Source organism: Rhineura floridana, chromosome 1 (assembly GCF_030035675.1).
Source record: "Rhineura floridana isolate rRhiFlo1 chromosome 1, rRhiFlo1.hap2, whole genome shotgun sequence".
NCBI classification, from domain to species: domain Eukaryota; kingdom Metazoa; phylum Chordata; class Lepidosauria; order Squamata; family Rhineuridae; genus Rhineura; species Rhineura floridana.
This window is the reverse complement of record NC_084480.1, coordinates 79,758,078-79,902,256: the sequence shown is the minus strand read 5'-3', so window position 1 is coordinate 79,902,256 and position 144,179 is coordinate 79,758,078. Positions and strand designations below refer to the sequence as shown.

At 41.4% G+C, this 144,179-nt stretch overlaps 1 long non-coding RNA gene across 1 annotated transcript; it reads left to right on the top strand.

The window, feature by feature from the left end:
- Positions 1–104,718: 104,718 nt before the first annotated feature.
- LOC133383662 (uncharacterized) lies at positions 104,719–143,510 on the top strand. Its single transcript, XR_009762367.1, has 3 exons — positions 104,719–104,865; positions 142,149–142,287; positions 143,363–143,510. It is a non-coding gene; the product is annotated as an uncharacterized LOC133383662 (long non-coding RNA).
- Positions 143,511–144,179: the final 669 nt, after the last annotated feature.

Genomic DNA, 144,179 nt, shown 5'->3' with positions numbered 1-144,179 from the left:
ACACTGTTGGTGAATGCCTTCCCTGCCCAGATGGTGGATGCTTACCCTGTTCTAGATGGGGTTACACTCCCCTTGAAGGAACAGGTTCGTAGTCTTGGGGTTCTTTTCGATCCTTCCTTGTCTCTGGAGGCGCAAGTGGCCACGGTGGCAAGGAATGCATTCTACCACCTTCAGTTGGTAGCCCAGCTACGCTCCAATCTGGACAGGGATGACCTCGCCTCAGTTGTTCATGCTCTGGTAACTTCTAGGTTGGATTACTGTAATGCGCTCTACGTAGGGCTGCCCTTGAAGACAGTTCGGAAGCTTCAGCTAGTGCAAAACGCAGCAGCCAGACTGCTGACGAGGACCAGCCGGTCAGCACATATAACACCTGTTCTGGCCCGTTTGCACTGGCTACCTATTTGTTTCCGAGCCAGATTCAAGGTGCTGGTTTTGACCTATAAAGCCTTACACGGCGTGGGACCGCAATATCTTGTGGAACGCCTCTCCCGCTATGAACCTACCCGGTCACTTCGCTCAGCATCTAAGGCCCTCCTCCGGGTACCAACCCATTGAGAAGCCCGGAGGACAGTTACTTGATCTAGGGCCTTTTCTGTAGTGGCCCCCGAACTGTGGAACAGCCTCCCCAAAGAAGCACGCCTGGCGCCTACGCTCCTATCTTTTCGGCGCCAGGTTAAGACCTGGCTATGCTCCCAGGCATTTTAATGCGTTTAATGTTACAATTTTAAATCTCTTTGTTTCAATTTATTTATTGTGATATTTTGTATTTCTGTACTTTTAATCTTTTGTACACCACCCAGAGAGCTATTCGCTATGGGCAGTTTAAAAATGAAATAAAATAAAAATTAATAAAATAAAAATATTTTTATTGACTTTTCAAAAGCAAACACACAACAATCAAAAGAACATTATCTTAACCAAGAGAGATAGGCATATAAAGTCATGGATGATGAATTTAATTTTGAAAAACTTAAAACAGATACAAAAGCAAGCTGATTATTTCTTGTTTCTTCCCCTTCCCCCCATTAACCAAGTACTGTTCTCCATAAGTCACCATGTAATATCCGTGGAAGATACAAATTCAATGAACTTATACCACACATTATGAAAAGTGTCAGCCTCTGTTCCCTTTATCAAATAGAGTTGGGGAGGAATTTTGGCATTTTTGGATTTATTACCAAATTCTGTCAGAATCTGTAAATCCAGTATGTCTTTAGATCAGGTTTGATTAATACTTGCAACTGTCAGTGACACCAGCTTTAAAAAAATAAATAAATCTGTGGCTACTTTGACATTGTGATTAACATAAACACCTTTGCTCTGAAGTGCTGCAATGTATATTCCTTTGAAGTTCTGTCTCAATGAGGTGTTAACAATTGCCATTAACATCTTTGGTCAGAACCAGTAACCTGAGGCAAGAGGCAGAATTGACAGATGATCTGCCTAATTTAAATTTAAATGGAAAACCCAAGAGACTAGAAAGATTGCCAACAGCATTAGCAATTTTGTTTACTATTAGAAGCAGATCAGAAATAGCAAAAAAAGAAAAAATCGGAGGTGGGGGGAAATGTTGCAGATCGGCACCACAAGCCAGTTGTAAAAACCAAAACATGGACCGGAACCAAAGAGTGAACCCCATATCTGTTCTCAAAGCTTTAATTCTGCAAGCGAGTAGCTCCATTAAGGTTGTTTACCAAACTTCTTGGTACCAGTTTTCTAAAAGATTGTGATGAGATTTCCCCCCCCAAGGTTTACCAAATGAGCTGCTGTGATTAGCATAATAGTCAAATCTTTAAAAGGAACATTCACTGTATCATCAAAAATCAATAACAATGCTAGTTGTGGAGTAGGTTGCAGTGACTGACCAGTAATCTTGTTTATTTTGTTTTCTCTCCCTTTTGAAAATTTTCCAATGTGTCTTTTTTCCCCATTAATTACTGGAGAATGGTCCAGGGGGAAAAACCCACAGGAGTCATTTTTTGGCACAGCACTACACTAAACCTTGCTCCTGGTTTCAACCTTGCTCCTGGTTCCCACACCCACTCTATCCTTAATAAATTGTTCTAGTTTCTTGAAGATGTCATAATGTGACAATACTGATTAGCTAAAATATGCTACCTTCATTGTGCTGAGCAATATATGTTTGGTGTCTTATCTCAGCCTCTCCCCAACCTTCTGTTGCCTAGGAATTAATTTCAATTTTCTACTGTAAATCTCATTTGTAAATAATTTATCCTTGTAGTTTCTTGGAGGCCCTACCAATTCACTGACCTCTTGTGCCTTGTAGTTCTAGATGTACAAACTGTCAGACTAGAGATTAAATAGAGCATGTATCTTAGGTAACTGTGTAATAGCATTTCTTAGGCAATAGCTCCAGACTTAAGATCTCAATTTCAATTATTGACTGTGTTAAATTTCTCTCTTTCTCTATCTCCTAAAAAGGCATAGTTCAGTCACATTTATGGCACACACAGAGCATGAATATGGACACATTGTAGAAGTGGTTTAGCTGCTGCAGTTAGAGCAAAATGATCAGTTAAATCAAGAATATTTCAATAGCAAGCTGATTTAGTCCCATTGAAATAAATGAAACTGCACCAGCTTCTTAAATACTAGCACAGTGCTTCAACTGATTTGAAGACTGGGCTCTTGTGATCAAAGCAGTGACTCTTTGGTGATATACAGAGAGTTGGGATGTAAATACATTGTTGTTTCTCCATCATATTGGCTGGAATGTGGACATCACATGTGTATTCATTTGCTTTTCTGTCATGTCGTTCCTAGGTGCTAATACACCGCTGTAGTTTCTATGCTCTCATTATTTTCTGCACTTTTTCATTTTCCACTCCTCCTAGGGGCATATCTACACAGTTATCTTGTGATGCTTCATAAGAAGTATACTTAATGGATTACCAAGCCCTTCAGTATGCATGCACAGAAATGCTGACATTGTGCTGAAGCCTGGCATATTCCTATATAAGGAAATAAGCTACACATATACAGTTATAATGTACACTTTAAGAGTGTATGATGAAAGGCAAAAAAAGAAAAAAAGAGGGAGGTTTGACAGATAATCCAGAGGGGATTGGGAGAAGATAAGAGAAGTGATGGAGGTCAAAGGAAAGGACATTTTGGTTCTTTGGGAGAAAGGGCATTTTGATTCAATATTATTTATTTAGATTTATTTGTAAGAATATTTATAAACTGCCAATTCGTAAAAAAATCAAGGTGGTATAAAATAAAATAATTAAAACATCATAAAACTATAAAATCATAAAATACAGAACAAATGACTAACACTGAATCAGATTAATTCTTCATAAAATACTTGGCAAAACAAACACTTTTTCAGCAGGTGATGAACTTTCAGGTTTGTAGGTGCCTGTCTGATTTCCATAGGAACAGTATTCCAAGTTATTGGTGCCACTATGTTGAAAGCTTTGGTTCACATAGAAACTAAATGAATGTAAGAAAATTGAGGGACAGTCCCAAGGGCTTCTCCAGATGATTACAGTAATCTGGCTGGTGTATAAATTCAGTGTGCATTTTCTACTGTGGGTCCTTTCCTTATAATCAGAAAATGTCATCCATATACAGTGGATGCAATGTCCCTTTAGGTGAGCACATAACTCATACCTGTCATCCACATGATTGGGTAGAATCACGTCACCAGTCCATGAAGCATTTTTCTCACTCTAAATCAGCTCTCTTTTTTTTTACCTTCAGTGACATTGCTGTACATACTGTGATATAATTTCTTAATTATGACTTTTTTCTTCTGTATAAAGGGATCCAAGCCATTCAGGGATTCCTCTATGAAGGAGCAGATAGAAGAAACAATGGCAGTGGCAGCTTTAAAAAAGATGAACATTCACACATTTAAGATTTTGTGTGTCAATACATATCTTTCAAAACTCAAAAGAGTTGATATGTGGAGCAATGTTGATTCTGTTGTGCCTCTCTGTAGCTTTTCATATAACACCACAGATTTCAAATGTTTAACCGGGTGTGTAGTCATCCAGAGCCTCAGGGGGTCTTAGACCCCTTGTTTCTTTGGGAGCAGAGTCCCAGCAGGATTCCTATGTCTCCAGTATCCTACAAGCCAATCAGCCAATTAGCTACTAAGAAGAGCTTTCCAACATGCTTCCTTGTCCTTTCCTGCTGATTGGAGCCAATCAGAGTCAAAAGAGATGAGTCAACCACTGAGAAGACTCTTTTCAGTAGCTAAAACTCTCCCCTTTCATGCAGATTGGCTCTTAGGGATGTCTTGTTGTGGGAGAAGGCATCAACAATTTCATTCTCAACCCAGCAGTAAAAAGGGGGGAGGACTCAGAGCTTGGAAAAGTTACTTTTTTGAACTACAACTCCCATCAGCCCAATCCAATGGCCATGCTGGCTGGGGCTGATGGGAGTTGTAGTTCAAAAAAGTAACTTTTCTAAGCTCTGGGGAGGAGCCATGGCTGTGACTATTATGGAGGGACCCTGCACTTCTGAATTTGCCACTACACTACTGTGTTTAACAAATCAGGAACAGAGCTAAATGAAAGAGTCTTTTTTGATGGAGAGATTAAAGAGACACTGTAATTCATTTTACAAAATAGTGAATAACATCAAGAAGTCTTCACAACAACTGCCAGTGCCTCCTGGGATCAAATAATTTAGACGCATAAAATGCCCAAAGAACAAGTAAGTTGTAAGCAAGAGTTTGCTACTTTGCCAGAAATTTATTAGAATACTAATGTTCAAGTGAGAAAGATTCCTAAGAATGCAGGGCAATTAGACTGTGTCTGCAAAAAACATTTTGGACATGGAATATAATGAAATAATCCAGCATTCGTCACTCATCACACAGTCAGTGCAAGCTTTTAGTAAAGTTATTATAACTGTAAAATATTCATGAAAGAAGGGTGGTCATCAACATGAGTTTAATATTCCCATTCTGATTTGTGTAATTAGCATAGTCTAATCCTGATTTTGCAGCACTGAAATTGCCATTTTGCAGCAGTGAAATTGCCAAAATCTATTTTGTTAGGGGCTGCTGCTGCCAGGCTGGGAAGGCCATGAAAAGGTGAATCAAAGGAATAAGAACAGGCAGATTGAGGTACCAACCAAGGAACCACCCATAGCTATTAGTAGCAGAAGACCTTCCACTAAAACTACTCAACCTGTTTCTTCCTTCCCTGGACAGAAGCCACTGGGACAAATAAAACCCATGGCAGATAAATTAGTCCCAGCTCTGGCTTAAGGAAACTGGCCAGCCAGGCACATCGGGAATTAGAAGATTAGATGTAAAGGAAGATATGGCTGCTATTCCTATAATAACTGTCTCTGGAAGAAGGCACTTTAACAAGGTGCAGCTAAAAAAGAATGAATGAGGAATGAGGACAGCTAAAAGCACGGGAAGTCTTTCCCTACTTTGCATCTGAAAATATAAAAAATATTTCTGACCTGTAGTTCTGTAGCAAAAAGCAAAAGAAAAGCTCTCTTCAGTTCCCACATGACTCACATTCTTTCTACTGAAAGCATGTATAGTCTAAACCCAGATTTTCCTGCAGTTTCCCTACATAGGGTGTCCAGGGATGGTCTCATCTAACATAAGACAAAGACACTGCAAAGCAGAAAAGGTCATTGCCAGTTATGTTTCCTGTCAAATTTGAGCTACTGTTGATTACCAAAAAAAAAAAAAAAAAGGCACGGAGCATTGTGGCGAGTGGCTGATGAGAAAGAAATCAGCCTACTGCCATTCTGATTTTATTATGTTCATGTAAGAATGCTGCTGGTTATGACTCTTTCTTCCTATGTATTAAAAAAACCACATAGTCATTCAGGAAGGGGTTGAGAAAATAGCAGGGGCACACTTAGGTAGAGATTTCAGGTGCCACTAAGGGAGGGTCTACAGTCTTTTCTCTTAAGAACCCTTCTTGTGTTATTCTGGTGGGTGCAGAAGCCCCAGCAATGTTGACTCCTTCCTACGCTATGTGAAAAGTCCACAGTCTCAGTATTGCTCCACTTTGTGAAATAGCTGATGCTGGTAAGCACAAGGACCCTCTGTTTGGGCCCCTACCAAGTCTTCATAATGTGGCTTCTCCCATTATACCACCAACGGAGAAAGGAGCTGCACTGCAATCGTTTCTCAAACCTGGCCCTACTATTAGAGTGAGGCAGCCACCTCAGACACCTGATTTGGGGTGTCATGAAAGGGCAACAAATTGTTCATGGTTTAATTTATTATTATTGTATTTTTATTGCCAGAGAAAAACCATTGTGGGATGTTCTTCTTCAGATCAATGACCTTTGTGTGCTATGCACCTTAACTTGGTGGAGGTGGGAGGGAGTGGATCATAGAAAGAAGAACATAAACATGTAAGAAGAGCCCTGCTGGAGCAGACCAATGACCCATCTAGTCCAGCATCCTCTTCTCACAGTGGCCAGCCAGATGCCTATGGGAAGCCCACAAGCAGCAGCACTCTCCCCACTCATGATTCCCAGCAACTGGCATTCAGAAGCATACTGCCTCTCACCATGGAGGTGGAACCCAGAAAGGCTTCTGCCACCTACGTCTGGCTTTGGCCCTGTGCATTCACCACCAGAATGTAGCCCTTGACAGGTTACCTCCAATGGAATGTCTTCAACAGGGGAACAAAGAATTTTCCACCTCTCCATGTGCAAGGCATCTGTGGCTCCTCCCACCAGTTCTTGCTGTCAGGACCTGCTATAGTGAGGAGTCATCCAGGCCTGCTGCACATCAAGTGATGGAGCAGGCAGAAGCCATGAATACCTTACCTTCTGTTTTAGGAGATTTACGGACAAGGCATTCAACACTTGGGAGAAGCCAGTACATTGTAGCTAGCAGGGATATAGAAGCTGGAGCGGGTGAGATTTATATGAGGGAATGCACATGGGCAAAAGGGCTAACCTCTGTTCCAATCAAAATGGGACCTGTCTCTGTCTGATTTTAACTAAAAATTGATCATGGATGTCCCAGTTCTTTCATAATATGGCCCTTAAAGGTCAATATCAGATGTCTGATTTGCGACTAGAAATGTGATGGGTTCCTATCCCCAAACTATCTTGTTTCCTTTCCCACATATGTATGTACTAGGGGATATGCCCTGCTCAGTCAGCTCACCAACCCCCCTGCCACTCACCCCAGAGCAGTGGTTCTTCTTTTGGGTCATGGACTCCTTTGAGAATTTGATGAAAGTTATGAATCCCTTTTCCCCAAAAAATGCACATAAACACATATTATACATACAACATTTTTATATACTTTATTTTATTGCATTGGAAATGGATTTTTTTGTGCCAGTTCATGGACCTCCTGAAGCCCATCCATGGACCCTCTACGTGTCCATGGACCACAGGTTAAGGACTCCTGTCAAAGAGCTTCCCCTTCCCACTCCATGCAACTCCTAAGCTACCTTTTCACCTCCCCAACCCCATTTATAAAGCCATTTCTCTCTTCTATTCTGCAGCCCTGCTTTGCACTCCTTTGCACTTTTTCACCTTCACAACCATGGCCATGCATCTTCCTCTCCTTCCTTTTATGCAACTCCGCTTTGCACAGAGACTGCATCTTCCTCCTCCCACACATTGCAACTTCTATGCACCTTTTTCTCCTCCTGCCCAATTATGAAGCCACAATTTCTCCTATTCTGCAGCCCCTTTCTTACCTCTGCTTTCCTCTTCACCCCAATTTCCATGCTTTCTTCTCCCTCCTCTTAAAACCCCCTTTGCACCACCATTTTCACCTTCACCCCATTTTCCTACCTCCTCCTTCCTCCTTTTTTCAACTTTCCCTTGCACACAGACCATCCCCATTTCCATACCTCCTCCTGTCTTCTATTCTGCATCTCACTTTGCAGAAACACCCTGCGATGATATACATTACCGTGTTTTTACGATGGATAGAATCTTAAGAGAAAGCCTGTCACCTTTTCAGTCAGAGAAAGTTACATTCAGCCGATGGGTATTTGCTTCTGAATAAAACTCATCTACTAAATTATTACATTGATTCTGGTACCAGGATTGAAATACATGGTACAGAGGTACTATGGAATATTTGAGGACTCTGCATCCTTTATCTCTCTCACATGAGTCAGCTAAGGAATGGAAAAGGGAAAGATTTGATTACAGCGAGGAAGGAGGGACACCAAAAGGATAAAAGTGGCTGCTTTAAACAATGGCAGACATTTGAGTAGAGCAGGGATGAAGGGACACTGAAAGGGGAAAAGTGGTTTTAAACAATGGCAGAGGTTTGAGTAAAGCAGTGACTGAGGGACACAGAGAGGAATATGGTGGTTTTAAACAATGGCAGAGGTTTGAGTAAAGCATAATTGAGGGACACAAAGAGGGAAATGACAGTTTTAAACAATGGCAGAGGTTTGAGTAGAGCGAGCAGGGGTTTGAGTACAGTGAGAGGGGAGTTGGGAAAGGCTCTGTTGTGTTAGCTTCTGTGTTACACCCATCTCTGTTATTTACCCTTGTTAAAACTTTTTTAGAAAACCCTCAATATTCCTTCCTACTCAATTTATTTAGACCTTTTAAACTACCACTTTTCCCAGCAGTGTCCCTCCCTTCTTGTTCCCATGCCTTGGCAACTGCTGTTGTGCAACCTGCCTTCTATTTTGCTCCCCTACCCCATTCTGACTTCATGCAAATCCAGGACTGTGATGCAGCAACACAAATCTTCCCATGAGGGCTGTGAGATGACACTCTTACATTTTTATTGTATGTAAGAAAACATCCTTCCCGTATAGCTTTTCAGTACTCCTTTAGGAGATGACAGGGGACAGAAGATTTCAAACTTTGTTGTAACATTTAGTAATTACAGGCTTAAGAAACCTGAGCTGAGGTGACAGTTTGTTCTCGTTATCATTTGAACACTGATGCTAGCATGGAAAAAAAGAGACAGGGAGGATGCAAATGTTTTGCACTGAATGGAAAAGGCACTGTACTTTAAATTTAGCTCCTCTTCTAAACAAGAAGAAACTGCATTATTAACTGAGCTTGAGATGGTTAACCGCTTTTCTGCTACAGAAACAAATATCTTTTTAATGCACACCTCTCACACAGAAAAGCAAGTAATTAGAACCTATTATTGTGCAAAGCATGAAAATGTCTAGTGAATCGAAGTGTCAAAACAAACATTATACTGGAGGTAATGAGGATGCTTGTATAATGAGCAACTTTCTACTGCACTACTCTTATTTCCTGCCATTTTTAAGTTAGAATGAGGGCTTAATTTGAGCCCGGACTGGATTGACCAGGTTATGCAAAAAAAACCTAAACAAACCCCAAAACCTAGGGGTGGTGCAAATATTCATCCAAGTCTGGCTTGGAACTGAACCCAGTCCAAACCAGATAAAAGCCTTCCAACTACTAAACTGTCTCTCCTGCATGCTCAGTATCTGACTACTTGGGAAAGGAAGCTGTATGTATTCCCACTGCTCCGCCCCCAAGACATCCCTGCCACACCTGAGTGCCAACACACATTGCAACTTTCATTAGCCAGGCAACCTGGCTAAAAGCCTGAGGAAGGGTGATGGATTTTGGGAGCTGTAGTTCATTTAAGGGCTTTACCATCTAGGAACTATTTCCCTGACAAACGACCCTCTCTGAATGTACTGCATCCATCACTTCTGACACTGGGTGATTTGGCAGGGAAGAGAAAGAGACCTCTTACTGCCACTGCTGCTGGTCCTGCTTTGAGAAGGAGGTATGAGAGGAAGGGAAGGACGAATGTGTGTCAGTACTTGGGGAAATGAAAATGACTTGGGAGTGGAAGGAGGGCACTGAAAGCAGGCTGTTAGCACCCAAGTAGACCTAAACACACAGTCTGGCTCACAGCTCCTAGCCTTCACCTTGGTAGCAAGTCAACCATTCACCATGTCCCGTGTGTTCATTCCAGGAGCAGCAATCTCTCACTAGCTTGTACAAAGAACTAGGACTTCCATTTCACATAGTCTTAACCTTAGTACTTTTATTATTTAGAAAGGAAGCAACAGCATCCTGAGCATGCTTGAATCTGAAATAACTAAAGCCCCATTGCAGAGTGTCCACCTTAATGCAGGTCTACAATCCTACTGTTTTCTGACCTAATTCCTAATTTGCAAAAGCAAACCTGAATAACATACTTATCTCTGTTATAATTCACCTCCATGGTATTTTCTCTTTCTTCTCTTATTCAGATTTTTTAAAAAATCCAAACAGCCCCCTATTTTGTTTAAATGTGGTTGAGTTGAGTATGTCCCCCCCCCATTACTGGTGCTGTCTGATTGTTTTATATTTGCCTAAAAATGGCAATAGAAAACTATAGGGCATATATTAATGGAGCCAATAATTGGATGTTAGAACAAATTAAACCAGAACTGTCACTAGAGGCTAAAATGATGAAACTTAGGTTATCATACTTTGGACACATCATGAGAAGACATGATTCACTAGAAAAGACAATAATGCTGGGAAAAACAGAAGGGAGTAGAAAAAGTGGAAGGCCAAACAAGAGATGGATTGACTCCACAGGGGATGCCACAGACCTGAACTTACAAGATCTGAACAGGGTGGTTCACTACAGATGCTCTTGGAGGTCACTGATTCATGGGGTCGTCATAAGTCGTAATCGACTTGAAGGCACATAACAACAACAACATGCATAAGCTAATTAATTAAAATATTAAAAATATGAACAGAATAAATCATATATTTTCCTCTGAACTCCCTCCAGCCCACTATTGTATGTAATTTCTCTAAGTTTCCTACAATATTAGAAAAAAGAAAGGCATACTTACCTACAAGTGGGCAGGCCTGAAGCCTTCAGCTTGCAAAGTGTGTGAAAGGAGAGCAGAGCAGATAGCAGCAAGAAAAGAAGAAAGGGTAATCCAAAGGCAATCCTCCTGCCAAGAAAAAGCTTTTTCTAAAACATAAATGCATCTCTTTATATCACCCAGCAAATTTGGATCAGGAGGCTGGAATTATCCAATAACTGAATATGAATTTCAATAATTGTGGGTGGAATCTCACAATACGTAGACCATGAATTACCATAATCTATCTGGGAGGACGATAAAATGAGTACCTGAGACCTTTGTGATTTTCCAAACCGTGTCCTTTTGCGTAGTGTCAGCTTCATGCACATATGTTATTCTTTCTCTTAGATATTGTTTCAGCTATCCAGCAACTTTATATCAACTTCTTATGAGAAGCTCTCTCTGGCAGCAGAAAGTACAATGGTGATAAGATTGCAAGCAGCCTTCAGTCAAAAATGACACCCACAGCATGAAATTGTCCTCCATCTTAATTCATCATGGCTTCACTCTGGCTGCTCTATTCTATGCATCCACTTCTAATCAGCAGTGACCTGATTAACAACAAGGGGCTGCTCAGTCAGCACTCAGCAACCATGTGACTGCTGATAGGCTAGCAGTGGTGAAAGCCACTCATGTCAACAGGCTACTGCCTCCAGTAGTGTCCTTCTGCAAACCTCTGCCTCCAGTGGTGTCCAGTAAGGGCAAGCTTTCTCATTGATTACTTTTCAGTCGTATCTCATCAGCCATCCCTGTCCTATATGTGCACAAGTATAAATCCTAACAACTGTGTGAACTGAAAAGAGATCCCGCAGGAATGACAAACTACTAAGGAATGCTAATTTTATTTTGCAGGATATTTTTAAGGTCATCTTCAGAAAACCAGCTTTACTCATCAATCCTCAGTGGTCCGTAATGCAACAAAAGAGAAAATACCAAAAAGCTTTGCAAGCCAAAAATGTATAATTCGACTTGTGTGAGAGATTTTTTTTTTAGTTGTCACATCCAATCAATATTTTAATATGTATTTCCTTGAAGTATGTAAGCATCCCCATAATTCTCTCAGCAAACAAATTCCTTGGATTTCTTTGTACTTTTTTTTTATCCACATGAAAGAGTCATCCAAAAGATGGAAAAAGAAAATCCTACACTTCACATTCATTGTATTTATTCCCCACTGTATCTCAGGCTCAACCTACATGAATTACTAAAACTAAAATTTGTTACATAGAATAATGTCTTTTCTTTGTAAGTGTTGTTCTTGGTTCTAACTATCTGTCAAAATAAAATAAAACTATCTTCAAATTTGGGTGAGCTTTCTTTAAAGAAATAATCTGAATTTTCATAAAGGTGCTAGCTTTCATCAGTGTCCTAATGCTGGAATATGGGAGGGACTGATAGATGGCTGATATGAGCAGAGTCGAGCCAACTTGTGGTCCCTGGCTGACCACTCGAAGGGTTTAACTGCCATTTTAAAGAAGGTAGGAGCAGGCTTACAAGATCAGATCAAAGGATTATCTAGCCCAGCACCCTGTTTTCACAGTGCCCATCAGAAGCCCAGAAGCAGGACATGAGAGCAATAGCATTCTCCCCCAGCAATTATATTTAGAGGCATACTGCCTCCAACAGTGGAGACAGAACATAGTCATTGTGACTAGTAGCTTTTTAAGAACATAAGAACATAAGAAGAGCCTGCTGGATCAGGCCAGTGGCCCATCTAGTCCAGCATCCTGTTCTCACAGTGGCCAACCAGGTGCCTGGGGGAAGCCCGCAAGCAGGACCCGAGTGCAAGAACACTCTCCCCTCCTGAGGCTTCCGGCAACTGGTTTTCAGAAGCATGCTGCCTGACTAGGGTGGCAGAGCACAGCCATCATGGCTAGTAGCCATTGATAGCCCTGTCCTCCATGAATTTGTCTAATCTTCTTTTAAAGCCATCCAAGCTGGTGGCCATTACTGCATCTTGTGGGAGCAAATTCCATAGTTTAACTATGCGCTGAGTAAAGAAGTACTTCCTTTTGTCTGTCCTGAATCTTCCAACATTCAGCTTCTTTGAATGTCCACGAGTTCTAGTATTATGAGAGAGGGAGAAGAACCTTTCTCTATCCACCCTCTCAATGCCATGCATAATTTTATACACTTCTGTCATATCTCCTCTGACCCGCCTTTTCTCTAAACTAAAAAGACCCAAATGCTGCAACCTTTCCTCGTAAGGAAGTCGCTCCATCCCCTTGATCATTCTGGTTGCCCTCTTCTGAACCTTTTCCAACTCTATAATATCCTTTTTGAGATGAGGCGACCAGAACTGCACACAGTATTCCAAATGCGGCCGCACCATAGATTTATACAACGGCATTATGATATCGGCTGTTTTATTTTCAATACCTTTCCTAATTATTGCTAGCATGGAATTTGCCTTTTTCACAGCTGCCGCACACTGGGTCGACATTTTCATCGTGCTGTCCACTACAACCCCGAGGTCTCTCTCCTGGTCGGTCACCGCCAGTTCAGACCCCATGAGCGTATATGTGAAATGAAGATTTTTTGCTCCAATATGCATAATTTTACACTTGTTTATATTGAATTGCATTTGCCATTTTTCCGCCCATTCACTCAGTTTGGAGAGGTCTTTTTGGAGCTCTTCGCAATCCCTTTTTGTTTTAACAACCCTGAACAATTTAGTGTTGTCAGCAAACTTGGCCACTTCACTGCTCACTACTAATTCTAGGTCATTAATGAACAAGTTGAAAAGTACAGGTCCCAATACCGATCCCTGAGGGACTCCACTTTCTACAGCCCTCCATTGGGAGAACTGTCCGTTTATTCCTACTCTCTGCTTTCTGCTTCTTAACCAATTCCTTATCCACAAGAGGACCTCTCCTCTTATTCCATGACTGCTAAGCTTCCTCAGAAGCCTTTGGTGAGGTACCTTGTCAAACGCTTTTTGAAAGTCTAAGTACACTATGTCCACTGGATCACCTCTATCTATATGCTTGTTGAGACTCTCAAAGAATTCTAATAGGTTACTGAGACAGGACTTTCCCTTGCAGAAGCCATGCTGGCTCTGCTTCAGCAAGGCTTGTTCTTCTATGTGCTTAGTTAATCTAGCTTTAATAATACTTTCTACCAGTTTTCCAGGGACAGAAGTTAAGCTAACTGGCCTGTAATTTCCGGGATCCCCTCTGGATCCCTTTTTGAAGATTGGCGTTACATTTGCCACTTTCCAGTCCTCAGGCACGGAGGAGGACCCGAGGGACAAGTTACATATTTTAGTTAGCAGATCAGCAATTTCACCTTTGAGTTCTTTGAGAACTCTCGGGTGGATGCCATCCGGGCCCGGTGATTTGTCAGTTTTTATATTCTCCATTAAGCTTAGAACTTCCTCTCTCGTTACCACTATTTGTCTTAGTTCCTCAGAATCCCTTCCTGCAAATGTTAGTTCAGGTTCAGGGATCTGCCCTATATCTTCCACTGTGAAGACAGATGCAAAGAATTCATTTAGCTTCTCTGCAATCTCCTTATCGTTCTTTAGTACACCTTTGACTCCCTTATCATCCAAGGGTCCAATTGTCTCCCTAGATGGTCTCCTGCTTTGAATGTATTTATAGAATTTTTTGTGGTTGGTTTTTATGTTCTTAGCAATGTGCTCCTCAAATTCTTTTTTAGCATCCCTTATTGTCTTCTTGCATTTCTTTTGCCAGAGTTTATGTTCTTTTTTATTTTCTTCATTCGGACAAGACTTCCATTTTCTGAAGGAAGACTTTTTGCCTCTAAGAGCTTCCTTGACTTTGCTCATTAACCATGCTGGCATCTTCTTGGCCCTGGCGGTACCTTTTCTGATCTGTGGTATGCACTCCAGTTGAGCTTCTAATATAGTGTTTTTAAACAACTTCCAAGCATTTTCGAGTGATGTGACCCTCTGGACTTTGTTTTTCAGCTTTCTTTTTACCAATCCCCTCATTTTTGTGAAGTTTCCTCTTTTGAAGTCAAATGTGACCGTGTTGGATTTTCTTGGCAATTGGCCAGTTACATGTATGTTTAATTTAATAGCACTGTGGTCACTGCTCCCAATCGGTTCAACAACACTTACATCTCGCACCAGGTCCCGGTCCCCACTGAGGATTAAGTCCAGGGTTGCCGTCCCTCTGGTCGGTTCCATGACCAACTGATCTAGGGAATAGTCATTTAGAATATCTAGAAACTTTGCTTCTTTGTCATGACTGGAACACATATGCAGCCAGTCTATGTCTGGGTAGTTGAAGTCACCCATTACTACCACATTTCCTAGTTTGGATGCTTCCTCAATTTCATATCTCATCTCAAGGTCTCCCTGAGCATTTTGATCAGGGGGACGACAGATCGTTCCCAGTATTAAGTCCCTCCTGGGGCACGGTATCACCACCCACAACGATTCTGTGGAGGAGTCTGCCTCTTTTGGGGTTTCGAGCTTGCTGGATTCAATGCCTTCTTTCACGTATAGAGCGACTCCGCCACCAATACGTCCTTCCCTGTCCTTCCGATATAGTTTATATCCAGGGATAACCGTATCCCACTGGTTTTCTCCATTCCACCAGGTCTCCGTTATGCTCACTATATCAATGCTCTCCTCTAAGACCAAGCACTCCAGTTCTCCCATCTTGGTTCGGAGGCTCCTAGCATTAGCGTACAGGCACTTGTAAGCAGTGTTTCTCTTCAAGTGTCTTTGGCACTTGTGGTTTGGCCTGTGGTAATTTTGCCCTTCTGAATTGATATCCTGTGCCCCTGCTCTCACAATGCCTACTTCTAGGCCTACCCCTTTTAAAATTTCATCATTTCTTTGGTTTTTATCCCAGGGGGGAGGTTTATTCCGAACCGGACCTTTCTCAGCTCCTGTCGGGTTTCCCCCCTCAGTCAGTTTAAAAGCTGCTCTGCTACCTTTTTAATTTTAAGTGCCAGCAGTCTGGTTCCATTCTGGTTCAAGTGGAGCCCATCCCTTTTGTACAGGCCCGGCTTGTCCCAAAATGTTCCCCAGTGCCTAACAAATCCGAACCCTTCCACCCGACACCATCGTCTCATCCACGCATTGAGACTGCGAAGCTGGACCTGTCTGGCTGGTCCTGCGCGTGGAACCGGTAGCATTTCAGAGAAAGCCACCTTGGAGGTTCTGGCTTTCAGCATCCTACCTAGCAACCTAAATTTTGCTTCCAGGACCTCACGGCTGCATTTCCCCATGTCGTTGGTGCCAACGTGCACCATGACCACTGACTCCTTCCCAGCACTGTCTACCAAACTATCTAAACGACGGGCGATATCCGCAACCTTCGCACCAGGCAGGCAAAACACCTTGCGGTCTACACGCCCATCACACACCCCACTGTCTATGTTCCTAATGATCGAATCACCCACTACAAGGATCCCTCCACCCCCTGGAGATATATCCTCGGCACGAGAGGATAGCTGCTCATCCGCCAAGGAATGGGTCCCTTCTAAGGGATCGTTTCCCTCTTCCTCAGCTGGATGCTCTCCTTCCCCAAGACCATTGTTCTCCATGATAGCAGAAGAGCTATCATTGTTGGAGTGGGACACAGCTATAACGTCCCTGAAGGCCTTCTCCACACACCTCTCTGCCTCTCTCAGCTTTTCCAGGTCTGCCACCTTGGCCTCAAGGAAATGAAGTCGTTCCCGGAGAGCCAGGAGCTCATTGCACCGAGAGCACACCCACGACTTCTGTCCAACAGGCAGATAGTCGTACATGCTGCAGGCAGCGCAAAACACTGGAAAGCCCCCACACCCCTGCTGGCTTCTTACCTGCATACTTTTGTTTAAGGTTTATTACGTCAATGGGTTGGAGACTGCGGTTTAGTTGAGGTCAGGGAACAGATGGGCAGAGTGGGGGGCGCTCTGCTGCTTAACTCGCCTTGACGCTTCGTCAGCTGGGGCTCCCTCTAGCTCGTGGAGCAGGCTCCCTCGCTAGGGTGCTCTGACTTTATATGTGTGGCTGGTTCCTCCCAGCTACTGCTGCCAGCCAATGATGTGTTACTTGAGGCTGATGGCTATCAGCTGGGGCTTAACACTTTAGTATTCTCTCAGGCTTCCTTCCTTCCTGAGCAAGGGGCGGGGCTGTTTAAGCTTTTGGCTGCTTTTAATCTAATCAAGGGGCTGGGCCTTCCAGGCAAGTCTTTTGTGTTTGTTGTTTTCCCACCTAGAACAGCCTGACCTTTCTTTAACCTAGGGAAACAGAGCTTGTGGTTGTGTTTCAGGAAGGCTGAAGCTGCCCTTTTTAGCAAGGACTGAGCTGACTCTCTCCCTGTATGTGTCGGTGGAGTTTCCTTTTCCCCCTTCTCTCCGACTGGAATTTAGCCTTGTTTACAGTGTCCCCTGAAGCTTTCCTGCTAGGGTGGTGTTGAAAACTAGCTTTCTATGGGCTTCCTTCTCCTAGGATCTGTCTCCTAAGATATAGGTTCTTTCAGGATTTGGCTCCTAGCTCAGGGTGACCTTGGGCTGCCCTTATTACTTATTGCTCTGAGCTGTTTTACTTCAATTAAATAATGGAATAAATGGGAGCTACTTACCCTCTTTTCGCTCTGCTGCTTAACTCGCCTTGACGCTTCGTCAGCTGGGGCCTTGACGCTTCGTCAGCTGGGGCCTTGACGCTTCGTCAGCTGGGGCCTTGACGCTTCGTCAGCTGGGGCTCCCTCTAGCTCGTGGAGCAGGCTCCCTCGCTAGGGTGCTCTGACTTTATATGTGTGGCTGGTTCCTCCCAGCTACTGCTGCCAGCCAATGATGTGTTACTTGAGGCTGATGGCTATCAGCTGGGGCTTAACACTTTAGCATTCTCTCAGGCTTCCTTCCTTCCTTCCTGAGCGAGGGGCGGGGCTGTTTAAGCTTTTGGCTGCTTTTAATCTAATCAAGGGGCTGCGCCTTCCAGGCAAGTCTTTTGTGTTTGTTGTTTTCCCACCTAGAACAGCCTGACCTTTCTGTAACCTAGGGAAACAGAGCTTGTGGTTGTGTTTCAGGAAGGCTTATCGTCCCTGAATCTGTTTAACCCTCTTTTAAAACCACATATGTTGGTGGACATCACTACATCTTGTGAAAGAGCATTCCATAGTTTAACTATGTGCTGTGTGGAGAGGTACCTCCTTAGGAAAAGTAATGGTGTATCTTTTCAGCTTCATGACTACAGGATGGAGGAAATGATGGCATGGGAAGGGAAGTGCATATACACCTGGATGGAAAGTTTTGCTACTACCTGTGGCACTTTAAATGAAGGGATGGGGACAGTGGTCTTAATTTCCAGCTGAACTAAAGAGATTTTAACTGTGGATGTGAAATAGAAGAAATTGCTGCCATCCAAAGTTCTTCTACCACCCCTTCATTAAAGTATTGGTAAAGGCACCTGCAGAAGCAGAAAATCCTTCCACACATACCCTTGCCTTGATTAAGTGATTATTATTGTTGTTATTATCATCATCATCATCATCAGCCTGTGTATGACTCCATGTATCAAGGTAATCACTTTAATTACTTCATCAGCCACAGCCAGCACAATACTGACAGCACTACAACAGTGCTAGAATTCAGCCCCCACTATCAATTGTGCTGTGCCAGTTCCTTCTTCAGGTTGCAGACAGCTACAGTGTGCAAGCACAGGATTCTAGCCAGGGGATTCTCTCTGCCACCACCACCCATCCCATGTGGCATTTTTTTTAAAAAAAAAAGTTGCATTAAGGCCTTGCTCTAGTCGTGACCAACCTCATAGACAAAGGTGGGCAGCTGCCTAAGAAAGAAAAATCCATCTAGGCTGACCCAGTTGTTGCCATGGAACAATTTAATGTTATCCCCTGCAGCTAAAGTCAGTCTATAGGTTCTTCTTATCTGATTTTTTTTTTACTGCACTGTATTCTAATACAAAATGGTTAAAAGAACAAAACAGAATACAAAATACGCTTTCTGGCTATGCCCACTGGCAAGGGCAATCATTTAAAATTAGTAATTACGACTACCTCAATCTCCACTGCAGGAAATATATCAGTCTGAGCTGATAATAGATTAGAAGGTCATATTGAATCAGCCTGCTGTAATATTTGTAGTGAGTTACAGGCCATGTAAGAGGAGTGAATTATTGTAACTCTACAAATGCATGATACACTTGCCAGAGGTTTTTTTTAATGAGACTTACAGTGTCTAAGACTTCCATCCATCTTTTTCTTTTATGTAAGTTGCTATTTCTAAATATAATTTCAAGTCTGATTGAAATTAAGAGTAGTATTTTTGAACTGGAAAAATGCTTATCATTATGATGGGGGTGCATGTGGATGTAGACTTATATACTGCAAGAACCTAAGGATGGTAGTGAGAGAGATACTGTTGTAGGAACTGTGACAATTAGGGATGAACTGCTAACAGCAAATGCAGGGCTGATGTATACCTTTTATCCTATTGTATGGCCTTGTCTGCAAGAAATACTGAACCATAGTATCTGTTTGCTGCCGACAAGCTACTCTCTGAAACCATGGTCTGTTTTTGGCTTATGAACTTTGGTTTGTTTTAACTATGGCTTGGTTTTTTCACCATTCCACAAAGGCAAGCAAGAGCAGCTATAAGAGCAGCTGCAAAACAAATAAAGTCTGGAGAAACAAGCCATGACTTGAAAAAAATTCAATTATGTGTGAAAACAATTATGTGTGAATCAAGCCTATGTGTGAAGAATTTTTGCTTAGTATATTTGGATCTTACTTACCTTTCTGCATGGTAAGTTTATAAGACAATTCCACTTGTGATCCCTCCTCCCCAGAGAAGTTTTCCTGTGAGTGCATAATAGCATGTAGTTTTGATATAATTAATCACAGACTGAAGAAACTTAGTTTTTGATCATTCTTTAGGAATATAAATATGGACATATGGAACAAATCTACATGAAAGCTTCTCCACTGAAGAAGAATGAAAGTGGGGAAATTTCCCTGTCATAAAGGCCTGTGTACACTAAACTCAGTTTCAAATGTGTTAACAATGATACCATAGAGCCCTTGGCTGTTGTAATACTGTTGTGATACTAATTTAAATGATTGTAATTTCAAAAAGATTTAATAATAATACTAATTTAAATTATTGTAAAGTCAAAAAGAAAGACCATTTTAAAGTATAATGATCAAACACATTTGGGTAATCAAATTAAGTAAAAACAAATGCCCAGTAAAATGCTATTCTTCAAAGGCCAGATAAAACAAAGGGCAAATAGTGTTTTCAGTAACATTTGTGAGAAAAGACAAGAAGGAACATATCTATTAGCTTTATTTAACATGAATGTATATCCAGTATCTTATTCCAGGATCCAAGCTAAATAATATTATACATATATTTATTTGTTTATTTTGATATATATATATCCCACTTTTCACCATTTAGGTGTCAAAGCAGCTTGCAGCAATAAAAATATGCAATATACAAAATCTAAAACATAAATCTATAAAAATCAGATGTATTGACTTTCTAACCACCTTATCAATTTGGGTCATATTCAGACCATACATTTAAAGCACTTTTATGCCACTTTAACAGTGATGGTTTTCCCCAATAAATCCTGGGAACTGTAGTTTTTTAAGGACACTGAGAATTATTAGGAGATGCCTCACAGAGCTACAATTCCCAGCATCCTTAACAATCTACAGTTCCCAGGATTTTGGGGGGGAGTCCATGACTATTTAAGTGTTATAAGAGTGCTTTAAATATATGGTGTTGAAGTCACTTTGGTGGTCAGAGCATTTTACAAATAAAATGTTCCAGTTCAAAATAATGCAACAAACATAAAATATGAAATAATTATATATTGACGTTGCTAGAAATTGGTATGAACAGAACACATCTTCTTAAATACCATCAGTACTGAGCTAGATAGTACCAAATGGCCTAACTCGATATAAGGCAGATTCCTTTGTTCCTAAAAGAAGAGAGAGACCCAAGAGCCACAGAGACTCCAAAATGTATTTGATGTGGATCTGCCCTAGGTATGCTGTGCATTCATTAGTGAATTGAAAAGAACAATTTAAAAAGATACTTTTTTAAACAGGGCTGCAGCTCAGTGGTAGGGCACATGCTTTGCATGCAAAAGTCCAAGATCCAATCTCTGGAAAAGACTATTGCCTGGAATCCTGGAGAGCCAATGCTAGTTCATGTCACCAGTACTGAGCTAGATGGGACCAAATGGCCTGAGTCTGTATAAAGCAGATTCCTTTGTTCCTAAAAGAAGAAAGAGACCCAAGGGCCACAGTGACTCCAAAATTTATTTATGTAGTTTATTTACAACATTTATATACCACTTTATTGTAAAAAAAAACTCAGAGCGGTTTATAGAATGTATTAAAACAATGGAATTATTGGCAGAAACAGTTAAAGACAGGTATTTAAAACATTAAAAATAATAAAACCAACAATGAGTTAAAAACAGATAAAAAGCATAATAGCTTATTCATTCATTCAGGCTTGCCTAAACAAAACAGTTTTTAGCAGATGCCAAAAAGAGTACAATGAAGGCATCTGCCTAATGTCAGTAGGCAGGGAGTTCCAAAGTGTAGGTACCACCACACTAAAGGATCAATTTCTTACAAGAGCAGAACAAGTACTATGTGGCACCCATAGCATGAAAAGCATGCCTTGATCTTGTCCTGGTAGCAAATTGGCAACCAGTACAAATTTCAGAGCTGCGGTATTATGTGTTAATATGGTCTCACTCATGTCAGCAATCATGCCACAGCATTCTGCACTAACTGCAGCCCCTGGGTCAGGTTGTGCTGCATGGGGATTTCTGTGACCTTGGCTGACTGGCTGCCAGATTTTTTTTTAGTTTTGGTTAGGAAACCTGACCGGTTGTGGGATGCTGAGTTTTCTGCCTTACTTATAGGAATCTTATTGTGGTTGGTATGGTACTGCATTTAGGAAATCATCACTGTCTTTTCTTTTTTATTTGCATTTCATTTACCTGTGACCTCACTCCAGGGGTGTAGTTGTCCAGGGATGCGGGGGGGGGGGTCATAGACCTGTACTTTTTTGGGAGCAGGGTCCCAGCCAGGTCTCAGCCAATAAGCATGAAAAGGCAGCGTGTTAGCCACTGAAAAGAGTCCTTGTCCTTTCATGCTAATTGGAGCAAATCAGAATGAAAGCAGGTAAGCCAGCCACTCAGAAGACTCTTCTCAGTAGCTAACACATAGTTTCCTTTCATGCTGATTGGCTTGCAAGATGACAGGGAGAGCAAGGGAGACAAGGGAAACTAAAAGGGGGTGTGGCTCTGAGAGGTGTGTGGTATGATTATGAAAGCAGGGTCATGAGAGGACCCAGTACTTCTGAATTCACCACTACACTACTGTGTCACTCCCCTGCATCCATAGAAGCAACAACAGTGGTTTTATGCATTCAACTCAACCCCCTTAAACCCACTGATGATGCACCTTGATGGTTGTATGACGGTTTGTTTCTTGCCCAATAGTGGTAAAAGAGTATTCACATACTGGGAAGTGTGGCTTCAATTGCTGTTGTTCCCAAGCTACTGCCTGTGAAGGCAGACCAAACCATGTATGCTTTCTCTCTGTCAATTATTACTCACTGGAATCGGGTTGGCTGTCAAAGTGAGTTTATAGCAGCCCACAGGGTAGACAGAAAGGGGTAGAGAATCTTCTTAACTCTTACTCGTTTCTCAAACCTCTCTCTGCAGTGAAGGGTCAAGCCTTAAGGAAGTTTGGAGCAGCCACATTAAAAGGCAGGCAGGGCATTCCAGGCAAGGGGTTGCCAACCCTACTTTGATATCTATATATTTGCAAAGAATTCCTAGTTAAGCATTATCGACAGCACAATCCTAACCATATCTGCTCAAAAGTAAGTCCTGTTGAGTTCTATGAGGCTTAGTCCCTTAGTAAGTGTGCTTAGAATTGCAGCATTCAGAGGCATCCATCTTTACTTTTTATGCTCCCATCTAACATCTCCACAACACTAGGCTCCCTTCTTCCTACAATGGGCTTCTGGTGACTGGACTGGCCTGAAGGCACTTAAAACCTTCTTGCCAGAAGCAAGTAGGCTAGGTTAAATGTTCCCTACCCAGGCTCCCTAAGCAGGTGAGAAGGAATGATCCCGTCACTTTAGCTGGACTTGGGAACACCCTCATTTAGCTAAGATTTCTATCTTAATTTCCAGTCAGAGATAATTTTTTTTAGTGGTATGCTCCAAGCAACTGTGGTTGATGATTAATGTATCATGCTTAATGACATCACTAGGGTCCACCCACGTGACATCACTAGGGCTTGCCCCTGTAATCTTAGAGTTTGGGATGCTTCTGATCTGGCAACCCTAGGTGTGCATTTGTTTTAAAAATGGATTAAAAACAAAACAAATGAATTTCATTAATTGCATTTGGAAAAAATCAATAAAATCCCATATGATACACTCTTCTGTTTTATTGCTTCAGTTGCTTCTCATTGACCATGCTGACTGGGGCTGATGGGAGTTACAATCCAAGTCATCTGGAGTGCACTGTTTTGGCTAACCCTGCTGTAAAATATTGTATTTGTATTTATTGTACTTTTGTATCCCCCCCGTATTAATCTGTTTACTGCTGTGTGCAAAAAATGGTTTATCTTGCAATCAATTTGTCTTGTAAAGAGCCTAGAAGTGTTTTACAATCAAGAAGTATATAATTTTTTAAGGAAAATAGTGATCCACCCTGAGTGCCCTAATGTAAGCTATAGCAGGATAGAAAGATTTTAACTAAATAAAATAATAAATAAATAAACAAACAAACCAATGTCTGTGATAGGTGTGGGGAACCTTTGTCCCTTTAGCTGTTGCTGAACTACAACTCTCATCAGCCCCAGCAAGCATGGGATGCTGGGAACTGTGGTTCAGCAACATCTGAAAGGCCAAAGGTTCCCCACACATGGTTTAGAGAGATACTCCCCAGTCACAGGCCCCCTCCAAAACCTCCCCTGCACTGCAAATGCCTGAGGATTTGTTTGCTTGTCTTCACAATAAAAAAAAAACATTGCTATACCCAATGTCCCAATGGAAACTACAGCATATCATGGGAACAGCATTGCTACCATTGAGGCATACTATTCAAAATGAAGCAGCAACACTGCCAGACTAGTCAATTGCTGCTTGAAGCAACAGCAGCTATGTTTTTATTGTTAAAAAAAACCTTGGCCATTTTGTCAGAATAGTACGCTCCCAATGAAAAGAATAAATTTTGGCAAGCCCCAGGAGTTCTTCCAATCTTGTCTTTGGGCTGTTTTTGTTCCATTCCTACCCCTCAATTTCACCAAAAGCAAAACATAACTTAGGCTGAATACTTACACCCAACATCAAAGAACTTTCACAAGAAAGCCCAAGGAGACAATCTGTTCTTCTGTAACAGGGATGAGGAACCTGTGGCCCATTTTTATGTTAAGTGTTTTCTAATTTTTCTATTGTCACAATAATTTCCTGTTGTCACAGGCAGGATCATATTTATTTAAGGGGGACCCCCTTATTGGGCTCTGGGGGTGGTGAGTCAGGCTCAGCCCTAGCTTGTGGGGGGGGGAACAGGCTTTCCACCACTCAGAACAGGTTGCCAGCTAAACCCTACATGCTTGGCCTGCACCATGGTGGAGACCTTATGCAGGCAAATCCCAGAAGAGGACCTCAGCAGTCAGGCTACGGCAGAATGTCAGACAGGCATCCTCTCCAATCATTGATCCTTGTTCCATGCCTAGCCAATCCCACATAATTGTTGTAACCAATAAAGTTGTGGCCTGGTTTCATGCATAACAGTCTAGGTCTTTCCATTTGTTGAGCTCCAGGGGGCGAGGCTTAGCTATGGATGATGTAGAAAGACACTTCAGGCCTTTTCAACCCTATCCCCCTGATTTTCACTGGAAGAACCTCAAGAATAGTCCATGAACAGGAAATTTATTCATAAAAAAAATTCACCTCACCCCATCTTCAACTGAAAGCCCAAAGAAATTTACAAACCACACATAAGTAGTAAGATTTCTTTGGAAATCTGGAAATCTAAGGCAAGAAAATTGGCTGGCATACAAGGAAATGATTACATTGGAAAGACTCATAAAAAGGAGTGAACACATGCATTAACTAGCCTTACATTTCAGATTAAGAGAGATGCCCAGACAATACATCACATAGGTTATAGTAACCACAACTAGGACCTAAAAAAAGCCCATTATTACACAGAAAAAAATATTTTAACTGGGTGAAGTTAGTATTTATATATGTGTGTGTGTGTATGTATATGTATGAACAGAGTATCCAAAATGCAACATGAGATGGTGCTGCAAGATGAGACTCCCAGGTCAGAAGGCGCTCACTGAGCTACTGGGGAAGAACAAAGGACAAGTACGAGTAGCTCTGGGACTAATGATGCAGCTGGGTCAAACCCGAAAGGAAACCCAGACGCTGATCCGCACAGATGCTAAAGGAGAGTCTGGAGTTGTACGACACACACAATAGGAACATGGAATGTGAGAAGCATGAACCAAGGAAAGTTAGAAATTGTCAAGCAAGAAATGGAATGTATCAACATTACAATGCTTGGCATGAGTGAATTCAAATGGACAGGACTGGGACATTTTCAATCAGGCAACTACAAACTATTTTATGCAGGAATTGAGAAAATAAGAAGAAATAGAGTTGCTTTAATAGTGAGAAGTGATGTAGCAAAAGCAATTAGGAGCTACAATGCAAGGTCTGAGTGAGTGATATCAATGAGATTAAATGGGAAACCTATTAACATAACCATCATCCAAGTCTATGCTCCAACGGCAAATGCAAAAGAAGAGGAATTGGAGAGAATTTACGCAGAAGTACAGGAAGAAATTGATCACACACCAAAATAAGATGTGCTGATAATCATGGGGGACTGGAATGCAAAAGTAGGGAACAGAGAAGAATTAGGAATTGTGGGGAAATGGGGCTTAGGAGACAGAAATGAAGCAGGAGAAAGAATTACTGAATTCTCTGAAGCCAATAATTGCTTTCTTGCGATTTTTTGAGCAACTGAAAAGACACGTGGACATCACCAAATGGTCAATACAGGAATCAAATTGATTATATAATTGGTAGCAGAAGATGGAGAAGTTCCATATTTTCTGCGAAAACAAGACCAGGAGCAGACTGTGGTACAGATCATGTAATGGTTATATCGAAAATCAGAGAAAAGCTAAAGAAGAACAACAAAGCAATCATAATGCCAAAATACAATTTAAACATACCAGAAGAATATAAAGATCAAATAAGGAACAGATTTGAGGCTTTAAACTTAGTTGACAGAGAACCAGAAGAACTATGGAGTGAAGTCAGAGACATTATCAGGGAAGAATGAAAAAAGACAATAGTTAAAAAGAGAGAAAGACCTCAATGGATGACTGAAGAAACTCTTAAAATGGTTAAAGAGAGAAGGAAAGCAAAAGCAAAAGGAGACAGAAACATGGTCAGAACCCTAAATGCAACAATAGAAATAGAAGAGCACAACAACAAAAAGGGAAGAACAAGAGCCCTATTCCAAAAGATTAGCGAAATGAAAGGGAATTTTAAACCAAGAGAAGGGATGTTGAATAATAAACAGGGGAACACGCTGACTGACCGAGATAAAATAAAAGGAAGATGGAAGCAATACGCTGAAGAACTGTATAAAAGAGATGCTGAGGTGACAGATTCATTCATGGAGGAACCATATGATGAAGAACTAGAAATTTTAGAATGTGAGGTGAAAGCTGCTCTTAAAATACTTGGAAGAAACAAATCACCAGGAACAGATGGCATACCAATAGAGTTCTTACAAGCTACTGAGACTGAATCTGTCCAAATTTTGACAAAAATTTGTCAAGCAATATGGAATATTAAACAATGGCGTTCCATATACATCCCAATTCCAAAGAAAGGGGATCCCAGGGAATGCAGTAATTGTCAAACTACTGCCTTAATATCCCATGCAAGTAAAGTAATGCTCAAGATTCTACAACAAATATGGAGCGAGAAATGCCTGATGTCCAAGCTGGATTTAGAAAGGGAAGAGGCAGCAGAGATCATATTGCAAACATATGTTGGATAATGGAACGGACCAAGGAATTTCAGAAGAAAATCACCCTGTGCTTTATAGATGACAGGAGAGCCTTTGACTGTGCAGGTCATGAAAAACTATGGAATGCTTTAAAAGAAATGGTGGTGTCACAGCATCTGATTGTCCTGATGCGCAACCTATACTCTGGACAAGAGGCTACTGTAAGACAGAATATGGAGAAACCAATTAGTTTCCAGTTGGAAAGGGTGTGAGACAGGGGTGTATTTTATCACCCTATTTATTTAATCTGTATGCAGAACATATCATACAGAAAGCGGGATTGGACCAAGATGAAAGACGTATGAAAATTGGAGGGAGAAATATCAATAATTTAAGATATGCAGACAATACCATACTGCTAGCAGAAACCAGTAACGATTTGAAACAAATGCTGATTAAGCAGAAAAGCAGGTCTACAGCTGAACAACAAAAAGACTAAAGTAATGACAACAGAAGATTTATGTAACTTTAAAGTTGACAACATGGACATTGTATTTGTCAAGGGTTATCAATACCTCGGCACAGTCATTAACCAAAATGGAGACAATAGTCAAGAAATGAGAAGAAGGCTAGGACTGGGGAGGGCAGCTGTGAGAGAACTAGAAAATGTCCTCAAATGCAAAGATGTATCACTGAATACTAAAGTCAGGATCATTCAGACCATGGTATTCCCAATCTCTATGTATGGATGTGAAAGTTGGATAGTGAAAAAAGCGGATAGGAGAAAAATCAACTCATTTGAAATGTGGTGTTGGATAAGAGCTTTGTGGATACCATGGACTGCAAAAAAGACAAATAATTGGGAGTTAGAACAAATTAAACCAGAACTATCATTAGAAGCTAAAATGATGAAATGTAGGTTATCATACTTTGGACACATAATGAGAAGACATTATTCACTAGAAAAGACAATAATTCTGAGACAGAGTGGAGTAGAAAAAGAGGAAGGCGAAACAAGAGATGGATTGATTCCATAAAGGAAGCCACAGACCTGAACTTACAATATCTGAACAGGGTGGTTCACGACAAATGCTGCTGGAGGTTGTTGATTCATAGGACTGCTGTAAGTTGTAGTTGACTTAAAGGCACATAACAACAACAACAACATACATGTATATGTATATATGTCATTCATTCATTGGCGATCACTCGTGGCTGAATAAGATTGTCTTCCAAGATAAGGTCTTTAACAGTGGGTCTGTAAGTGACTGTGGTGGCCAATTCTGGATCCACACAGCCTCCCACAGTGAGGACATAGGTTTCCAGATGGAAGATGGTCGCAATGAGGATTTGTTTGACATGCCTTCAGCTTAGCTCGTTTGTCCATTCAGCCTGTATTTGTGCTTCTTCAAAGTCCATAGCGCCTTTGATAATAGCCAACCTCCATTTGGGACGTTCATGGGCCAAGACTTCCCAGTTCTCGATGCTCATGTTACATTTTTTAAAATTTGCTTTAAGAACATCTTTAAACCTCTTTTGCTGTCCACCAATATTCTCTTTTTCATCCTTAAGTTGGGAGTAAAGTAGCTGCTTTGGAAGACATATGATCAGGCATTCGAACAACATGGCCAGTCCAGTGAAGTTGATGTTGAAGGATAATTGTTTCAACACTGGTAGTCTTTGCTTCTTCCAAAACGCTAACATTAGTCCATCTGTCTTCTCAAGTAATTTGCAGAATTTTCCAGAGGCAGCGTTGGTGGAATCTTTCAAGAAGTTGGGAGTGGCGTTTATAAATGGTCCATGTTTCACAGGCATACAGTAAGGTCGGTAGTACAATTGCTTTGTAAATAAGCATTTTGGTTTACCTGCAAATATCCCGATCCTCAAACACTCTATGCTTCATTCGGGAGAATGCAGCACTCGCAGAGTTCAGACGATGCTGAATTTCAGCATCGATGTCAGCTTTTACAGAGAGATGGCTGCCAAGATAGGGGAAGTGATCAACGTTCTCCAGTGTCACACCATTAAACTGGATTGATGGTGCTACAAAGAGACTAGTTTGCACCTGTTGATGAAGCACTTTAGTTTTTCTAATATTGAGAGCCCAAGTTTTCCACAAGCTTCTGCAAAGACATTTAGGATAGTTTGAAGAACTTTCTCTGAATGTGCGGAGACCACATTATCATTGGCATACTGAAGTTCTACAACTGAGGTTGACATTAATTTACTTTTTGCTTTCAGCCTACTGAGATTAAAAAGCGTTCCATCTGTTCAATATATGACTTCCACACTAGTAGGAAGTTTCCCCTCAATAAGGTGTAGAATCATAGCAATGAAGATAGCAAATAAGGTCGGAGCAATTACACATCCCTGTTTTATACCTGATCCAACTCTGAAAGGATTGCTCTGAAAGCCATTGTTATCCAAAATTGTTGCTGTCATGTTGTCATGAAGGAGTCGTAAAATATTCACAAATTTATCAGGGCATCCAGTTTTCAGAAGGATGGTCCAGAGAGCAGTTCGACTCACAGTATCAAAGGCCTTAGTCAGATCAATAAATGCCATATATAAAGGTCGATTCTGCTCCCAGCATTTTTCTTGAAGCTGTCGTGCAGTGAAGATCATATCCACTGTCTCCCTGGAAGGGCGGAAACCATTTTGAGATTCAGGGAGGACATCGTCTGAGATCAGCAGGAAGTGATTTGCGAGGATCCTTGCAAGGATTTTACCTGCGGTAGCAAGAAGGAAGTTATTTCGGTAGTTCCCACAAACTGTTCTATCACCCTTCTTTAAAAGAGTGATAATTATGGCTAATTATCCCTAATTATCCCTAATCATCCCTAAAGTCTTCTGGGATCTCCTCCCTCCTCCAGATTTTTTTGATGAGCTTGTGAAGTTGTGTAAGTTCTTCAAAGACTTCAGCAGGAATCCCATCAGGTCCACTAACTTTGTTGTTCTTCATTTGATTGATGGCTTTACTGACTTCATCCAAATTAGGAGATACTGCAAGCGATTCAATTCACAGTATCAAAGGCCTCAGTATCAAATATGTATGTGTGTGTGTGTGTGTATGTTTATAGACACATATATATACACACACAAGAGATGGTGAATGTAATGCAAACCTTCCATCTTCACATATGATCAATGTTATGTGATGAAGATATTTGTTTTAGTTATGTTTTATCCTGAGAACTATTAATCTATTAAAGAATACAACTATAAACTATTATGGGCTCCTACTGGGAGGAAGGGCAGGAAATAAATAAAAGAATAATAAAGAATATACATTTATATAAATATACATATTTTTAATACTTGAGTCAATTTTGAGTCAATACTTTGCCCAGTTTTTTATGTCAATTTTTGTAAAGGTTGGGTTTGGATCCTTTGGTGGTATATCAAAGTACAGATAAAACACACAAAATATTATGAACATGTAATAATAAAACTATTACATAAGATTATATAGTGCCTTGAATATCTGACATGCTTTAAAACATAAAGACCTATGACTCTTTAGATGTTGTTGGGCTTCAACTCCCATTAGCTCCAGCCAGCATGGCCAGTACTCAGGGATGATGTGAGATGTAGTCCAACATTATCTGAGGGTCACAGATTCTTCATCCCTACTGTACAGTATGCTTGGACATAAGGCTTGCAGGAAAGGCGTGGCCTGCTAGTGCTATCAGGACTCACCCCATTCTCCACATTTAGACAGAAGCAGACAGAACTTTCAATGCTTCTATAAGACTCATGGCTGTAGAAATACTATTTGTATCACACAAAAGCACAAGGATCACTAATTTGCCATGGTACTATTATACAATCAGCAGAATCAGTTAGAAAGGCTTTTCTTGGTATTGTACCACTTCAGTCTGCAGCTGGGTAATTGAAGGCTTGATTGCTTGTCTATATTAAAAAAACTCCCTAGACATGGAAAAATGATATATGCTGGTGTGTGCGTGTGTAACAGTAGAAACATTCAAACCTGGAGCCCCCTTGGTACAACCTGAAGTGGTAATATTTATTATTTATGAAGTGCCTTAAAATGAGGTGCTCTGCAAACATAGGCTGTATCTAGTGGGTTTGCAATCTATAGTCCAAGAAAAGCTTGTTTCGCTAATCCTGAACTTCAGTCCAGAGCTTGGAAAAGTTATTTTTTTGAACTACAACTCCCACCAGCCCCAGGCAGCATGGCCACTGGATTGGGCTGATGGGAGTTGTAGTTCAAAAAAGTAACTTTTCCAAGCTCTGCTCCATAGGCTAGACCTAGCCACTGACCTGCACCTTCTGTTCTTCATCTTTTTGGGTATATCAATCATACATAAGCTATTTCAAACACACACAGGTGACCTGGTGAGAAGAAATATGGGTCCCAAAGAAAATGCTGTTCTTCAATTCTGTGATCTTTGCTGCCTCCTCAGTGCTCTCAACAACTGCCATCTATCTGATCAGCTTATGACAGAACAATGCTAAATAAATATAGCTGGGGTATGTTACTAAATAAATATAGCTGGGGTATGTTACTCCAACATAAGTTACCCCTATTCCAAACTCCGTTCAGGAGGAATTTCCTTATCCCCGCAGATCTTGTGTTTGGATTGTGCTGTCATTCTCATTCACCAGTGAGTGAGAAAGTGAAATAAAACCCTAAGCAAACTTTTATGGTGAAACCTTTAAGATGCCATCCATATTTACCATAGTTACCAGACAATGAGATGTGAAACACCTGATAATGTTGTTTAATATTTTCATTTTCAATAGCAGTTCTATCTAGGGATCGAGAAGAAATTTGTTCTGTTTACAGTTTAATGCAAATGGGCCTAACTCACCCATGTGGACTTATATACAGATTGGAACATGGTTGTCAATCTCATTATACGCTTCTTTGAATTTTGCAGTGTAGTTCAGCTTCAAAAACGTGTACAAAAATGCATATTTTTAATAAGGAAAATGTATACAAATATGCATATTTGGGGGAATGCACTGAAAAGCATGCAAATGCATATTTTAGGAGGGAAAGGTAAAAAATAGGTAGACAATGCATTCAATTTTTAATATGCAAAAAAAACCCCACAGACCAGGATAGAATGGACCTATTATGGCTGAGCACAGGCAAAACTGACATGGAAACAGGTGGATCTGTCTGTCCCTATTTATATCCAGATGTGGTCAGTGTGGTGGGGCAGAGTTGCAGAGCCACCCTCTTCTGATACTGGCATCACCGCAGCTTCCCTGGCTGGGGAAGGGGAAGGGTAGACTATGCTAGCAGAGTCAATCCATGTATGTGTCTGGGCAGTCCTGCTCCCCCATCCCAGCCCTGCCAGGGGGGGAACTCCAACTCCACCACACTGGCCACTGTTTTTTATATCCATATATGATATGTCGGATAACCATGATAAAATAACCAAAGTCCACTGTCATCAAATAAGCATAGAGAAAATGTGGTTGGAATTTCTTTTTATTAATGGTAATCTCCAATGGGAGTAAAGAAGAGTCTTGTGTCTTCTACAGTAGACTTTGTAAGACTTTAATTTTTATTTTTAACAGCTCTTTGAATCAGTGATATATGAACTCATTAGTGAGCAACATTTACTTCAGTCTTAATTATTATTTCAGTTCTTTCAGTGTTTCTTTTTCATTAGTAGCTGCTTACATCTAAGCACTGTTACAGCAGTTTAAATGTATAAAGGTCCGTTAATATAGAAAGATTAACTCAAGAAAGAGCTCCCAAGGGAGCAGTATAATCATTGCATTAACTCGAAACTGCTTTTTCATTCGTGTTATTAGAGTCGAAGATTAATACCATTTGTGGATCTCTAAGCCATTATCACAAAACATCTAACCAAAATCTTAATAGTTGCTTGATGACCCTAAAGTTAATTTGGACTAATTTTAGGGCTCCTTTCATCTCTATCAAGAGTCTTCCCTCTTTCACATAAACAGAGTAGCATTGATATTGAGCATATTGAGAAGCTCACATAATTATAAATTATTATTTAAATGCAGTAGAAGGATGATGACAACAGACGGCTTGAATAGAAGGCTGCAGTAAATTGAACACCAACTATGTTGTCCTGGTTATATTAATAAATTAAGCTGTTGACGTTAATCCCACCATCATGTTCTCCTTTCCTTGTCTGGCTGTGTCTAGTTTTAGTTTTGTCCCTGAGAACTGATAGCTGTTTGGGGCATTTGTCCCTTATATGTTACTAATATATATCTACCTTTGTTACTACTACTGTGTTACTACTATGTACCTATATTTTTGAAAGTGCATCTCAGTGATCATTACAACAATCCTACAAGGCAGTTCAATATTATATATTAGCATGGAGGTCACCAAGTCATCACCTGCGGGCACTATGGCGCCCACAAAGGCCTTCACTGTTGCCCCCTCCAAGCAGGCAGCCTAGAAATGGAGCTTTCATTTTAAAAGTAACTCTCTAGCCCCCCTAGGCAGAAAGCAAAATGTGCAGGTATTCTTCTAAGTGATTTCTGCGAAATGAGCAAGTCTGGCTGCTGCTGCCTGTCAGTGTTATTAACCAATGAGTGAAGTCAGAGCTAAAATTGATAAGTGAGTTATTTGGACAGCAGGCAATAGGAGTCCCTGAGATCCTAAAGAACTGCTGCTTTGCTCTCCCTTTTAGTGCTGTTTTCCTGCCTCTTTCTTTCTTTTTTTGGTAGTCCTTGGAATCTCCATGTGTGCCCTTCTTTTTTCTCTAGCAACCAGGATGAATCTTCCGTGTGCTGAGTTTGCCTGAGATCAGGTAGTGCCTAGGAATTATTTTCTGCAAATACTACTACACAGTAAGTGTGAATGTTAAAGAATTCCCCTCCTCACAAAAGGCAAATGTGAAAACTTTGCACAGAGGTTTAGGCATGTCTCCAGCTTTTCAGGAGCCTTAAGAATCACTGTATAGGTACAACTTATAGTACAATTGTAAACATGTCTAATCAGAAGTAAGTCTCCTTGTGTTTAAGGGGGATTATGTCCAGGTAAGTGGGTATAGGATGGCAGCCTAGGCTTTGGTTTAGGGTTGGCATTGGGGGAAAACAGTTTTGTGTGTGCCTTTAACAACTGAGCGTCAGGCAGAAATTCAACAGGTCAAGCCTTTTCTAGTATGGAAATACAATTATGGGGAAAGCTTCACCATGGCTGCTCTCTAATTTTTTGCTATGCCATGTCCCCACGGCAGCCATTTTGTGACTGATGCTCCCACAACTCTCAAAATTTGAAATGTGTTCCTGGTCCAAAAAGGTTGGCACCCCCTATATTAGCATCACCATATCACAGAGGAGAAGTAGCGGCGTGCTTAAGGCTACCAAGTGAGTTTATGACTTTAGTGAGATCTGAACCAATGACATCAACTACAACATACCACAACAATTTAAAGGAGAACATTTGTTAAAGAAGCTGCTGCAGTAAGAGAATTCTTTCACTGCAGTATTATTAAACAAATAGACAAACATTACTGAGTATAGGTGATCAAAGAAAAACATAGTGAAGTATTTAAAATGCTTGCTCCATGCTTGTCTGGAATGTGTGTGTAAATGTTCCCATGATCAAAAGAATCTCCAGACCTTCAGACAACAGTTTCTCCTGATCCTGATACAGAAATTTTCACAAGCATCTTACTATTTAATTGATAGGCACTGGGTTCATCACCCAGTTGGCAGGTGGAGAGGGAGTAGAAATCTAAACTGAGTCACACACCCTTTAAGTATTAAAGTAAAGGTAAAGGTGTCCCCGCACTTATAATGCGAGTCGTTTCCCACTCTTAGGGTAACGTCTTGCGATGTTTACTAGGCAGACCGTATATATGGGGTGGGATTGCCAGTTCCGTCCCTGGCCTTTCTTTACTCCCCAGCATATGCCGGGTACTCATTTTACCAACCATGGATGGATGGGAGGCTGAGTGCACCTCGACCCCTTTTACCGGAGATTCGACTTCCTCCTTTCATTGGAATTGAACTCCGGCCATGAGCAGAGCTTCGGCTGCGTTACCGCCGCTTACCACTCTGCGCCACAGATTAGACCCACAGAAATGGCTAACATGATTTTCAAAAGAAATATTTCATTATCTTGCACCAATTCAATCTCGACCCAGATATTGGCTCCACTCAAGAGGGAAAGAGGCTGACTCATTGCCACTTAAGGTGAATAACCTCTCAGCAGACTAGAAGAAATCAATATTCACTTAAGCACTATTCTGACATACAGGACAGTGCACACAGTAAATATATACACACAGAGACCTAAGGAGCTTTGTTGTGTAATGTCATCGCAGTTTACTTTCCAAATAAGGCGCACCCTACCTACCTACCTCTTGGGACTGGTGGGGCAGAAGGCAGGGAGGCCAACAGTAGGTGGAGTCAGAACCAATGATAGGAAGAGCCAACTAAGTCTCGTTTTGACCTCATCATCCCTCCTGCTGAGTTCCAGAAGGGCAAAGCTAAGACTAAAGAGAAACTGTCATTCCCTGGTTGCAAGTAAGGCAGATGAGGGCTGGCTGAGGGTAGGCTGAGGTTGGTGGGGCACAGACCGATTTGCCCCTAAAGCACCAGCCTCCACTGCTACTTACCTACCTATCACATGTGTGAATACGCATGTGCACACACACACACACACACACAGAAGAGAGACTCCCAAACATACACCCCCCCGTGAGTGACAACATGAAGGCTTATATATGAGAGAGAGTAGGCACATGTGTGTAAACTGCATTTTGATGGGCCACTGTGCTTCCCAATACGAACATATGAATTTGCAAAGATCAGCCTGGGAAGTTTTCCTTAATATGGAAAGTTAGTCTTGGTATACAACAAATGTACAAAAGAAGAAAAAATTACTTTGTGGTATATCCACATTCCATCGTGTGCCTTCCTTCCTTCCTTCCTTCCTTCCTTCCTTTTCCTTTTCCTTTTCCTTTTCCTGATACATGGAAAGGCAGGTCCTTCTTGTCCTTTAAGTTCCTGCTCATTGCTTGTTTGTATTCAAAACACACAGGGAACAACAAAAGGATCACGTAGGAGGAAAAGTTCTTGCTTGCCATATAGAAAAATGACACATAACAGTAAAACCAAGTCCTATATGTAAGAATAAGTTCCTCTCTCCTCAGATAAAAATGTAGGCTACAAGGTGTGGCAAACCTATAACACACAGGACGAGATTCAAGGAAACACTGAACATTTATTTTCCATTATATTTTTGGCTGTCATGAAATCCTTGAAAATGAGCTTAGCAAATAAATGTCTGGTGGACGTCCAATTATCAGTGGTGATATTAATGCACTCTAAATACCTTCCTATTTGTTTTGCATGGAACTTGGTCTCCTCCTTACCATCTCTACAGGTCTATTGCGCCTGGATCCCAAACATTTGTCCACTTATTTCCATCACGTAGTTCATTAGCATTCAACAATCCAAACTATGTAGACTTGTGGGCACAATCCAGCCAACAATAAATGCTTTAATAACTCATTGATTCCAATAAAACTTTGCTCCAATTTCAGTGGTAATGCTAGTTCAACATGTGAACTTTTCTATTTCCAATGAAACATGCACTTCTCCTGTGTCAGAGACAGCCTGTGATTGATATTCTGATGAGATTTTGTTTTGTGAAATAAGTTTGTGACCAAAAATATTCCTTACTTGTTATTTCATTTTTGAGTGCCTACTAGGGCTGTGCACCAGATCCAGCCAAATCCCAGAGCCTGAACAGACTGGACTTTGGCTAAATCAGGTTGGATCAGCCCAGATTGGGTTGTCACATCTGCAGCAATTTGGGGCTGTCAAAAGGCAGGGTTGTTGGGTGTTTGGGGGTGAACAATTCAGGACCCGGGTCAGACTGGGGCTGATCTGAAGTGCCAGATCAGGCCCCAGTTGGATTGTGGGGAAACCGTGCACAGCCTGCATTTCTACCATGTCTCTATTTTCTTCATCTTTCACTGTATTCTCTCATTTTAATTAATCTACACTTTCCAATAATAGACATGACATAATTTTCCTTGAAATAAAAGCATGCCTCCAACAGCACTGGAAGAAAAGAAAGTATCAAGAGAAACCAAAGAGGTTTGTATTCCTATCTTTGGATTTTTTCGTCTTTGGGATGCAACATGAAAATAAAATTAGACTATGAAATTATGATGTATTGATTCCTTCAAAGTTTGTCTCTAGTAGAGTGCACTTGAAAAGATCAAGGCTTCCTCTTCCACCTAATTATAAACAAAATTGTCATGAATCAGAAAACAGAACAAATACTGGAAGTTTTAACATCAGCCAAGTCTATTATGTCTATTATGTAGCTTCCAACGGAGCATTCAGTTGTCAAATGCAATTAAAAAGAGGAGGCTCTAGGGATTACAAACTGAACTATGATATAAATAAAGCTCAGCATTAGAAAAAGTTTGGCAGTAGCCCACTCGGAAAAGAAATTTAACATATTCAGACTAGCAGCACAGTTGTGTTCCTGTTTACTTGTGCAGTCCATTGTGTTAAATGGGTCTTGCTCCCAGGTAAATAGACATAGAACTGCAGACTAACAGTACAATCTTATGCTTACCTGCTCAGAACTAAGCTCCACTGGGTTCAGTGAGACTTACTCCCAGCCTTAAAAAAGTGTGTCTATAGCTGGCAATTTATCAGAATTGTTCTATTCACATAGAAATGGGGAAAATATTTGTGGAAGTCAACTAGGGCTTATTTACATCCTTATGAATATTCTCAAGCATTTTAGTGCAGATTTCTCCTAATAAACACATTTTTGTATGCATTTTTGACTAATATACACATGTTTGCAAGAAATTTCCCCAAGTGTAATGCATTTTGTATGTTATTTTCATGAATATATTCATTTTTATGCACACTTTTCTCTAATATGTGCATTTTTGTAAACATTATTTGGTCTGAGAACTGCATCACAAAATTCAGGTAAGTGCAAATTTTGAAGGATTGCTGTGTTTTGGTCCTCATGTTATTTTGGTGCAGATTTGATGGATTCAGCTTTAAATATGCACTGAATTGAATTTCTCCTACATCCCTATGCTAGGCTTAGGTTGACAGAAAGAAAGAAAATATCTGTTACAGTTAGCTGGTGATCTGTGATTTTGTTTTTTACTGTCTGTGGTTTTTATTATTTTATTTGTGTATGTGTATGATACACCGCTTTAATTTTTTAATGAAAATTTTATTAAATTAAGGTATATTTTATATAAATAAATAAAATATTCACTGCCTCATCACAAAAAGGTACCTACTTAACTCGTCTGATCTTGGTTTTTGCTTGTGTTTTACAATCATGCCACCACCACCTCTCTCTCTCTCTCTCTCTCTCTCTCTCTCTCTCTCATTTGGATCATAGATCCATGGTTGTTAAGCGCCAGATATTCAGATTTCACAACACAATCATGAGCTAATATGTAAGTATATCAGCTGACTAAATTGCGCCACACAGCACCAGGAGCAATGTGAGAGTACGCCTTTCCTCTCTTTCCAATGCTAGGAAAAAAACCTAAGCTGAATATTCTTTCTCTTCTGCCCCTCTTATCAGGCTTTGGATGTTCCTTTAGCTGTAGCAACTGAACCCATGCTTTGTGCCATCAAAACTAATGTTGACAAGTAGGTTTGGACAGTTAGCTATGAGAGAAGCAGCTGCCATACCATTTAGCTTCTTAAAATGAATGACTTGTCACAGTAATAGTGCCGTTCCATACTTTTTAGATACCTGTGAGATCTTTCTGCAGGTTCTTTGCTTTCAACATTAATTGGCAAAAGTCAGAGAGAAGAGAGTGTTTTATTTCTGCCATCATGCAGCCATTGTTTGATGGAAGTTTATTATTCATAAGAAACAATTCAGTGTTACATATTTGCATACCTACAGATTGGGAAAAATATAATGATGGGAAATGGAACAAACCTAAACATTTGGAGAGATAGGAACATCTGCTGTTTCCTTTATGTAAGCTTGAAAACACCAAACTGTGAATACTATGTTGAAATCAATTTTTCTAATTGCCCTGATGACATTCATAGTTCTTCATTAACTATTCCATACACAGATGAAAAATCACACCAAGAGACAGGATCTTTTCCCATAGGTTTTGTCTTTTTTTTGTCCTGCCCATATTTCTTCAGTCATCAAGAGGTAGTGAATCACTTCAAACATTTGACACATTGTACAAACAAGATCCTGATGTTCCATTTATCTGAGAAGCTTTTATGCCTTGCTTACCTGAGCAATGCACAAACCCTATAAAAATGGTACTCATCTATATGCTGCTGTAACAACAATTCTAAAGAGATATTGATTTTCACTGCCCAGTTGCTCCATCTCAAATGTGAACAATTGTGTTTGTTACAGCAGTTCTTGGTTACAAAATACCTTCTTCCCATGTCATTTGGGTACACATTGGATTTCAGTTACTTTCACACAATCCTGCACAACATTTGGCCTACCAAGTGAAGCGCACCAACCATGTATGGCAGTACTTCAGGGGGTGCCTTGCCTGGGTGATCAAGCACCTGGCAGGAAATAATATGTTGTTGCAGATCTGCATTCAGTTTGGGGATCACAAATCCTTCAGGCAGGTCTTCCACCAAGCATGACTGAGCATTTGACATTATGGTATATACATCACAATATCTGTGCCAGTCTCACTCAATTTTGAAAAGAATTCAAGGTTGAGTGGGGGACCATCAGCCACCACCACCCCACATGTGTCCATTGAGTGTGAGAAGGTGCTTTGAAAACCCTTCTCCTTTAACGTTGTTGCAGCTTATGTGCAGGGAAATCCTATTAGCTCTGCTCCAAAGTTCACACAAAAAGATATAAACATGAAGTGGGGCTTATGAAATTCTCTTTTCTATAAGCAGCCTAGTGCAGGGGTGGCAAACCTTTGGCACTCTAGATGTTGCTGGACTACAATTCTCATCATGCCCAGCAAGCATGGCCCATGGGCAGGAATGATGGGAGTTATGGTTCAGGAACATCTGGAGTGCCAAAGGTTCACCACCCCTGGCCTAGTGTGACAAGCCATATAGTCAGGCAAATTTCAAAAGTGACCTTCAACAAAACATAGGACTACCCAATATCTTGTAGTACCTGAGAGGGTTCCTGGGATGATAACCAGAGCATTAAAGAGAGATGGGAAGACCCCTGCTCACATTAAGCATAATTATACAACCACGAGAGTGGCTGTATACTATAGCCAGCATGGATTTTTCACATTCCGCCATATTAAATTGAAAATACCCCCCAATGCAATTCTGCTGCTTCCCATAAGTTTATTTCAGAACAAAATCTTTCAAAACTTATAATTCTGAATTCAGAAATGCTTGTTTAACAACCCTCTAAGTTTTCATGAGGATATACAAAACATTCATAGAGAATCTAGAGTTCAAAGTGTAAAACAAGAGGAAAAAATCCAGACCTCTGTTGGACTTTTTTTTCTGTTGGACTTTTTTCTTTTTTGTTGAAATTAAGTAAAAATCAACCATGTTCGCACAGTGCCTGAGATCTTATTACTGGCCTTGCCCCATACTCTGACCTTCATCTTCTGTTTAAAAGTTTTTTTTAAATGCATGGCTAATTTTTAATTGATTTAAGAAATTTAACATTAGAGTCTATGATAGTGCAGGCATGCTCAGTAAGAACCAACTGTCAGTGTTCTAAAAACCAGACTCACAGCTGTTTGGTTTGGCTAATCAGGGGGCCACACCCACACCAGACATTTATTCTGCTTTAGACAGTCATGGCTTCCCCCAAAGAATCCTGGAAAGTGTAGCTTGTTGTAAACCGCCCAGAGAGCTTCAGCTATGGGGCAGTATACAAATGCAACAAATAAATAAATAACTAAAATAAGGGTGCTAAGAGTTGTTAGGAGACTCTTATTCCCCTGACATAACTTTAGTGGTCAGAGTGGTTTAACAGTCAGCCCCTGTTCTGGGGATTGTAGCTCTGTGAGGGGAATAGGGCATTTTCTAACAACTCTCAGCATCCTTCACAAACTACACGTTCCAGGATTCTTTGGGGGAAGCCATGACTGTTTAAAGTAGAATAAATATCTGGTGTGCATGTGGCCAGGGACAGCTTTGGTTTAAATTATATGTGTCTGCTGCAGAATTAAAAGGTGGGGGAAACCCAGAAAAATAATGATACTGTGAATGTTTTCTTTTGGAAAGGAAGAGGGCTTTTCCTCTGCCCAGTGCTCACCTGCCCACCCAATATGCTCCCCTCCTCCTCCCCCTTCCCCCTCCACTCCCCTTCCTGCCCCTCCCCAAGTCAGTTTCACCTATCCTAACCATGATTACACAATAGTAAATCCCATCAAACTCAATAAGCATGCAAATGATTAAATTTACCCTCCCTCTCCCTCCTGCCCCTTCCATCCCCCTTCCTTCCCCTCTCCCACACCCTCCCCCTCCCCTTCCAATCTGCTCTCCCTCCTACCCTCCATCTTTGTAGATGCAGTCCAGATTGCAGGTGTTGCCACCACTCACCATATGCTCAGAGGTACATGTTACCAAATTCTTCCACGCTACACAGGAAGTGGGTTGGACTGTGAAAGACCAACCCTAATTATGTTTGTATTGTAGGGCAGTACAATGTCTCAGAGAGGAGGTCAGGTCTCCTGCTCCCCTGGTGCATTCACTATAGCTGCCCAATTTTCCAGCTTTTTAAAGTTTGATAGAAATATCTGCTGGCTATAAGTACGTTCTTAAACCACAAAGGTTTTTTGCCTATTAGTAAATATTTATGAGCTCTTTGAAATAAAGCAATGTTTTCTGCTGGAAAGTTTCTCTGGTTGCAGCATCTGGATGAAATATCTGATCTGCACAAGAGATGTGTTGACACAATTGTTCCAAAGACTATATGAGCATGCCATAAATTAAGCTTTTTAAATAAAGTTTAATAGAGGCCACCATGGATGGAAAGCTTTGTCATAAAGAGTACAAATCTAGGACTGAGAAATAACAATGGTAAACATCTGTTTGCTCTAGGGGTGCTCTAGTTGGGGAGATAGCCAGAAAGAAGTACTCTGTGGATATATGTTCCATGAACATTTTTACCCACAGTGCTTCAGGATCTTTGGCTATACTTTAGGAAGTTTATGGAAGAAAAGACTGCAACCCATTAGTTTCCTGTTTGATAGTTTATGCCTGACAAACCTAAAAGAATGATCCCAACACACATGCCCCAGCAGCCATCTGCTTTTGATGGTAGTGCTGTTTCATATGTAACATGCCAATTGCTGTTCCAGCACAATCTTACAAAGGTGCCATTATGTTGGGATTGCAGGTAAATTACAATGATTATTGCAGACACATTATATCATTAGTGTACTCGAAAAAAAAGTCTCCTGTTGGTCTATGAATCAGAAAAAAATAGTGTTCAGTTGACCTTTCCTAAATGACAGGCACCTAAAATCTTCTAGGTACTATATACAGATCAAACCATGTCCCCAGATGTACAATCTAAATAAGACAGGAAAGAAGAATGGAGGAAGGAACAAATCATCAGTAGAGAGGGATCGAAAGCAAGAAAGGATGATTTAAAAACCAAGTGGGAAAAATAGATAAGTCTGTAGAAGCTTCTTGAAGGATGAAGGTGAAACAATTAGACAAATATTAGATGCAAGATGTAAGAAAGGTCTATGTTAAAACACATTAAATAGTCAGCATTAGAACATAAGAACCCGGCTCGATCACGTCAAAGGCCCATCTAGAGCAGCACTCTATTTTAACTGTGTTTTCACTGGTGTGGAAAACTGGGGTATGAAAGAGAGAGAGAGAGAGAGAGAGAGAGAGAGAGAGAGAGAGACTACTTCACCTATGGCAGCTATCTTTGGCATAGAATAAATTTTGAAGTCTGAGTGGCTCAGGCTGCAATTCTAAATACAAAGTAAGACTCATTCACCACAGTCAGATGTTACTTCTGTGTAAACATGCACAGGCTGCATTTCTTATCTCTCTCTATAATATTTGAACTCGTCTGTCATCACACTGTAATGACAGTCTGAGCCACTCGGGGACACAAGGGGCACACAGACTGAGCTGAGACTTGGAAGCTGGCCTTTGCAAGAATCCATCTCGGAGCCCAAAGGAAAGGGGGATGGGAGGGAGGATGCTGCCTGACCTGCTGGGGGGCAAGGATTGAAGAGATATTGTCCTTTTGGAGGAAGCCTGTGGGTGGAACAAAGAAGATGCTCTCAGGGTAGAAGATGTATTATTCTTATGGTGGGAATCTGTGGGTGAGAGAGAGGGTGAACTGGGAGGGAAATACTGTGACCCTTTTGTGGATTTGGAAGCTGAGGAAGAAAGAACACATTTTGGTCTTGGGGAGGGAAAATGAGGCATGGAGAGGGGAGCTATTGTGGTCATGGAGAGGGAAATGCTAGAGGAAAGAAAGTGAAACAGGGAGAGGGGAGTGGCGAGCAGAGTAAGGGGGTAACTCCTAGTCTTGTGCATATAGGTTAGTTTTACGTGAAATTGATCAGCTATGAGATGGTGCTTGTGAACACACAGATTTGTGAATTAAGCCCATAGCAATCTTAAAGGATGATAGTAAACCAGAAACATCAGGGACCCATGCCTGGTGAGGTTATAAATAACTCTGGGCAGGTCAGATGCCAAGGCCCTGAGTTGCTAAATTCAAACCCTGCTTAAGAAGACATCCTGGTATTAATTCCTCAGTCAGTTACTGTGACGTTTCCTAAACTGAATGGGTGGCTCCTCTTTGGCTTCTGGATACTATCATCTATTTGCTGACAGTGTGAGCCATCATAAACTACAAACTGCTGTCACAATACATTTAATGAAATGTTTTATTAGTTTTTTTCCAGAAAGCCATCCAGAAAGTACATCTGTGTCAGATGGAAGATGGCTGATAAAATCAATCTTGTTATGAATTTCGCAAATGAATTAAGTTTGCTAAATGAAGCAGATTTTATAAAACATGCATTTCAATGCTCTGATAAAAGAACAAAGCCCCAAGCTGACTCTCTCTGTCTCCCCCCCCCGTCTGTGTACTTTCCCCAACCTGCTGTTTCTAATCAGATGCCTCCAAACAGTGAGGATGAAATCAAAGCTAACTGGCAAGCCATATTTGCCCTGTTGCTTTGGATGAACAATGTTGACAGAAACTTGTTCTTGCAGCGTGGATTTTGACACCTTTTCTAAACCAGTCACTGCTTTGTTCATCTGCATGTTAATTTGGCCTGAGACAGTTGCGCTATTGTCCTTTCACTCAGCCATTTCCACATTTGTCATGATATATTTTTGTTTTCACCTTCTTATTTGCGAAGATGCTTTCATTAATGAAAGGTGAGCAGACATGTCAGATTGCATGGGGCAACGGCGACTTTACAAGCATTAGCTGAATGTTCACAGATTTCTGTTCTCTTTCTTTATTGTCAGTTTATAGCTGTGTAAGCAACATGAAAGGATGTCGTGCGTGTAATCTTGTTACGATGGATAATGTGTATAGTACTAATACTGATCACATTAAAGCCTGACAGATTGTGAGGGCAGAGCATGTGTGACTGCACTGTCACATTGTGTTAGGAAACAGGAAAGCTGTTGCCTTTATTCATTCCGTAATAAAGGTGCATGTAAAAAAAGAAATCAATGTGGTGCTGCCAGGGCGTGGAGTTGGACAGCATGAAATGGGCCCAGTGTCGGCTCCAGGTTGTGGAGGACTCTTGGGCAAGGCATCCTCCATGGGTCCCTCTCCCTAAGTGAATCTTCCTCCTTGTTGGTATCATCCCCAGCTGCTGCTGCTCCTCATCACTGCTGTCACCTGCTTACTTATCAGGCAGGGAATCAATGAAAAAGCAGGCAGGGACATTTTCTGCTCCTGCTACTAACCATCACTGTTGGCTGGGTCACAGCAAAAGGCAAGTGAACAAGCAAGTAAGTCTCAATGATGAAGAAGAAGAGCAAATACATGGGCTGTTGTCAGCGGGCTCTCTGCCGGGTGTGGGTCATTTGCAGATGCCCAACCATGCTGACCCATAACGGCAGCTCTGATAGGGTCAGGAAGACTACTTAAGGCTGATCAAGCCTTTTGGGCACTCTGGCCTTTGTTAGGGGGACTGCTTACTAAATGGCTCATAGATCTATTCTGAATGGCTAGGAAATATCCTGATGTGCCTTCCTCTTCCTACTCCTTGGTAGGAATGATGTAATTGAAATCTGTGGATATACCTGAAATGGGGCAAAGGGCACTGTGCCATTTTTGAGACACACTGAGAACTATCAGAAGAGAGCAAGCTTGGGAAAGTGTTTTTTGGGGGGGGGAACTGCCCCTCTCTTTGGAGATCTGATGTAGACAGTGGATTTGACTCTCTGTGGGAATGTTAAACTCTGGGCCTCCACCTACGTAGGGATGGGTGAGAATTTTGATTCAGTTCGCATTTCAAGCCAAATTTATCAAATTCGCATTGTCCAAAACAATATGACAACAATAATCCAAAATTTGCACTTATTCAGACTTTGTGATGCAGTCCACCATCCAAACAATATTTACAAAAATGCAGGTATTAGGGGAAGTACGCACAGAAATGAATGCATGAGTGAAAATAACATGCAAAAATGATAGGAAATGGCTTGCAAAAATGTGTATATTAGTCAAAACTCCCTACAAAAATGTATTTATGAGGAGAAATTTACACTAAAATGCTGGAGAATTTTCATCAGGATTTTTTTAAAAAAAATCACAGATTGCTGCAGAAATATGAAGAACTGAATATAAGATTGGAAAAAATGAGAAATGGAGAGAACTGAAATTGACAGACCTTTTCTTGCCTACGGCCTGTCTATGTTCAACCTGTGTAGTTAAACTAAACTCAAAAAAATAAGCACCATAAGCCTGTCGTGCCCTAATTCCAAAGGAAACCAAACCCAGGTAAGTGCTAGTCCCCTGAAACATCTCATCATTCAGGGAAGTTTGGACAAGTGTAATAACATTGCCCCTTATCTTTCACTCCCTATCTGCTATTTCTTTAGCTAATAGATGGGTTGGCATATTAACAATGACACGTGTAGTGCATTCAATCCACTTAGAATGGGACACTCCAGAGTAAGTGTTATGTCCAGCCTGAACTTCATCATCCTATACCCGGCTTGAGTCTTGTCCTGCCACAGAGAAGGACAATCTTACTGACGTTTAGTGAAAATATACAGAACATCAACTGTAGACAATGCCACAAGTTGCGACAATATTAAATCCTCATGCTAAGCATTAACATTCTATGGATTGCTCCTAAAAATATCTTTGAATCATGCTCCCAACATAGGCCTTTTGCCCTATAGCTCTCTGCAACTGTAAAAAAAAAAGGCTGCTTGCTTCAGGGCCTTTTAAAATAAGCATTAGTAAGCCTCTGGGGTACAAGGAGTTTTAGGTGTTTCAAAGAAAAGTAAACAGCATCAATCCATTCTCTTTGCTTTTGTTTACAAATGTTAATTCATTTGAATACAAACCTGCAACACCATCAGCAGATGTTTGCTCTAGCAAGGTGAGCTTTCTTTCTGCTTTCTTGAACCGGAAAAGCAGGGTTGCCTATTCCCTGGAAGACAAAATACTGGTATCTGGTGGGGACCTGCAGGGTCAGAGACAGGGCTGAGTTTGGTCTAGTGCAGATTTCACAGAAATTGCTCTGTTCATCTAAGGTTTTTTGGTGCAGGGGGCATGTAAGCTATGCTCCCTGCTTACACGCCCCCTGCCACCATATACATCCATACATCATGCAGGGCAACACAGGTTGTCTTAATACCACCAAGTCTTCAACTCGTCACAAGCATAAAGCAAGAACTTCTTAACCCACGCCAAGAAGCCTTGTGACAGGCTACATGCCATGCCGTAGGCAGAGTGTTATTAAATATTAAATATTAATATTTAATATTCAGAAGAGATCTGACGTGTTTTATAAATACACATGTGCATCAGAAACATAAGAGAAGATAATGCAAAAGGACTGAATGTTCTGAAAGTTGGCAGGGCACACACTCCAATTTTTAAACTAATACTAAAAATTATTGTACTTTAAGCAAAACAAAAGAAATCACAGGGAGGATAAAGGAAGAGGACAGAGCCGATAATCTCATCCCTAGTTCCTGTTTGCTGCTACATTTAAATAGGTAGGAAGCCTATCAGCTTAGTATGCTTGTCTCTTGCTAAATGAAAATGTCAGCTATGGGAGTGATGTACAAACCAGGCTCCACACATTGGAATGAATAGAGGATGTGCAGCAGTACTGCTTGATGGGTTGAGCCCACTGTGTTAATACTTCCCCGAACTGTCAGTTACATAATATAATGCGAAGCTGATCAGTTCACAACCTCACATTTTTTTGAACGTGTTTCACATGCTGTGGTTCAGCAAAGGGAATTTTCATCTGTCTGTTAACAGCCACCAAGAACAGCTTGTGTCCCTGTCAGAAAGATGGATGTTAGAGAAATACTGGCCCTGATTTCAGGAGATTAGCTAGAGGTCCTGAGTACACTGTATCTGTTCAAAGTCTCTCCCCCCCCCTTTTATCTGGCAAAGTTTTAACTCTCGGTAGCAGGATTAACAATATTGGATCTTTCTCTTATGACTTTTAATTGACTGTCAATGGAAAAATCATTTTGTTTCTCCTCATTTGAGAAATTATCTGTTAAATTCAGAGAACACAACAGTTGGGACTCACTGGGCTGCAGCCGCCTTTCATGCCATGTACCTAAATTGTACAGATTATTTAGAAACAAACACAATATTCTTCAGATGCATCATGACTCCACCTTCACAACTGAATGGTGACAAGCATTCCTGTTCATCCATCTTGCCCATCTCCGCTTTCGCCCCCACTCATTGCCTCCATTTCCTCTGTCTAGGAAAAGTTAATGAAGCACCCCACAAGCACCTGGATCTGAAGCACTTTGTAACTTTCCCCAGACAGAAGACAACACCGAGGAGGAGGCAATAGGGAGGAAGGGAGCAGGTAGAAAGGGCTATGAAGCTCATATGCTCATTTTACAGTCCAAATGTGAAGAAATTGTACCATATTCCCTCTTCTAAGTGTCTCCAGAAAACTTCAGGACAGCATCAGAATGGCTCTTTTTAAACTGGAAAAGCTACATTTGAAGGGACCACTCAAATTTGAACAAAGGAAGCTGCCTTATACTGAGTCAGACCACTGGGCCATCTAGCTCAATGTTGTCTACACTGACTGGCAGTTGCTCCCAGGATTTCAGGCAGATATTCCATCCATAGCTGGAGATGTTGAGGACTGAACCTGCAGTTCAGACCTTCTGCATGCAAAGCACATGCTCTACCACTGAGTTATGGCCCTTCTCTAAAGCAGTTATTTATGTTGGTTCTGAATTTTATGGAAGGGGTAGGAATCCTGTAGCTATCCAGATGTTGTTTGATTCCAACTCCCATCAGCCCCAGCCAGCAAGGCCAATGGTCAAGGATAACATTTGGAGGGCCACAGATTCTCCATCCTGTTTTATGACAGTTGCATTGAGATTGTTTTATCGATCACATTGTGTTTAAGTATTTATTTATTTGATCTTTGGTTGATGGGAGATCTAGATATGGCATGAATAAATAAATAAATAAATAAATAAAATGATATGTACTTAAGACTTTCCTGCTATTTCTCCAGTCCAAATGACACTCTCCAAAACAATGTTTTCCTCACAGGTTCCAAAAGTACGTTTTGAGAGAACTTCAAGCCTGGAAATTCTTCCCTGGGATGAGTAGCAAGGCTCAAGGATTTTCTCACCACTGGCCACTGCTTCTCTGTCTCTCACAGACTATGGTTAGGGTGGAAAGATGTAGGTCGAGGGGAGCAACAAGGGGTGAGGAATGTGTGCAGTTGTAGAGCTGTTTTGTGCACCTCTGTCACTCTCTGTGTGCATCTCTGCAAGTGGAAGAAGGGAATAATCTGGAGACAGGCACTGAAGGGTGTGAGTGGGTGGTGAAGATGGATGGAACAGTCAAAATACTGGTAGATTCCAGCATTGGGAGCAGAGAAGACTATTGAGGAAAGAGTAGAGACCAATTGTTATTTGGCCCTTTTGTCCTTTCTCCCTACCTCCCCCATCTAATTAGAGTTTGCCCTGTGAGGGAAGGTCCTAGTTCAGGGGGATGGGAGTGGAGCTTGGAAGGAGAGTGAAGAAGAACTCAGGGTATACCATTGTTAATAAATAATTATTTGCCTTGATAAAAATCTTGTGGAAGATTGCCTTGTGAAATTTATTGATCAAGAACTCCTAATAACACCCCTCCTTAGCTTTAATGAGGACTGGTAATTATGAGCAAAATTAAAGAACAGGATGGCGGGTGAAAGAAAGTAAAAGGAAGAAGGTGGAGAAACGGAGACCCCAACATCCTCTCTTTACTTGGCATGTGGAATCCACAAGCATTCATGGGTATATTAGGTCACTCAATGTCATGAGCCCCATGGAGCGTTCCTGGAGTAATGATGATGATGATGAAGAAGAAGATACAGAATGGGACTCAGTGGCTTCCAACAAGGAAATGCTGAAGCAGAAGGCTTCAGCACTTTTAACAGTGACAGCTCCTCCCCCTGAGCTCCAATTATAACAGAGAGAATGCTGGCTGATCAGGGGCCCGTGCCTTCCCCTCCCCTCTGGCCCCTGTTTTTGCCCAAGCTGCAGCTGCTGCACATGCCTCCTCTAGAGGAGGAGAATCTCAATGATGTGCTACCTCCATGACCACTACCATCACCCCAGACATGCAGACAACCATATTGGCAGGCTCAGCTGGCCCCCACTTTTCCAACTAGGAGAAGCGCTCACTTGCACATGCATTCCCATTCTGTGGCACCTTCCTCATGCAAGTAGAAAGAGCCTACCTGAACCTACTTAAGGGTAAGGGGGGTGTCTAATTGCTGTGACAACATATTAGGTTTGAGTAGTCATGCCTAGTTATGCTATGTAGAGATGCAGAATCTTGTGTGACCTGTAAGTTGATTCATAAAGCACTCTAAACGGAAGTTTCTCATTTAACATGCTGGAGAAAAATACACCAGTGAGTCTGAGTCTGATTCCAGTGGGCTTGGCCAGGACACTCATTGTCTTAATTTAAAATAATTCTTTTTTAAAGTTTAAAATGACTTTAGGGTATAGAAGTGTTTTCTCAGTCATGACATGTATTATGGATGGGGAAGCCAAGAGCATACACATCTAGCTTCTGAGACAAACTTACTGAACCTCGGAGATAAACTTTGTAGAAGAAGGTATGTTCAGATTGTACTCAAAGAGGACACTTCCAGCATTTTAAATCTATTACATGTGATTTTGTTCCTAACAGTCTCAGCACTGGTGTACTAGGAATGCTGGGAGAGTTTGTTTGCAGATTCTGACACAAACTGGCCTGATATTCACCTCTTGGACTAATGTTCATCAGAACAGAGATACTTTTTGGATTTTGTAGCTCCAAATTTTGTGATGCATTTCTTAGCTCAAATAAAACATACCCCAATGCAAATGTATATGCACATTTTAAGTGACGATATATTTAGAAATGTGTGTTTTGAGAGAAAGTACATGCTTAGAAATACTTATTTTTAAGAAAATATATTCAGAAATATGTACTTATATAAACTACAGATATGCATCAGATTCAAACAAATCCCATGAGATGAAGCAGGATACATCTGAGGTATTTGGCCTGTCAGAGGAATAGCAATAGCTATATTGAGGTGGCAACAGTTGAAGCAGGGACCTGAAATGCTTTGTAGTGCCTCAACAAACCAGACATTTAAAAATGCTGCAGGCAATATCTGCTGAAGGTGGAAATAATGTCCCTAAGCATCCCATAATACTTTAACACCAGGGTGGATGATGGAGGAAGGGAGAAGGGATAGCAAACATCAGAATGAGGAAATGATGAATGGAGAGCTCTCTTGTGACAGTCAGGTCAAACTTGCAATCAGAAGGAATTATTTTACTCAGAAAGCAAATTTCTTTTAGTTCCTCCCACCCCAAGATCTACTTTAAAGGTGCCTAGTACAAAAGCCCATGGATCTAATTTTCTGAAATTTGACAGATTTCTTATCCTAATTTTCAAATCACAAAAAATACTCTTTTAGATTCCTTTTTTACTCAACCTAAATTTGGAATGGCTGTCCTTGTGGCAAAACCACTGCAGCTATTCTTTTGAGGTTTGACAGGATTCATGCCCTCAGAAGGGACAGCTTCATCTGCAAATTTCAGCCAATTACACCAATTTTTTGAAATAAAGTTATAGACATTTCATTTTAAAAAATCAAATCAGATTTAAATGCCTCCAACACAAAAGCTCATGGACCTATTTCTCTGTAATTTGGCAGGGTGTATCCACTCTGGATGGGCTAGTATTCCTGCACATTTCATCCACTTCTGACAAAAGAAAAAAAGTTATAGCCATTTATTGATTTCCCTTTAGTGAATGGGAGGGTGGGGTGGTTGGGGAAGAGAAGGAAGCAGACTTGGATGAACCCCAAGCTGAATCCAGCACCCTAAGAAGTGCCTCTGACCAAGGTGGGCTGTTTTCCAAAGTGCCAAATTGAAATATAAATTGTCTACATCCTTAATTTAAATGTTTGGTGTGGACTAAATAACAGTCATGGTTTAATATGGAAATAGGATGGAGGTAGAAGGGTTTTCTCCTTTTGTCCTTTACTGGAGGATTTTCAAATATTTAAATTGAAAGGGCAGCACAGGCAGGTTAGTCTGTTCAGAATTTTGTCTGGACATTGTGCTCTTTGGAGTAGTTTGTGCAAGGTTGGGAGGAATTATTCTGGGTGTTGTGGGGTTTGTGGAGTGGAAAAAACAGTTGATCATGCACTATGGGGCTGTTTGTGATATGTGGAGCATAGAGAACCTCTCCTTTAAAGGTTTTGTGTCTTGAGGGTTACAGGCTTGTCAGCGGGGTCTTTCCTTCAGGACAAGAATCTCTGGAGTGTGGTGTTGGCGGTTTTATGGTAGTTTGCGAAGGCTGTGAGTCTTCATGAAAGGCTGTGAGTGAAGAATGGTAATCCTGTTTGCCAGCAGGTGGCAGTAATAGGGCCTTTCCTTGGCCTTGCTTCACCATTAAACCTGAGAAGAAGACACAGGATGGATAAGACTTATGAATGGATATGTTGAAACTGAACCAGATCAGAAATAGGCTGATCTGTCTACCTGAAGTGAGAACACAACTAAGTCCCTTTCCTTCTGTAGCCTAAACTCAAATAGCAGTAAGCAGCTAGTGGAATTTTTTCACTGTTGTCTGATCCTAGTAGCATTTATATGCTGTGCAGTGCAAGGGTGTCTGTGCACCAGTTGTGGGGGTGGGAGTGGATTTCTATTGCAGGGAGAATTTTTAAAACAAGCAGGCCGAAGGGCGATGACCCTAAGCCCCTTGCCACAATATTAGAGACTTTGGAAATATTTGTTTTCTCCTACCTCAGCACAGGGCCCTGCTCTCTTCAGACATTTGAGGGGCAGAAAATAACGACAGCAACAGCAACTGTCTGTCAGATTTGTTTTCTATAATGCAACTATTTAGGGACCTGCTATAGTCTTCTATCCATCCATCCAAATATTTTCCAGGGAATTCTCTCTTGATTTGCCAGACGGCATTATATATCTATCTGACCTTATTAGCCAGCCTACACGTCTCAACTGCAAGCTATTTAAGTAGCTGCCACTGCCAAAGGTGTCATTTCATGAGCCATTGGCCCATCTCTTTCATGAATTCTGTTAGCTCCATGCACAAAGGGACTGTGGGTTCAGTCTCCTGTATTCTAGCACTGCCCCTGCAGCTATCTATGCAGTTTCCACTGAATCTGTAATATATAACAGGTACATCTGTTCCTGATGTATGTTGTCAAACTGAAATTTGCTTTTTAATATTCCTGCAATGTATCTAATCACTTCCATCCCCATTTAGTACTTCTTTGTCTTGATCAGAGTTTACACAAGTCCTCCAACTTATAAGTCCCTAAAGTGTCATTAAAATCCTGTTTATTTCTTTTCATACTGCTTTAATGAAGATATTAAATACTGTTGGCTCCAGTTTGAATCTCTGTATACTCCAGAGCACAAACTTTTTGTTTCTTAATCTTTCTGGGCTTTTTTAAAAAAAAGTCACTAGAAATTAAAAGGCTATATGATAGGCTTCCTTAGCATGGTGCTGTCCAGATGTTTGAATCTCCAACTCCCATTACCCCTGATCAATGGCTGTGCTGGCTGAAGCTGATGGGAGTTTCAGTCAGCTCCAAGCAGAAACACTAGAAATAGGGGTGATTTTGGTTCTCTAGCACAGTACCATGCCAGCACTAAGATCCTATGAGCTGCTGCCTCTGCATACCAGGTCACAAGAATGGGCCATGGAAAAGAAGAAAACCAAGATCAACCTGAATTGAGTTCAGGTTTCTCTGACAGTGATCTAGAAGGTGGAATTTTGTCATGCAGCTGTACCTGCTGAATTCCCTCTACAACACAACTATTAACAGTGCAGGAGCCTTCGATCCTGCACATTTTACCAGACATTTATTTATTTATTTTATTTATTTCATTCCATTTCTATACCACCCCTAGCCAATGGCTCTCTGGGCGGTTCACAGCAAGGAAAGACATAATGTTTTCTCAGCCCTCTTAAGAGGACTATTTCCAACTTGAACTGAGAAAATTGTCTCTATTGTAAATTGACTTTCAACAGCCTTCTCCAACCTGCTACTCTCCAGATGTTCCTGGACTACAACTCCCTTCATTCCTAACCACGGGACATGCTGGCTGGGGCTGATGGGAGTCCAAAACCTCTGGAAGACACCGGATTGGGGAAGGCTGGCTTACAATAAATCTATTTGGGTCCTCAAGCAGCATATGGCAGGGTAGTATGTAGGGTAGGATCTGCAAAGGTGCATGTCAGCCTACCCTCCAATATCCCCATTCCATGTGCACCACCATGACCTTCCTGCACTGAGCAGGAAGGTCTGAATCTAAGCATGTTTGCTTGAGCAATGCTTAGAAGCTTCTGTGTTGATCTTGATAATGCAGTACCACTGATTGTGGGGGCTTCTAACTATGTTCAGCTGAATGCAGTTAAAAACTTCCTTCAGATCTTGGCACTCAACATAGGAAGGTCTCCTGTGGAACAGGTTCAAAGGAGGGCAATGAGGATGATTGGGGACTGGTAACAGAGGCTGAAAAAACTGGGCATGTTTAGCCTGGAGAAGAGAAGTCTGAGGGGAGATTTGATAGCACTCTTCAAGTACATGAAAGGTTGCCCCACAGAGGAGGGCCAGGATCTCTTCTCGATTGTCCCAGAGTGCAGGACACAGAATAATGGGCTCAAGTTGCAGGAAGCCAGATTTTGACTGAACATCAGGAAAAACTTCCTCTGTTAGAGCCATACAACAATACAACCAATTACCTAGAGAGGTGGTGGACTCTCCAACACTGGAGGCCTTCTAGAGGCAGCTGGAAAGCCAACTGTCATGAATGTTTTAATTTGGATTCCTGCATAGAGCAGGGGGCTGGACTTGATGGCCTTATAGGCCTTTTCCAACTCTACTATTCTATGATTCTATGGAGCCCTGGAGATATGTGGGCAGGGCTTGTTTCTACTGTCTTCATGCATTCACTTTTAATGCCAAAGCAGGGCTCATAGTGTAAGCTAATAGGAACACCATGATATAAACTAGCAGGTAATTTTCTCACTTTGCACTGAAACTATTGAAAAAATGGTAGATGAGTGTCATAGGATGTCATTTTTACTGACATTTTATCAGAAAGAAGCACTAATAACAAAAAACCTTCAAGGCTTTTACTTTGTTGTGATGATGAATTAATTACTTGATTTGTTTGTGTTTATGAAAAAATAGCATGCACAAATATTGCACTTCAAGATCACTTCTTAGTATAATTTTTCAAACCAAAGCAGCACAGCTTTTTGATAAAAGATTAGGTAATATTTACCAGAATGAATATAGTAATTGAACTGGGCAGATTGATTTGTATGCCAATATAATACCATGAGACTGGAAAGCAGCCGGCTTATTTATTGCATATACCAGCTGGATGGGATCAAGTTCAACAAAGTGGAAAATACCTCAAAGTATATGTGGGGAGGGAGGGATACTATGGCACTTAATTGACAATATATCTTCACATAAAGATGCACTCATTGCACTATAAACACCAGTTAAAATTTAAATGTTTTAAAAGTTTTTGAAAGAAACCAAAACTGCATCTATTTAAATGAAAGAAATTACTTATATCTCCCCCCCCCCCTAATTTACTCGCAGTTTCTTTTTAATCTAGTGGTGTTTTTAGAGTTTTAGCAGATGGCTGGGATTTTACATAAGCTGTCATGGCTTACTGATACATGCTCTTTTTGAAAATAAAAATAAAACTTGGTTAGATTAAATTAATCAAACGTTAAATTAAGGAATCAGACTTAAACTTTGTTCTTCTTGGAATGCAAAGGAGGAGCGGTTAACAGTTAATTATTCAAAGAGCAAGATTATGGTATTTGGCACGAGGGCGCCAAAGTCCAAATGGGTACTTGATGGGTATCCTTTGGAGCAGTTTCACTCATTTAAATATCTCGGTTTGCATTTCAATGAGAAGCTATCCTGGAAACAGCACCTAGAAACCACTAAATTAATGTGTGCCAGATCTGTTGGACAGCTTAGGGTTTTCTTCCATACTAGAGGGGGTCAACTAATCAAACCTGCTCTTAAGGTCTATGCTGCAAAAATTGTTGTCCAAATGCTTTATGGGGCAGAATTATGAGGAGAAACATTTAAGCAAGAGTTGGGAGTCCTCCAAAACAAATTTATGAGGCAGTTGCTGGGGCTCCCGCCTGGGACTCCATCTGCCCATCTTAGAGCCAAGCTCGGGCTTCCATCAATAACTGCAAGAACAGACCTTTCTTATTTCAGATATTGGCGCAGATTAAACAGAATGGAGGATCACTCCTTTACCAAATTTTGCTGGTTTGAGCAATTAAGATTCGGAGGTTGGGCACGGTTATGCCAAGACAAATGTGCGGGGTACAATCTTTCTATGGAAAACCTTTTAAAATTTAGTCTTCCTGCCCTCAGGAATTGGATTTTCGATCATGATGCTGCTCAAGACAGGGCAGTTATTGCTGCTGCTTGCTTCTCTCCTTGGTATCCCCAATTTAAGCTAAATCACGTAGTTTCTCACTACTTTGAGGTTCTCACTTTTCCCCAGCTCAGAAGGGCATTTACGGAACTTAGGTTTCAGCAGATGCCCTCTGCATATCTTGATGGGAGATACCTTAGAATTCCAGTCACAGAACGGATTTGTATTTGCGGGTGTAATCAGATTGAGGATATAATCCATTACCTGCTGTACTGCTCCCTGTATTTGGATCCCAGGGAAAAATATCTGTGATATATTATTCAGTTGTTTTCCGATCAAATGCCCCAAGAAGTGGTAGTGGAACTTTTAGCCGATAAACATTTATTTATCACATATTCGGTCGCCCAGTTTGCACTGGAAGCCAAGAAGTTGAGGGCCCACCACTTTAAGAATTTAGTGGTAATATAAAATCCTACCCCAAGGTCCGAGTGTTTCTTCCTTTTCTAATGAATGTCTTTTAATGAATGTCTTATTTTTAACATGTGTTCTGACCAGAAGGGCCTTTTAACCAATACTTGTATATATTGTTAAGGCCTTTGGCTACATACAATAAAGTTTCTATGGATTGCAAAGCACATGCAAATAAGAATAAAGAGTCCTTCATCACATTTCTAGCCCACATGAGTAGGCAGGTCAATAGCACATGCTCAGAAATAAAGCATTGTTGCCTCCCAGCTTAGTACCTACTGACATCTTTTCAGGCATGAATAAGCTCAAGGGAATTCAGAAAAACTGGTGGTGACTGAAAAACTGATCCCCACCTCAGTATTGTGCGTGTGTGATCATTTGTTTAGATGAATGCTCTGATTTTGGACTCCATTGATTTTGGACAATCCAGTGAGAGCAGAGGCTGTTGCACTCCATTGCAATAGAATATTTGAGAAGGCTGGGCCCCTTTAATTAAAGTAGCACCTTCCAGTGTGGACAGGGCTAACAAGTAGGATGCAGCTGCTGCTGCTGCTACTGTATCGGGCTCAATCTATTTGATTGTATTGTGGCAGCAGTGTCAGAGCCTGTGTTCCTAGAGCACAGCTCTACCTTGCATCCAGCCTAGGGTTGCCAGGTTGGTGTCCTGCCCAGAGCCTGTCAATGGAAATGGAGGCGAGACTAGTAATGATTCCTGTTTTATTAGCGTCACTGTTACATCAAAGGCAGTGCATTTCATAGAGCTAACTAGTCTGTCTCACTACTGATGCTAACTATGCCAACTAAGCATGTTCTGCAGCTTTTGGAGAAAGTTGACTCAGCACCCGAATCTGGGATGCGCAGTCTTAAGTAGGGAAGGTCTTTGCTTGTAATCTCTGACTCCTTCGAAGTCTCACCTTCTGACCGACCTGCTGCTTGCGGCGTCTCGTGCGGGGCAAGGGGGGGTGAGCCTCCGCCAACTCATCTGACAGTACAGGCTTGATAGGTGCCAGCTCGGCTTCAGGAGGCAGGGAAGTATTTGAAGTGCCAGGCAGGGATTCCTAGGGGATGGAGCTGGTGCACTCGCCAAGTCATCCCCCAACAGCTCTGTTGTGGTGTCTATAGGTGGAGCGAGGTCTGCTTTGGCGGGAGAATTGTCCATGGGAACTGGCAGACTGTCAACTACACCCCCTCCCTCACTGTCCCTGAAAACCTCATCTACCTCTGATTCCTCTCCCCACTCCATCTGAGGAAGCTGAGGCTCGACCGGCTCCCCTCCCTGACCCCCCTGGGAGAGCTGTGTCTCAACATCATCCCTCCCTCCATGCTCCATTACCCTCCACCCCCGAGATCTGGGCTTGCTTGGGTAAGCTTCGTGGAATTCTCTCTCCATGTTTGGTACATGAACGTCCTCTGCTGTTTCCCAAGAAAGTTCTGATGGATCATATCCCTTCCAGTGCATTAGATATTGGAGTCAACCCCAGTGCTTGTGCAAGTCTAGGATCTGCTCCACTTTGTACTCCTCCTGCCCATCCACTGTGAGAAGGGGAGACGGTGCTACTGGTGCTCGATGGGGGTCGGGGGGATGTTCCAACATCAGCAGGGAGCGATGAAACACGGGGTGTATCTTGAAAGTGGGAGGCAGTTTCAAACGGAAGGCTACTGGGTTGATTTGTGCCTCCACTTCAATGGGGCCCACCCTGCAATCTGCTAGCTTAGGACAATGTCCCTGCATGGGCAAGTAACACGTGGACAGCCACACTATATCCCCCACTTGGATTGGTGCCCCCTCCCAATGATGCTGATCCATGACTCTCTTGTAATCCTCCTTTGCTTGCTCCAATTGCTCCTTCAAAAGCTGCTGCATAGCCTGAAGTTCTTGCACAAAGTCCTCTGCTACTGGGATGGCGGGATTGCACATATTTGTCAACTTGATGGTAGTAAGTGATCAGGGAAGGGATCAATGATCATGACTCAGTGAGTAGAGCTTTTTTGCATGCAGAACATCCCAGTTTCAATCCCTGGCATCTCCAGGTAGGGCTGGAAAAGACTTCCTGTCTGAAACCCTGGAGAACTGCCACTAGTCAGTATAGACACTACTGAGGTAGATGGTTCATTGGTCTGACTTTGGTATAAGACAGCTTCCTATATTTCTATGATGGAGGATATCCAGAGCTAAAACATTTCCAATAGATGGCTATCCTGCCTCTCGTTTGTAGAGTTCCAGCAAAATATACCCTACACACTCTTTCATCCCATTGTCATACTCTTCTTACCATTAAGAAGGTTCTCTTAGTGTTCAACCATATCTCCTGTAACTTGAGTCCTTTAGATGTAGTCCTATCCTCTGGGGCTTCAGAGAACAAAACTTTGCCCTCTTTTATGTATAAACCCTTCAAGGTATTTGAACAGCGCTCTCTTCCCCTGGCCCAGGTCTTTTCTGCTCTAGACTGAACCCAATTCCTTTAATTTTTTTCCTGTAAGACTTGTTCTCCATACACCTGACCATCTTTGTCACCATCTTGTGAATCCAAAGTGTACTACCTCATACCATAACAGCCAACCAGAGCTTGGAAAAGTTACTTTTTTGAACTACAACTCCCATCAGCCCCAGCCAGCATGGCCACTGAATGGGGTGATGGGAGCTGTAGTTCAAAAAAGTAACTTTTCCAAGCTCTGCAACCAACAAGAACCACCCATCCCAGTCACTTGGAAATAAACATACCATGCAGGCCAAATATTTATTTATTATTTAATCTGTATCTCTCCCTTCCTCCCAGCAAGAGGAGTGTCACCCCAACACCTCGAGGTTCTGTGAGCTGGGGCCAGGTGGCTGGAAGTGGGAGCCTGTCCCAGAATCTCCTTTGGAAGCTGGACTTTGGTTTCTTTGCTTTTGGAGGAATCCTGGGGCTCTCCCTGCCCTTTGAGGGATTTCTTTAAAGGATAGAATCAGGGGAACCCCAAACTTTTTCAGTGGAAGACTTTGGTTGGGGTTTGGGATTGTTTTGAAGACATACTCCCACCCCCACCCCAGCAGAGGCAGGATCCTTAAAAGGCTGTTTTGATGTTCTCTATCCAGGATGGTCTCCCGGGAGGTGGGCTGACCATGAAGGAAGAGACTTTGTCCAGTGGACTGTCAGCTGTGAGGTCTTGGATGCACAGCACTGGCATTCTGGATGCCAACATTTATTTTTTATTTATTTTATTTATTTAATTTAATTTATATACCGCCCTAAGCCCAAGGGCTCTCTGGGCGGTGTACATAAAATAAAGCAACCAGGAATATATAAATACAATAATACAATAGAATCAAACCAACAAAGGTAAACAAAAATAATCAAACAGTAGCAAAATACAACAATACATATAATAATACGCATTAAAATGCCTGGGAATATAAAAAGGTTTTCACCTTTTTGCAGCTCAAAGGTAGAGCAAAAAACAGCCTAGAGTGGAGAAGTCTTGCAGTAAATCCATTCTCTCTCTCTCTCTCTCTCTCTCTCTCTCTCTCTCCACACACACACACACACACACACACACACACACACACACACACAATTTCTGAGTGAGTCTTAACTACATCCAACCCCATCTGAGAGACTCGGGGGGGGGGAAAGAAACAGAAATGGGGCTTCTCAGCTGATGCATTTTCCCTTCCAGAGGTTTAGCCCAGATGCCCGCTTGTTCCCAGCAGAAGAGAAGCAGACAAGTGCTGCAGCCACAGCCTAGCATTCCTCCTCCTCAGGGTCACTCATACACAGCACTCCTCAGGGTCACCCACCACTCCGAGTCTCACCCATCAAAGAAGATGAAGTCCTCACCGTGGATGCACTTGGCGCAGGTCAGGTGGCAGCACATGAGTTGCTAGGAGACGTCCTGTTCCCCTCGTAGACTTCAATCAGAGTAGCTGACTGTTAAACCAGTCTGGCCACTAAAGCTCTGTCAGTGGAACAGGAGTCTCCTGTCAGCACCCTTCACAAACTACACTTCCCAGGATTCTTTGAGGGAAGCCATGACTGTCTCACGTGAAATCAAAGCCTGGTGTGGGTGTGGCCCCATGATTAGGCAAGCACAGCAGCTGTGAGTCTGGCTTTTAGAACACTGACAGTTGGTGCTTACTGAGCATGCCCCGCATTATCATTGGGTTCCAGCCAAAATTTCTTAAATTAATTAAAAATCAGCCAGGCATTTGTTTAACTTTTAAACTGCAGAAGATGAAGGTCAGAGAATGGGGCAAGGTCATTAACAGGATTACAGGTGCTCTGTGAACATGGCTGATTTTTAATCAATTTCAACAGATTATGAGAACTCTGAGAGAAAAAAGTCCAAAAGGGCCCTGGGGTTTTTCTCTCTCTTTTTAGACTTTGAACTCTCTGTTCTCTCGGACTGTTTTGTGTATCGTCATGAAAATTGACAGGATTGTTAAGCAAGTGTTTCTGAGTTCAGGACTATAAGTTGTGTAAGGTTTTGTTTTGAAATGAGCTTATGGGAAGCATCAGAATGGCATGGGGGTATTTTCAATTTAACATTGCGGAATGTGAAAAATCCATGCTGGGTATAGTATACAGCCGCTCTTGTGGCTATATAATAATGTTTGTCATTAACACTGGGTAGTATCTCATTCCAACAGTGCAAAGATTTCCACTTGCACAATGGAAATTTTCCCTGTTCTCCCTCTGTGTGCCCCCTAAATCTGTTATGGGTTTCCCCCCAACCCTCCAGAGCAAATTTGGTGAAGGAATGGGGGGGGAGGTTGTGTTGTGCAAGCAGAAATCCTTGCATTGATGGAAAGAGTTAGTTGGAGACCTCCCACTTCATTGAAGTTTTCATAAAACCTTTCAAATAAAACGTATTCTACACACACACACACACACACACACACAGCCCTTGCTACAATCTCCAATATCGCAATGAGAAGAATTTCTGGAACAAGAAGATAGTTGCTAATACAATAATTATCAAGATAATCACAGTTTTGCTTGTCTCTGAAGAATAAAATCCATCCCTTTGCCCATCCCATGGAAGAAAGTTGAAATGCTCCACTATGCCGCTTTTCTTTACCCCGGCCTTTAACACTTGAGGCATTTATTTTTAGGACCCATCCTATTTTTGTGATTATAATTTGTTTTAACCAGATTTTAATGCATTTTAAATTCTTGTGACCCACCGTGGTTATTTCTGTTCTAACACTTTGGTCTGCAATGTTTCATTAATCAATAGGTCAGATCACAAGTGGGAATCCTTTAGCCCTCCTGATGTTGCTGAATTACAGCTCTCATCATCCCTGGTCATTGGCCAAGTTTGCAGGGGCTTATGGTAGTTGTAGATCAGCAAACATCTGGAGGGCCAAAGTTTCCCACCCCTGGGTTAGCTCAATTTAGAGCCATTTGATTAGTTAAAAAGCTGTCCTAGATTGTTTTTAAAAAATTAAAAAACACTCAAATGATTTGGTGCACACTTTGTTCTCTTTCACAGATGGGTGCCTCCTGCAACATTTGAGTGTATCATTCTAAATCAGAGTACTTTTTAGTTCTTCATAGCCATGGTTGGTGGGGCAGCAAAGGCAGGGCAGCATTGCACCCCTGGCTTCCGGATGCTTAGCATCACTGCCATTTACCAAGAGGGAGGGGGGAGTGACATGCAGAAAGCTCAGCATGGTGTGGGCATGGCAGCAGGAGTGTCAGATTTGCTGCACCATCATGCTTGCACTAAGCTCCCTTCCCCCTCGTCCCCTTGTCATCTGTGTGAGCAGCAGCAACACTCAGCATTCGGAAGACAGTTGCATGGGCAAGGTTGTGTAGGTTTAATCAGTGAATTGACTAAAATGAGTTTAGTCAACTATGAGTTCTTTAAATTGGCTGGTAATCTCATACACCACGTTTAATGCAACCCTAGCATTGTGCAGTTTTGCTCCCATATGATACGATACTCTCTTTCCTCTTATGTTTGTATTCTTGCTGATCAGTCTTCCATCTTTTCACTTTCAGAAACCACAATACAATACCTTCGCAATCCCTCCCAGTGGAATTTATTCCAAACATCTGATTTGGCACCAAAGACTACACTGTGATGACTAAATTGTCCTTGGAAGAGCGGTCTGTGCATGTGCTGGTATAATCCCTTGCAGGTTCTTACGGGCCAAAAATTAAATGAATTTGCAAAGATTCCATGAATAACTTGTTTTTTTTTCCATAAAGAAAACATAACATTAAATATAACACAGTTTTATATGGTTCTCAGTTTCCAAATACTTAAAAGATCCTTGTCTATGTGTCCTTTCTCTTTTTTTTTGGCAAAATATCTTTGCAATCAACTGAAAAGTTCTTTTTCTTAATCTTCAGGAGATGAATAGCTTTATCCTGCTGCCCTGAACCACTGCAGCTTCAGCTAGGCCCGGAAAGTCCACAGATTCAGCAAGGTCCTTAATCAAGGGGTTAAAGACCAACTAAATAATAGCTTCCCTAACAGCCACACCCAGGACCAACTTTTCTGCTGCACACTTGCTTTCTTCTTCAAACAGGGTTTTTCTGCTATGAAACCCCACCCACCAGACTGAACCAACTAAAACAAGATTGTGGGGGTTACACTGGCATCAAACCTGAGGATGTGAAGGTGTTCTGTTCACCAAAAGAGCTGCAACATATGATCAAAGATATGGGTTCTACAATCTCTTGTAACAGCACAATGGTTCTGAATAGCACCCCAGTATCCTCTGTGGCACTGAAAGAAGCTAACCTCTCAGGTTGCACACTGCTTTACCAGCACACTCTAAAACAGGGATACAGAAATTGTAGGATTCCAGATATTGGCAGAGTCCCTCTCCCATCAGCCACAGCCAGAATAGAAAATGATCAGGGATGATGGGTGTTGTGGTCCAACATCTCTAGTGCTACAGGTTCCTCATCTCTGCTTTAAACGTATTACTTGACTTGCCTTCTACAGTTGAGCTGGGCATGAAGACCACCAACACCCTTTTGCAATATGTTTCAGAACCATTTAGAAATGACGCCCCGCTTGCCGCACAGCTGCCTCCATCTTTTAACAGGGCAACGTCGCGCATCGCACCTGTGATGTGTGCGTGACGCACAGTGTAAGAGGCGGGGACTATAGGACTATTTAAGTCCAGCCACCCCTCCTACCTTCCTCTTTTGCTGCACGACATGGACGACAAGGGACATAGCTGAACGGAGCACGGTGAAATGGCAGCGGCTGTTCTATTAAGGCCGCACGGTCGGCGCTGTTTTAGGCGCTTGGTTTCTGAGGTGCACAGGCCTCATTAGTGGGCCGATTTCGGCTTGTTTGCTTCCCCGTGGGGGACGGTGGAGCCGGTTCCAGCTTGGGGGTGCTGGAGAAGGAGCAGCTGCAGCTGGAGCCGGCCTCGTGAAAGAGGCCTACTCGGCTGGGCATGGATGGAACCCACCCACCCCCTGCTGGCTTGAGGTTTCTGTTTCACGGCTGCTTTTAGCGGCCAGTTTAAGCAAGATCATAACAACCCCACCACCACCACGGCTGGTTTGAGGCTTCTGGCTTCAAGGCTGTTTGTAGCGGCCAGTTTAAGCAAGATCACACCTTCAGGGGCAGTGGCTCATACTTTTACAATTATTAACTTAGTATTAACTTACATATATAATTATAACTATAATTTAGCCAGCTGGTTAAGCAAGATCACACACCTACAGTAGTATAAGTAATCAAAATAATTTTAGGCGAAAGAGCTGCAAAATTAATCATGCTTTGCAATGACTTATTACAGTTGGTAGTTTATAATATTAAATTGTGCAGTTAGTGGTTAATAATAATAATAATAATAATAATAATAATGTACATATGGTTATGAACTAAGGATTGGATAACAGGAGCTGGGGGTTTTTAATTAGAGAAATCCTACTTTATATGCACTGTTTATAATACTTATGACTAATAATGGTAATTGTATCTATTATTCTACGATCAGGACAGTCAGTGGCTTATATTATTATTATTATTAATAATAATAATACTATCATAATAATTGTACTCATAGTTATAATTGGGAGCCAAGGACTGGGAATGGGATCACATACAGTCATTGGTATAAAATTAATAATAATAATGTTCATAATTATAATTATAAGTCAAGGATGGATTTAAAGCAGTAATGCCACCCAAGACAGGAAAAGGGGGGGTCAAAGGTCCCTTCATAAAATGTGGGCCTTTGGACAATTTTGAACCACACCCCCCATACGCCTGGGGTAGGTTTTGGTGTAGTGGTTGGGGTGTTCGGACTGCGACCTGGGAGACCAGGGTTCGAATCCCCCCCCGACAGCTGTAAGCTCGGAATAAATTACGAGAGAGAAGGCGGCACAAGCCTTTGGATGTGAGTTCTATTTGGTTAGGCTTATATTAGGTTCAAGGTACTTTGTGCTATTAATTTTATTACATGGTGGCTTAAATGCAGTGATCCTTTTCAAGTGTCAGTTACACATTCCTTGTTAACTCTGCGGCAGAACTGGCATTTATTTGAATTTGGTCCCAAGAACTTGGGCTTATATCAACAGCAAAGCTTATGGCATTAATTATATTTAAGGAAGGACATGCAAACTTCTGCAGGGATTTGAAGGTCTAACAGACGATAGTATGGCTGGAGCAGTAGACAGGAATAAAGAAGAAAAGACAGAATACTTATCAGGTTCTTATCCCCATTTCCAGGATCTTAGACTTTCTGAAACATGTGCTACCTTGACAATCTTACATGCTCTTTTGATACGGAGGCTGCATTTTAGGATCCAGGCAGACTCTTCACCCTTCCTGATAATTTCACAATAACAAAACCTTTCTTTGTGGGATTTCTGATAACAATTACTTGATGTCATACATACCATGCAACCCTTACATGGATACTTATATTTGATTGGCGTTTGACACCCACTAAGAGAAAGCTGCGGCAGTGGGGACCAATATTGGGATAAAGGGCTATCCTTAGTCTCTGCGATTTAGCAGAACTGGGTGAGCTGCAATGAACTAATAGTTGGTAAAGTGTACTTACTCATAAATGATTTCCTTCCTTTTTGCAGATGGATATGTGCAACAGGGAGATAGGAGGCAAGAGGCCTTCAAAAGGGTAAGCAGAAGCCATCGGGTGCTTAGGGACAGGTGTCCCTCCCCAGTTAGACTCCAGGTACTATGAACTTTGTTTTCACGCTACCCAGTTTAAGGGGAGGTTTGTTATGTTATGGTGTTTGCCTTTTGTTTCCCAATCTCATACTCCAACTCCTGGCTGGCCTTCATGGCCTCCAACTCCCAGCTGGCCCTCATGGCCTACAATCTTCACCCCGTTTAGCTATGGCAGTAACCGCTGTGGTCAGAATGTACAGAAGTACACTTGGACAGGTTTCTTGGCCCCTTCCTGGATGCCCCAGTCAGTGTAGGGCCCTAAGATGTAGTGGGCAAATTACACCTGATTCACGCCAGTCTTATTTAAAGGGGCAGGCAGTGAGGGGTTCACACTAGTTAGTCTAGGATCAGTGAGCTGCACTTCATCAACATAGTGCGCACATATGCCTTATGCATTTTAAGTGGCAGAACATTACCTACGGAATGCTATAATTCTCACATGGAGTGCTTCAGAGCCTTCCGGGAGGGGGCAGTCAGGAGACAAGTAGGCTCCTAAGCAGTGAGGCACTATCTGTTTGAGTGGCTGTTCATAGGTATGGCAGCTTTTGGGAGGCATGTTAGCACCTGAAGTTTCAGCCTATAGTATGAAGGATCCTGCCCCTGTGTTCACATTTCTGTAACAAGATTGACTGTGGCCCAGGGCTGAAAGCTGCACAGGGGCAAGCTTGAACTGTCCCAGATCAGATCCTGGATTGGGACCATGAAGTGTTTCCTTTCGGCCCTCTTGATGTTAGGGGTCTTTTACGTGGGTTATTATGCCCTGATGGGGCTTGAACACCCATACTACGAATTCAGGGTTATGGCTGCCTTATGCACCGACCTGGCTGTGTGGTTCTCTTTCCTGCGGTTGCAAGCCTGGATTCAGGAAGGGGTTTAACTTTACCTTTCATTAACTCTTTCCCAGGGTGTTGGAAGGCGACTTCTGGACAGAAGGGCTCATGGCCTTGGGTCAGGTCTCGTAACTCTCTTATATTTAGGAACACTAGGATTCATGGCCCTTGTCTGTTCCGTTGTTCTGGGAGAGGTTTAAGCAGGGAGTCGGAGACAGCCATAAGCCTATCTATTGCCCTAGCGTGATCACCAACTATCAGAATGCAGAACAGGGCAGCAGGGACAGTGCGAAGGGGGGCTAATCCTGTGAGCTGCATGCTAGAATTCCCTTGGATTCAATGGATTCCATTGCCCCCAGCACGCTCGCCAGCTTCCAGAGAACAGGTATTCAGGAATTCTGGGCTGTCAAGGGCTATATGCCAGAGTGGCCTTATCTGGTGAATCACCTGCTGACATTCCTGGTAGATGGGACAGCAGCAGAAGGGGCATGGCAGTGTGAGCACTTCGAGGTAAGCTGGCGGGACCTTCCTTCTTAGCCAGGATGGTAGTTTTCCCTATCCCCATCGCCCTTTCTCGCTGGACATTTTATGGGTGTAGTGGACCAGTGGGAAATGGTCTGTTCCTTCAGTTAAGACCCAAGCTATTCCAGGCAGTGGCACTTACACTGTTTTTTGGAGCTTTCAGGAGAGGAGAGGTGGTGGCTGGCTGTACGCGAGACCTCTCTCGACATGCCCTCCAGTTTTGATGTTTCCATGGAGGGGGGGGTTATGCTTGCTTAACTTTGAGGGTCTAGAATGGACCAGAGGTGTAAGGGTAGGCACGTACGGTTGGCCTGGCCTTGACGCCCAACCTCTGCCGAGGGATATTTATTCAACCATGTTAATCTGGACCCCCTATCTATAGGCCATATATGCCTATCTGGATCAACAATACCAGTTTTGGCATTAACAAAAGGAGCATTGCTGGGGCTGGGGTACGACCCCTTACAGTTGGAACCTATTCATATCGAATTGGAGCTGCTTTTACGGCAGCAGGTTTTAGTTTCCCCCAGGCACTGGTACAGGACGTGGGACTTTGGTCCTCTGATGCATATAACGGCTATATTCCCCCCTTTTAGAGGGCAGGAGAATGTGGCGGCCTCACAAAACAAGCATTGTAGGGGCTGGGGTACGACCCCTTACAGTTGGAACCTATTCATCTCGAATTGGAGCTGCTTTTACGGCAGCAGGTTTTAGTTTCCCCCAGGCACTGGTACAGGATGTGGGACTTTGGTCCTCTGATGCATATAAGGGCTATATTCCCTCCTTTTAGAGGGCAAGGGAATGTAGCGGCCTCACAATCTTCATTGTTTTGACAGGTTGCTGGATGGGGATAGAGCAGACGCACATCCTAATATGCGGCCACAGCATGGTCTTCCGGGCACCCTGGAGGGCAGCGAAATCAAGCATGGGCTCGCAGTTGGGCCTCAGTAGAGGGGCTGTTGTGCAGTGGCTTGACCAGCAAGGAATGCATGGGGAGTGGCTCCTACCCGCTCTGTTCCAGCAAGGTGTGGTGCGGATATTTCCGCAGGCAATGGTCATCCACCTCGGTGGTAATGACCGCGGCGTGAAGCAGGGCAAGGCCCTCAGCGTACAGGCATGTAAGGACATGCAAGCGATAAGGCAGCATTGGCCTTTGGTGCGTCTGATGTGGTCAGACATGGCGTGGCATATGGGATCCAGCTGGAATTGATCACGTACGGAAGAAGATCAACTGGCAAATTCGGTGGGCTCTTCTTGGGCATGGGGGGTTGGCCATTCCGCATCTCCGCATTCAGCACTGGAAGGGTGAACTGTACAGGGCTGATGGCGTTCACCTGTCTCACGCAGGTATCGACTTATTTTGGGCAACCTGCAGTGGTGTCTACTAGAGGTGTTTCTCGGCAGTGGGGTAAAGGGGGACTAAATAGAGATTTGTCCCCCTTTTGTGGTGGGAAGGTGCGGGAAGGGAAATAGGTAAGGACAGCTAGGTGGCCCCCTTAGACACCTTTGGAGGTGATTGGTGGTTCCGGAGGCCTGTCTCTCAGGGCTTTACGGCTCCAGGGCAGGATATGGGCTGCTTCTGGGGCCAACTTATCCTCATCTACCCAGGGGTTATACTGCCCTGGGTGGGGATGATGTGGGAAGCCCCCCCTACTCACCTACAAGGTGTGGCTGGGGTAAAGGGTAAGCAGATGGGCTTGCCCTTACCCCAGCAGGGGCTGGTCACCCAAGAGCTGTGTGGCAAGCTACTTGCTTATAGACAGTTCCCGCACCTAGGTTTCCCTCTGCAGGTCACTTTAAATTGGGTTTTTGTTTACTATAATTTAAATAAAGTGGCCCTTGTTCAACCCAAGCTGATGTCTCTGTGTTTTATTTCACCCCTCAACTGCAATGAAAGAGCAAGCAATAGGCCTCTGAATGCCAGTTGCTGGCAATTCCAAGTGGGAAGAGTGTTGTTGCACTCAAGTCCTGCTGTCAGGCTTCTCATGGGCATCAGGTTGGCCACTCTGAGAACAGGATAGAATCATAGAATCATAGAGTTGGAAGGGCCTTGTAGGGTATCGAGTCCAATCCCCTGCTCACAGCAGGAAATCCACAGCTAGAGCATCTCCCGCAGATAGCTGTCCAGCCTCTGCTTGAAGACATCCAGCGAAGGGGATCCCACCACCTCCCTAGGCAGTCAGTTCCATTGCCGAACTGCCCTTACTGTCAAGAAGTTCCTTCTAATGTCCAATCTGAATCTACGCTCCTGCAACTTAAAACCATTAGACCTAGTCCTACCCTCTGGGGCAGCAGAGAACAAATCTGTACCCTCCTCTATGTGATAGCCCTTCAGGTACTTAAAGAGTGTAATCATGTCACCCCTCAGCCTTCTCTTCACCAGACTGAACATGCCAAGTTCCTTCAACCTTTCCTCATAAGACTTGTTCTCCATACCGGCTATCATCCTCGTCGCCCTCTTCTGAACCTGCTCCAACTTGTCTATATCTTTCTTAAAATGAGGCGCCCAGAACTGAACGCAGTATTCCAGATGAGGCCTGACTAATGCAGAATATAATGGGACTATTACTTCCCTCGACCTGGAAGCTATAGCTCTGTTTATGCAGCCCAAAACTGCATTTGCCTTTTTTTGCCGCAGCATCACACTGCTGGGTCATGTTCAACTTGCGATCCACTACAATTCCAAGGTCCTTCTCACACGCACTACTGCTAAGCCGGGTATTTCCCATCCTGTACCCGTGCATTTTGTTTTTGTGGCCTAAATGCAGAATCTTGCATTTGTCTTTATTGAATGTCATTTTATTAATTTCAGCCCAATTTTCTAGTCTATCCAGGTCCCTTTGGATTTTATTCCTGTCTTCCATTGTGTTAGCTATCCCTCCCAGTTTCGTATCATCCGCAAACTTCATAAGGCTTCCCTCCACCCCATCATCTAAGTCATTGATAAAAATGTTGAAGAGTATCGGCCCCAGGACAGAACCCTGTGGCACTCCACTCGAAACCTCCTTCCAGTCCGAAGCAGAGCCACCGACGACCACTCTTTGAGTACGGTTTTCCAACCAGTTGTGAATCCACCTGACAGTATTTCCATCTAGTCCGCATTTGACCAGTTTGCTAATCAAAAGGTCGTGGGGGACTTTGTCAAACGCTTTGCTGAAATATCGATAGATGACATCTACAGCATTTCCACCATCTACTAAGCTAGTGACCCGATCAAAATAAGAGATGAGATTAGTTTGACAGGATTTTATCTTGACAAACCCATGCTGGCTCCTACTAATCACAGCATTGTCATCTAGATAGTTGCTAATGGACTCTTTTATTATCTGTTCTAATATCTTTCCTGGTATTGAAGTCAGACTGACCGGCCTGTAATTCCCTGGATCTTCTTTTTTACCCTTTTTAAAGAGCGGGACGACGTTTGCCCATCTCCAATCCTCCGGCACCTCTCCCGTTCTCCAGGATTTCTCAAAGATGATGGCAAGAGGTTCCGAGAGTACATCAGCAAGTTCCTTCAATACTCTGGAATGCAGTTCATCAGGCCCTTGAGATTTGAACTCATTTAGGTTAACTAGGTATTTCCTGACTATCTCCTTATCAATCTTGAACTGCAATCCTGACCCCTTACTGAGATTGCTACCGATGCAAGGTTGCACACTGTTCCCTTTTTGGGAGAAAACGGAGGCAAAATAGGCGTTGAGCAGTTCTGCCTTTTCCTTGTTATCTGTCAACATTTTGCCATCCTCATTGAGCAGCAGTCCCACCGTTTCCTTGGTCTTTCTCTTGCTTCGAACATATCTGAAAATCCCCTTTTTGTTGTTCCTCGCTTCCCTCGCCAGCCTCAGCTCTTTCTGGGTTTTAGCTTTCCTTACGCTATTCCTGCAAGCCCAAGCCGCTCATCGGTACTCTTCCTTGGTGATGCGTCCTTCCTTCCATTCTTTATACATGCTCTTTTTTACTTTTACCTCCTCCACCAGTCTTCCGTGTAGCCACATTGGCTTTTTCCGATGTCTTCCATTTTTCTTCCTCTTTGGAATTGTTTGCGATTGCGCTTTTTGTAATACGTTCTTCATGAACTCCCACGCTTCTTGGGCTCCTTTTTTCTTTAGTCTAACTAGCCGCGGGATCCTACCCATCATTTCCCTGAGCTTGCTAAAATCGGCTTTCCTGGGATGGGCCTTTAGCCTGATATAGCAGGACTTTTCTTATGTTCTTAAGCAGTAGAAGCTTCCGTTGACTCCAGATGACAGGGACTCACTCATCTACCTGCTAAAAAGTCAGAATTATAAGAGACAAAAGGCATAGAGAGAGTCAATTGTCAGAGGCAATAGGCATATTATGTGCATTTCTTGGTAAGTCACAACAATTTTCATTAGTTCAGAGAAAGTGAGAGACCCCTGGATATTTGTACATACATTTGATATACTTTCTCTGTGTGTGGGAGCACAGTTGTTACTGATATTTGCCAGTAGGCCTTCAAAGATGTTAAGGATTGCCAGTAAATGTTTGCATTTTACACCTTTCCAAAGTTTATGCTGTAACTTAAGAAGACTTTTGTTTTTCTTGCAGTGTGCCTAGTTGCTGCTGCAGATTACGATATGTGTAGTTTCCTGGTGGCTTTCTTCCACAGTGCCATTAAGCTGGCAAAAGCATTTTCCCTCTGTCCTGGGAAAATATGATAATGCAATCATATTAATAATCATTAACTATTAATTGCTGCTAACATCTCAGCTGAGTCAAGTAGGGCTGAGGAAATGCCTGGATAGTTGTTAAAGAAATCAATTTAGTCCTAAATTATGGAGTCAGACTTCTTACACAAATTTGCTTTGAACACCTTAAAAGCTGTGTGTAAAATGCGCATGAACCTCAGTTAGATCTTTCATGTCTACTTGAAAGGAAGATGGCATCTTATGAATTGCCTTTTCTAAAAAACAAGAAAGAAAAGTAAAATCCTCTTGTCTTGTATGGTTCATTAAAATGCAGTCCTCAAAACACTTTCACCAGCAGAGGCTTATTAAAAATCAGACATGGATTCAGCAAAACAGGGGTGCAGAACATTTTTCAACCTGAGGGCCACATTCCCTTCTGGGCAACCTTCCAAGGGCCACATGCCAGTGGTGGATGGGGCCAGAGGCAAAAGTAGGCTAGCATCTGCATCCATTCATACACAACTTCCCATCTCAGTTCAGACAAGCAAGAAGCAGTATCAGAGTTTAAGGACATATTCAAGCCAAGCAAAAACCCTTGAACTGTGAAGCAGGGCCAGTGAAGGGGTAAGGCCTACAGAGAGAGGATGTAGCCTGTGGAGACTTCCAAGAGCCAGAAAGAGAGGCCTGGAGGACTGTATTTGCTCCCCCCCCGGCCTAAAGTTTTCAACCACTGCACTAAAGTGTAACACATATACTGTACAATGTTTTGGATGTCCGGTCAATTAGTCCTGGTGGTCAAACTCCTTCCAGGCTACTAAAATGGCAAGGAATGAGTCAACACCTGAGCGTCAGTAAAACTAGAGTAGCCATATGTCCAGCTTTACAGAGTTCTCTATGTGAAGGGCTGTCTGGTTCAAGTCCAATTTAAAGATAAGCAGTGACCTTGAAGTCACCTGTAACTTCACACTCAAACAGCAGACTAAGGACGGACACAGGTCACCTGGTTATAATCTTCTCCACTATAGTGGAATGTACCTCTATTTAAATTACAGTAAATATTGCTGAAAATTTCTCCTTGTCAAGTTCTCAGCTTCTAATGGATGTACATATATTTCTGGTTTAGATGAGAAGCATCTCCAGGTTCCTTGAAACATAAAGGGATGTCTGTTTGGTGTAGTACCAAGCAAAAACTACTCTAGAGCTTTTGTGTTTTGATTTTGAACTTTCATGGAGCCTGCAACTGGTTACAGTGGAATGTGGGAGGAAATAGCACATGTTCAAATGAAGCTCTTTTTGGTGCTATGCAGTTGTCAAGTTGTACCTATGGATGACGGGAAGGAGGGAATTCAGTGTTTTGCCCACAAGTGCATAGCCTGGTCTTTGGAAATATTCATCTCAGGTGTTACCCAGATCTGCCTCCATCCTTAAGTGAAATACACAGATTCCTTGGTAGCTGGAAAACAGGAATAAATTGTTAAATTGTTTTTATATTGTTTTAAATTTTAAAATTGTTTTAAATTGTTTTTAAAATATGCGTTTTAAATTGTATATCTGTTTTAATGTTTTTGATTGCTGTAAACCGCCCAGAGAGCTTCGGCTATGGGGCGGTATACAAGTGCAATAAATAAATAAATAAATAAATAATAAACTTTTAAGATTGACCCCAAGCTCTCCCACAGTGAAACTTGGCATGGGCCTACCATGTTTGTCAGCTGTATGAATTGTTTTGAAAGAATGTTGCACAAACAATGATCCATAAGGCTCTAAATGATTCAGTAAAGGATTTAGGTACACCACACACTGTGACTGGCATTGTTATAAGGAATATTTACAATCATTAGGACAGACATATACCTACAGACATTTGCATTGCTATTAAGGTGAAGTCTTGGTTTTGAGTTACTTCTTTGTAAAGCACAATTTTCATATCTATAATAATAAATTTATGTTCCAAACCTTTAGAATGGAACCATTTTTATACCTTGGTATGACACAGGAACATAGCTGGAGTGGACAAATCATTTTCTTTGTTACTGCAGTCCCTTTTTAATTTTACTCATTATTTCCTGGATTTGGCATGGCATTAGTGTACATTTTTATTGTTTAAAACACTACACAGGATTAAAGATTAACATCAATACAAATCCTTTTGATTTAGAGCCTTGAAAGCCATTATATGTAACAATAGCTACAAATCCTTTCAAAACATTGTCAGAAAGATTTTAGACTAATATTAATCTGATCTTGAATAAAATTGTTTTAACTTGTGCATACAGCATTTTCCCCCTCTTAATCTGAGGTTTAGCTAACCCAATCTGAAATTGATTAAAATACTAATTTTACTTCCCAAAATCTTTGCAGGAGTAATTGTAGTTGACTCTGTTTCCACTGACCCTTCCTCAGAAATCTATCCCTTTCAGTGGCAGATCAGAAATTGGATGGGGATAGTTTTTCTGCAAAGAATGTTTCAGTTATGTGTATTTTCTTTAAAAGATGAGATTTCTCATTTCCATTATTGCTGGACTTGCAGATTATTACCGTTATTGCTGTTTATATGTAAACAGTGGTGGAAGGAGATATCTGACCTATAGCAGAATTTTATGATGGTCTAATTCATGGTCACTTCTATACTATTTTCTGTGCTAGCCCACATGGTGTTCTCCAGATGTTGTGGACTACAACTCCCATCAGCATGAACCAGCCTGGCCATGAACCAACCTGGCCAATGGTCAGGGACTGTGAAACCTGTAGTCCACAACATCAGAAGGGCACCATGATGGCTACCCCTGATATAACAGAGCACAGTGTTATTTTTTTAAACAGTTCCTTCTATCTGAAACTGATAGCATCTTAGCACTAATGAAATTCTTAGTGCAATCAATATCTGTTGCATGATCTGGGGCTCATTTTGGTGAAAGAAGTAGGAAGTGTTTCTTACTTTAACATAGTGACTATCATATTATAACAAATCCTTCAGCACACGGGAAAATGGGAACCACCCTATCAAGAAAATAGTATAGTAGTGACCATTTAGCATACCTGAAACATGGCTTAAACTCTAAGAGCTGTGGTTGTCTTGCTCTAATTTGTTGTAATTCAGATATAGAATGCTTCCAAAATATGCCCAAATCATCACAATCCACTAATACTCACCCTTGCATTAGCACTTCTGCAGAAACTGTAGAAGCCTTTTACCTTGATCTTCTGTTCTCAGATTGTCCGAACATGTGATGTCAGCTAGGACAAACTGGGTTACTGGTTCCTCTAGGCAGCGTCCTTTTACTGTAGCTTCATAACTGTAAACATGACAATTTTTCTGATAATGTCAACACTCCAGGCCATTTTCAGTTTTTTGGGGTTTTTTTTTTTTAAATGTAGTCTTCATCATTAAGGACTTGATCAAGTCAAAGCTAAGAATTTTTGAGTCTCATTGATTTCAATAAATAGCCAACCAAATTCCTTTCTTAGGAGCACTCCACACATTGCACATTTTAATACAGGCAAGATATTTTAAATGAATACCTAAAAACTCACCATATGAATTCAGCACACAAATATGCGTCTCATAAATACATTAATCAGCGCTGTGCTTGGCTGCAGTTTCCTGTTGTTGGAAAATTGGGATTCGTCTCTGCTTAATAGGTGAAATTAGCACAAACAACATTAGAAAAACACAGTGCATTTTAAGGGTCTTCAGGAAAAAAAAATCTGGATTTGCTAGTAAAGGCTTAGATTTATGTAGCAAAGCTTTCCTGTATTAAGCTGCTTCCCAAGGGAATATCTGCACCACACATAGCATATAGATCAAAATGAATGCAATTAACTGTATTACAGGGCTCCTGTTAATGGTTCTTACCCCTAATGGACCTGTGTTTTTTTCCAGTTCTAATATGCACAGTTGAATCAATTCTCAAATCACACCATCCTAAATCTCAGGTAAATGGGCAAATGTCAAAGCAAAAAGGAAGTTTTAATGAATTTACTTGAGTCTAAATGCAAGTAGATATTGGTCATATGGGCTCATGCTGATCTTCTCTTAAATACTATTGATTATTCCTTAATATATTTTGAAACAAAGCAAGAATAAAGAAATGTAGACAGCAGATACGTATTGCTGTGATTCAAATTCAAATGTCTTTTTAGGTTCTTTTACATTTCTCTTCATATTAAAATTGAGTGTGTTACCAGAAACTAATAGGCCAGTATTTTGGTTTAAACTATAACACTGCACTGATGTTGTGTAGTCTTCTTGACATATTTAGAAGTTCTAATCTAAATGGCTTAGAGTGGATCTATGTTTCACTTGAGAGCACTTTCTGCTCTGTTTCTGTGCAATATATTATCAGTTGAATGTGGGTTCTAGGTATACTTCCCTATGAGCAATCTGTGTCCTCTCTGGATGCTGTGGGCTGGCACTTGCCCTCCAGACCATCTCTCTGTGATTCACTTCCTTTTCTGCATCATGTATGTGTGAGATAGGGAGAGAGATGGGGTGACAAAGAGGACAGGCTATGCAAATCTGCAATGCTGCAAACATTTGCATCCCCACCACCACTCACACCCCCAGCAGATAGCCCCCTAGGCAATGTGGCACTTGACAGAAGAAATCCCCTCCCTGTTCTATGCAAGTGGAACAGATACAAACATAGTATTTTCAATTGTTCCCCTGCAGTTTTGAAGTGCCTCTCCTCCAAAGGACTACTAAATTCTAGCTATGAGCTTGCTGAATTGTGGCCTATGTGATGGTGCATCCATCAGCCAGACTTATCAAGTACACATTTCAACAAAAGACCAAAGAATGGAGATAAACTAAATCCAAATTCTATGTTAAAACAAAGATGGGGTTACTGCTAGCCACTAGTTGACCATCTCTGCTATGAACAAACCACCTAGCTTCTCTTCCTTGTGAATGACTTTAATTGAATTTGAAATACAGGATTTGTGTCCAGTTAAATTTCTGCTCCATTCTGCTACAGCCATTTTCACAGGGATGATCAACTAACAGCTTGCAGACAGCAGATAGTCCAATTTGACTTTATCTCCTCCACTGTCCACATTTTCTATGACAGGTTAGGCAAGCAAGGTGTTGATGTACCTGGCAGCAACCCCTCACATCTGAAAATGAGACATTACCCAAAAAAGAAGTCGGCTCTGGGACTAGCTCTTATTTCTCAATGTGTGGGTCATATTAAAGGCGACAGGTGGGCTTGTAGAAACTGTGAACTGCTGTCTGAAGTCAATGGTGGGCTAGATAATGGTGAAAAAACTGATTGATCTAGGAGCGATTCTTGTTTTGGATGGGTTTTGGATTCAATCAGCAATGCTGGATTATCTGAATGCATCACATAAAAAGCCCCCTACATATTGATAGTAAATAGTAAACATGTTGCAAAAAAGGATTTAAGTTGAGTATGGACTCTGATATGCAAACTTTCCTGGTGCTGAGAGTATTTTTCTTAACACAAGGGGAAGCATCCAAATGCAAATAGGATGTACTACATCATATTTCTGTATTCACTAATAGGAAAAAAACCCATGCAGTTTATGCAGTGTATAGCCAACATATATTTCTGTTAAATTTTAAAAAGTGAGGAAATTTGGCAGCTATAGTGAATGCATCAGGAGAGCAGGGGACCTGGCCTCCTTTCTGAGATATTGCACTGCCCTTCACATTGGTAAAAATTCAAACACAATTTGGGTTGATCTTTCACAGTCCAATCTACTTCCTATGTAACTTGGAAGAATTTAGTAACATGTGCCTCTGAGAATATGAGGGATAGCAACACCTGCAATCAGCCCAAATAACAGAAACAAGACAGGTGCAGCACTGTGCTGATCTTGTTTTAGCAGAAGCAACAATATTAAGACAGGTAATGTAGTCCAGATATTCACTTTAAATATATTTTATGTACTTTGCAATTTTAGTGAAGCTTCCACCATTAAATTATTTCTTTTGCTTCTGTTTCTGTGAATATGTGAAGTACAGCAATGCTTTGCATAATTTACACTAAAAAAACTCCAAAAACAATTGTGGAATAATGGCACTGACTATTCTGCAGAATAGTCTCCAGTAGACATGAGGAGTAGCTCAGTTTGCACAAAATAAAGCAGTGGGAGGTGAAATATATTCCAGCAAATTTCTAGGTGTGCTTTATGTTTTTAATTGACCATACCTACCCTTCCTTAAGTGGAGTAGCTTAAGCATAGCAGGCTGAACACATGCATCATGGGCAGGCCAAGTTTGTTTTTGCCAACAGCTAGAGTCATTGCTTAAGTAGCAACATATTGTAATCAGTCTGATTTTACATCAAACTGCTGTTTCAGATCCAAATGTTAATGCACCCAAAATAGAAATAGAACATAACCTCCAGTTTGAAACACAAAAGGCTGTCTTCACCATCATATGACATTGACCAATAAAACGCTTTGTTATATATAAAAATAAATTTGACATAGATTTCTACAATGAATAATGACAAATATAATTTTTTAGGTTAGATTCTCTGTAGAAATAGTAATAACAGGCAAGAAGCAAAGTAAGGGAACAACACCAAACATACAAAAAAATTAATTCTCCATCTTTAGAGAAGCAGTCCTGATTGCATGTGTTGCCACCACTCACCATATGCTCAGAGGCACATTATCAAATTCTTCCAAGCTACAAAGAAAGTGGATTGGACTATGAAAGACCAACCCAATTGTGTTTGCATTTTTACAAATTTGTAGGGCAGTACACTATCTCAGAGAGGAGGTCAGGTTTCCTGCTCCCCTGGTGCATTCACTATAGATGCACAATTTCCCTGCTTTTTAGAGGTTTATAAAAATATCTGTTGACTATACATATATACTTAAACTACAAGGGTGGTTTTTTTTGCCTATTAATGTATTTCTTTTTAATTCAGGAGGTAAAAAATGGGATCCTGTGCAAGTTTGCTGAGAATGGATTGATTACTTGCATGCTTATTGAGTTCAATGGGATTTACTCTCTTGCAATCATGCTTAGGATAGGTGAAACTGACCACAGGGGAGGAGGGGGAAGGGCAGGTAGAGTGAAAGGAGGAGGAGAGAGGGAAGAGGGGAGGAGCAAGGGAGGAGGAGGAAAGAGAAGAAGGTAGGGGAGGAGGGGAGAGAGGCAGGAGGAAGTGGATAGGAGGGAGGAGGAGGGGAGGGCAAGTTTGAACATTTGCATGCTTATTGAGTTCAATGATATTTACTCCTCTGAAAATGCTTAGGATAAGTGAAACTGACCTGGGGTGGGGCAGGGGGGAGAAGGGATGGGGTAGGGAGCAGGGGGAGGGGAGGAGATGGGGTAGGTGGGCAGTGGGCAGAGGGAAAGCCCCTTTCCTTTCCAAAGGAAAACATTGTTAACAGTATCATTATTTTATGGGTTTTTCCCACCTATTTATCCTACAGCAGAAGATGTAGTCTCTCACCCAAATCCCCCCACAGAGTCCAGTCCCCAGAATTCTCTGGGAAGAGGGACTGACTGTTAAAGCACTCTGGCCACTGGGGCTCTGTCAGGGGAATAGCAGTCTCCTAACAACTCTCAGCAACCTTCACAAACTACACTTCCCAGGATTCTTTGGGGGAAGCCAGGACTGTTTAAAGTGGAATAAATGTATGATGTGGATGTGGCCCCCCGATTAGCCAAGCCAAACAGCTGTTAGTCTGGCTTTTAGACCACTATCAGTTGGTTCTTCCTGAGCATGTCTGCACTATTTTAGACTCCAATGTTAATTTTCTTATATTAATTAAAAATCAGCCATGCATTTTTTAAACGTTTATACTGCAGAAGATGAAAGTCAGAGTATCGGGCAAGGTCAGTAATAAGATTATAGGTACTCTGTGAACATAGCTGCTTTTTAATGAATTTCAACCAATTATGAGTGAGAAAAAAGTCCAACAGGGGTCTGGACTTTTTAATTGTGTTTCAGACTTTGAACTCTGGATTCTTTCAGAGTGTTTTGTATACCTCCTTGAAAACTTAATAACGCTCTAAGTAAGCATTTCTAAATTCAGGACTATAGGTTAAGATTTTGTTTTGAAATGAGCTTATGGGAAGCAGCAGAATGGCTTAAGGGGTATTTTCAATTTAACATGGCAGAACGTGAAAATTGTATGCTTGTGATAATTAGGAAAGGTATTGAAAATAAAACAGCTGATATCATAATGCCGTTGTATAAATCTATGGTGCGGCCGCATTTGGAATACTGTGTACAGTTCTGGTCGCCTCATCTCAAAAAGGATATTATAGAGTTGGAAAAGGTTCAGAAGAGGGCAACCAGAATGATCAAGGGGATGGAGCGACTCCCTTATGAGGAAAGGTTGGAGCATTTGGGGCTTTTTCGTTTAGAGAAAAGGTGGGTCAGAGGAGACAGAGACATGATAGACATGTATAAAATTATGCATGGCATTGAGAAAGTGGATAGAGAAAAGTTCTCCCTCTCTCATAGTACTAGAACTCGTGGACATTCAAAGAAGCTGAATGTTGGAAGATTCAGGACAGACAAAAGGAAGTACTTCTTTACTCAGCGCATAGTTAAACTATGGAATTTGCTCCCACAAGATGCAGTAATGGCCACCAGCTTGGATGGCTTTAAAAGAAGATTAGACAAATTCATGGAGGACAGGGCTATCAATGGCTACTAGCCGTGATGGCTGTGCTGTGCCACCCTAGTCAGAGGCAGCATGCTTCTGAAAACCAGTTGCCGGAAGCCTCAGGAGGGGAGAGTGTTCTTGCACTCGGGTCCTGCTTGTGGGCTTTCCCCAGGCACCTGGTTGGCCACTGTGAGAACAGGATGCTGGACTAGATGGGCCACTGGCCTGATCCAGCAGGCTCTTCTTATGTTCTTATGTTCTTACAGCCACTCTTGTCACCATATTCTTGCATGACTACTGGTGATTTAAGCACTTGGTATCAAAGGGTTCTCTCTCTCTCTTTGTATGTGTGTGTGTGTAAAATTATACACAATATAGAAAACTCTGGAAAAAGGAAAATATATAATTTTATTCAAAACAACTTGAGCATCAAAGGAATCTATGAACTGATAATAACAAAATACTGCACTGGATGGATTCAGGGACTCTTCCTGTTTGTAGATTATGGATGATATTATCAAACAATTTCTCATTCTTTGATTCCCAAAATTGTATTAGATTCAACAATGGCATCTTTAACAGCACCATATTTTAACAGTTTGGAAATAAATAAATCCCTGCTATGCAAGAGTCATGTGATGTAATGTGTCATGTGTAATTTAGAAATCAAACCTCGTGAAAAGTCATTTTAGTGTCTGAAATATGTAGCAGGGATGACCAAGTTATAGTTAGTTATATAGCTGCATAAAGCCCAACATTGTTTTTGCAATTAGTGGATAGAATCCTGAAATTCCGAGATTGCATGAAAAAAACAACCCATGTAAGCTTCTAGCCCTCATTGTCATGAAGAGAAGATATTGATGGCAATAAATATTAAAGGCTTAAAATACATGTACTTTAAGGACAAATATGTGTAGAAAGAATCAGTCTTTGTATCCAAATTAAGTTGTAATAAAGTTTGACCTAAGAATTGGTATTTGAACGTCATGTGTACATATATCAAATGAAGAGCTACATAAATCAGAATAACTTGACTTTAAAAATGGCTCTCTTTGACTTTCTAGATTGCAGTGACAACATTCAGCAGTGACACATAAGAGAAGAAAGAGTATCACTTGTGAAAGTGCCCCAAGCCCAGAGCAAGATTCAAGAGGGTTGAATTAAGCTTTTTGCAACAATTTCAGAATAAGTACAATCAATGTAACATGACCAGTATGGATTGGCATTGATTCTTTTCATGAAAATTATATGCAAAACATGGTCCTGATCCAGCCCTTCTGTTTAGGTGGCAGGAAGTACAGGTTTACAACAGCACTCCCCGTACCATTCACGCTGTTGGATCAGAGAATGGGAGTAGACTGTAATAGGTGTGTGCTGCAGCTCTTGATATGAGGGTCTGAATTCTCCCAGCAACATTCTGGGGGCTGGGAAACAGCTGGGTAGACTACTGCACACTGGCAACTCAGATCAAGCAACCAGACAGCACACCGTTACAGGATCGAGGAGGCTACTTCACAGCAGATCTATCCATCCCTTTCCAATTCCACCCTAGCCCACACAACATAGCCTGAACAGGACTGTGCTGCACCAAGGGCTGATTAGATGCCCTGCTGGAATGTCTTGGGGGGTGTCCTATTGCCCTGATGTACAGGTAAAAATCTGGGGCACACACAGAGCACAGGCAGAACATGTGGGTCTGGGTACTTCTGCTAACTGCATTATGTATTGGCCCTCAAGAGTCCTTTGTATATGCAGATACCAGGTACTGGATCATGTCCTGTGTTGTGTATAAGCAAGTTAATCATTGTTAATCATCCATCCACTTCTGAATCAAACTCTTCTGCTACAACTTTCAAGCAAACTACATTAACTAAATACTTCCTTGAGTATATTAAAAATAACCTATGTATTGAAATTAAAAATTAAAATACAGCCTTTCTGGACACCCATACATGTTTTCTAGTAGAAATATACTTTATAATTCTACAAACAACATTTTATATTAAAGCTTTCCATCTGCAAATCATTATGATTTAACACGGTAAAAAAAGTGTTTTGGTTCTTGTCTTTAAATCTCCCTTTTTGGTAAAGGAGAGTGGAAGGGGCAGAACATGGACAAAATGAAAATCAGCAAAAATAAGTAATTGCAAATGATACAAACACCACATTTATTTAGAAAAATAAACTGAAAATGCCTGTTTAGCTGGTACATTTTCCATGAAGGGCAGATAACTTGCTATAAAAATGTTATGTGTCAAATAAGTAGTAGAAATGTTTTTTCTTCCTATTAACTGGGAGAATACCATCAATGGGAGCAGTCCAGGTCGATTTCTTTGTTGTTACAATGATACAAAAATGTATTAAAAATTAGATCCATTCTAAAATCCATGTGAGCCTGTTGATGCTTTTTTATTATTATATCTCAGGCTTAAGGAGCAACAATTCCTTGTGAGAAAGATTCCAACTGTGAAGGGACAGAAGGGCATTAACTTTTCTTCACCTTTGCAGATGGATTTTATATTCTCAAGATACATCTTTTTGTGGGCAAACGTTTCATGTGACCATCTGTGCAAATGATGGCCTACATCATTCCCCTGAATGGAAGTGCAAAAATTAGAAGTGCACTGAGATGCAATCTGTAACAATTGAACTCAATTCAATTCAGCAGAGGACAGGAAACAACATCTTTCTAAGCATTTGAGAATCATTCATTCTTTCTTCATCTATGGCTTTGAAGTTGCACAAGGGACAACAGCAGTCCTCTCTTTCCACCCAAAGATGATAATCTTTTGTTGGGAGTAAATGCACTGATTTCTCTTGGTTATTTAAGTGCTTCATACTTTCATTCAGCTACATATATTTAATTTTTTTAAAAATTGGACACTTGCTGGATCAAATGATTACTATTGGTTGTTCTCAATTTCTTAGCGTTGAACTCCTTTAACAGCCGCCCTTGGAGATGGCTGTTTCTTTTTTCCTGTGTCAGAGTGAATGGTACTTAAGGCTGTGGCTTTTGTCGGGGCTCAGCGCATAGCTGTTGGGTATGCTGATGGTGATTTCATGCCAATTACTCCAGTGATCAGTTGTGCTCTGGCTCAAGGGCTTCCATGCTCTAAGGGGGGGGGGTCCCTGCTGTTATAATTAAATATGGCCTGAAAGAAGTTGCAGTGTTAAAACTGCCATGGGAGAAATTGATTAACATGCCTCCAAATGTTGACATTCCTTCTAGCTTGAAGGATCTGAAAGAGAGGAAAGAAAAAAAAGATGCAACTTACAAATCACATATATATGTATATATTCACATACAGCCAATTAAAATTCCATCCCTTGGTGCTGCTCATGTAACATAGAATACTCAGATTATTGTGAATGTATTGATCCAGCCATCTACTTGTCAGTTCCCAACATTATGTCAAACTAAAGAGGTGCTAGCTTTGTCTCAATGGCTCTTATTGAATTCTATGGGCCAAAATAAAAGGCTGCAATGCTGGACAGCAAGAGGAGATAAAACTCATTTCTCATTCCTAGAATTAGTTTCTACATCAAAGTTGTCCCTCAGAGCATGCCTGAGAAGAAAATTCTTTGGTACATGTTGAATGGCTGCTGTTCATTGTGGCTGCGGGTAGGAGTGGGGAAAGCATGGAAAAGATGATTTCAGTGGTTTTAGGATGCTTAGTGCTAGTTCAGAATCTTGGCTTTATCAGTAAACAATTCCACTGAAATCAGTGGGATCACATCAGTTTATTTTAGACAAAAATCTGAGGAATATTTAAGAAATGCACAGTGCAATTCTACATGACCGCTCAAAAAGTATGTCCCACTGAATTCCATGAAACATAAGTCTAGGTAAGAAAACATAGGATTTTAACCTGACAGGCTATTTACATATTAAATTTAAATCTATATGTAGGCAATGTCCTGTTGTCGGAAGTTGCACTAGTCAGGCAGCAAACATGACTAGTGCCTGCTTAAAAAGAGTACTCGGGGGAAGAACCAGCTTCACACTATACATACATGCATTAAAGGCATCTCTAAAGTGGCACAGTTTGGAAATTTATAAGACAGGTAGAAGCCTGCAAAATAATTCTCATTTCCCCATCACACCTGGGATGATCTGACATACCATCTCAAATCCAGTTTCCTACCAAGAGCTCAGTGATTAATCATTTATGATCACAGACTTTTCACAGATTTATCATGGAGACAATTGCAGCTTTGCAGCCAAGGCTTGTTGCCCTGCCCCATACTTCAAACCAAATCTCATTTATATGCATCTGGCAATAGTTACAATCCAGGCACTGAAAGAATCCTTACATACAAAAATTAATCCTTATACATTTTTAGGGAAAAAGGTTGACTTCAGTACTGCAGAGTGCATTTGGAAAGTCAAACTTCATTTAAAAAGAAATCCAACTCCTACTTCAGACAGACACCTTGGTATATTGTTAAATAGAAAAAAATCAAGAAATCTTTCCATTAAATAATCTATCATAGTAGTCCACTTTTTTTGCTCAGCCTGTTTCTATGATAATGCTCTGCTATATATATCACAAGGAAGGCTGTGATTAATTGCTGAGTTTGGACAATCTGCATTTACACCTGAATCTTCAGAAACAGTGTGATCACCAATACTAAGGGTAGAAACACACTCACTGTTCTGCTGGTTCCAGGGTGTTTCCACTTTTCTCTTCTGACAACAGGGGCACACGACTGTAGTCAAACCCCATCCCCTTTCGTTGTAAAACCTGGTGGGAGCAGCTTGAGTGCATTTTCAAAAACCAAAATCAGCTTCAAAGAGATTTCACAACTGATAAATAGATCAACCTGTTCCCCCTCCAGGTGCAGCTAATGGAAACACTTTGTTCTGGTGATGAGTGTGCTCACAGCCTAAATATAGGTTCACTATTTTACAATCACATCCAATTGGTAAGCTGAGAGGATTCTTCCAAAATCTTCCAAATCCGGGGATTCTAAGTCGAATTCCAAAAAGATGTTTTAAAGTGCAGGAACATTTTTAGTCAGGAAAATAGAGAGGGCCATTGCTCTCATATCTGGCTTATGAGAGCTTCCTATAGACATCAGTTTGGCCTCTGTGGAAACAGGATGCTGGCCTAGTTAGCAGTAGCAGGGCATGTGGTGCAGCAGAGCCATCCTCCTGACACCTGTGTTGCTACTGCTTACCTGAATGGGGCTGCAGAGGGGAGAGGTTGGGACCATACAGTTTCACCAATGGGAGTGCTCCCATCAATGCAACCATGCAGTGCTGATCTCACCACTACTCTGCCCCAGCCCTATCCAGAGAAGCAGCAGTGATGGCAGCATCTGAAGGGTGTCTCAGCAGCTCTGCTGTTGGTACTCCTAACCAGATCTTTGACCTGATCCAGTAGGACTCTTCTTAAGTACTTAACAATGCAATTCTTTACAAATCTGCTCAAATACAAGTCTCACTGAGTTAAATGCTGCTTTTTCACAGGAAACCAGATATACAGTAGTATTACAGCCCACATTTAGCATACAGGGATTTATCCATGCTTGTGATAAAGCCACATTTGCAATGTGTAAATTAAAGGCCCGAATAAGCGGTGGTTTATTATACAGCCAGCGTGGATTTTTCACATTCCGCAATGTTAAATTGAAAAGGCAACACCTGCAATCAGCCCAAATAATAGAAAGAAGACATGCTGTGCTGATCTTGTCTTAGCAGGGAGGAAGCAACATTATTAAGACAGTTGATATAGTTTACTTTAAATATGTCACTTTAAATATGCCTGATTTACTTTGCAATTTTAGTGAAGTTTCCTATAGGAAATCATTTTCTTTTGTTTCTGTTTCTGTGAACATGTGAAGTACAGCAACACTTTGCAAAATTTACACTAAAAAAACTCCAAACATAATTGTGGAATAATGGCACTAACTTCTGCAGAATAGTCTCCAGTGTCTTCTATTATTACTTGGACTGATTGCATGTGTGGTCACCACTCACCATACACTCAGAGGCACATGTTACTAAATTCTTCCAAGCTACACAGGAAGTGGATTGCACTATGAAAGACCAACCCAAATTGTGTTTGCATTTTAACAACTTTGTAGGGCAGTGCAATATCTCAGAGAGGAGTTCATCAGGAGTTCATCTTGGCCAGGCCCCCTCTAACTTGGCAGAAGGTCAAGTATAAATCAGTCTAAACAAGGAAATAAGGCACATATATCTGGCCAATTCTACATGCCTCTTTGAAAACAATGGAGGTGCACAACTTCCTGGGGAGGGAGGAACCAAGTTGTGACCACAGCATTCCTGATTATGTTGGGAGCGCAGAAGAAATTTCTTGAACTCAGTAACATCCAGAACTATAATGATAAGCTGAAAATTCTGTTTACTTTATTCCCACACTTGCCATAACATATTTCGCTCTGACTTCTTCATTGTCCTACCATCTAAGGGTCTGTGTGTAGAGCCTGGTTGAGATCTTGATTCAGTCAAGAAGTTCATTTAACATCCAGATGGCCAATCACTCTCTCAACCTAACTTACCTCACAGAATATATGAAGCTACCATATACTAGAGATTCACATCAACTGTGAGTGTGGACTAAATAATAAGGTGAATCAGGATTTCTGCCTACCCCCCTAAGTTGGATCAGCACCGCCACAAAGCCTTGTTATGTTCTGTTGTTCTGTACTTGTCTGTCCCTCATAGTTCTACTTTCCTGTATTGCTATGTTTCTATAGGTCTATGGGCTATGCAAGAAGTGAGGCTGTCCATAATAATAATAATAATAATAATAATAATAATAATAATAATAATAAATTTATATCCCACCCTTTCTTCCAGAGGAGCCCAGGCTGGCAAGTATACTTGTTAAAACAATTTAAGAAGAAAATGAAAAACATGCTAAAAACAGTTACAAACATTCCAAAACACAATTAAAATTAAGAACATTTTAAAATACAATTATAATATTGTAAAATACAGTTTAAAAATTCTAAACAAATCTAAAGCACAGCTTAAAAACATTTGTTCATCAGTAATCTTCTAACTGCAAGAAACAGCCCTTTCAGCCATCAAATGCCTGGGTAAACAGGAATGTTTTCAAATTACTCCTGAAAGTTAATGATTAATATAATATAATATAATATAATATAATATAATATAATATAATATAATATAATATAATATAATATAATATAATATAATAATGATTCCGCAAATAGGGATCCACCACTGAAAAGACCCTGTCACAGATCAGCACCAACCAGGCAGCATTCGGTGGTGGCAGCACCAACAAAATATTGCCTGAGGAGCACTGAAGAGGGGAAAAGTTATTGCCATTTTTAGATTCCCCATTATACTGAATAAGGAACACAGAGCTCCATTTGATATAGAATGGCTTGGAATCCAAAACACAAGTCGAAGTGGAGAGAGCACAGAATGACTCAGTTTTAAAAAAAGACAGATACATATACAAGGTGACTCTTCAGGCCCATGCACACCTTTACCATAAATCATTAATCAATCTGGTTCAGTGCCATCAGTTCAGCTCCTGGCACAGGTCTTGACCAGCTCTGCTACCTGATATCTGTGAATTGGAAATGCCAGGAATTAAACTTGCACATGGATGTTCTCTATCACCAAGCCCTGTCCAATCCCACAGGGATAGTCTAAGAATTAAAATGGGGAGCAGGGATTCGCTTATGTCTGGCATGGCTGGAATAAATGAAACAAACACACACATGCCACAGCACTGACACTTCTATTATCTTACAAACAACCTGCAAACCTGGCTGCATTCTAGGTTGATTTGAAAGATGCTGACTTTAAAGTTTTGAAAGGTTGCAGAACCTTCCAGCTGCCTGAGATCAGAAAGCAAATGTGCATTCTTTACAGCTCACTTATTATCATTAATAATTAATATTCTGTAATTGGAACTTAGTTAAAAATTCTGTTGATTCAAGGAGCCAAGAGAGAATCTATAGCACTTCCCTGCAGCTATTTTGGGTCTCTGTCTCTACCAGGGGTGTTAGGTAGCAACATTTCCCCCCTTCAATAAAGCAGGGACTAGGATTCTCAGCACAAGACAGATTTTCAGAATAGCACATACAGCAATTGTTGAACTTTCTCCCCACAAGCTAGTGATTACATTGACATAATGAGAATAAGTGGAGACATTATATATTGCAAAATCACTGGATTCGGCAAGGAATTTTGAACAAGTGGATGTAGTTTTAATCATATGGAAAAGGATTTTAATTAATTCAGTATGACATTGCATTTTGTCTGCATGTAGCCCAACTAAAAATAAGTTTCAGAACTCTTCTCATTCTTTTAAAGTTTGACCTTTTTTTAAAAAAAAGGAAGCTTCTTTAACTTTTTATTTTGGGATAGAAGTAGATGAAATTTGCAGGCAAGGTCAGCCATTATAGTTTTAGGGTGGGTAAAAATAGGAATCATTTAATCATTTCTAGTGTTTTGTGGGCAATTGCTCTGAAAATTTCAAGTGTAAAATTGCAAACATTTTTGCAAATTGCAAACAACTAGTTTAATGGGGCTTTTATGCGAAGCACCTGTTTTTTGTTTTGTTTTGTTTGTATTTTTGGTGGGGGGAGAACTAAAAGGGATTTGCTTTCCAGGTAAAATCACTCTCTCTTATTAAAAGCTTGACCTGACAGTCACAACACAGCTCTCAATTCACCCTCTCCCTTCCCTCATCACCCCACCCTGGTGTTAATTCTTATATCCCATATTTTGTGACATTTAATTTTGCATTTAGGTGACACTTGTTCATAGGATTTTTTTTTTAACATCTGGGTTGCCAAAGTACAACAAAGTGCCTCAGCGTTCCCCCACTTCAACTAGTGCCACAGATTCCACTTTGTCTCTGACAAGCCTCAAATCCCTCAGAGGTAGACCACTTTGCTTGAATCTGATGCACACCCATAGCTTCAGTAGGCTTAAATATACATAATCCTGCATAAGAATGAGTCATAAGTGTGCTTATGCTTTTGTACAAAGGGTGGGTAATAAATTTTGTGAAAGTCAAAATTGTATCCCAGATTGTTTTGGAAACACCCATTTAGTTTCCATGACTTAAAATCTCTCGAAGAGAAGTAAACCCAATTTTCTCAAATTTATATTTGGCTTGCTCAGATGTATTGTTGGTGCTACTCTTAATCTAGAAACTGGTTTAAATTCTTGGAACAGCCTGGCTTGGATATATTCTATTCCCTTTTGGAGGTGCTTTTGTCTTTTGCTTATTTCAAAGTCCTTGTATTCCAGGTGATGACAGAGTCATAAACGTGTGCCTGGACTTTGTTGCAAAAAGTTGTATTCATTGAGCCGTCTTTTATCTATGAACTGTGTTCAACCCAAACCTACTAATAACAGAGGCTAATAGATATTGACCTACAAGAGTTGTATGAGGCATCCCAGGGGCCTTGTCATCCTCCACTTCAGTCATTAGGTTTGCCAAGTCTTAATTCTTTGTTTCTTGCAAACACATTTTTGGAGCAACCAAAAGGATGGCTGTACATATGGACATCACCAAATGGTCAATATAGGAATCAAATTGATTATATAATTGGTAGCAGAAGATGGAGAAGTTCCATACTTTCTGAGAAAACAAGACCAGGAGCTGACTGTGGTACAGATCATAAACTGGTCGTATCGAAAATCAGAATAAAGCTAAAGAGCAACAACAAAGCAATCTTAATGCCAAAATACAATTTAAATAACATCCCAGAAGAATATAAAGATCAAGTAAGGAACAGATTTGAGGCTTTAAACTTAGTTGACAGACAACCAGAAGAACTATGGAGTGAAGTCAGAGACATTATCAGGGAAGAATGCAAAAAAAACAATAGTTAAAAAGAGAGAAAGACCTCAATGGATGACTGAAGAAACAAAAGGAGACAGAAACACGGTTAGAACCCTAAATGCAGTAATACAGCGACTAGTACGTAGGGACAAAGAGAACTATTGCAATAGTTATTGTATAAGGAATAGAAGAGCCCTATTCCAAAAGATTAGAGAAATGAGAAGGAAATTCAAACCAAGAGTAGGGATGTCGAATAATCAGCAGGAGAACCCACTGACTGACCGAGACGAAATAAAAGGAATATGGAAGCAATACACTAAAGAACTCTATAAAAGCGATGACAGGATGACAGATTCATTCATGGAGGAACCATATGATCAAGAACCAGAAATTTTAGAATGTGAGGTGAAAGCTGCTCTTAAAATGCTTGGAAGAAACAAATCACCAGGAACAGATGGCATGCCAATAGAGTTGCTACAAGTTACTGAGACTATATCTGTCCAAAGTCTGACAAAAATTTGTCAAGAAATATAGAAAACTAAACAATGGCCCACAGACTGGAAGCATTCAATATACATCCCAATTCCAAAGAAAGGGGATCCCAGGGAATGCAGTAATTATTGAACTATTGCCTTAATATCCCATGCAAGTAAAGTAATGCTCAAGATTCTACAACAAAGGCTCTTACCATATATGGAGCAAGAAATGCCAGATGTCCAAGCTGGATTTAGAAAGGGCAGAGGCACCACAGACATATATCACAAACATATGTTGGATAATGGAATGGACCAAGGAATTTCAGAAGGAAATCACCCTGTGCTTTATAGATGACAGCAAAGCCTTTGATTGTGTAGATCATGAAAAACTATGGAATGCTTTAAGAGAAATGGGGGTGCCACAGCATCTGATTGTCCTGATGCGCAACCTATACTCTGGACAAGAGGCTACTGTAAGGACAGAATATGGAGAAACCAATTGGTTCCCAATCGGAAAGGGTGTGAGACAGAGGTGCATTTTATCACCCTATTTGTTTAATCTGTACTCAGAACATATAAGGAAAGCAGGATTGGACCAAGATGGAGGTGTAAAAACTGGAGAGAGAAATATCAATAATTTAAGATATGCAGACAATACCATACTCTTAGCAGAAACCAGTAGATTTGAAAAAATGGTAGGGAAGTTAAAGAGGAAAGCACAAAAGCAGGACCACAGCTGAACATCAAGAAGACTACAGTAATGACAACAGAAGATTTATGTAACTTTAAAGTTGACAACAAGGACACTGAACTTGTCAAGGATTATCAATAACTTGGCACAGTCATTAACCAAAATGGAGACAATAGTCAAGAAATCAGAAGAAGACTAGGACTGGGGAAGACAGCTATGAGAGAACTAGAAAAGGTCTTCAAATGCAAAGATGTATCACTGAACACTAAAGTCAGGATCATTCAGACCATGGTATTCCCGATCTCTATGTATGGATGTGAAAGCTGGACAGTAAAAAAAGCAGACAGTAGAAAAATCAACTCATTTGAAATGTGGTGTTGGAGGAGAGCTTTGGAGATACCATGGACTGTGAAAAAGACAAATAATTGGGTATTAGAACAAATTAAACCATTACTATTATTAGAAGTTAAATGATGAAACTGAGGTTATCATACTTTGGATACATAATGAGTACACATGATTCACTAGAATAAACAATAATGCTGGGAGAAACAGAAGGGTGTAGAAAAAGAGGAAGACTAAACAAGAGATGGATTGATTCCATAAAGGAAGCCACAGACCTGAACTTACAAGATCTGAACAGGGTGGTTCATGACAGATGCTATTGGAGGTCGCTAATTCATAGCGTTGCCATAAGTCGTAATCTACTTGAAGGCTCATAACAACAATTATAGAATTGGATGCTGTATTTAAACTATTCCTAAATGCAGGAAAGCTGTTTCCTTGGCATATTTTAATGCCTTACCCTCAAAACTTTTAGAGGACAGATATAATAGAGTTACTGTCATAATAATGAAGAGCTGGAGTCAGATTTGCAAGTTCTTTTAAAATGCAGTTTTTACCAGGGGGCTGGAGAAATTCTGATATAGCCCGTTACACAGTCCTTCAAAGGTTAATCATCAGGACCTCTGCTAACTAATTTTTTAATCACAGAACAAGTTACAGCATTCCTAAATGTAGCTATTTTGCTTAGGCAATCCATGGTTACTTGTTTTTCCTATCTTTTAACAAACATTTATATTCTGTAACTTTGTATTTTATTTGTGGCTGATGGACTGTAAATAAATTATGGCTGGTACAGTCATACTAACATATTTCTAAAGTTTCTGGTATGGTTGCATTTGTAAATGAGGATAAAACATTTCATTCCCTTCCATAGGAATAATTTTAATAATACTCCAAATTCAGTTTCTCCATATTTTATTTTAATTTTAAAAACCCTGAGTCCATTCTTCAGTTCCTGTTTCAAAAATATCCATTCAGACATCATAACCATATATACCCATATCCTTAAATCATACTACTATTAAAAAATGGACTGTTTTTAAAAGTGGGTGAAGACTAGTAGTCTCAATATATTTGAAATGGTTAAAGTTCCATATAAACAGTAATGTATTTATGATTTCTATTTACAGTGTTAAATAATATGAATATTAAAATAAACAAATGTGCAGCATTTATGGGCCTTGATAGTTAGATATAGAGATGCTCTTTGAAGTTTCTAAAATTCAAGCAAATTGCAATTCCTATCACTTATTTTTGTTCCATTTATAGAAAATAACATTTCCTTCTTAATGGCTATTGGATATCTTCTAAATGACCCACTTAGCCTCCAGTAGTTCTGCCTTATGCTTATCATCTTCTGACTTAGTACATGTGGATGTGTGAATTCATACTCAGGTTAGAACCAGCATGTTTCCCCAAAATCTACTCTTCTATGAAGTTTGGGTTATCTCTGCCCTGAATGGCTGACTTATTTATTACATTTCTATCCCACTCTTCCTTCCAAAGTTGCCCACGGTGGCAAACAACTCAAAGAACCTCATAGTATTCCATCCGTATCATAAGCACGACATAAGAACACACAACTCTGATTGCTATTTTCCCATCCCCAGAGATATTACAAAGGAAATGAAATCAGAATTGTATTAACAAGAGGAAACAAATCTTTCTTATTCTCACAGAAGAAATTGCAAAAGTGATTCCTTCAGCCCCTACTGAGGCAGATGGACAAATCTGTATCACAAATTTGAGTGTCGAAGAATATAACTTTAAAATCAAAGGCTATTAAGTATGATGCTATATAAAAGCCTGGAAAGAAGGTCATTTTGCATATACCAAGAACAACAATATTTGTACACCTTAAGTGTGTATAGCTTGTTTCAAAAGGATTCAGAGTTTTATAATCCCACAACAGCCCATGGAAAGTTAGGCAGAGAGAGAGCGACTTGCCAAAGTCCTCTAACAGGGCATTCACATGTCTAATCAGAAGGTTCAGTAACTGCAAGTAAGCGAGTGTAAGACTGCAGTGTAGGAAATATTCAAAGCTGAGTATGGATTTGAACCTGAGTTTTCCAGTCTAACTTTAGATACTATACCACATGAAGTCTTATTCAACATTATAGCAAAGCAAAACCAAATGCTCTGAATTGCAGCTGAACAGAAAATGGAGAAATACATTTGACATTTTCTCCTTCTATATTCATCTACCCAAGGCAATCCGTCAGTAAAGACAAATGGTAGGCAGAAGCCTATAAATGTTGTTTACCTCAGAGCCCAACATTTATCTCCTTGGCCCCAATTTCTGCCAATGCTTTTGTTCTCTTCTCCAAGCTGTGTACACAACTTTTAAGCACTAAGCAAGATGGAGGCTCTTACAAAAATATGCAGTGATGCAAGTGAAAAAGATTGCTTTAGTCTTTAGCTAAAATGTATTTTGTATTATACAGCCATGAGAGTGGCTGCATACTATAGTCAGTATGGAGTTTTTGCATTCCGCAATATTACACTGAAAATATCCCCCATGACACTCTGATGCTTCCAATAAGCTCATTTCAAAACAAAACCTTACAAAACTTATAGACCTGAACTCAGAAACGCTTGCTTAACAACCCTCCAACTTTTCTTGGTGATTCACGAAACAGTCAGAGAGAATCGAGAGTTCAACATGTAAAAAGAGAGAGAAAAAAACCTTTTGGATTTTTTTCTGTCAGAGTTCTCACAATTTGTTGAAATTAATTAAAAATCAGCCATGTTCACAGAGTACCTGTAATCCTATTACACACCTTGCCTCATACTCTGACCATCTTCTGCAGTTTAAAAGTTAAAAAAAATTCCTGGCTGATTTTTAATTAATTTAAGAAATATAGCATCGAACTGAATGATAAGGCTGGGCATGCTCAGTAAGAACCAACTGTCAGTGTTCTAAAAGCCAGACTCACAGCTGCTGGGCTTGCCTAATCAGGGGGCCACACCCACACCAGATCTTTATTTCACTTTAGACAGTCATGGCTTCCCCCAAAGAATCCTGGGAAGTGTAGTGTGTGAAGGGGGCTGAGAGGAGACTCCTATTCCCCTGACAGAGCTCCAGCGGCCAGAGTAATTTAATAGTCAGCTGCTCTGATTGAAGCTCTGTGAAGGGAACAGGGCATCTCCTAGCAACTCTCAGCACCCTTCACTAACTACACTTCCCAGGATTCTTTGGGAGAAGCCATGACTGTGTAAAGTGAAATAAAGGTTTGGTGTGGATGTGACCAAGGACAGCTTTGGTTTAAATTTGAGTGGGAGGCTACATGTGCCTGCTGTAGAATAAAAAGATGGGAGAAATGCTGAAAAAGAATGATACAGTTCACAATGTTTTCCTTTTGGAAAGAAAAGGGGCTTTCCCTCTGCCCAGTGCCCCCTCCCCTCCCCCTTCCTTCCTCCCCTGCCCCTTCCTGCCCTCCTCCTCCCCTCCCCCAGATCAGTTTCACCTATCCTAACATGATTGCACAGGAGTAAATCCCACTGAACTCAAAAAGCTTGCAAATGATCAAACCTGCCCTCCCCCTCCCTCCTATTCCCTCCTTCTTGCCCTTTCCCTCCCCCTTCTTTCTCCCCTCCTTTCCCCTCCCCATCCCCTTCCAATTCCCTCCTTCCCCTCCCCTCCCCGTCCTCATGATCAGTTTTACCTATACTAAGCATGATTGCAAGGGAGTAAATCCCACTGAACTCAATAACCATGCAAATGACTGAACCTGCCCTCTCCTTCTCCTTCCTCCCATCACCTCCCCTTTGCCCCTTCCCCCCCTTCCTTCACTCCTCCCCCTCCACTTCCAATCCCCTCCTACCCCCTCCCCTCCCCCTCCCCCTCCCCCTCCTCCTTCCCCATGGTCAGTTTTACCTATCCTAGCCGTGATTTCACAGGAGTAAATCCCACTGAACTCAATAAGCATGCAAATGATTAGACCTCCTTTCCCCTCCTTCACCTCTCCTCTCCCTTCCTCCTCCCTTCTTTCTCTCCTCCCCTTTTCCTTCTTCCTCCTCCTCCACCCATTCCAGGCTTCCCTCCCCATGGTCAGTTTCACCTATCCTAAGCATGATTGCAGGGGAGTATATCCCACTGAACTGAATAAGCATACAAATGATCAATCCATTCTCAGCGAACTTGCACAGGCTCCCGTTCCTTACCTCCCGGATTAAAAAGCAGAGAAATTCACTAATAGGCAAAAAATATTGTGGCTTAAGAATGTTCCTATAGCCATTGTGAATATACTTTATTTTTAAAATCCATTATTATAGCCATCCAGACTATCTATCTATCTGTCTGTCTGTCTATCTGTCTGTCTCCCATCCTTCCTCCCGGCAGGAGCCCTTCTCACTGGAGTTTATTTTCTAAGTGACAAGGTGAAACCTGTCTTTGTTCAGCTCAAGCCTTTTAGTCATTCAGTATGAACACAGGAAGGATTAAGGGGGTTAACCCGATCTCTTCATACATTGGTCATGACCCCTCCCCCTACCTAGCACTCAATCTGCATATGTCGGAAGAGGACCCACATGCATATGGATGAACACGTATAGTGCTTCCTTCAGGGGGACAGGAACCCTTGTCAATCAAGCAATGCCATCTCTAACAATCTCAAAACATCTCTGCTGCCTAGCCATCCCAGTTCTCTGCTTATGAAAAGCTCAATATTCAGTTAAGATTTGGAAAGAAATACTTTGAAGGTAAAACAACAACAGCAGCACCTTAGCATGCTGTGAAATTTATGAATTAATTTTGGCAAAACTGTACTGGCAGGTGTTTTTGCAGTAAAGCTAGCTTTCAAGGCTTCCATTCACACTATCTGTGAGCCTTTTCATTATATAGACCTGCTCCAAAACCTTACGTTATCCATGAACAATATATTATGTTTAATTTGAAGACTATATGCGTCCCCTCTCAACCCTTGGCATTTTCTGAAATCATGTCTGCCAGGATAAACGTAAATGATTAACTTAAATGATTCAAATAGGTGGCTAGGCACAAACATCCATTCTTTTCAAAAGGGAAATCTGTTCAAGAAGGGAAAATGTCCAGAATATAGTAAGCTACCTTCTTAATTTAAATCATAATAGATTACTTGTAAATGTAACATGTCACTGCTAAATAAATAAAATATTATGGAAGTCACCACCCATGCGACTGGGCAAGCCACTCGTGAAACCTGAAAGACTTCAGGACCACAAGTGTTGTCTCTGTTGCTGGGAAACTAACCTGGAAACACCATCTACAGCTTTTGATTATACCTAAAATTGATAATTGAAGCATTGCCTTGTTTAGTTTGGGAGAGGCCATACAAAAATTGTGTGTGTGTGTGTGTGTGTGTGTGTGTGGGAGAGTAAGAATAATAAGAAGCATAGCTTTAGTATCAGTGGATTTATTGCCATAGATTTGTTCCATCAAAGATCCCCCTTCCCCCAAAACAGCATTTTCAGTATGTGAGATAACAGCTTCTCTTTAAAAATGACACTTGTTTTAGACTAGGAATGTTTCTGATTAAAAAAAGGAGGGGGACTTCTTTTATCAGTGGCTCCAATCACCACCTACTTAACCTGCCCAGTTTTATCCTATCAAGATTGTCCTGGCTGGAGATGGATTTTTTTTATCAAGTGTACTCTGTTTAAGGTTACATGATCCTGGAAAAAAAAAACTTTCTTCAGCTACTGTGACTGTACCTTGGAGGAATACTTAACAGTGATGAGGAATAAATTGAAGCTCTTTGGGGCCAAGGGTTGAAATAAATGCACAGACACAAAAAGCTGGGTTGAACTAAGGGCCACTTTAATAAACTTTAAACTAAACCCTTAAAACTAACCTGCAGAGGGGAGACTTCCGGGAAGGATTGCTTCGCTTGTGCTTGCCTCTGAGACGAGCTCTCGTCTCAGAGGAAGCTTTTTCAGTTTTAAAACCAGTCAAAAGGTTTTTTTTGACTGGTAAAAACTTTCTCCCAGGCAAGGGAGAAACGAAGAGATCATCCACAAGCTTCGTTGTGTTTGTTGGGGGACTTGAATTCATTAGGATCGCCTATGAACGAAGGACCAGCCAGCAACGTCAGACGGAGCCAGGGAATTTCAAGCAAGCTCAAACTGATTAAGCGAGACGTTTTTCTTTTCTTCAAAGAAAAACAGATTTTAACAGGCAAGCATTCTTCTGTCTATCCTTATCATTTGGCTTAAATTGTTGCAGTAAAAGAGATTTGTTAAAAGAATCAGCAGTAAAGAATCCCTGGGTGAGTTATAACTTTTCTCTTTTATACATGGAATTAAGGCGGAAGGAAATCGAAATAGCTTATCTTTGTTTTTATTGCAAAAAGCTGGCCTGGAATTGAGCATTATAAAGATACAAACGGATGAGAGGCATCTAATCTGAGGAGAAAATTTTTGATTTATATGAACTTTTGAGTATTATATGTCTGGGACTATTTTTTCTGGTCTACTTCATTTTGACGAATCTGCTTGTTCTTTATGCCACTAACTATTTGGATGCTGTGAACTAAATTTGTTTTGCATTCTTGGACACATAGGAGATAAGGCAGTTTGTGCTGTCTACATTATGATGTCATCAGGTTTGGAATATTAACTCCTTTGTTGCTGGAAAAAGAAATAAATTGCTCTTTGCTTGGGAATAGTGCTATATTGGAAATTGAAGGGTTTTTTTTCTTCTTGGTTTTAAAAATGACAATTAAGAAAGTGGCTGAGAACCTGGATGTAAATATGTTTCAGAAAATAATGGATGAGATTGAGATAACGAAACAAGAACTGAGACATGGCAAACAAGAGATGAAAATTGAATTTGGCAAAATGAAGCAGGAGCTGAAAGAAATAGGGGATTTTATGAGAGAGGAGGTTGATGAGATCAAACATATAACTAGACAAGCAATAGAAGAAGAAAGAAAAATTAAAGGGAAGATGCAAGTCCTGGAGATTGGAACAGATATATCAAATGTGGAACTGGAAAAAGATTTGGAGTTTATGGACCTTAGAGATAAAGATTACTGTTTGGAATTCAGCATTGTCCCTGAAGAAATTGATGAAGATATCAGAGATAAATCTATCAATGTTTTGAAAAAATTTCTGGACTGGAATGATGTGATGGAGCTTGAAATAGAGAAAATTTATAGAATTAATTACAGATATGTGACAATGGAAAAACTCTCAAGAGATGTGCTAGTGCATTTCGTAAAAAAGAGGAACAGAGATATGACTTTACAACAACATTTCAGTAACACATTCAGAATTGATGGCAAGGAAATATTTGTGAGGAAGGAAATTCCCATCAGACTCTTATTATATGATTATGACTATGACAGCAAGATTATTATGGATGCAAGGATGGAAGATGGAAGATGGAATTAATACTGATAATGGAAGAATGGCTATTGAAATTACTGGACCTAGAAGACTTGATGAGATGGATTAACCGACATGTTTATTTGGAGAAAAATCGATGGATATATTTCTCAAGGAGTGGAAACCTCTATTTGACTTTTTGTGGAAAGAATAAAGTGATGTTAATGAGATTTGATGATTAATTAAGATAACTACTGGAGGAAAGTGATTTTGTAATATATTAAGAGACAGGTTTGTTATATATTATAGACCTATAACTGATCTGCGACAAATCGGAAGTCAACATTTTATTTTATTGTATTAGTTATTAATTTGTTTTTGTTTTGTTTTGTTTTGTTTTGTTTTGTTTTTTGAAACTTTGAATAAAAATTAATGATAAAAAAAAAACTAACCTGCAGAGGTAAAACATAGGAGTGGGAGCTAGGCTATGATCGAATTGCTTAATTACAGCTATAGGGTGACCACCCCTGATGGGGCAAGGGTAAGCCATTCTGCTTACCCCCTACTCCTGCCACACCCAGAGGGTGAACAAGGGGCCTTCCCACATCACCACCCCCTGGGGCCCTACAACTCCAGGAGGATGAGGTAAGTTGGCCCCAAATGCAGCCTATATCCAGCCCTTGGGCCCTACAGCCCTGAACTGCAGACCTCCAGAGCTGTCATTGGTCCAGCAGAATGGGGGTGGAGCTGCAAGATGGCAGAGGAGGAGGAGGGCTTTGAATAGACTGACGCTTCCCATGTTGAGCCATCGAGCACACAAAACTCTGAGAACTCCTGCTCTGGACAGTGACAGTTCTACCCCTGAAGCTCCAGAGGAGGCCCAGTTCAGTCAGGTAGTTGCCATCCCACCTGAAGCACCTCTTCTACCCACACCCCCTCTGCCGCTTCCCCAGTACATTGTGCCTCCCTCTGATGAGGAAGGTCCTACTGAGGCAGAGCAGTCGCCCTCACCTTGCTCATGGAGGTGCCAATGCTAACAAGAAGAACACACACCAGCAACTCCCCTGAGGCAGAGCTCTCAGGTGTGTGCACTCCTAGCAGTGACACTTAGTTCATGCAAGTGGGGTACCTGCCCAACCTTACTTAAGCCGGGTGAGGGGGCAAGACTAGTTGCTGCGACAACTTCTTAATGCAGTGTAGTCGTAACCCTAGTAACAATGCTGAACCCTGTATAACTTGTAAGCTGATTCATAAAGCATTCTGAACCGGAATCTCTCAATAACCCTATTAAAGAAAAGCACAGCTACTCATTCATGACTGTCTTCAGGGTGTTCAGGACAAGAGCCACCAATCACCCCCAAAGGTGCCTAGGAGGCCACCTACCTGTCTTTACCTGCTTTCCTTCCTGCACCTTCCTGCCAAAGTGACCAACCATTACCATATTAATAGTTATATTACTATTACTATTATTATAACTTTAGATATGGCAGATTAGCTGAAACAACCTATTAAACAAGGACACCATTCCATCCCTCTACCACAGTGTGGAGTAGGAGGCAAAAAAACCTGCCCACCAACTGGGGTAAGCTGGGCAAAAATTCCTACTCGGTCCTAAAGCGACCAAACTGATAACACCATAACAAGGGGAGTGGGTGACAGGTGTCGCAGGCCAAAGAGGGAGGATCGTGGATGGCACAGGCTTAAGTAACACCCCCAAGTGGCCATGCTCTGCATGCTAGCGCCCAACATGGCCGTTTCTGCCACCCTAAACAAAATGGCATCCAGGACTTCAATCCCAGGATGCAAACACACCCCACTCTCCAAAGCTTTGCTGGGAGTACGGAGCGGGAAATCTTCAAAGAAGGTGCTCTATGTGAGTATTTAAAAGTTTCTGAATATTATCTATTTTATTCATCTTATACATTTCTAATGCTAACAATTCACAGATGCAAGCTCTTTGGCGTGGAAATAGGATTACTGAAGCTTCTGTTGGTTCTGAGGAAATAAACAATTTTCTCTTCATTGCTTTGAACACCCATCTGGAAATGTAGCAGCTCACCAAAGGAAGTGAAGAAAACTGGCTATTTCCCTTCTTGGTGTTCTGATGAATTAAATTTTAATAAAGGTGTGATTGAAATCATACTGTAAGCTATAATGGAGAACCTGTGACCCTCCACATGTTGCTGAACTCCATTTCCCATCAGCCTCAGCTAGCATTTTCATGGCCAGGGATGATGAGAGTTATAGTCCAACAACATCTGGAGGGCCACAAGTTGCCCATCCTTACTGCAGCTATTTAGAACAGAAGAGTTTGAAAAAGTGAATCCTGCTATTTGCGTATTATAAAGTCTGAGACCCTTTCCAATGTTTTAAGACAAGCAAGAGAGTACACCAGAAATGTATTTAAGGTCTTTAAACCAAACCACAGATGTGCTCTTACTGCTTCAAAGTCCTCACAAAACATTTCATTCTCTGCATGAGACAGATTGTTGAACCTGTCAGAGGATCTGATTAACAAAGGTTAGATGCCAAAAATCAATATAGCACCATAGATGAAGCTGCTACGCTGAAACGATATGGATTGACAGCAATGCATTTGTTACACGTCTTTGTATCCAGGAATAGTTTGTACATATACCTTGGTCTTTCATACTGCTCATTGTAAGTGTCATCGGTTTTTGTTGATTTGTTACACATGGATAAATCCGGTGACTTCAATGGAATTTGCTTGCACACAAATGTGAGCAGTTCTGCAGCATCTGACTGCATCCTTTGGAAACAATGGAGGCACTCATGTATGAGGAAAGATTTTTGATAGGTTCTTTGAAGAGCATGCTTTTTAAAGACATTTGTAATAATAATAATAATAATAATTTAATTTGTGGGTCGCCTATCTGGCCAATGGCCACTCTAGGCGACGTACAATTTAACAACAATACATTACATCATAATAAAATACATCATAAAATACAATATAACAATAAAACAATAAAACAGTTCCAGTACAGAGTAGTAGGCTATTGGTCGTAAAAATTTAACCCTCCCAGTAAGTCCCAAAGGCCTGTCTGAAGAGCCAGGTCTTCAAAGCTTGGCGGAATACATTCAGGGAAGGGGCATGTCGAAGGTCATACAGGAGGGAGTTCCAGAGAGTGGGGGCCACCACTGAAAATGCCCTCTCTCTTGTCCCCGCCAACCTAGCTGTTTTAGTTGGCGGGATTGAGAGAAGGTCCTGTGCGGCTGATCTTGTTGGGCGGCATGGTTGGTGGCGCTGGAGGCGCTCCATCAGATAAACTGGGCCGAGACCGTATAGGGATTTAAAGGTTAATACCAACACCTTGAATTGGGCCCGGAAAATAACTGGGAGCCAGTGTAGGTCGAACAACACTGGGGTGATGTGTTCCCGGCGGCGACAGTTTGTAAGTAGTCGAGCCACAGCATTTTGTATAAGTTGTAATTTCCGGACCGTTTTCAAGGGTAACCCCACGTAGAGCGCATTACAGTAATCCAACCGAGAGGTGACCAGGGAGTGTACCACCAGTGGGAGCTGATGAGCAGGAAGGTAGGGCTGCAGTCTACGAATGAGGTGTAATTGATACCAAGCTGCCCGGCTCACTGCCGAAATCTGAGCCTCCATGGCCAGCTTGGAATCAAGAACAACCCCAAGGTTGCGGACCTGGTCCTTCAGGGGCAATTTTACCCCGTTGAACACCAGGTCAACATCTCCCAGCCTTCCCTTGTCTCCCACGAGTAGCACCTCAGTCTTATCAGGATTCAACTTCAGCCTGTTCCTTCCCATCCATCCACTCACGGATTCCAGGCACTTGGACATGGTCTCCACAGCAGACTCTGGTGAAGATTTAAACGAGAGATAGAGCTGAGTGTCATCCGCATATTGGTGACACTGCAGCCCAAATCTCCTGATGATTGTCCCCAGCGGCTTCATATAGATATTAAATAGCATGGGAGAGAGGATAGAGCCCTGTGGCACACCACAATTGAGAGGCCAAGGGTCTGAAACCTCCTCCCCCAATGCTACCTGTTGATGCCTGTCGGAAAGAAAGGAATGGAACCACCGTAGTACAGTGCCTCCTATTCCCAATTCCTCCAGGCGATGTAAAAGGATACTGTGGTCGACAGTATCAAAAGCCGCTGAGAGATCGAGGAGGACAAGAAAGGTGAATTCTCCCCTATCTAATGCCCTCCTCATATCATCAACTAGAGCGACCAATGCTGTTTCAGTTCCATGTCCAGTCCTGAAACCCGATTGGTATGGATCCAAATAATCCGTTTCATCCAAGTGTGTCGACAACTGATTAGCCACCACTCACTCAATGATCTTGCCCAGGAATGGTAGGTTTGAAATTGGGCGAAAGTTATTCAAAACTTGGGTATCCAAGGAGGACTTCTTTAAGATGGGCTTTACAATTGCCTCCTTGAGTGCTAATGGCATTACACCCTCCTCCAAGGATGCATTGACCACCGCCTTAATCCCCTCGCCCAATTTCTCTTTGCAGCTCACCAGGAGCCACGATGGGCAAGGATCAGTTAGACAGGTGGTAGGCTTCACAGTCGAGAGCACCTTGTCCACATCCTCAGAAGGAAGAGGTCGAAACCGATCCCATTTGTATAATCTTTTCCTAACTAAAAGCTGTTTACATGTTTTAAATTATATGGTTTAACATGCATGTGCACAGAGCATTGTAGAATTAGGCCTGTCACAAGATTTGTAGACTGAAATGCAAAAGGTTGAAAGAACAGAAGTGAACAATCAGAACCCAAAACAAAAATAAAGAAATAAATTCCCAGTAGAGGTTTATAATCTACTGTCAGAACCAGGAGTCAGCTGATCTGCTTCTACAGTTTGAACAGAAAACATGCCTGATCAAACAGGTTATCAACCCAAAGAGCAAGCAAGCCTCAAGGAACAAACGTTGCTGGCAAGGTACACAGATTGCAAGGTGGAAACAGGACAGTCAGATTTTACTAGTGACAAATTGCTCAGACGATGAGTTAGGAAGGGAATGCTATGATGACAGTCATGAGACAGGTAGATTTTAGTAAAATCCTGAGATCCAGGATCAGATGTTGAAGCCCAGGGAATTTGTTTTGAGAATGGTATTGAGCTCATGGTCCTTCCATACAAAAATCCATTCTTGGTTAACCCTCTTTCCAGGTTTCTTCATTTCAGCAATAAAATGCGTGGAGTTTTTTTGGGGGGAGGGAGGGTTCTTCTGTTGTTTCTACTGTTAAACCTTTGGGAGTCAGAAATTTTTGCTGATCTATTTCAAATCATCTAAAGAAATACCATTAGATCCCGATCTACCTTTTGCCCACCCCTGATCAACTGACATAATCAATTAATGCAGATACTATATGCCTTGTCTAACACATATTGACTGCTGTTAACTATTTCCAGCTATTGTTTGCTTCAGCCTCCTATTTTCATGGTGTTCAACTGGAGATGTGACAATGATTTCACTTCATGCATATATTGAATATGAGGAGGCGAAGTGGAGCATGATTGTATCTACTGGTACTCGCTCCTTACCGTCATACATTCAGTGGAAGATATGAGAGGGATTTCTGCATTCACAGAAACTCCTTTTGCATCTTCTGCTGAATGTGCTGAGGTCAGGTATACTGTAAGATTCACATAGGATTGTTGTATAGATGAGGAGTTGTAGGTGACATTCACAAATTACCTCTTAAATGCCATATTTAGGGTCTATGTGGAATCTTGCATTATTAAAGTTCATCAACTCTGCATAGCGGATGGAATTAAGGCTGTGTCACCTCACTGATAAAGCTGTGAACTCTTTCACAATGGGTCACCATAGTATGGGCACAGGACTAGCCAGGAGGAAAAATATCTCAAAACTCATGATCCATGGCTCATTCTACTATAGAGAAGTGGTCATGAGGCTATATTAAGGCATTTTTTTCAGATGAGAAGGAGAAAAACAGCAGACAGACAGAGAAGCCAGTGGCGGAGGCCTGAGAGAAGGGGAGAAACATCAACCTGCACAGTTAAAGATCCATCCAGACTGTGAATGATAGAATGGCAATAAGGTGCCCCCAGGGCATCTTGCAAACACTGCTGCCAAGGAACATGAGGTATTTTATGTTTGTGTATATTCAGCAATAAATAATATTAGATGCTTATCTTTTGGTGCTCTTACTTGCCTAACTTGGATTAATGAACAGCTACCTCTAACCAATGAATTGGCAGTCACCCTGGAACAGGAGTAGCTACCCTGTGACAGAAAAGCAGGGAGTGTGTTCCTATCCCCTCCCCCCGTTTTTGGTATACATTTAAAAAGAAACTGTAAAAAAAAACTATTGCCATATATTTTGAAGTCGGTGACTATATCTCTTAATACACTATCGTCTCTCCTTATTCAAATGGAATTATATAGACTATTAGTTCAAAATATACAGGTTAATTATAGCTCTAGCAAATGCAAAGAGAGTAATAGCAGTAGTTGAAATATTTTATTTACTGCAAAGGGTTTTAATTCAGACACAATTTCCTTCCTGAAATATTAATCAATATTTTTATGGTAAAAAGCTCTAAGTTGTACTGATTTTCGCATGTGTCTTAGTAGTGTTTTTGAATGGGTTCAATGTCAATCGGTTAAAGAAAACCACATAATTAATTTCCAAAATACAAGCTTGTCCCATCAGGTTAAGATGGTGTCACCAAGTTTGGAAGCAAATGAAGTTATTTGGTTACACTTGAAATTGCCCAATAATAAATGCTAAATTAGGAGGATGAATCTTTTTAAAACACATATGTCTTCTGCATTAACTAAACATAATTTGTCCTGATGAGTCTTGCAAACAAGGGTATTAATTAACAGCATTCATGTTGATTAAAGAACAGCCATCTATTTCTCCATAGTGACAAGCAATGTCAGTGTATTTATAGGGCACTGCCCCACTTCAGGAGACAGTGTGAACGTCTACGAGAATGGCATATCAAAAACTAAGGACTCAATTAAGGACACAAAAAATCTATTCAAAATCTCAAGAATGTTTTGCAAGTTAGGCCCATATCCAATTTACTTGCGGCCAAGGGTTGAAATAAGACATGGACATAGCAAGTTGGGTTGAACTAAGGGCCAATAACAAAACCATATAACTATATGTTAAATAGCTGTATAACTAACTATAACAAAACCCCTTAAACTAACCTGTAGAGGGGGAACCTAGGTGCAGGAACTGTCTATAAGCAAGTAGATTCCCATACAGCTCTTGGGCGACCAGCCCCTGCTGGGGCAAGGAAAAGCCATTCAGCTCACCCCTTACCCCCACCATAGCACGTAGGTGAGCAAGAAGCCTTCTTATGTCACCACCCTTCGGGGCCGTACAACTCCAGGTGGATGAGGTAAGTTGGCCCCAAAGGCAGCCTATATCCTGCCCTCAGGCCGTAAAGCCCTGACAGACCGGCCTCTGGAACCACCAATCACCTTCAAAGGTGCCTAAGGAGGCCACCAAGCTGTCAGTGTATTTATAGGGCACTGCTCCACTTCAGGAGGCAGTGTGAATGTCTACCAGAATGGCATATCAAAAATCAAAGACTCAATTAAGGACACACAAAAAATCTATTCAAAATCTCAAGAACATTTTGCAATTTAGGCCGATATCCAATTTACATCCAGACACTGTACTCACAGGCACAAACTTTCTGCAAAGTATATAAAATTATTTTCCATTAAGAAGAAGTAATCAAACAAGATATAGAGACCATTACTTTCCAATGTATGTAGAAGAGTCTGACAGGTCACAGAAAAAAAAGGTGGATGTCTTCCTGTCATTTAAGATGTCTACCTGCAACACATTCGACAGATTTGGCTTAAGTGTCACATCTTAATTACTAGAATTTACAATGCTTTGTGGTTTTTCTATGCTTATACTTATCTAATTATATTTCATTACATCCTTACACAGTTACATTTCCTGGGGGGAAATCTTGACATGAATATCCCTTAAATGGCGGCTGTGATTTTACACTTCAGTCTGTTCTCACTGGTGTCAGTCTGTGGCAGAAGATCTAGCCCAATCTCCCATTTCTGTAAAGGAAACCTTTAGTATGATTTTCCTGAAGCAGCTAATAGAGGCTGAATTTCCATTTCAAAGCTGGGTAGAAGATTCTTCTCATATACAACACTGACTGTTTAAGATTGTCTTTCACTAATGACTGGACAATGTTCTCTCTCTCTCTCTCTCTCTCTCTCTCTCTCTCTGTATGTGTGTAATTACTAAACTTGAGCAGATCATGAATGAGTTGAATAGCTCCTGAAAACCTTAAATCCATACTTAGCAATTAACCATAATTAACTATTTCCTATTTAAAATTCCACATAAATACTATTAACCATTAAAACTGAATTTTTGCTTTTTTTCCAATCAGTTAAATGTGCATAGAGCAAACAACTGAAAATTTGATGAATGATTACTCTCAGTAAGGCAGGGATGAAAATGCAGGGTAAAATATAAAAGTCAGGTACAGATTCTCCTAAGATACCATGAATATATCCAACTCAACCTTTAGATTGGATACCGTAGAAGAAAAATAAATTATTTATTGCATTCCTATCCTGCCTTTCTTCCCTGATTAAACTCATGGTGGCAAATATGGATTTCCCAGGTGGTCTTCCATCCTGGCACTGATCACACCCAGTTTCAACAGCTTAGTTTCAACAAAGTTTCACGGCAGCAGCAGGGGAGGGGAGGCCTTTGACCTGGCAGCTGGAAGGGGGCACAGCCACCTGCCCCTCCCCCAAATTTGGAGAGGCTCTCTGTGGCCCCCACTCCCCTTGCGGTGGCTAAGAATGCCTCCCCACAGCCCCTTGTCCCCAGACACCATGAACGGCCCTTAAGAGGCTGGCTCCCTGGCAGTGGAGCAGGCAGGGAGTGTGAGCCCTCCTTTCAGCAGTACCTACCATCTACCACCTACCACCTACCACCCTACTATACCTGTACTGTCGATGCCATCGCTTGTTGGTACGGGTGTGGGTGTGCTGCTTTGACTGGATGCGGACGTGACGCTGCGCTCTTATTTGCGGCCTTTGGCGCCGCGGCCTTGGGTGCTGCCGCTCTGTTGTTGGGGTCTGGCGCGGATGCTCACAACGCCGCGTCCTTGGATCCCTTCTGGACTGGACTGTTGCGGCTGGATTGTTGCTGCTGCCTTGTTGTTGTGGCTGGGTGTGGATGGTCACGCCATGCCGCGCCGCGCCGCGTCGCGCCGAGCCCGTGGGCCCTCTCGGACCACCGTCGTTGTTTGGGCTTGGGTGCCGCTGGTCTGCTGTGGCCTGCATTGCCCTGGACCTTCGCTGTCGGTCGCTGTTCGGGTGGAGCCGCCGCCTTTCTGTTGCTCTGGGCAGTCGTTTCGTTGTGGCTGGACGCGCTGGGTGACTGTGGTACTGTGGCCTTGGATCGCCATTGGATCTGGGCGCCGCGGTCTTGCCTAGTGTAGGGGGCCGCGGTCTCGGTCCTTGTGCTGTCTCGGGCCGTTGTTGCCCTGTTACTGCGGCTGCCGTTGTTGTCTTCTGCCATCTGCTGGAATGCGGCTGCTATTGCAGTGTGGACTTTCTGCCCTTGCTTATTGACTATAGGTGCTGCTATTTTTGCTACCAGCTGCTGTACCATCGCTGTTGCCAGCTCCGTTGCTGTGGGCTTTGGCTTTGAGCTCATCACAGCTCTGATTATATTCTACTTGCGAGTTCTATCTGCAAGCACTATCTGTGAACTGCTTCGCCATTGCATATGAGTGTCATCTTCATTATTGCCACCACTGACATTATTAGGATTATTGCTAGTTGTTGATTATGGAAATGTGGGGTGTGTATGGATGTGTGGATGTGTGGATGTGATGGAAATTGTACTGATTTTAATTTTAATTTTAATTAAATTAATCTACAGTTACAGAGTGTGATAGAGGCGGGTCTCCGGTTTATTATTGTTGTAGGGTGGGTGGCCTGTCTGATCGGCGGACTGGGATATGGGCATGTGCAAGCCAGGGAGGGATGGAACAGGGAGGGTGAGGGGCCAAACTATAGAAAAAGTGGGCGGCAGGTGCTGGAATGGTACTGCTGGCAGACCAGGCCAGATTAGGGGAACAAGGGATAGATGCTTAATACCCATCCCATGTTCTGGGTCTGTCCAGAACCAGATGATAACTGGGGGATGCAGGATTCCTACCGACCTTTGACTGCTGTTATGTAATGCCAGGTCTGTAGTACAAAAAACATCACACATTCATGATATTATCTTGGATGAGCGGGCAGACCTGGCATGTATTATGGAGACTTGGCTGGATGAGGCCTCAGCTCCCATTCTTGAGGCCATGTGCCCGCCGGGTTTCCGTTACGCACAGCAGCCGAGGGTAGGAAGGTGGGGAGGGGGAGTGGCAGTCATCTATCGAGAGTCTTTAGTTTTTACCAGACCTCCTCTTCACAGGACTAAGTTTGTTGACTGCATGTACTGGAGGTTGGGCCCGAAGGGCAGTTTGAGGATCCTGCTTGTGTACCGCCCACCCCGCTGCACAGCAGACTCCCTGGCCGAGGTGCTGGAGGTGGTCTCGGCTGTATGGGCGTTGTCCCCAGAATTATTAGTGCTGGGTGACTTCAACGTGCATGCCGAGACCACTCTCATTGGAGCCCCTTGGGATTTCCTGGAAACCATGGCTTCCTGGGAACTGCACCTTAGTAATATTGGGCCCACCCATGTAGCCGGTCATGCTCTCGACCTTATGTTTGTCCTGGGAGGGGATGGAAGTGCTTTGAAGTTGGGGGTGGTTTCTTCCACCCCTGTGTCATGGTCAGATCACTACCTGGTAAATATAGACTTCTCGATGCCACACACCCTCCGCAGGGGAAAAGGACCTATTAGAATGGTCCACCCCAGGCGCCTGATGGATCCAGAAGGATTCCTGACTGCGCTTGGGGAATTGGAACCTGCTGAAGGCCGCCCGGTCGATACCCTGGTGATAGAGTGGAATGAGGGAATCACCAGGGCATTGGACCGGGTGGCTCCGAAACGTCCTCTCCCCCTGAACAGAACTCAGTTAGCACCATGGTATACACCACGGTTGCGTAATCTGAGACAGGAGGTGAGACGACTAGAACGCCGGTGGCGGAAATCACGTTCCAAAGATGTCCGGACACAGGTTAGAGCAGCAGTAGCTGCCTATCAAGTGGCAGTGAAGGCAGAAAAGAAGAGGTTCTTTGGCGCCTCCATTGTGTCTGCAGAGTGCTGTCCCAGGAGGTTGTTCCAAGTGGTCCGAAGCCTGGTCGGTCCAGTTGTTCAGGAACCCTTGGAACAGTCAAAAGCCTCCTGTGACAAATTAGCAAAGCACTTTGCTGACAAAATCGAACACTTACGGAACTTGATCCCATACGCCGTGGATACAGTGAATGAACCAGAGTTGGCCAGTTGCAAGCCGGTCGAATGGGATCGGTTTCGGCCTCTCCCTTCTGAGAATGTGGACAAGGTGCTCTCAACTGTGAAGCCTACCACATGTCTAAATGATCCTTGCCCGTCGTGGCTCCTTGTGAGCTGCAAAGAGAAATTGGGCGAGGGGATTAAGGCAGTGGTTAATGCATCCCTGGAGGAGGGTGTAATGCCATTAGCCCTCAAGGAGGCAATTGTAAAGCCAATCTTAAAGAAGCCCTCCTTGGATCCCCAAGTTCTGAACAACTTCTGCCCAATCTCAAATTGACCATTCTTGGGCAAGGTCATTGAGTGAGTGGTGGCTAATCAGCTGTCGACACACTTGGATGAAACGGATTATTTGGATCCATACCAATCGGGTTTCAGGACTGGACATGGAACTGAAACAGCCTTGGTCGCTCTGGTGGATAATATGAGGAGGGCATTAGATAGGGGAGAATTCACCTTTCTTGTCCTCCTCGATCTCTCAGCGGCTTTTGATACTGTTGACCACAGTATCCTTTTACATCGCCTGGAGGGATTGGGAATAGGAGGCACTGTACTGCAGTGGTTCCGTTCTTTCTCTCCGATAGGCATCAACAGGTAGCATTGGGGGAAGAGGTTTCAGACCCTTGGCCTCTCAATTGTGGTGTGCCACAGGGCTCTATCCTCTCTCCCATGCTATTTAATATCTATATGAAGCCGCTGGGGACAATCATTAGGAGATTTGGGCTGCAGTGTCACCAATATGCGGATGACACTCAGCTCTATCTCTCGTTTAAATCCTCACCAGAGTTGGCTGTGGAGACCATGTCCAAGTGCCTGGAATCCGTGAGTGGATGGATGGGAAGGAACAGGTTGAAGCTGAATCCCGATAAGACCGAGGTGCTACTCGTGGGGGACAGAGGAAGGTTGGGAGATATTGACTTGATGTTCGATGGGGTGAAATTGCCCCTAAAGGACCAGGTCTGCAGCCTTGGGGTTGTTCTTGATTCCAGGCTGTCCATGGAGGCTCAGATCTCGGCAGTGAGTCGGGCAGCTTGGTATCAATTACACCTCATACGTAGACTGCAACCATACCTTCCTGTTCATCAGCTCCCATTGGTGGTACATGCCCTGGTCACCTCTCATTTGGATTACTGTAATGCGCTCTATGTGGGGCTACCCTTGAAAACGGTCCGGAAATTACAACTTATACAAAATGCAGCGGCTCGACTACTTACAAACTGTCGCCGCCGGGAGCATATCACCCCAGTGCTATTTGACCTGCACTGGCTTCCAGTTGTTTTCCAGGCCCAATTCAAGGTATTAACCTTTAAATCCCTACACGGTCTCGGCCCAGTTTATCTGATGGAGCGCCTCCAACGCCACCAATTATGCCGCCCTACAAGATCAGCCACACAGGGCCTTCTCTCAGTCCCGCCAACTAAAACAGCTAGGCTGGTGGGGACTAGAGAGAGGGCCTTCTCAGTGGCGGCCCCCACTCTCTGGAACTCCCTCCCATATGATCTTCAACATGCCCCTTCCCTGAATGTATTCCACCAGGCCTTGAAGACCTGGCTTTTCAGACAGGCCTTCGGGACTTCCGGGGAGGGTTAATCTCTATGAAAAATTGCCCATTACTCTGAACTGTCATTGTTTATAGTTTTTATCGTTTGTACTGTATTATTATGATGTATTTTATTGTAACCGAGATGTACGTCGCTTAGAGTGGCCACAGGCCAGATAGGCGACACATAAATTAAATTATTATTATTATTATTTATTATTTGATTTATATCCCACCCTTTCTCCCAGCAGGAGCCCAGGGCGGCAAACAAAGCGCTAAAAACACTTTAAAACATCATAAAAACAGATCTTAAAATACATTAAGACAGAACAGCATTAAAAACATTTAAAAAAACAACTTTAAAAAGGGTTAAAAACATTATTAAAAAACATATCAAGCAATTCTAACACAGACGCAGACTGGGATAGGTCTCAAACTAAAAGGCTTGTTGAAAGAGGAAAGTCTTCAAAAGGTGCCAAAAAGATAGCAGAGATGGAGCCTGTCTAATATTCAAGGGGAGGGAATTGCACAGGGTAGGTGCCGCCGCATTAAAGGTCTGTTTCCTATGTTGTGCAGAATGGACCTCCTGATAAGATGGTATCTGCAGGAGGCCCTCACCTACAGAGCGCAGTGATCGACTGGGTATATAAAAGACGGTCTTTCAGGTATCCTGGTCCCAAGCTGTATAGGGCTTTGTACACCAAACCTAGAACCTTGAACTTGGCCCGGTAACAAATGGGCAGCCAGTGCAATTCTTTCAGCAGCAGGGTGACATGTTGGCAATACCCTGCCCCAGTGAGCAGTCTCACCGCTGCATTTTGCACTAGCTGCAGCTTCCGGACCAACCTCAAGGGCAGCCCCACATAGAGTGCATTACAGTAATCCAGCCTGGAGGTTACCAGTGTGTGGATAACAGTGGTCAGGCTATCCCGGTCCATTATATGCTTTTGCCCTGGAACCTTGTTCTCATTGTAGGTGGGGGCCAGGGAAAAATAACGTAAACCAATTTCTTAGACAAAATATTTCTGATTTTTTTCTTACCATTCTTTCATCAAGGAACTCAAGGTGGCATACATGTGGTCTCCCATCCAGGCACTAACCAGACCCAGACCTGCTTAGCCTCATCAAGGTGGTGTCCTCATGTATCTTCAGATCATACCCTGGTCATATATCCATAGGGAAGTATATACAAAAAGCTCTCAAGCTTAGTCCGAAAACCTTGGAACAACATTCACATCACGAGTTCCTATTTTTATTCTGAACTTGAGTCCACATTCCACTTACGTACTTTATTTTTATTTTTCTTCTCAACACTTTTGTTATGGCATCCACATATCTAAAAACCGGATATTTCACCCAAAATACATTTCCATTCAAATCCTTCTCAAAAGGGTGAAAACTGTGGTTCCATTTAAGATAGGTAGGTGTTCCTCAAAATGACTTCATTGCCAACTCTGCTTCAGTAAAATCAAAGGTAGCTGTCATCAAAAGCTTGGAGTCTATTCATTTGAATGAGATACAGAATTGTCTCACCACAATAGAAATGAAGTTGTACAGAAAATCTTTGACATGGAAAAGGGGGTCTTGTTATTTCTACAGCACTTAGAATGCAATGATCGTTCTTCAAACACACTTTTTCTTTCAAACACATGATCATGTGGGTGTTACATCAGGAAAAAGTGACCAGGATAAAGCTCAGAAATTACTGTGGTGGCTCAATGATAGATTATTTTGGTACTACTTTGCTGCTATAGGCAAAATAACAGTATTTCACAATACTGTAGGATGGGCTGACAATGCGAATAATCAACAAGAAGCAAAAGCCACCAGTAGCTGTAACTTACTTATTCTGTTTAGGATAGATGTCATCAGAACGTTGACAAGATCCAGCCCTCCCTCTCTCCTTTCCTTCTGATTCCAGAAACAATGTGGTAGTCCTGAATCAATTTCTGAAATTGAGAACTGAATATAGACTAATTGTATTTGCCCTCCCCAAAGACTCTGATGAGGATGAGGAATGAGAAGAAAAGGCCATGGATCAGAGCTCTCCCATCAAGTCTTTGGTTCAGAGCTAGGCCCTCCCGTTGAGCACGTCCCTCTGAAAATCTTGCAGGGGGAGGAGGCAGGGCCATTCAATGCCAGGGAGGCTCATGCTCTGAAAGGGGAGCAGGGGAGCTCCATGGCACAGACATAGCTATCAGGGGAAGAGGAAAGCCAGATGTTGCCCCCAAGTACTGCTTGGCTTCAGTCCAGGAGCTCTCGGTGGCACAGACATTCTCACATGTAGTGCCACTTTCCCCACCTCTATTTAAAAGCATGGCAGGTAGACTGGACTAGTTGATGGAACAACTCCATGCTCCTGTGCAGTCTCAGATCACAGCTCCTGATCAGTGGTATAGCGGCAAATTCAGAAGTGCAAGGTCCCTTCAAGATCATCACAGCCATGCCCCCTCACAGTAATGCCCCTTCTAAGGTTGTACAACCTTCTCAGATTATAGAAAAATTGGACCAGGTTTGAATACAACTTTCTACTTCTCTGTACATGTTAATACCTTCTCCCACAACAACAGATGTCCCTAGGAGCTACTCAGCATGAAAGAGAAGCATGCTAGCGACTGAAAAGAGTGTTCTCAGTGGTTGACTCACCTCCTTTCACTCTGATAAGTTCCAATCAGCAGGAAAAGACAAGGAAGCATGTTAAACTTTTCAGTGGCCAACCCACTCTCATTTCATGTTCATTCGCTTATAGGATGCTGGGGACATAGGGACCCTGCCGGGACCCTGCTCCCAAAAAAGTAAGGGGTCTAAGACCCCCTGAGACCCTGGATGACTACTGCCCTGCTCCTGGAATCCTGACCCCTGGCCTTGTCCCTGAACTATATTCAGGGAACCCTGGAGCTCCTCTCCTGAGCTGGTTTGATCCTTGCCTCATCACTGGAAGCTAAAGGCATCTGGACTAATTCCTATTCTCCTGTTGGTAAGTTTACACCATCAGACTACTAGAATAAAGCTTGACTTCTTTACTTACAAGAAAGTACACCTATTGTTGAGTGGGAGCCATTACACTAAAGTAAAGTTTGATTCAAAAGGATAGAAATCTTGTTGACAGTAGGAGCTGCTGTCTCTGGAATAGGAGTGCATTCTGCTCTGGATGTGGTAGTACTTCCTCTAATGAAGTTGGTACATAGCCTGGAAGTATTCCTAGATTCAGGTTTGCTTCTGGATAAGCAGGAGGCAGCTGTGGTTAGGAGCCCTTTTCTTCAGTTTTGGCTAGTATACTCACTGCTGACTTTCCTGAAGATGGCTGGCCTTGCCTGTTACACGTGCTTCGGTTACTTCCAGTTTAAACTACTGGAATATTCTCTACATCGAACTGACCTTAAAAAGTGTTCTGAAACTATAACTAGTTTCCAGGTGCTGGTTCAAGGTGCTGGTTCCTACATTTAAGATCCCAAATGGTGAGGAAGCAGGGTTTCTGAAGAACAATCTCCTCTAGAAAGATCAATGAATGTATTCCATTTTTAAAAGTTTCACTGTTTTATACATCCACCATAACTAAAACCAACATTAGAGAATAATACACCACGGTAAGTCAGCAGTTAATTTAGAAGAAATGTGTGACAGGACATCAATGGAGATTACTCTGTCACACACTATTCCAAAGGTATATATTTTCCCCAATCTCTTTATGCGACATAAATGCCAAGACCCACTGAATGAAGTATTTATATATATAAAAAGCATGCTGAAAACAAGAAGTTTGCAACTGAACGATATAAATCGACTGCAAGCTATTTTCCCTCCATTCCCACAGCCTACTCTTGTTGCAGAATGTTAAGCAAACTAGAGTGATACATTTCTTCAGGTTGTAATATAATTCACTCATAGGCAAAAAAACCTTGTGGTTTAAGAATGTACCTATAGCCCACAGATATTTCTATCAAACTTTAAAAAGCAGGGAAATTGGGCAGCTATAGTGAATGCACCAGGGGAGCAGGAGACCTGAACTCCTCTGTGAGATATTGTATTGCCCTACAAATTGGTCAAAATGCAAACATCATTTGGGTTGGTCTTTCACAGTCCAATCCACTTCCTGCGTACCTTGGAATAATTTGGTAACATGTGCCTCTGAGCATATGGTGAGTGGTGGCAACACCTGCCATCTCCAAAGATAATTATATTTTTGTATGTTTGTTGGTGTTCTTCTTACTTTGCTTCTTTCCTGTGTTACTAATGTTTCTACAGAGAATCTAAACCAGAAAAAAAATTCCCCCCCTTATTCATCCTAGACATCTGTGTCAAATGTATTTTTATTAATTTCAAAGCCTTTTTGTTAGTCATTGTCATGTGATGGTGAAGACAGCCTTTTGTGTTTTATATTGGAGGTTATGTTCTATTTCTATTTTGGGTGCATTAACAGTTGAATCTGAAACTGCAGTTTGATGTAAAATCAGACTGATTCCAATATGTTGCTACTTCAGCAATGACTCTAGCTGTTCGAAAAAAGAGGATACATGCTTTCAGCCTCCTATGTTTAAACCACTTTATTTAAGGCAAGGTGTTCACGGTCAATTAAAAACATAGAGCACATCTACCATTTTGCTAGAATGTATTTCACCTCCCACTGTTTCATCATGTGCAAATTGAGACACTCCTGAGGTCCACTGGAGACTATTCTGCAGAAGTCAGTGCCATTATTATGTTTGGAGTTTTTTTAGTGTAAATTTTGCAAAGTGTTGCTGTACTTCACATATTCACAGAAATAGAAACAAAAGAAAATGATTTCCTATAGGAAGCTTCACTAAAATTGCAAAGGAAATCAGACATATTCAAAGTGACCATCTGAACTATATCAAGTGTCTTCATAATGTTGGTTCCTCCCTGCTAAAACAAGATCAGCACAGTACATGTCTTGTTTCTGTTATTTGGGCTGATTGCAGGTGTTGCCACCACTCACCATATGCTCAGAGGCACATGTTACCAAATTCTTCCAAGCTACACAGCAAGTGGATTGGACTGTGAAAGACCAACCCAAATGGTGTTTGCATTTTGACCAATTCATAGGGCAGTACAATATCTCAGAGAGGAGTTCAGGTCTCCTGCTCCCCTGGTGCATTCACTATAGCTGCCCAATTTCCCTGCTTTTTAAAGTTTGATAGAAATATCTGTGGGCTATAGGTACATTCTTAAACCACAAGGGTTTTTTTGCCTATGAGTGAATTTCCCTGCTTTTTAATCCAGCAGGTAAGAAATGGGATCCTGTCCAAGTTTGCTGAGAATGGATTGATCATTTGCATGCTTATTGAGTTCAATGGGATTTACGCCTATGCAATCTTGGTTAGGATAGGAAAAACTGACCATGGGGGAGGAGGAGTGGGAAGTAATGTATTGGAGGGGGACAAAGGAAGGGGGAGGGGAAGGCAGGTTTGATCATTTCCATGCTTATAGAGTTCAATGGTATTCACTTCTGTGCAATCATGCTTAAGATAGGTAAAACTGACCATGGGGAGGAGGAAGGGGAGGGGGAGGAAGGGGAGGGGGAGGGAGGGGATAGTAGGGAGGGGATGGTAGGGAGGAGACAGTAGGGAGGAGACGGGAGGGTGGGTTTGATGATTTGCATACTTTCTGAGTTCAGTGGGATTTATTTCTATGCAATCATGTTTGAAAATAGAAATGGACTGCCTTCAAGTCAATCTCCACCTATGGTGACCCTTTGAATAGGATTTTCATGGTAAAAGGTATTCAGAGGTGGTTTCACCATTGCCTTCCTCTGAGGCTGAGAGGCAGTGACTGGCCCAAGGTCACCCAGTCAGCTTCATGGCTGTGTGGGGATTCGAACCCTGCTCTCCCAGGTCGTAGTCCAACACTGACCCAGGGAAGAGGCAGGGAGGGGAAGAGGATGGGGAGGGTTTAATCAAAATAGCACTCCACTTACCTGGGAGTAAGCCCCACTGAACTCAGTGTGATTTACTTCTGAGTAGACATTTTCCTCCTTCCCTATACAGAAGCTCTGCTCCACTTACCTGGGAGTAAGCCCCACTGAACTCAATGGGATTTACTTCTGAGTAGACAATTTTCCTCCTTCCTTCCCTGAAGCGCATTGCTATCACACACATGCTCTGCTCCAATTACCTGGGAGTAAGCCCCACTGAACTCAGTGAGATTTACTTCTGAGTAGACATTTTACCACCTTCCTTCCCTCAAGCTCACTGCTAGCACACAGAAGCACCGCTCCACTTACTTGGGAGTAAGCCCCACTGCACTCAATGGGACTTACTTCCGAGTACACTTTTTAAAAATTGCAGAGTCCTTCAAAGCTCCCCCCCCCATTTTTTGACTCTTTCTTTCCCTCAAGCTTGATAGAGCGAGTGGGGAAGGCAGGCAATGGGAGAGCGCGCGGGTGACCTTGGGCCAGTCACTGCTTCTCAGCCTCAGAGGAAGGCAATGGTAAACCCCCTCTGAATACTGCTTACCATGAAAACCCTATTCATAGGGTCGCCGTAAGTCAGGATCAACTTGAAGGCAGTCCAACACAACAACATGAGCAGACACATAGGCAAACTCCCCTCTTTTTCTCTGCCCCCCTAACTGTTTCTTCTAAGGGGCTGGAATCCTAATCCTTCTTACCTGGGACTATGTCCCACCGAACTGAATCGGATTTACTTTAGACTAGGTTTGGGGTTAGGATTGTATTATGAATGTAATCAAATTTAATTTTGTAAAAATTAATTGGGTGTTAGAACAAATTAAACCGGAACTGTCACTAGAAGCTAAAATGATGAAACTGAGGTTATCATACTTTGGACACATAATGAGAAGACATGTTTCACTAAAAAAAGACAATAATGCTGGGAAAAACAGAAGGGGGTAGAAAAAGAGGAAGGGCAAACAAGAGATTTCTTGATTCCATAAAGGAAGCCACAGACCTGAACTTACAAGATCTGAACAGGGTGGTTCATGAGAGATGCTGTTGGAGGTCGCTGACTTGAAGGCACATAACAACAACAAGCCCCATTGACATTAGACATTTTTAGAATTACAGTGCGAGCCCTCAGAATCTTTCCCCCTTCTCTCTCTTCTGCCCTTCTCTCAAAATAGCACTCCACTTACCTGGGAATAAGCCCCACTGAACTCAGTGAGATTTACTTCTGAGTAGACATTTTCCTCCTTCCTTCCTTGAAGCTAATTGCTAGCACACAGAACCTCCACTCCACTTACCTGGGCGTAAGCCCCACTGAACTCAATGTGATTTACTTCTGAGTAGACATTTTCCTCCTTCCTTTCAAAATCATTGCAAGCATACAGAAGCTCTGCTCCACTTATCTGGGAGTAAGCCCCACTGAACTCAATGGGATTTACTTGTGAGTAGACAATTTTCCTCCTTCCTTCCCTGAAGCTCATTGCTAGCACACAGAACCTGCACTCCACTTACCTGGGAGTAAGCCCCACTGAACTCAGTGAGATTTACTTCTGAGTAGACATTTTACCACCTTCCTTCCCTTCAAGCTCATTGCTAGCACACAGAACCTCCACTCCACTTACCTGGGAGTAAGCCCCACTGCACTCAATGGGACTTACTTCTGACTAGACTTTTAAAAAATTGCAGAGTCCTTCAAAGCTCCCCCCCATTTTTTGACTCTTTCCCACTCATCTCCATTCTGCTGCTGCTTTCTCCCTCCATTGGCCACTCTCTCTCTCTCTCTCTCTCTCTCATGTGCTTCCTCACACAGAGCAAGCTCAGCAGAAGGCCAGTGTGAGTCACATGTCTGTTGCCCACCAATCACAGGCGCAGACTTCCCCTGCTCCCTCCAAGTAACTAGAAGGGGAAGGGGAGGGGGAGAGGGAGTGAAACAAAAGAACTGTTCTGCGCATGCAGTACATTATGATCCACTGTAATGCATTTTTAATAAATTAATTAAAAATAAACCATGCCGTTCTTTGTAATTTAAACCTACTACAGATGAAGTACTGTGTTTGGGGGCAAGCTCAGGGATTTGATTAGAGATACCTTACAGTCATCTCTGAGTTGTAATCAACGACAAAAGATTATGACAATTTCTCAAGAAAAAAGTCCAAACGGCTTCTAGTTTTTTTCTTTCCCGTTTTTCACTTTAACCTGTGGATTCTCCGTGGGGGGGGGTGTGTGTGTGTATCACCAAGAAAACTTCCAGAGTTGTAGAGCAAGCGATTCTGAATCCAACAGTATAAGACTTGTAAGTTTTTGTTTTGAATTGGGACTATACAAAGCACTAGAAAGGGGTGTGGGGGGTATTTTCATTTAACATGGTAGAACATGAAAAATCCCTACTGACTATATGACTATAGTATACAGCCACTCTCATGGCTGTATAATACTAAGAAATGTCATTTTTTGTTTCTTATTTACTGTATACCTAATTTCACTGAATAAATCCATACATAATTTGTTAGTTCTACATTAACTGTTTTTAAAAATGGTCCATAATATATAGTTGAGTCCACAATTCAAAAGTAAAGACTAAAATTTGTATATACACTCATACTCATTTATAGATGTGAGAAATATTAAAGAACTTGCTTAACCCTCATTCCCAGTTCTCAATAAATGTCCCTGGTGCACATGGACATTATCAGCATAAACAGTAAAAAACCTCCAACAAGCAGACAAGACTCACAGCAATTAATAGCATGGTCAGGGTTCATAAAAACTCAAGAGTCACTTCCACCCAGCTGATACTTAAAAGCACCACAACCAGAAAAATCTTTCATCACCTTCTTTATCCTTCAAGGGCCATTATGCCTACCTAGAGGGACTAAAGATTGCAGAGTCTCACTCTCTCTTCTCAGAGGTAAATGGGGTGGCCCTTGTCCTCATTCTACCTCTGAAGTGGATTCCCCAAATGGAACTTCCCTTTAGTGTTGCCCCCTTCAGGATTGATCCTGCTGGGGTTGGTCTACAACTTGAAGCAGGCCTGAAGGATTTACCCCACTCACTCTTAAAAGGCCTGTAGGGCCACGGATTGCATGTGGTCCAGGATGGCAGGGCCCACCTTATCTGGACCTAGATAACCAAATGCAGGCAATTCTTCCTTCCTCTGAGAGATTACCCTCAAGAAAATGTGACCCTGGGGAAGTTGCCTATCACTGACCTAAAAGATCTGGACCTGGGTTACATGAAGGGCTGCATGCTCCATCTGGTTACTCATTAAAATAACTTCTTTATTTGAAGATTTTTGCATTATAAAACAGCCTTTCATTAACTAACACTTCCTTAACCACGCATTTCAAACATAACCACCAATTTTCACCTTTTTTTCCATACAACGTTACAGTTTGAAGCTGATTTAGAAAATGCACTCAAACTGATCCCACCAGGTTTTACAGTAAAAAGGGGTGGGGCTTGACTAGCACTGTGTGCCCCTGAAGTGGAAAATTCCACCTCTGAGGGTCGTTGATATTAGTATGTAGATAAGGTGGAAGGGGTCGGATGTTGCCACAGGTCAGGGCAGACAAAAGATGAGTATATGAGTTTTTACTTCCCTGTAATGGACAATTACGTGACGAATCATGGAGCCAGGTGGGAGTGGGAAACAGGTAACGCCCCTTATTGGATACCTTGGGACACATGACTACATTGTGAAAACCTATAAAAGACCCTCAATTTGGGGAAGAAGGCAGTCTTCCTAGCTTCCATAGATCTAACCGAAGCATATTTACATGTGCCAATCCATCCGCAGCACCGCAAGTTCCTCCGCTTCATTTACAACAATCAACACTATCAGTACAGGGCAATGCCCTTTGGCTTGGCATCAGCGCCGAGGGTCTTCACAAAAATTATGGTGACCCTTGTCACGCATCTCCGTCAACATAGGTTGAATCTTTACCCATATTTAGACGACATTCTGATTCGTTCACACACAGCACGGAGATGCGCGACAAAGGTCACCATAATTTTTGTGAAGACCTTCGGGCGCTGACACCAAGCCAAAGGGCATTGCCCTGTACTGATAGTGGTGATTGTTGTAAACGAAGCGGAGGAACTTGCGGTGGTGCAAATGGATTGGCACATGTAAATATGCTTCGGTTAGATCTATGGAAGCTAGGAAGTCTCGAGGCTGAATAGCTTCTTTTATGGACACCAATGTTTCCATGCGAAATTTCCGGTATCTGACAAATCTGTTTAGAAATTTTAGATCGAGTACCGCCCTCTAATTGTTTCCTTTTTTGGGCACAAGAAAGAGAACAGAATAAACCCCTTGAAATTTCTGGTGCTGCTGAACCGGTTCTATGGCTGCTATCTGCAACAGAGGTTGTATTGCCTGTTGTAGTAGCCTGCGCTTCTCGGGATGTGCCGACACAGGTGACGGGAGAAATCTGTTTGGAGGCGTAGCCTGAAACTCTATCTGATACCCATACTGTACAGCATTCTTTACCCAGCGGTCTGATGTTGTCATCTGCCACATGCTGGCCAGGGCTCCTTGCAATTGTAAGTATAATATCAGCTGTAAGCTTTAACCTGCCTCAGTGTCATTTCCTGGAAAAGGACTCCATTAAGGAAAAAATTCCACAACACCCCCTATTTCAGAAGAGAGAGGTGGAGATGCACTGAAACCAACAGAACAGTGAGTGTGTTTCTACCCATGTACATATCTTTTGGAAGATTGTGGCATAACAAAAGGATGTCCGCTCTACTTCCTGGCAAAACAATAAAGCCCATTTAGGACAGAAACCACAACAGAAATTTATTTTGCTGCCATACTTCCCAAATCTCTGAAAATAAATTGTATGTTCATGGAAGACCTCTTCAGGCATTCCATTTCCATTTAAGATAAATGTGTGAAAGGGGAGTATGGGGATGAGCGTGCTACATCACACACACACACACACACACACACACACACACACACACACACACACACACACACACACACACACACACGTTGTTTTCATTGTTTCCTCTAGCTCATGGAGAGCATCCTGAGAAGCAGGTAGCTTCCTCACTTCAGGCTCTTCACTTCAGATGGTTACCCTCCATAAGTTGGAAGACAACTGGGCTGGTGATAAGGTAGAGTTAATACTTGTCCATATGTAACATGAAACCAGAATGCCTGAAGAGTGTTTGTGAGACACAGCAATGTATGCTGTTAAAGCAAATAGAAGACAGCAGTGGGTAGCAATATTACCACAACATATTAATAAGGAAAATACATTCTTAATAGGAACATGTAAGGATCTCTTTTGAATATAATAATTCTGGACCCATATATCTCTAGGCAACCATTAGAAGAACCAATTATTTCATGCTGGTATCAAATACTTTAAAATGACCTAGGTTATGTAGTCATCAGCTAGAATTAACAACCTTCTCATTATAAAGAACTTAAGTAATGCCGAAATTATGTGACAGATACTACCATTTGCTTAAACACCTTAAATTATTTAGTGCACACTTACCTGAATACAATGGGTCTTACATCTGAGTAAACACACACTGGATTGAGATACCAGGAGTTTACACAGATGGGTATGTATTATAACATGAGAGAGAGCGCACACATGCATAATAAATTTCCTTGGATTTCATATAAATTCAGCTATATCTGATTGCAGAATTAGCTTGCATCTGAAAAGAGGTATTTTTACTGTTGCTAAGACTGTTTTCTTCAACACTCATTTAAATTATGTTGTTTTAAATAATCAACAAAAAGCAAGTTCCTGAATTACTGCCAGCAGCAATAGTCTAGGCCTGTCAAAGTGAAAGATGGTAAGATACAAAAAAGAGCACCTCTCCCTCTCTCAGTGAAATACAAGCATTAAATCCATCTAAAGTACCAAATATTCAGCACTGATGCTATCACTAATAAGCAGAGCTTGGAAAATTTATTTTTTTGAACTACAACTCCCATCAGCCCAATCCAGTGGCCATGCTGGCTAGGGCTGATGGGAGTTGTAGTTTTTAAAAAATAACTTTTCCAAGCTCTGCTAATAAGAGATGATGCTCCACAGGGGTGGGGGCAAAGATTTCAGGCATATTTGAACAAGCATCCCACTGTCCCAAAAACTGCAAACGTACCATTATTGCCTGCTGCTTACCATGCAGACACACCTCTCTCTGAAGGTTTCCAAAGCCCAAACTAAGTATGTGAAGAATATGTATCAGTTGTCTAACATGCAAACACTAGAAGTAAGAAGTGGAATGAGACTTGACAGTTTAGACAAGCAGTGGTTGCTAACCTGTGGCCCCATGAATGCTGTTGGATTTCAACTTCCATTAGGCCCAGCCAGCACAGCTAATGGGCAGGGATAATGAGAGTTGTAATCCAGCAACATCTGGAGGGCCACAGGTTAGCCTTCCTTGGTCCAGAGTCTGGCTGCTATGTTCTACATATGGCAATCAAGTTATTCCTATTTATTCTCACAATAATCTTGTTAAATTAATCTAGCCCTCCAGCTTGTCCATGGCATACTCTCCCACTGAATTTGCCAACCCAAATTGAAATAGTTTTTTGGAAGCTAGACTTCACATTTCTTCCTGCATTATCTTCTATTCTAAATGCATTTCTGGGGGCTGCTGAACAGCAGTATATTGTTAAACAGGAAGGGTGGGTCTGCTAACTAAAATATGTAACTTGTCCCTTGGGTCCTCCTCCGTGCCTGAGGACTGGAAAGTGGCAAATGTAACGCCAATCTTCAAAAAGGGATCCAGAGGGGATCCCGGAAATTACAGGCCAGTTAGCTTAACTTCTGTCCCTGGAAAACTGGTAGAAAGTATTATTAAAGCTAGATTAACTAAGCACATAGAATAACAAGCCTTGCTGAAGCAGAGCCAGCATGGCTTCTGCAAGGGAAAGTCCTGTCTCAGTAACCTATTAGAATTCTTTGAGAGTGTCAACAAGCATATAGATAGAGGTGATCCAGTGGACATAGTGTACTTAGACTTTCAAAAAGCGTTTGACAAGGTACCTCACCAAAGGCTTCTGAGGAAGCTTAGCAGTCATGGAATAAGAGGAGAGGTCCTCTTGTGGATAAGGAATTGGTTAAGAAGCAGAAAGCAGAGAGTAGGAATAAACGGACAGTTCTCCCAATGGAGGGCTGTAGAAAGTGGAGTCCCTCAAGGATCGGTATTGGGACCTGTACTTTTCAACTTGTTCATTAATGACCTAGAATTAGGAGTGAGCTGTGAAGTGGCCAAGTTTGCTGATGACACTAAATTGTTCAGGTTTGTTAAAACAAAAAGGATTGCGAAGAGCTTCAAAAAGACCTGTCCAAACTGAGTGAATGGGCAGAAAAATGGCAAATGCAATTCAATATAAACAAGTGTAAAATTATGCATATTGGAGCAAAAAATCTGAATTTCACGTATACGCTCATGGGGTCTGAACTGGCGGTGACCGACCAGGAGAGAGACCTCGGGGTTGTAGTGGACAGCACGATGAAAATGTCGACCCAGTGTGCGGCAGCTGTGAAAAAGGCAAATTCCATGCTAGCAATAGTTAGGAAAGGTATTGAAAATAAAACAGCCGATATCATAATGCCGTTGTACAAATCTATGGTGTGGCCGCATTTGGAATACTGTGTACAGTTCTGGTCGCCTCATCTCAAAAAGGATATTATAGAGTTGGAAAAGGTTCAGAAGAGGGCAACCAGAATGATCAAGGGGATGGAGCGACTCCCTTACGAGGAAAGGTTGCAGAATTTGGGGCTCTTTAGTTTAGAGAAAAGGCGGGTCAGAGGAGACATGATAGAAGTGTATAAAATTATGCATGGCATTGAGAAAGTGGATAGAGAAAAGTTCTTCTCCCTCTGTCATAATACTAGAACTCGTGGACATTCAAAGAAGCTGAACGTTGGAAGATTCAGGACAGACAAAAGGAAGTACTTCTTTACTCAGCGCATAGTTAAACTATGGAATTTGCTCCCACAAGATGCAGTAATGGCCACCAGCTTGGACGGCTTTAAAAGAAGATTAGACAAATTCATGGAGGACAGGGCTATCAATGGCTACTAGCTGTGATGGCTGTGCTCTGCCACCCTAGTCAGAGGCAGCATGCTTCTGAAAACCAGTTGCTGGAAGCCTCAGGAGGGGAGAGTGTTCTTGCACTCGGGTCCTGCTTGCGGGCTTCCCCCAGGCACCTGGTTGGCCACTGTGAGAACAGGATGCTGGACTAGATGGGCCACTGGCCTGATCCAGCAGGCTCTTCTTATGTTCTTATGTTCTTATGAAGCAAATATGAGAAGGAAATATAATGTTATAGTCACCTATGTACAACAATATAGTCAGTTTCCATTAATCAAGACAAGAGCATGGGGTCTACACACAAAAAGGTCAGAAAAGAAAAGAAAACCCTTATTTTCAAATGTAAAAATATATCATGCTTCAGATGAAGTTCACAACTGCTCAGTTTTCATGAATAATAAAGTTCCTGAAAGATGTGAAGGAAAAAAAAGGCATCTTGCCTGGCTATGTAAAACATGTAGACATGATGTAGCCAGCTTGAACAAACGATTATTATGCAGCGTTCATGTTGTATAAGACATGTTGCACAGAACTGCCGAGACTGAGAGATACGGACTGTTGTGCTTATAAGGGTGAGACTGGCAAGCTGGAAAAGCATTCCATATCCAGACCCAAAGATTGCGAACCCTGCAGGAACTGGCCTCCAAATATGGCCCTCACCTCCAAAGCTGCCTAAGGGTGCTCACCTATGCATTGTAAAACCTTTCCATCTTCTGCACCTATCTCACAAAATATGACCAAATTATCCTATATAGCCACACCCAACATCTATATCCTTAACCCCACCCTCAAACAACATGCACTGACAATCCTGCCAACAGTAGCCATCTGAGAATTTGTGTAAAAAATTTTTTTTAACTAAAACTTCCTCCATCCATGTAAGGTGACTTGAACTTAGGAAGTAATGAAACCAAATTTCATGTAATTTTAAATTACTACAAAAATGTTTCAACTTGGGAAACAATCAGAGTGCAGCTCTTAAGAAATTTTTAGCTATTTGTATTGCTACTTGCCTAAAGTGCCTGATCCATCTTATTGCTCATTCAGTATTTAAATCTCCATGCTCTCATCTAGTCTGAACATTATATGTGTTATTTGACTATCTAATCATATTTATGCATTTCAGTTTCTCAAAGGGAAACTGGGTTGTATATAAAATGTATGCTCTGATGTTTGAACTGTAAGATCTGGTCTTGCATTAGGATTGAATTTGCAATATTATTCAAAGTTATATTCAAAGAATACACAAGACCCCTGCAGATATATGCTAATACTCTGGAAAATAGTTTAAAAAGAAAAGGGGAAACTCAATTCTTTTGGTATAATAAATCATAATGAAAATTACAGCAAACAATGAATTTTGTGATAGCCATATTTACTTAGAGATAAGTTCCTAATGTGATGGATGGGATATTTATTTTCTTATAATCCATGCTTTCATAAAAGTATGTCAAAGTGGCATACAACATATAAAAATAAAATTGGCAAAAAGTATCCATAAAAAATCATTTAAAATAAATACTGATTGGTTAAAAAAAGAGAGTTCATTTTACTGAGGCTTGTCTAGCAATACAGTTTTCAGAAGGTTCCTGAAGGAAGGGAGGGTCAGTTCTTTCTGAACCTCTACGGGTAGGGAGTTCCACAGAGTGGTAAAAGCTCAGTCCTAGTTCAAGCCAACTGAAGCTCAGAGGGGTGGAAGACCACCAGAAGTACCCCATTGGAGGATCTCAGTGACTGAGATGCAGCATAATGAATCAGATGGCCCTTAAGGTACTTATGAAGTATAATAGGTTATACAACATGATAACTTGCATGTCTGTATGGTTTCCTTAACAGCACCCATTTTGGGAAGGAGCAATTTTCACTGGGACAGTGACATGGGGAAAAGATTAACCTTTCTCTGCCAACACTTAAATTCCTGATCTGGATTAATGCTGACCAAAATTTAAAGAGGCAGGATATTCAACCACAGAAGACTAAAGTAATGACAACAGAAGATTTATGTAACTTTCAAGTTGACAACAAGGACATTGAACTTGTCAAGGATTATCTTGCCAGTCATTAACCAAAATGGAAACAATAGTCAAGAAATCAGAAGAAGACTAGGCCTGGGGAGGTCAGCTATGAGAGCTAGAAAAGGTCCTCAAATGCAAAGATGTATCACTGAACACCAAAGTCAGGATCATTCAGACCATGGTATTCCTGATCTCTATATATGAATGTGAAAGTTGGACAGTGAAAAAAGTGGATAAGAGAAAAATCAATTGATTTGAAATGTGGTGTTGGAGGAGAGCTTTGCAGATACCACACTACTAGCAGAAACCAATAAAGATTTAAAATGAATGCTGATGAAAGTTAAAGAGGAAAGCACAAAAGCAGGACTACAGCTGAACGTCAAGAAGACTAAAGTTATGACAACAGAAGATTTATGTAACTTTAAAGTTGACAATGAGGACATTGAACTTGTCACTTTATGAATATCTCAGCACAGTCATTAACCAAAATGGAGACAACAGTCAAGAAATCAGAAGGTGGCTTGGACTGGGCAGGGCAGGTATGAGACAACTAGAAAAGATCCTCAAATGCAAAGATGTATTACTGAACACTAAAGTCAGGATCATTCAGACCATGGTATTCCCAATCTCTTTGCATGGATGTGAAAGCTGGACAGTGAAAAAAGCAGATAGGAGAAAAATAAACACATTTGAAATGTGATGTTGGAGGAGAGTTTTGTGCATACCATGGACCACAAAAAAAGACAAATAATTGGGTGTTAGAACAAATTAAACCAGAACGATCACTAGAAGGTAAAATGATGAAACTAAGGTTATCATACTTTGGACACATAATGAGAAGACATGATTCACTAGAAAAGACAATAATGTTGGTAAAAATAGAAGGAAGTAGAAAAAGAGGAAGACCAAACAAGAGATGGATTGATTTCAAAAAGGAAGCCACAGACCTGAACTTACAAGATCTGAACAGGGTGGTTCATGACAGATGCTATTGGAGGTCGCTGATTCATAGGGTAGCCATAAGTCAAAATCAACTTGAAGGCACATGACAACAACAAAGCATTATTAGCAAACTGGAAAATCTAATGTAACAAGAGAAACACCTGGCAAAGTTTGCTGCCATTCAGCAGCCATTATTGCTTTGTTCAGTAAAGCTTGATTTCTCTTACTACAAAGCCAAGTCTGAAGGTTTTTATTTGCCAGTTTGTAAATATAATTTACTCAGTATTTCCTACTGGAAGAAAAACAGTAGATCAATTTCATTAATTTATAATCTTCTGGTAGATTGTATACATAGTTTTGAATGAAAGGGGATTCTTCAACAGGAGACAGGAATTATTGCTCATTTTCAGTTACATGGAGACCAAGTTTGTGTTATGCCCTTGTGTAGTAGTCACTTAATTATGACAGTTTTCATCAAGACAACAAACAAAAAAAGGTTACAGATGGTTTATTAGAGCTGCAATTCTGTACTCACTTTACCTGGGAGTGTTCCTTTGAATACAATGATGCTTACTTCTAAGTATATATGTATAAGATTGTGCTGCAGCACAAAAGATCCACAGATCTCTTCCTGGGAGACCAGGGTTCAAATCTCCACATAGCCATGAAGCTCACTGGGTGACCTTGGGCCAATCACTGCCTCTCAGCCTCATGAAAACCCTATTCATAGGGTCGCCATAAGTCGGAATCAACTTGAAGGCAGTACATTTACATTTATGTATAAGATTGTGCTGCAGAACAAAGATCCACAGATCTCTTCGATGTACTTTCTGTATCGGTAACTGATATTCTTATTACACCTAGCATGGACAATCAACAGCCATTTAACAAAATAACAAAATAATGCATTATGAGTTACTAAGAACTGCCTTGGGACACCTAAATTTACAGCTTGTCTTTCATATATTGTTCACCATTATTCTAAGATATAAGCTTCACACTGTCCACTTAACTCATTTTACAGATGCTTGAAGAGACAGGATTTTATTTATACAATGAAATTTATTTATACTATTACAATGAAAGGCAAATGATTTTAATTTTTTTCTTGTTTGGGTCTGGTTATGCATGGCTAGACTAATTGCATGTGTTGTACAATAATCATTCTATAAAAGCATTCACAATGATTTGCTACTACCATGTTTTTGTTGTTTGTTGCAATTTCATTAACAAAATTGTTGACATCAACTCCAAGAAATGGAGTTATAGACCCTTCGGAGGCCCAGTGTGAACTGTTTGCAAGGCACTTTGAGGGTAAACTTGCTCATCTCCGTAGCAGTCTTGATGCCCCATCCACATCTACTGTAGATTCCATTGTGGTGTCCAGTGCAACGTCTGCTGCAACTTCTTGGGAATGGTTTAAGTTGATGCGACCTGATGACGTACACAAGGTGCTTGTGATGATGCGGCCAGCAACGTGTCCTCTTGACCCTTGCCCTTCTTGGCTTATTAAACCTTGCCGTGGGGGTTTGACCGAGTAGATCCAGGGTGTGGTCAACATATCATTGCGGGAGGGAGTGCTTCCAGCTGCCCTCAAATAGGCGGTGATCTGACCACTCCTGAAAAAACCCACCCTGATCCCATTGGTTTGTGACAACTACTGACAAGTCGCAAATACCCCCTTCTTAGGGAAGGTGGTTGAGAGGGTTGTGGAGCAGCAACTGCAAGCACTCTTGGATGAAACAGATTATCTTGACCCATCCCAGTGTGGGTTCAGGCCTTTTTTCTTTTTTAAAGATGTCTTTAAAGCTTTTAAAAAATGTTTTCAAAGATGTTTAATTTCATAGTATTTTAAAGTCTGTTTTTATGATGTTTTAAAGTGTTTTTAGTGCTTTTGTTTGCCACTCTGGGCTCCTGCTGGGAAGAAGGGTGGGATATAAATGAAATAATAAAGAAATAAACCTTATAAAGTCAGTTGTATAAATTGCAGTACTCTTCCCTCAATATTATTTTGAGATTATAGATGCAGGTCAAATAGTGAATAAACTAGTCTAATGCTTCCATGTCTCAGAACAATTTATTTTTTAAAAAACCTTATGACACAAATCTGTTGTCCTGGCTTGGCACATTCTCTTTCTTTGCAGCAAGCCCTAAGCCAATGTATAACTGTTGTGTACTTCCCTACCTTCCTACAACAATTAAATGTGTTCAAATGATTATGTTTCTTGAGAGGGCAATTTGCCCATATTGAGTTCAGTCTGCTGTTCCATAATAACGTGTTCTATTTTCCTGATAAAAAGTATGACTTGAAGTATTTATCGCTTCAGCATTACTTTTTCACTCTTCTGGTATAGTTAATGTTTCTGAGCTTGTCCATTTTTCTTCTCACATTACCAGCACAGCCTGCAGTTTGGTCTTGATTGGTAAGGTCAGTCAAAACAGCATGGAGTCAAGTTTCAAAACCATTGCATTCTCCTAGTGGCACCTATCTCAATGGCAGATCAACAGGATCGTACAGCATAGTGACAGACATCACAGTACTGGATGACCAGGTGTGAGGGTATCAACCAAATGCAACTGCTCAAATTTTAAGGATTTTCTCCAAATTACAGTGCCTCAGAAAACAATGTATGATGTGCCAAATGCATATGCTGTTGTTTTTAAATGGGCTTTCTTTTTCTTTTTAAAATTAAGAATCTGAATTTGCTAGCACAACTTGCTGGAACACACACACCCCATCTCCCCGGAAAAACACATTGATGCAACTTTTATTTATTTATTTATTTATTTATCCAATCTGTATCCCGCCCTTCCTCCCAGCAGGAGCCCAGGGCAGCAAACAAAGCACTAAAACACTCTAAAAGATCATAAAAACAGGTCTCAAAATACATCAAAACAAAACAGCATTAAAAACATTTTTTTAAAAAACAACAATCCAGTGGATTCCATTAGAGATCTTTTGAGAGATCTTCACTTGGGATGTTCTTTTAAAATGGAAATTAGTTCTGAAAATTCTGTTACACTTAGGGCTTGCAAAACCACCAATCCAAGCATTTATCATAGGGTAGCTGCCATCTGCCACCACATTATGTCAGATTCTATGTTAGTAGCTAGATACAGGTTGTAATTAGCCCCTAGTAGACAACTGGCTTCCTCTAGTGAGCTAAAGCTAAATAGAACTACATTTAACAAACAGCCTCCTGGTACAGAAGCCTAGGACATAATCTATGTAAAAGCTCTTAGACATGGGATGGGGATTTGCAATTGTCCATGTTCTACAGTGAATCAATGGCAGGCACATTCACAGTTAAGCAGCTTTAAACCAGCTGCTTAGTACCACCCTAATGTAAAATTATAAAATTTTCCCACTCCTCAGGAATCTCACTGTTTATATGAGCTTTTGTGTTTTCTGTCTTCCTCTTTTGTACTGCAATGAAAGGCTGCCTGAATGTCTGCCTGAGTGTGAGACAACGGGAGTCAATATTATTATTATTATTATTATTTATTTATTACATTTATATACTGCCCCATAGCCGAAACTCTCTGGGCGGTTTACAACAATTAAAAACATTAAAAACAAATATACACATTTAAAAACACTTAAAAAAACAGTTTAAAAACACATGCTAAAATGCCTGGGAGAAGGGGATATAGTCTTGACCTGGCACTGAAACGATAACAGTGTTAGTGCCAAGCGCACCTCATCAGGGAGATCATTCCATAATTTGAGGGCCACCACTGAGAAAGCCCTCTCTCTTGTTGCCATCCTCCGAGCTTTCCTCAGAGTAGGTACCTGGAGGAGGGCCTTTGACGTTGAGCATAGTGTACGGGTGGGTTCATGTCGGGAGAGGCGTTCCATCAGGCATGTAATTCATCCTTGAATAATAATGATGATAATAATACTAACCTACCCTTTGCCAGAAGGCCCTAGAGTGGGCCATAACAATATACAGTACAGTATTTAAAACTGTTTAAAACAAATTACATGCACAACTAGAGAGGGTCCTAAATATTTAAGTGTCAACAGCCAGGGTGAACAGGTGTCTTCAGCATACAATGAAAGCTGTATAATCAAGGTGCCAGAAACACCTCTGTAGCAAGGTGCTGCTGCAGAGAATACCCTCTCCCAGGCTTCCACTTCCCAAAATTCTGGGAACAGTAGAACTACCAAGAGGATCCCCACTGCTGCTCTTAACACTTAAGGGGGTCTATAGGGAAAGAGATGGTCTTTCAGATATTTGAGGCCAAAGTTGTTTAGGGCTTTAAATACTAGTGTGAGTATCTTGAATGGGGCCCAGAAATGCACTGGCAACCAATGCAGCTGTTTTAAAATGGGCTTATACCCAGGAAACAAGTCAATGAGCCAAAATTTGGCAACAGAATATCCCTTAAATACATTGGAAGAAATTAATAAATGTGTGTTTTCCATATTCAGGAAAGGACAGGAGCCTTTTAGCAGCCTTATAAGTAACAAGCGTATATGGTAGCCAACCTCCTGCTTACTTTCCTGAGCTCCCTCATCCCTCCAAGCTTCATGACTCTGCCCCAGCTTTCTTCCCCTGTTCCTGTGCTTTGTTTCTTCACAATACGGCACTGGTTAAAACAGGCTACATTATGAAGATTGCCTACAAGGCTCTTTCTTTCTCATCTAACTTTTACAAAATTCTTTGAGGCACAAAAAGTGAACAGGGGCTGGGCTGGTCACCTGGCAGCAATTTATACTAGCATCTAGGCTGTAAGATTGCAATATCCAATCAGTGTCATTGTGAGTTTTATATTTAATTCAAGTGTCAGTTCTGTGTCTGTTTTAAACATTAAAATTCCTCTTTCTAAGCATGTTAAAAATATTACTTTAAAGGATAAATGACAAATCAGCCCTGGTACAATAACATAGGTTGCCCAATACTCATAGTGGACACTAAGGCCATCACCACAAGGGATAGAGAGTATTCAATAAAGGGGTGCTTAAATAGCACAATGCATTTTCAAGGCAGGGACAAGGCTGCCCATCCAAACTAGAATGTAAGCCCAGGATAAGGGTGATCTTAAGTTACTATGATGCATTTAATAGAAGATGGAATGGAGATAAAGTGATTGTTGTTATTTTCTACAGAGATCTGTGGAGAAGAATTTTCTGCTTTTGATCCATTTCGATGCACTTGAAAAACAAAACTCAAGACACAAATCAGTCTTTAATTGCCACATACTTATATTAGCACAATTACTTTTGCAGTTGTGAAACATTGGGCTAAAATTATTGTTAGTTATATAATTATACACAAGTGAGGTATACATATCTACCTATCAAAACCAGATGAGATGATAACATAGTTCCTAAACAGAAGTGATGAAAACTTAGCAAGCTGAAAGTAATAGTTTTGCTCATCAGGTAATGCTAACAGAAGTAAGTATCTGTCTTGGATCCCACTATAAGATTCTTTGCCACTGACGTCACATGGATACCAGAACATGGCAAGGATAGACAAAGATTGTAAGTAGTAGCAACTGTCAACAAGCTTACCATTGCTAACTTGGGTCTTCCATCTGATAGATTCCATTAAGTATATCTTTTAGTGGGGCATGCTGTGGGTATAAATTACATACAATATGTGTAGCTATTATGAAGAAACATCTATTATTTATTAGTACTTAACGTACAAAGATGAGTATCTAGTAAAGTTATGAATATACTATTAATGGCTTATTTTGTACTACAGTAGGGCCCTGCTGTATGGCATTCAACTTTAAGGCGTTCCGCTGATACGGCGGCTTTCGTTTTCCATTTTAAAGGGTTTTCCCCCCTTTTGTGACATTTTCGCGCGACACGGCCCATTAAAGATCTGGAACGGAACCCCCCGTATAAGCGGGGCCCTACTGTATGCTTAAATACCTGAGCTTGAAGTAAAACTCAAGCCTAAGACATCTGCAAATGGTGGCTTAAGAAGAGCCTGCTGGATTAGGCCAATGGCCTAATCAGTTAACCATCGGAAGCCCACAAGCAGGACCCGAGTGCAAGAGCATTCTCCCCTTCTGTGGTTTTCAACAACTGGTATTTGGAAGCATACTGCCTCCGACTATAGGGACAGAGCATAGTTATCATGGTTAGTAGCCACTATAGCCTTATCCTCCATAAATTTGTCTAATCCTTTTTTAAAGGCACCCAAGTTGGTGGCCATCACTGCCTCTTGTAGGAGCAAATTCCACAGTTTAACTATGCGCTGCATGAAGAAATACTTTCTTTTGTCTGTCCTCAGTCTTCCAACATTCAGCTTCATTGGATGTCCATGAATTCTAGCATTCTGAGAGAGAGAAACTTTTCTCTATCCACTTTCTTCATGCCATGCATAATTTTATACATTTCTATCATGTAACCTCTCACTTGCCTTTTCTTTAAACTAAAAAGCCCCAAATGCTGCAACCTTTACCAAAGGGGAGTTGCTCCATCCCCTTGATAATTTGTTTTTGCCCTTTTCTGAACCTTTTCCAGCTCTACAATATCCTTTTTGAGGTGAGGCAACCAGAACTGTACACTGTTCCAAATGCAGCAACACCATAGATTTGTACAACTGCATTAAGATATTGGCAGTTTTATTTTCAATACCTTTCCTAATGATCCCTAGCATGGAATTTGTCTTTTTCACAATCGCCGCACACTGGGTCAACCTCTTCTTTGAGCTATCCACTACAACCCCAAGGTTCCTGATCATTCACTGCCAATTCAGACCCCATGAGCATATATGTGAAATTAAGTTTTTTTGCTCCAAAATGTGTAATTTTACACTTGTTTGAAGGTTAAGCCAATCTACACATTGGTTGGGATGGTGTGAATCAGGTAATTCTTCAGTGGGATTTGCTTATGCTTATGATCCCACCTCATCCCTATTCTGGGGATGACTAAGTATTTTGTTAATTCAGGATCTGCCTCACCCACATGCAGCTGCAGACTGTTGAAAGCTATTTAAGGGGAGCTCAGGGGAGCCTCCCAAAAGGCCTATCCAACCCCTAAAAATTCCCCAAATCTCTGCAAGGAAGATGGAACCGAGAGTGCCTGTTTGTTACAGACGTGTATTCATTAAATGAAACAGAGTTTACAGGCTTAGTAAATTCAATAATTAAGTCCATTTGCAGGGTTCTATCTGACTGAGTCATACCCAGAGTAGACATGACTAACTTAAGTCCACTGATTTCAATGAATGCGCTCTGAGAAAGACTTCATTGGATACAACCCTCAGCATTTATATATCTTCTTTATTTCTATCTATAGGGTGCATTTATAAGAATAAGTACAGCTTCTCTTCAGAGGTCTTTTTTTAAAAAAATAGAAATGATATTTATTAGACGATTATCACTTCCCAGCATACATTAATAATTGCCAGATCTATGCTGATATGACTGATGATCTAATTTGGTAATTTCTTGTCTCACCCACAATGATTTATTTTCTATGAGAACAGGAAGAACTGTTTGTTTTCAGCAAGTATGTCGCAGATCTATTTGCCAGTATGAAATAATGCAAATACTATATCCACACAATTTTTTTATTCAAGTTAAATTTCCAATTGGATCATGTCTCATCAGCACGCAAGCAGTCTAGCCTACCATAAATTAAGTGATCAAACAAAAATTAGAACAAATGTGACAAACAAAATCTTGCTTGGATCATCTGCTTGCAAGGTATAGTACAAAAGCGTACTGCATTAATAGAAGTGCATTAGCATAAATATAAAATACTACATACTCTCTTGACCCCCGCCCTCTGCCCAATGGCCCAAATAAACTGAAAACGCAAACTGGCTCCTATTTTCTGTTTTTCACCAGAAATAAAGAACATCCGTTGCCTGAAGCTAGAGCAGCACTTATGGATCTCTTTGATTCATTATACAAACACAAGCTGAACATTAATTCAGGGTATTTCTATTAGTGTTTTAAGATACTATCTTAATGCAGCTTCTCCCTTTCCCCATGTCCCACTTAAGAACAAATCTTTGTTCTTTTTTTCTTTTTTGTATTTTGCTTGGGTTTTCATCAGTGAGAAAGAGAAAGAGACCCTCTTGCTGCTTCCTGTTGGAGCTGGTGCAGCAATCAGATAAGTAGGTAGAAGGAAGTGGGTAGGAAGGAGGCTTGAGGGAGTGTGTATTAGAGACATGCTTTGAGTCTTCTTTAACGCATCTCAATGAAGAAAAATAAAAGGCACAATGACAATTATTTCACCTTTGGGAGATGTAAAACCATCTTCATTTTTATCAGAAAACCTGTTCTGCCAGCCTATACATTTAGGTACTTTTTTGCTTTCTGATGTTCAGAACGCATTGCTGTTTCAAAAGGCAGGGAATTATTCTTTGTCAATTAAAATAAATTAGAAAAAGTCACTCCTGTCCTCCTGCTAAAAGCTTTTATCAATTTTTAGCAATGTCAGCCCCACCTATTTCTTGACAATATTGCTAATTGCACAGGAACTGCAATGGAGCTATAATGTATAAACTAATAGCAAACTCATTTTCCACTTGTGTGGAATCTTATGTAGACTAAGCATACAGAAGATGGAGGTATCAGCAGGCTTGGGGTGGAGACCCCAAGTTTTGCTGAAAAAAGTTTTTTCCCTTTAAAACTATAGGAACCCAAAAATAGGTCAGTTGTGGGGAAGCAGAAAATGAAGGGAATTGTAAATGGAATGGCGTATCTCAAAGAAGGGCATGACTGTCTGCACTTCATGCTGCAAAATTTTGTTGCAGTTCCCACCTGATTTTTAAATATAATTTTTTAAATATAATAATAATAAATATTTAAATATAAAATATAAATATAAAAAGAAGTCACAGTCAACAGTTTTGCAAATATTATCTATTTATTTATTTAAACTCTTGGTCCTGTTAACAGGAACAACAAGGGCCTTTTCCAAGCTAAAGAACCCTGCATCTTTTATTCTCATATTGAGATGGAGATTGCAGCCTAGGGGTGAAATAAGACATGGACAGCAACTGTTGGGTTAAACTAATGGGCCACTTTATTAAACCAAATTCAGACTAGAATAATGAACCTGCAGAGAGGGTACTTAAGTGCGGGAGCATCAGGATGACACAGACAAAGTTTGCTAGCAGCTATTAGGGCTACCAACCCCTGCCAGAGCAAGGGCATGCCAATCTGCCAAACCGCTGCCCCAACCACACCCTGAAGGTGCATAGGGAGGCCAACCTGCGTCATCGCCCCTTGGGACCCTAAAACTCAGAGCGGATGAGTCATGTTGGCCCCAAAGGCGGCCCGTATCCTATCCTACCCCCAGGTCCTATAGCCTTGAGCTGCAGGCCTCCAGAACCGTCTGTCACCTCCTAAGGTGCCTAAAGGTGTCACCTAGCTGCCCTTCCCTTTTAACCTTTCCCGCACTTCCTTGCCAAAGTGACCAATTAAGATATTAAAACCAAACAGACCAAATCACCCTATTAACAAAAGCTCCTGTGCTAACCCTTGACACCATCCCTGCTAACCACAGTGCGGAGTAGGCAAAAGAAGCCCGACGGCAAAGCAAGGCAGGCAGGCCAAAAATTCCTAGTTGGCCCCGAAGGGACCAAATTAATCACATTGCAGCAGAGGGAGGGTAGGGTGGGCACTGAGGAATCAAAGAGGGCCGGGGGAAAACAGTGCGGGCTTAAATCCGCTCGGCTACCTCGCCCCTTTAGTGTGCCATGTCAGTGCATCACCGCCACATGTGCACACCCGCCCACTCAAGATGGCGGCACGCAAAGCTCCCCCTGTGATCCGGGCAGTCCTGGGGTGTGGAGCAGAATTCTGTGCTGAATAACACGTGCTGCTCCATTGGTCATTTTGCTTACTCTGTTAGCTACTTATGCTAATGATAATAATTAGTGCAAAACTACTGAAAAAATGAGGGAGCAAAATAATTATAACAATATGTGTAACAGGGACGTTTGGAGTTCTCCATGAGTATGGAGCCACCCTGGGCTCCTACTGGGAGGAAGGGCGGGATATATAGTAAATCTAATAAATAAATCTATGCTGACCATTTGGTCGAATAAACTGTGATTGATTGAATAAATAAATGAATAAATATCTGTCTCTTTCTGTCATATCAAAATTTGTACACCTTCAAGGACTGGTTGAATTGTATGAATGAAAGCCTGGTTTTTAGAAAAGAAACTTGAATGAATACTCTCTCAAATATCAGCATATTTTACAAAAAGAATTTAGCACCTATTTCCTCACTTTGACACTTCAATGCCTCAAATAAATAAATGACAATTACAATTACGGCTGTGATAGATCAAGTTGGTTGATCCTCTTTTTGGATAAGAGAATTATGATAGGTTGCCACTAGACAGGATGAATTTCCTGACACACCCTAGGCTTGATGTCCCCAGTGTGGCACCCATAGGAACCACTGCACCATCAATACCCCCATTGGTGCTGCCAAAGTTCTCGGTTCCTTCCAATGTTTAATTTTTTTTGTTGAGAGGGGTTGGCATGTGTGTGGGGGGGGGTTTCCCAAAAGGTTGTCTAGCTGCTTGGAAAGCTACTACTGCCAAGTACCCTCCCTGAGACCAACTGAGGGAAATAAAGACAAGAGCTTTGGATTTACTTTTCCAAAGTTCAGATGACACAGGATGTTTAACAAAATCTTGTGAAGCTTCCTTAGACTACTAGGCGTAGATTAATGACCATGCAGGCTGAGCACACAGAGAGGATTTCAGTGAGAAAATCCTTTTTAAACCAATGAAGCCAAATATAAAAAAGAATTTTTGGAGGGAAAGTTTGGGGTAGGAAAAAAAAGAGAGAGGCAATAATCGTATATAGAGACTTAGACATGCAACAAAAAATCAAAACAAACTAGTTAGTTACATGTTATTTGCTAGAGCCAAGTCTTGGGTTTCAGAACATATGTAAATTTCATTTCGGAAGAGAGGTTTAAGGTAGAGCATCTGGATGGTTCCAAGAGACAAAGACTGAAGGTGAAACACCACATTTTTAACTCCATCTCTGATGTGAGTGGCCTTTGTGGCCAATCAAAAATTTATTTAGATGCTAGATCCACCTTCCTAACTACTCTGACATGATAAAAGAGCTAGCCAGTTCTTACTATTATTTATTTAATTAATTAATTTGTATCCCACCCTTTCTCCCAGCAGGAGCCCAGGGCAGCAAACAAAGCACTGAAACACTTTAAAACATCATAAAAACAGATGATTAAATGACCTTTGCAGGGTGGGGTAGGGGAGGATTAAGCTAGGAATGTGGAATGTAGAATAAACCCCAAGATATTGTTTTCTCAGCAGGGGTATGATATTCCATACACTCTAGATGTCATTGTTGAGCTACATCAGCACTATAGGGATTCATCACAATGGTTCAAGTTTATGTACTTTCTTTCATATCCTGACTTCCAGAGCTTGGAAAAGTTACTTTTTTTGAACTACAACTCCCATCAGCCCCAGCCAGCATGGCCACTGGATTGGGCTGATGGGAGTTGTAGTTCAAAAAAGTAACTTTTCAAAGCTCTGCTGACTTCCCCCTTGATCATAGCACCACACTATTTATTGTTGTTTGTCTCTTGCTTTTGCCTGTGGTCAAATGGCTTCTAACACAATCTGATATGATTTATCATCTTGTCAAATCCACAGCCAATTAAATGGCGATGTGACATCAGAATGTACAATGGCGCAGAGTGTAGTAATGATGTTACATCATGATGTGCTTGTGATAGCAAACTTTGCTTTCCTTTTGTCTGCAGAGAAAGTACATTCATAATGTTAAACCTGTTACCTTAATGTTTACTTCCAGAAAGTTGGCTATTCAATGCCATTGTTTTGTTATCAGCTACAAAAATCACATCTAGTTCTGCTGCTATACAATTATGCTTCTTTTTTATTATTAATGCAACAACCTGTTTCCATTCTCTAGGGAAATGAGTATATGAACACAGCAAGCAATCCTATGCTCTAATAAATAAGCACACATGGCAGCTTTTATATCCACAGCAGTGCAGCTTGGTAAGAATTTGTTATCAACAATGTATGCTGCCTCAAGACATTTCCAGTAATGAAAATGTAGTCAGTATCTAATGGTTATGTGCACACACACAAAAAGTAAACAGTGTTAAGTTCACCCAATCCTCCTTTCCATGCTGATTAACAAGTAAAAGGCAATTTCTCAGTGATTCAGAATTTCTGGTATAAAACTAATTGGTTAATAAATTCTAAAGGCATGTTGTATGGTTAGTTATATCAAAGAAGTCTTAATCGTGAACTCGACATGTTTAAATCCCAATATTAATTGTTTACAGTAATTTGATTGTAGTATTTTTGGTCTGTTTTTGTTAGCTTCTTTTAATGTCTCCATTTAAAGAGGAAAATCGCAGGATAGAAATTTTATTATAAATATAAATGATAAAGAGTTACAAAGCAAAGAACACTGAACTTGTATGGCTGAATCCCAAGCAGCATCAGGGTCAAAAGGAACAGCAGGAAAATAATTATCACATTCTAGAAATCTATTCTGTCTTTTTTTGTAAGACACAATGGGGCATGAGGAATATTCTGTATAGTTTGCCAACCATACCATTTTCTAGAACCAAGCAGATTTTGTCCCTGACTATTTGGGTCAAGTTCAACATCACTGGCAGTGTGAAATTTACTCACATCTGATGCAACTCTGGTATTCAAAAATGCAGACTGTGTTAGTTACTATCCAACTGGAGACGCCAGATAGTGTCAGCATCCATGCTAAGCAGAGAAACAGATGTTATGCCTCAACTTCTTTTGTATGGTGGACTGGTCAGCTGACTGGCCAAACATGAGGTACTAATTATATCCTGCAAGGCGATTGTTGTAGAAGCAGAATATGGAGGTTACCCACAGGATCCAGTGGTAGCTGGCATTGCTGAGATATAATACTTACTCAAATTTTTCCACAAGTACTGTGACACTGCAGTGAGCCTTATGTTGTTATATTTTTGTTTGTCTATATCAGTATGCATGATGCTTTACAGAGTACAAAAAGCAGGTCACTACCCCAAGCAATTTACACTCTACAGTTTGACATAGGAAGAGGTTAGAACTGGAGGCAGAGGTAGACAGGAAGCAGGAAAGCTATATATGATTGTTTCAGTTGCATGTGCTTCATAGATGGGCATAGTAAGCTCTTGAAAGCTTCATGGAAAAGGTGGGTTTTGATGAGGAATTTGACTGAAAAAAGAGAGGTGGCATCATGCAGGTGTGTTCTAGAATGCACTTCCAAGCATATTGGGCAGCAAGGAATAAAGGCAGAGTCTTTTGAGGGAGCAGGAGACCTTAGGATGGTGGAGCTAGGGGAGTGAAGATCACAGGCAGGAATATATTGGGAGAGATAAGGGAGGGCTTTGTAGGTCAGGGGTGGATAGGAAATCAGTGTACAGATTTTAGGAGGAACATCATATGACCAGTGTGATGAGAAAAGTTAATGATTCTGGCCACAGGGTGCTGGGCAGATGTGAGGAGACTAAAGAACACCAGACGACCAGAAAGAAGAAGATAGCAGTGAAACCAGTAATAATCAGAGCTATCTGGGATTCCAAACAAAGGGGAGGAGAACGGAATACAGGCTAATGATCACAGGTCAGAGTTGAGCAAATACTTTCAATTCTAATATTTGAAATTGTAATGGTGGGAGGCTACATATTATATAAATAAATAAGAAATGGCAGCCAGAGGGCTCCTGATCTAGATCAAAATGCATGACCGGGATAAAAGGTTAAAGCCCCCTTCCTCCCACTCTGTGGTCTCAATCAGGATCTGCCCCCCCCCCCGCTGCTGCTTGATGAAAAGGCAAGCAGTCAAGGGCTGATCACATTATTAACATCACACCTAGTTTGGCCCAGTAATGCTGTCCCTAAACCTAATAGAAAGACACTTTCTCTCATATACCTAAAGAATCTCACTCTTGCTCTTAACCACCAACAGATATCTAAACTCACCAAACAAGTTCACAGTGATCCACTCTGATTCACCATATGCCCTTCTCCCCATATATGCCTTCTCCATGCCTATACTCCTGGTTGTGGAATAGTTAATTCTGTCCCATAACTAGGACAAACAATGGGACCAAAAAAAAAATGAGCGTGGCAAGGATGACAGGAGCTGAAGGGATCAACAAGGCACAAGTTTGAAAGAGACAGAATTTGTATTGTTAGAATGGTTACCATATTCTCATTTATGTGGCTTTCCAGTATCTAGGCACTGTTATGAATACTCATTCTTCTTGCAAGAATGATTGTATTACTTGTATCACCCCCTGACAGACCTCCAATGTTAGGTATTTGCATGCCTGACTAAGTAGAATTAAAAGTGCAATAAAGCCCAGAGTTTTGTAGAGGGTTATTTTTTCCATTACCTTTTGCTATTCACCTCCCTAGTTTTCCTCTTTGTATTTCATTAACTGGCATAACTCATGCTGGAGCTAATACTGACATTTGTACATTCTCCCCACCCTGTATCTTCACTCACAGGGTTGGAAGGATATTTAATAAGTATACTTCAATAATTAGACATTTCCTTCCCAAACAGTTGAAAAAGACTCACCACCTAGTTTCAGTTTTGGATGTTGGATCAAGGAAATCATGAAACATTCATTTTAACGCAGCATGGAAAATGTCGAGATATCAACAGCCTAATTTGTGTATTTCTTTCTCAGACTCTTCGTACATGAAAGTAGCAGTTTCAAGAAACTCACCATCTCTAGTAAGATGGCCAAAGATTATTATGTGGCTTCCTAGATTGAACAGAAACTTCTAACTAATTCTTCATTTGCTCTAAATTTTGAAAGCACTGTCAGTATTCTTAAGTTCATGTAAGACAGGATAATAGAACTGTCAGACAAATTTTGATTGCTATGAATGCCATGTATAAATAAAAGTTAAATGAAAAACTAGTTAAACTGGGTAGATGTATAGCATTAACAGGAATGTGTTTGATGTAAAATATACTTTCTTCACTTCGGTTCTTAGTCTAATATGCAATTTCCTTGAAGATTCATGAAATATAGTCTTTGAACCCTCCAAAATACAGGTGTTTTTTAATCAGGTATATCCTGCTTTTTTCACCTTGTTTTTTGCCACAGAAAAAGCAATTACTTGAACTGATGATGATGATTGATGATGATGATGATGATGATTTCTTACCTGCCCTTCACCATGAGGTCCCAGGATGGATTACAACCATTTAAAATTTACAATAAATTGTCATTTTTAAATTTACAGTTTCAAAATACAGTATTAAAAACAGTTAAATCAGATCACAATCAAGAGAATAGAGAGTGTCCTAAAATATATATCTCAAAGACCAGCATACTATAGCATATTACAGAATGAAGGTGTCAGACACATCTCTGTAGGGAGGGAATTCCACAGCTTATGTCATGTGGAAAACAGGAACAGGAGAAATCAGAAGTCGCCTAGAAGTAACACTCCTTGCCATTACTAAGCATTCCTAACTAAAGCTTCTGGAATGCG